The sequence below is a fragment of the Dendropsophus ebraccatus genome, chromosome 13 (genome assembly GCF_027789765.1).
Source record: "Dendropsophus ebraccatus isolate aDenEbr1 chromosome 13, aDenEbr1.pat, whole genome shotgun sequence".
NCBI lineage: Eukaryota > Metazoa > Chordata > Amphibia > Anura > Hylidae > Dendropsophus > Dendropsophus ebraccatus.
In genome coordinates this window covers 77,723,322-77,867,500 of record NC_091466.1, presented here as the reverse complement: position 1 = coordinate 77,867,500, position 144,179 = coordinate 77,723,322, and the positions used below count along the sequence as shown (strand labels likewise).

The 144,179-nt window shown below is 48.2% G+C and overlaps 3 protein-coding genes across 6 annotated transcripts in view; 2 read left to right on the top strand and 1 right to left on the bottom strand.

The window, feature by feature from the left end:
• PTPN21 (protein tyrosine phosphatase non-receptor type 21) overlaps window positions 1-16,468 on the top strand; it is a 35,891-nt gene extending 19,423 nt beyond the window's left edge. Inside the window, exons 6-20 of one of the 2 annotated variants that reach the window (XM_069951301.1) lie at window positions 761-831; window positions 1,280-1,367; window positions 1,819-1,907; window positions 2,727-2,814; window positions 3,690-3,766; window positions 5,269-5,370; window positions 6,390-6,444; window positions 7,015-7,096; window positions 8,212-9,665; window positions 10,410-10,550; window positions 12,436-12,657; window positions 12,762-12,890; window positions 13,233-13,467; window positions 14,037-14,197; window positions 14,371-16,468. In XM_069951301.1, coding sequence (XP_069807402.1) covers window positions 761-831; window positions 1,280-1,367; window positions 1,819-1,907; window positions 2,727-2,814; window positions 3,690-3,766; window positions 5,269-5,370; window positions 6,390-6,444; window positions 7,015-7,096; window positions 8,212-9,665; window positions 10,410-10,550; window positions 12,436-12,657; window positions 12,762-12,890; window positions 13,233-13,467; window positions 14,037-14,197; window positions 14,371-14,499 — 3,123 coding nt within the window. In that variant the 3' untranslated portion in view covers window positions 14,500-16,468. The remainder of the gene's footprint in view (window positions 1-760; window positions 832-1,279; window positions 1,368-1,818; window positions 1,908-2,726; window positions 2,815-3,689; window positions 3,767-5,268; window positions 5,371-6,389; window positions 6,445-7,014; window positions 7,097-8,211; window positions 9,666-10,409; window positions 10,551-12,435; window positions 12,658-12,761; window positions 12,891-13,232; window positions 13,468-14,036; window positions 14,198-14,370) is intronic. The other variant, XM_069951302.1, reaches the window with a different exon arrangement.
• Window positions 16,469-22,023: 5,555 nt separating this feature from the next.
• Window positions 22,024-40,672, bottom strand: SPATA7 (spermatogenesis associated 7). Of its 3 annotated transcripts, XM_069949499.1 has the most exons (12): window positions 40,509-40,672; window positions 31,084-31,158; window positions 30,614-30,706; window positions 28,902-28,949; window positions 27,797-27,924; window positions 25,404-25,810; window positions 25,239-25,287; window positions 24,952-24,998; window positions 23,830-23,886; window positions 23,650-23,727; window positions 23,511-23,568; window positions 22,024-23,118 (listed from the first exon to the last, which is right to left on the bottom strand). In XM_069949499.1, the coding sequence occupies exons 1-12, from the start codon at window positions 40,582-40,584 to the stop codon at window positions 22,510-22,512; spliced, it is 1,725 nt and encodes a 574-aa protein (XP_069805600.1). In that variant the 5' UTR covers window positions 40,585-40,672; the 3' UTR covers window positions 22,024-22,509. The 3 variants fall into 3 exon arrangements, with proteins under 3 accessions (XP_069805600.1, XP_069805601.1, XP_069805602.1); XM_069949500.1 differs by lacking the exons at window positions 28,902-28,949; window positions 30,614-30,706; window positions 31,084-31,158; window positions 40,509-40,672 and adding an exon at window positions 28,368-28,390; XM_069949501.1 differs by lacking the exons at window positions 28,902-28,949; window positions 30,614-30,706; window positions 31,084-31,158; window positions 40,509-40,672 and adding an exon at window positions 28,069-28,323.
• A 29,951-nt stretch (window positions 40,673-70,623) lies between these two features.
• KCNK10 (potassium two pore domain channel subfamily K member 10) lies at window positions 70,624-143,968 on the top strand. Its single transcript, XM_069950451.1, has 7 exons — window positions 70,624-70,689; window positions 119,160-119,524; window positions 130,352-130,469; window positions 130,584-130,744; window positions 136,641-136,827; window positions 140,688-140,830; window positions 143,348-143,968. The coding sequence occupies exons 1-7, from the start codon at window positions 70,638-70,640 to the stop codon at window positions 143,966-143,968; spliced, it is 1,647 nt and encodes a 548-aa protein (XP_069806552.1). The 5' UTR covers window positions 70,624-70,637.
• Window positions 143,969-144,179: the final 211 nt, after the last annotated feature.

The window sequence follows — 144,179 nt, the reverse complement described above, 5'->3', positions numbered from 1 at the left end:
TGAGGGTCTGTTACATTGTATCCAGGCAGAGCCCCCTCCTGTGCTGAGGGTCTGTTACATTGTATCCATGCAGAGCCCCCTCCTGTGCTGAGGGTCTGTTACATTGTATCCAGGCAGAGCCCCTCCTGTGCTGAGGGTCTGTTACATTGTTACCAGGCAGAGCCCCCTCCTGTGCTGAGGGTCTGTTACATTGTATCCAGGCAGAGCCCCTCCTGTGCTGAGGGTCTGTTACATTGTATCCAGGCAGAGCCCCCTCCTGTGCTGAGGGTCTGTTACATTGTATCCAGGCAGAGCCCCCTCCTGTGCTGAGGGTCTGTTACATTGTATCCAGGCAGAGCCCCCTCCTGTGCTGAGGGTCTGTTACATTGTATCCAGGCAGAGCCCCCTCCTGTGCTGAGGGTCTGTTACATTGTATCCAGGCAGAGCCCCTCCTGTGCTGAGGGTCTGTTACATTGTATCCAGGCAGAGCCCCTCCTGTGCTGAGGTTCTGTTACATTGTATCCAGGCAGAGCCCCCTCCTGTGCTGAGGGTCTGTTACATTGTTACCAGGCAGAGCCCCTCCTGTGCTGAGGGTCTGTTACATTGGATCATTCTGGAGGAGTTAGATAAATATATGAATGAGGTTTATATAAAACTGGACAAATCCTTCAGAATAATTTCTGTTCTTTTGTTGGCTGGATATTATTTCTCTATTTGGGGGTTATACACTTAGATCTTTTTGTTGTTGATAATTTTAATGCAGTTATTTTCTTGCTTATAGGGATGGATACAGGATGAGAAGACGCTGGAGGAGGCGACACAGAGCGTAGCGGTGCTGCACCAAAAGCTGCGGTACGTTTCTCCTATACATACATACATACATACATACATACATACATTTACAATTCAGGTGCCATTCACATTTTATTGCCCCCTCATGTATCTCTGCAATCTACATTGGTTTTCTGTCCTTTACACTGCAGCTCTGCTCCTCTAGGACACAGCTAGGACTAGTGACTCCAGCTCAGCTGGCTTGCCTTCTCCTTCTTTCGCCATGCTTTGCACTGCAGCTTTGCTCCTCTACGACACAGCTATGACTAGTGCATTGTCTATCAGAGGCTTTGGCTGCTCCTTCCTCCACCATGCTTTGCACTGCCGATCTGCTTGTTCAGTTTTGATTCTGTTCTATAGTCACAAGCTCAGCAGAAAGGCTCTACAGGGAGGACAGAGTCCTGTTAAAGAAGCCTGAGCCGGGGGACCTGGAGCAGATCAGTCTCTATAATCTTGTGTCTCTTTGCAGGGGTCTCTCCCCTCCTGAGGCCGAGCTCTTGTACATGCAGGAAATTGAGAGGCTGGAAAACTACGGAGAGGAAACATACCCTGCCAAGGTAATCTATGAGTGAGAGGATAGCAGCGTAGAGGTAACCGGTGCGGGGGACGCCTGGACATGTTCTGATCAATGAAATCGCCTCATCTTGCTTCCAAACATCTGCGGGTATTATGATGCTGCCATCTGCAGGTTGTTACTAGGCACTGCACCTAATATGTGACTGAATGTCTTTGGTGCCCTCTGACCTGTTCACTTCTGTACTATACTGCTGCTGGAGAGTTTGTGCCCCCACTTATAGGAGTGGGTGTGCCGGGCGCTCGAGTACCATCCAATGCTCCTCTCCAGTCACCTCCACAGGTGTGCCACTATCCTTCTGCCTGAGAGCAGTGCATTGTGGAAGCACAGATAATGACTCTTATGTGGATGTAAATGGCTTCCTTTATAAATACACAGTTATTACACTCTCCTGACCCCAGATTGTTCTCCACCCCCCCCCCCCCCATCCCCAGGACAGCCAAGGTGCCGACCTCTCCATCGGAGCATGCCTCAACGGGATCTTTGTCAGACACAAGAATGGCAGAGCGCCTGTTGTCTTCCGGTAAGTGTCCAGGCTTGTGGGTTATTACTTAAAGGGTCGGTGTCCATTCTAGTGTAAATATAGCTGTGATCATGTTAGGGGGGAGCACTCACTCTCTGGACAGTGGTATGTAGACTTCATTCATTGACATAGACAGTTAATGGAATCTGTACACTGCCGCTCTGTATAGGACGGCGGAACCCAGCTGAGAGCATACTCCACTCCCGCTCCATTTACACAGGGGCACTGGGGACCCTCATTCTCATGATGGATGGGGATCCCAGCTGACAGACCCTCACTGATCCTGCACATAGGTGATAGTTATTATAGAGAAAACACTTTATTCAATAAAAACATCTGCAGTTGTCTGACGAATTTGTTGTCAGTGAATAGGAACATTCCCTCTACATGGCCTCTAATCCATCAGAGGGTTTGTTACAGTGTATCAGTGCAGGTAAGAGCTGTCTGTCTGGAGTCCAGGAGATATGTGTTCCCGTTCTGCTTCACTCAGAGATTCAGCTTCATCGATAAATTGTTACAAATCTGAATACAATTAAAATGTATTCCTGTACATCTGCCTAACGGAGCCTGTCAGCATCGTACTCACGCCCCAAACAGATGCTGAAGCAGCAGGGGGTGATAGGGATGTAGGTAGAGTACAAGTCAGAGGGATTGTGAAGGCAGCTGGGTGTGAACAGAGCATAAAAGGGCTGCGATGACTTCATAGAGGTATACGGTGCAGTGTTTGTAACCACATTATAGGCAGAGTATAGGGTCTTCATCTCTGGTTTAGGGTCCGCATCATGGACGACAGACTGACAATAATTGTTTTCTTTACAGGTGGCTGGACATCACTAACATGTCCCACAACAAATCCTTCTTCACTCTGGAGCTGGCCAGTAAGGAGGAAACCATCCAGTTCCAGACTGTAAGTATTCCATATAGAGATGTATAGCTGTGCTCCAGAGCTGCAATCGCTCTGCAGATGGAGTCACTTTGTAATGGAAGTACCCAATGACTCCACCAGCAGAATAGTGAGTGCAGCTCTGGGGTATAATACAGGATGTAACTCAGGATCAGTAATGTAATGTATATACACAGTGAACCCACCAGCAGAATAGTGAGTGCAGCTCTGGGGTATAATACAGGATGGAACTCAGGATCAGTACAGGGTAAGTAATGTATGTACACAGTCACCCCACCAGCAGAATAGGGAGTGCAGCTCTGGAGTATAATACAGGATGGAACTCAGGATCAGTAATGTATGTACACATTGACTCCACCGGCAGAAGAGTGAGTGCAGCTCTGGAGTATAATACAGGATGGAACTCAGGATCAGTAATGTATGTACACATTGACCCCACCGGCAGAAGAGTGAGTGCAGCTCTGGAGTATAATACAGGATGGAACTCAGGATCAGTAATGTATGTACACATTGACCCCACCGGCAGAATAGTGAGTGCAGCTCTGGAGTATAATATAGGATGTAACTCAGGATCAGTAATGTAATGTATGTACACAGTGACCCCACCAGCAGAATAGTGAGTGCAGCTCTGGAGTATAATACAGGATGGAACTCAGGATCAGTAATGTAATGTATGTACACAGTGACCCCACCGGCAGAAGAGTGAGTGCAGCTCTGGAGTATAATATAGGATGTAACTCAGAATCAGCAATATATCTACACTGAGTCTCCATTTAGCATGGGGCTTGTGGGGTTACTAAGGGTCGTTGGCGCTGTGTCATGTGACTGAATTACCAGCGTTTGGTTTTCCAGTAACCTTTCCTGTTTTGCTTCCTTAGGAAGACATGGAAACTGCTAAGTACGTGTGGCGGATGTGCGTCGCCCGGCACAAGTTCTACAGGATGAACTGTAACCTGTGAGTACAGACCCCTTATATGCATTGTGTGAGTGTCTGCTGTGCCGGGCGCTCTATTGCTCACAGTTATCAGCCGTTTCTTGCTGGTCTTACACTGATTATAGTGGAGGAGTTTCAGTAGTTATATATAGGATTGATGGTAGGTGCCTTCTGTATATGAGATGGGGGTCAGCAGGAATCCCCTACCCCGTCAGCTGTTGCTCTATATCCTCATGCCTGACGCTGCAGTGTCCATACAGGAGGACAGAGCGCCATTGTCACTGCTCTGTGTAAGTTGTGACCACCTGTCCTCCGCACACAGACTCTTCCCTTGTCTTGGGGACACCTGCCTATTGCACATGGCTCTTATAGTAGCACAGATGCCGCCATCTCCCAGCTGCCCCCATAAAACATCCTCAAGATCTCTGCTCCCTGATTCCTGTTCCTGTGACATTAGTCACAGCTGAAGGTTTGTTACCATGTATCAGTGTAAGCTATCCAGTGGCCGAGCACACGCACTGCTGCTGTATGTGGCAGGCACAAGACCTCCGGCAGATCACATACTTATCTCTCACGTATATCTCTCACGTATAGGGAATACGTGAAAATCGTAGGATAAAATCGTATTTTTCTGCGTAGATCCTGGAAATGAGAGTGAAGTAGAAAGTGGCAGAAGTTTTAGTGTGAAATGATTGTAAGCTCCATGGAGGACCGGTCCGTCCTGTTTATCGCTCCCCCTCCCTGAGTGGATTTCTTCAGCTTTTTTTTTTTTTTTACTTTTTCTGATAAAGTGAATGGAAGATGTGACGGCGCTCGGCGTGAGAGCGGAAACTTTCCGGCGTCCCACGGAGAGCGGCTGTTTATCTTGGTGAAAAGATTTTCCACCTGTAAAAGAATTTGCTTATCTGCGCTGATACACTGTAACAGACCTTCAGCTGTGGAAACATTCTCACTTACTGGCAGCAGATAGACATCTTCAGAATGGAAGGAAAATAAATAATAAGTGTTTCATTATATTAAGGGTAAAGGGGAACTCCAAATCAACTGGTGTCAGATAGTTAGTTATATAGATTTATATATTAATTCTAGTTAAACATCTCCAGTCTTCCAGTACTTATCGGCTGCTGTATGTCCTGCAGGAAGTGGTATATTCTCTCCAGTCTGACACAGTGCTCTCTGCTGCCACCTCTGTCCATGTCAGGAACTGTCCAGAGCAGCAGCAAATCCCCATAGAAAATCTCATGGACAGAGATGGCAGCAGAGAGCACTGTGTCAGACTGGAAAGAATAAACCACTTCCTGCAGGACATACAGCAGCTGAAAAGTACTGGAAGACTGGAGGTTTAACTAGGATTAATATATAAATCTATATAACTTTCTGACACCAATTATTGCTGCAGTACCCCTTTAAACTCATGTAAGACTGAACTGGCCCTTTAAATTTGAAACCTCAGCCTGCAGCAGCACAGAGTATTTTAGCAGCTTCTCTGTACTTCCATGTGACCTTTATCTATTTATCCTCAGTGGTTCATCAGTTCCTCCTCTTGTGGACTCTTCCCAGAAATCTTCTTCTCTTCTCTCTTTCCAACGCTTTCCGATTCTGTCCCGTCCGTCGTTTCCTAAAGGGTGAGAGCTCGCCCGTCACCTGCCCCGTGCGCTGCATGATCTGCTCCTGTACATGGCCGCCTTGTAGTGCACAGCTGGCATAAGGTTTTCCATCTGCTTGGAATCTCTGCTAGTCACAGCATGCTGTCACTTGTAGTTCTGTAGCAGCTGATGTATGTGATATGGGAGGTATAGGGAATTTGTAGCCCTCCAGCTTTAATTCTTTAACTTTAATTCCCATTATGCCTGGCCAGCCAAAAGCATGATGGGAGTTGTAGTTTTGCAACTGCTGGAGGGCCACAGGTTTCCCATCCTAGTGATATGGCGTTCTCCTCTGTCAGTGGTTATTGAATTCTATTCCCAAAGAGGTTATCATCCAGCTCTCCCGGTCTCCTGACCGGTGATGCATTGATAGAAGCTCCATAACTAAACATGTCAGGAGCCTAGGAGAGCTGAATTATTAGAGTCGTCCTTCTAAATCACCACCATGGAGAGCGCCATTCAGGCGTCCCAGGATCCTGATACTATAACTAGTGTTCAATGTTCAAGTGTCACGTTAAATTTTTTTTGCAGAAATCAATAGTCCAGGCGATTTTAAGAAACTGTCATTGGGTTTATTAGGCGAAAAATGCATTTTTGAAGCTCTTCCCCCCCCCCCCCCCCTGTCTTCATTGTTCTCCTATTGAGAGAGCTAAATAAAAGACCAAAACTGGACAACAAAGAATTAATCTACAAATCCATCGCCCTTTATCTCCTCTGACAGTCACCACTGACCTCTCTGAGCTCTGATTACAGCTTTCACCCAGCTCTGTGCCTGTAATCCTCTGTTATCTGCTTTCTGCAAAAAAAAAAAAAAAATGACAGTGACTCTTTAAGGAATCTGAGGTGAGTGAGTGATGGCCGCTGCTTGGAGGGGCTGATGGGAAGGATGAGTAGTGACATCAGCATCGCTTGTTGACAATGTTTACTGCTTTTCCCAGTAATAATTTTCCATTCTCCATCTAGAACGTGATAACTTACTATCATCTATCTTATTCAAGGCAAACCCAGGCAGTAAATCCGGTGCGGAGGCGGTCATCAACGCGAATGTCACTGGTAAGAGCAATGTCATTATATTAGCATTATATCAGTGATGTACAGGGGGCGGGGCGGTGACTACCTCTCTATACACATGATATACAGGGGGCGGGGTGGTGACTACCTCTCTATACACATGATATACAGGGGGCGGGGCTGTGACTACCTTTCTATACACATGATATACAGGGGGCAGAGCTGTGACTACCTCTCTATACACATGATATACAGGGGGCGGGGCAGTGACTACCTCTCTATACACATGATATACAGGGGGCGGGGCTGTTACTACCTCTCTATACACATGATATACAGGGGGCAGAGCTGTGACTACCTCTCTATACACATGATATACAGGGGGCGGGGCTGTGACTACCTCTTTATACACATGATATACAGGCTGGGTGTCAGCAGTAATAGATGACGAGCTGATCCTGTAGCATAAGGTGTTTGGTCTTCTGTCAGATCACATGTCATTATATCAGTGATGTCATCCAGGGGGCGGGGCTGTGACTACATAATATAGTTTCTGGTTGTTCTTGTAGTATAAGGTGTGTGGATCTCAGGTCCTCTTTGTGTCTCCTGCAGCCGAAGCACCAGCCGTACATGATCCCCCCTCCCCAGATGCATTACAATGGACACTACAGTGAGCCGTACACCTCCTCCCAAGGTAACCGGACTTTATGTGATGTCATTGATTTGATGAGGTCTTGGACTGGCTGATAACATAGAACAGTAGCATGCAGTGATATAGAGGATAGTATTACATCATTTAGTGCCGTGGAGAGAACAGTGGAATATAATGAGCCGCTCTATAATGGATCCAGGCTGGAGACAAGTTTGGTTATTCTCCTGAAAGATTTAGCAGCGATGCCTTATCCAATTAATGGGTGATCCCCAACTTGTAGCTGTTGCTGAACTACAACTCCCATCATGCCCTGACTAAGCTGCAAAAATCTTTAGTACAGTTCCCTTAAAGGGGTACTCTGGCAAAGATTTTATTTTATTTTTTAAAAAATTAACTGGTGTCAGAAAGTTTTGTATAGATTTATAAATGTTTTCTATTTAAAAATCTCCAGTCTTTCAGTACTTATCAGCTGCTGTATGTCCTGCAGGAAGTGGTGTATTCTCTCCAGTCTGACACAGTGCTCTCTGCTGCCACCTCTGTCCATGTCAGGAACTGTCCAGAGCAGCAGCAAATCCCCATAGAAAACCTCTGACATGGACAGAGGTGGCAGCAGAGAGCACTGTGTCAGACTGGAGAGAATACACCACTTCCTGCAGGACTTACAGCTGCTTATAAGTACTGGAACACGTGTAGCTGGTAGTGGTCGGCACTCCGACACAAGGTGGTGCCCGGGCCAAGGTACAATACATCAAAGGAAAATCCCGGCACTCGCCAAACTTCTGCAAGGTGATTAATTCACATAAGTGCATATACAGACAGACGGATCAAGGACGCGTTTCGGCGTATAGTCTTTCTCAACAAGACTATACGCCGAAGCGCGTCCCTGATCCGTCTGTCTGTATATGCACTTATATAAATAAATCACCTTGCAGAAGTTTGGCGAGTGCCGGGATTTTCCTTTGATATAAGTACTGGAAGACTGGAGATTTTTTTTAAATAACAAATCTGTTTAACTTTCTGACACCAGTTGATTTGTAAGAGAGATTTTCGGTGGAGTTCTGCTTTAGTGTTTGAATATCTTGTGCCAGTCTGCAGCTGCTAAAGCCACCAGCATGTAATGTAATATAATGTAATACCTTTTGTTTTGTGAATTGCAGACAATCTGCCGGTGTTTGTGAACAATCAGAACGGTTATTACTATCACTCCCAGACCAGCCTGGACCGCAGCCCGCATGACTACAACGGCAGAATCCGCAACGGCAGTGTGTACAGCGCCCACAGCACCAACTCTCTGAACACGCAGCAGCACTACATGCAGCCCTCTCCAATGTCCTCCAATCCCAGCATCACGGGCAGCGACATCATGAGGCAGGAGTACATCCCCTCCCACCGGCACAGCGCTCTCATCCCGCCATCATATCGCCCGACGCCCGATTACGAGACGGTCATGAGGCAGCTGAACAGGGGCATAATGCACACGGACAGGCAGAGCCATTCAATGCGCAACCTCAACATTGGCAACTCTTACGCCTACAGCCGCGCAGACGCCTTGGTGTATAGCCAGCCTGAGATCCGCGAGCACGCCCAGTTTGCTTCACCTCAGTCTCATCATTATCCTTTCAACCTTAACTATAGTTTCCACAGCCAGTCTCCATACCCTTACCAGGCAGAGCGCCGCCCGGTGGTGGGTGCAGTCAGTGTCCCGGAGCTGACCAACGTCCAGCTGCAGTCTCAGGATTACACGCCCTCCAACATCATGAAGACTCAGGTCTACCGGCCTCCACCCCCCTATCCCTACCCACGTCCGGCAAACAGCACCCCGGATCTGACCCGCCACCATACAAGCAGCAGTAATCCGGATCTGATCACCAGGCGCGTCCACCATTCAGTCCAGATGTTTCAGGAGGACAGTTTGCCGGTTGCGCACTCCCTTCAGGAAGTCAGTGAACCGCTGACCGCTGCCCGTCATGCGCAACTACAAAAACGGAACAGCATTGAAATAGCCGGGATTACCCACAGCTTCGAAGGGATGAGGGTGAAGGAGCGGACCGCCTCGTCCTCCGCCGCCAATGTGGCGTCTCAGCGGATTATACTGACCGACTCGCAAACCAATGTTTACATTGAGCGCACCAAGGAGGAGCAGGGAGGCGAGCACGAGAGGGGGCGGTACGGTCACAAGAAGTCTCTGTCAGACGCCACCATGCTGATCCACAGCAGTGAGGACGACGAGGAGGAAGACAACAGCGCCAATGTCGCCCAGACACCGCTCTATGACCGATCCCAGCTAAGGCCGGTGATGGAGACTTATACTGACGAGTCCGAGTCCAGCTACCCCTACAGCTCCATGCCCATCAATCATCTCCATATCTACGAGCACAAGCCCCCCGAGGCTGAGAAGGAGAGGAGAGTGACTGCCGTCAGCCCTGTGCAGTTTGGAGATCACATGACTGCTCGGAGAAACAATGAATCGATCCCGCCGTCTGTATCTGAGTCTGACCTGACAGCTGTGACCGTGCGGTACCGAATAAAGAAAGAGCCCGTGAAGAAGAGACCCATGTCTGACGTCCTGTCTGGGAAGAAGGATATTGTGGAAGGACTACCACCCTCAGGAGTGAGTACAACCCACAGGGGGCGCCACACCCAGGATTACACCGTCACGGCTGCTTTCTTCCAGTAACAGCTCCACACCTGTCTGTGGTTTGCTTCATTGAGCTGCAATACCAGACACAGCCGGTGGACATGGTTTCGCTGTTTTTGGAAGAAGCTGTGTCTTCTAATACTGGACGATCCCTTTTAAAGGAGATATTCAGACCTAGAAAAACACGGCTGCTCTCTTTGAGAAACAGCGCCACCTTTGTGTTTGGATGTGGCATTATAGCTCTGCACCATTAAAATGAATGGAGCTGAATTGTAATACTACACACAGCCTGAGGTCAGGGGTGGTGCTGGTTTTGCTAGAAAGTAGTTGTTTCTTCTAATCCTGTATAACCCATTTAAAGGGATAGTTTACCCCCCAAAAATCTTTTTCTTTCAAATCAACTGGTGGCAAAAAAATGCCAGATTTGTAAACTACTTGTATTAAAAATTAACCATTTCCGTTACTTATCAGCTCCTGTATGTCCTGCAGGAAGTGGTGTATTCTCTCCAGTCTGACACAGTGCTCTCTGCTGCCACCTCTGTCCATGTCAGGAACTGTCCAGAGCAGCAACAAATCCCCATAGAAAACCTCTCCTGCTCTGGACAGTTCCTGACATGGACAGAGGTGGCAGCAGAGAGCACTGTGTCAGACTGGAGAGAATTGTGCGCCTGGATGGGAATTGTCCTTTACTTCTCTTTGTTCTGTTACATCTAACAGGGAATGAAGAAAGGAAACCGCACAGAAGCTAAAAAAATGGGGCCCCTAAAACTGGCAGCATGGAATGGGTTAACTGTGCCGCGGATACCCCTGCAGGATGACGAGAGGGAGGAGCCAGCCAGAGCGTCCAATGACGAGAGGGTAAGTGCGGAGGATCATTGTATAAGTCCTCACACCCCGCTGAACAAGCTGTAGGCTGCCCAAAGTGTATCGCAAAATGCAACCATACAGGGGGTCGACATGTTGGAAAACGCACTGCAGTCCTATGTAAATAAAGCTTCAGCTCTCTGTGCATGCTGGGAGTTGTGGTTGTGCAAGAGCTGCAGAGCCTCAGCTTGGGGAGTCCTGGTATAGTGTCTGTTCTGCAGCTTTCTAATATCCAGTGTAGACAATGCTCTATGAGCTCTATAGCCTGGACTCCAGCCTGATACATTGTACATAGCTAGTCCTGCTCTCAGCTGTATCCAGTTTAGACAATGCTCTGTGAGCTCCAGACTGATACATTGTACATAGCTAGTCCTGCTGTCAGCTGTATCCAGTGTAGACAATGCTCTGTGAGCTCCAGCCTGATACATTGTACATAGCTAGTCCTGCTCTGTATCCAGTGTAGACAATGCTCTGTGAGCTCCAGACTGATACATTGTACATAGCTAGTCCTGCTCTCAGCTGTATGCAGTGTAGACAATGCTCTGTAAGCTCCAGCCTGATACATTGTACATAGCTAGTCCTGCTGTCAGCTGTATCCAGTGTAGACAATGCTCTGTGAGCTCCAGACTGATACATTGTACATAGCTAGTCCTGCTCTCAGCTGTATCCAGTGTAGACAATGCTCTGTGAGCTCCAGACTGATACATTGTACATAGCTAGTCCTGCTCTGTATCCAGTGTAGACAACAGACTGAGGAGCGGTACCGCCAGCCGCCATGACAGCGATCTGAGTGAGGACTATGCAGATGCTATTGTGAACGAATCGTTACAATGTATCAGGAGTTCACTGTAAAGGCTGATAGTGTTCTCAAGGGCGCGGGAATGGGAACACTTGGGAGATGGGGCGACTTCTTCCAGACTAAACAAGTCAATGGCCAAATGATTTGGTTTAGATTTGGCTGATACTACAGTAGATCCTTGCATCTCGATTTTGTCATTGAGAACGTCGCCATCTTGTGTTCACTGGTGGTAATTACAATATCTCACTAATCCCGCTCACATTGAGAATAACTGTGTGTGTGTGTGTATATATATATAATATATATGTGTGTGTGTGTGTGTGTATTATGTATATGTGTGTGTGTGTGTGTGTGTGGTGATACATTGTACATAGCTTGTCCTGCTCGAATTCAGTGTAGACAATGCTCTGTGAGCTCCAGACTGATACATAGTATATAGCTGTCCTGATCTGTATCCAGTGTAGACAATGCTCTGTGAGCTCCAGACTGATACATTGTACATAGCTAGTCCTGCTCTCAGCTGTATCCAGTGTAGACAATGCTCTGTGAGCTCCAGACTGATACATTGTACATAGCTAGTCCTGTTCTGTATCCAGTGTAGACAATGCTCTGTGAGCTCCAGACTGATATATTGTACATAGCTAGTCCTGCTCTGTATCCAGTGTAGACAATGCTCTGTGGGTTCTGTACTCTTGAGGTAACTGACGATCAGGACAGAATATCTTCTGTTTGTGCTGCTGTCTACATACAATGTAACAAACCCTCAGCTGTGGTTCATCTGTTCTTTATGGATATTTACTGACTGCAGTCATAGATGAAAATGGGGAATAACTGAGATTAAAAGTCTTAGAAAAACATGGCCGCTCTCCGCTAGAAACAGCGCCTCTCCTGTCCTCAGGTTGGGTGTTTTATCTCAGTTCCATTAAATTGTAATATCACACATAGCCTGAGGGCAGGGGGGGGGGGGGGGGGGGCGCTGTGTTTTCTCTAATCCTGGATAATCCCTTTTAGTAGCAGTGATAGTTTTATTAGCACAGAGATGGCTGCCGCCTGGGTTGTGACCTCTTTATTTCCTTTCAGTGTAAACTCCTTGAGGAGCGGCTGGAGCAGGGCATGGTCTTCACCGAGTATGAGCAGACACTCAAGAAGCGGCTGCCGGACACTGAGTGCACCATAGCGCGCCTCCCTGAGAACGCAGAACGCAACCGCTTCCAGGACGTGCTGCCGTATGACGACACCCGGGTGGAGCTGGTGCCGACTAAAGAGAACAACACGGGCTACATCAACGCCTCCCACATAAAGGTGACGCCCCCCCCCCCTCCCCCGCCCGACCTCCAGGACTCTCCACAGAGTCTGCACAGTTTAGTTCCTCCGCCTCTTGTGAACATCTGCTGCCGTTTCCACAGGTGACGGTTGGCGGCGTGGAGTGGGACTACATCGCAACGCAGGGTCCTCTGCACAACACGTGCCAAGACTTCTGGCAGATGGTGTGGGAACAGGGAGTGGCCATCATCGCCATGGTAACGCTGGAGGAGGTGAGTCCTGCGGGAGGAAGGGCTGCTCCTATACACGGCCATAGAGCCCGGGCACCACGACGGCTTCATCACCTGCCGCCCAGGAACATAAATATATATATATTATACCTTTCAGTTACAGTAATTCTCTCAGCATCCCCTGCTTGTTCAGTGACTGCTCAGAGTGGTATAAGTAATGTATGGACACTGTGACTCCATCCGTCCTTGTGTAAGAGGGAAGCGCCTCCTGGTATTGGGGATACTCCCCAGCCTGGGCTCTCCCTCCTAGCGATGCCTATATGATGTTATCATCATCATCATCATCAGCTGGTGTATTATAACTGCTCCTCTTTCCCCGGTCAGGAGGGCAGCCGAGAGAAGAGTTACCGATACTGGCCACGACTGGGATCTAGGCACAACACGGTCACCTACGGAAGATTCAAGATCACCACAAGGTTCCGCACAGACTCCGGATGTTACGCCACCACGGGCCTCAAGATAAAACACCTACTGACTGGTCAGGAACGGACAGTGTGGCACCTGCAGTATACGGATTGGCCCGAGCACGGCCACCCCGAGGACCTGAAGGGATTCCTATGTAAGTTCAATAGAATTTATCCTGGTGAGAATGCGGCAATGGTGAAGACAACAGCTTGGTATTATAGAAACTGTAGTGTGACATGATGTAAAAGCAGCATAGTGAGTGCAGCTCTGGGGGTCACTGCGGTATAAGACATGTCGTAAGAGCAGAATAGTGAGTGCAGCTCTGGAGGTGACTAGTGGATAAGACATGATGTTACAGCAGAATAGTGAGTGCAGCTCTGGAGGTGACTGGAGGGTAAGACATGGTGTAAGGGCAGAATAGTGAGTGCAGCTCTGGAGGGGACTGGAGGATAACACATGTACATGTATGATCAGTAAGTAAACTGCAATAACACTTTTAAGCGCACATTTATATTGTGTTTAAGTGGCGTTCTTCATATAACACATTTTGTGCATCTTGGGCTACATCTATTGCTATACTCCAGTTGTATCCAGAGCTGCATTCACAATACTGCTATTTTCTGGCTGCAGTGTATCTAAGGTGTTTGCACTGTTGCTCTGGCTGTGACTAGAGAACGTCTCTGCCCCATCACATCCTCATCACACTCACTCGCTCTCTTACAGCCTATCTAGAAGAGATCCAGTCGGTTCGTCGTCACACAAACAGCACGAGTGACCCCAACAGTCCCAACCCCCCAGTGCTCGTCCACTGCAGCGCGGGCGTTGGCCGGACCGGGGTGGTCATACTGTCTGAGATCATGATCGCTTGCCTGGAACACAACGAGGTGAGGGGGTGCTGCACTATCTGTTCTCATATCTGTGTTCAGTATCTCTGCATGCTGTCACTGAATAGGAACACATTGAGTGTCATAGACTGATACATTGTAAGGACACCAGGAGACAGGTCTGTGCTGTGTCTTGTCTTCTCCGTCTCACTGCCCCTTGTCTCCTCTTCTAGATGCTGGACATCCCTCTGGTTCTGGACATGCTGCGGCACCAGCGGATGATGATGGTGCAGACCATCGCTCAGTACACTTTTGTATACAAAGTCCTGATCCAGTTCCTAAAGAACTCTCGCCTCATCTAACCCCTCCCCCACCCCGGGGCTGTCTGGAGACCCGACCACAGTCACGGTTACGTAGATAAGTTGCTGGGCGATTTACTACAGGCCGGACGTGGCCTCGGACCACCGCGGTGACCACTGACGCTTATGGAGCTCTGGGTGGTCCCTGGATGGGCAGCGAGGGTCTCCAGCAGACGACAGAACCTGGAAGGCTTTATCCGGTCCTGCACTGTGTCTAAGCTAAAACTATTCAAGTGCCAGCAAGAGCCTCAACCACTGGGGGGCGCTGTAGCCTGTGGTGAGGTGGTGGAGGACTCCGCACACAGCAGTATTACTCTATACAGCTCTGATTTTACTGGTTGAAATCAAGACTGATGTTTGTGATGTTTTAAAGCACTTTTTTTTTTGTTTTGTTTTTTACTTTTATTTATGATGATGCAAATATCTTAATGCCCCTTCATCTTACTAACCCATTGCCACAGTGTGCAGTATTGGAGTCACCTATCAGTAGGGGGATCACAGACCCCCATGTTCCCCCCGAGGCTTGTGTGATGTACGCCAGCGCTTTACTTGCCTGCGGTGTTCTTGTTTCTCGGCCGCTCTCATAGGAAGCTGTGCAGCTTTGTGCAGAGACGCGCGGGGGGCCTCGCTTCTCTACACTCAGGAGACCTTGGAGGGATTTGTATATTTTTTTGGCTCCTTTTTATAAATTGAATTGAAGTTTTCTTTAGGAAACGGTTGTTTTATATTGAAATACAAATGTCTATTTTTTTGTGTAGGTTTTACCCAAAATACATTGCCTGAGATTCTGGCATCTTATGGAAGGGGGAGGGGAGGGGGGTTACCTTGGTTTTTGTGGATGTGATTGAGGTTTTAGAAATATTGAAGAGAAAAAAATTCTGATTTGCGATGTCTGAAGTTTTATTCAGTGAAGATAAGAGCGGTAAGGAAGGAGAGGATGGGCTTCTGGGGAGAGAGGAGGAAGAAGAGGATAGGCTTCTGGGGAGAGGATGGGCTTCTGGGGAGAGGAAGGAGAGGATGGGCTTCTGGGGAGAGAGGAGGAAGAAGAGGATGGACTTCTGGTGAGAGGAGAGGATGGGCTTCTGGGGAGAGAGGAGGAAGAAGAGGATAGGCTTCTGGGGAGAGGATGGGCTTCTGGGGAGAGGAGAGGATGGGCTTCTGGGGAGAGGATGGGCTTCTGGGGAGAGAGGAGGAAGAAGAGGATGGACTTCTGGTGAGAGGAGAGGATGGGCTTCTGGGGAGAGAGGAGGAAGAAGAGGATGGGCTTCTGGTGAGAGAGGAGGAAGAAGAAGAGGATGGGCTTCTGGTGAGAGAGGAGGAAGGAGAGGATAGGCTTCTGGTGAGAGAGGAGAAAGAAGAGGATGGGCTTCTGGTGAGAGAGGAGGAAGGAGAGGATGGGCTTCTGGTGAGAGAGGAGGAAGGAGAGGATGGGATTTTGGTGAGAGAGGAGGAAGGAGAGGATGGGCTTCTGGTGAGAGAGGAGGAAGAAGAGGATGGGCTTCTGGTGAGAGAGGAGAAAGAAGAGGATGGGCTTCTGGTGAGAGAGGAGGAAGGAGAGGATGGGCTTCTGGTGAGAGAGGAGGAAGGAGAGGATGGGCTTCTGGGGAGAGGAACGAGAGGATGGGCTTCTGGGGAGAGGAAGGATAGGATGGGCATCTGGTGAGAGGGAAAGGAGGAAGGATAGGATGGGCTTCAATGAGGGGGGAGGGAGAGGAAGGGCTTCTGGTAAAGGGGTGTGGTGGAAGGAGAGGAAGGGCTTATGGTGAGAGGGAAAGGAGGAAGGAGAGGAAGGGCTTCTGGTATGGGGGTGTGGTGAAAGGAGAGGATGGGCTTCTGGTGAGAGGGAAAGGAGGAAGGGCTTCTGGTAAGGGGCTGTGGTGGAAGGAGAGGATGGGCTTCTGGTAAGGGGGTGTGGTGGAAGGAGAGGATGGACTTCTGGTAAGGGGGTGTGGTGGAAGGAGAGGAAGGGCTTCTGGTAAGGGGGTGTGGTGGAAGGAGAGGATGGGCTTCTGGTAAGGGGGTGTGGTGGAGAGGATGGGCTTCTGGTATGGGGGTGTGGTGGAAGGAGAGGATGGGCTTCTGGTAAGGGGGTGTGGTGGAAGGAGAGGATGGGCTTCTGGTAAGGGGGTGTGGTGGAAGGAGAGGATGGGCTTCTGGTAAGGGGGTGTGGTGGAAGGAGAGGATGGGCTTCTGGTAAGAGGGTGTGGTGGAAGGAGAGGATGGGCTTCTGGTGAGAGGGAAAGGAGGAAGGAGAGGATGGGCTTCTGGTATGGGGGTGTGGTGGAAGGAGAGGATGGGCTTCTGGTATGGGGGTGTGGAGGAAGGAGAGGATGGGCTTCTGGTATGGGGGTGTGGTGGAAGGAGAGGATGGGCTTCTGGTGAGAGGGAAAGGAGGAAGGAGAGGAAGGGCTTCTGGTAAGGGGGTGTGGTGGAAGGAGAGGATGGGCTTCTGGTGAGAGGGAAAGGAGGAAGGAGAGGAAGGGCTTCTGGTAAGGGGGTGTGGTGGAAGGAGAGGATGGGCTTCTGGTAAGATGGAGGCTACATCTTATACATTTCATTGGTTCCAGTTCCATAGAATGGTCGGTAACTCTTGGTCTGGTGCTGGGATTCTCGGCTTACGTGGTGTCGTTTCCTCCGGTCTTAGACAAAGCTGCAACATTTTTCCCAGTATCAGAAAACTGCAACCCTGACACACACTGTCCTCTGAGCAGCAGTATGAATGCAGCTCTGGCTGTAACTGGAGTATGACTCAATGTAATCCAAGAATAATCTGCAGGACTACCAAGCATGTGAGGTAAGTGACAGCTGTGATAGCTGGAGAAGCGTCTCTCTGCAGGTCTATGCATTCTGTATATAGTGTATACTGGTCCGGATATGAAGGAGTAGTGGATATGTGTGACAATGGGGAGTGCAGGTTATTATTGGGGGGACGTGGTGTGGGTCAGGCAGCGGCTTTATTCAGGGGGACATGTCATGTGATCAATAACCAATAAAATAATCAGTAACATCTGTCGTGTCACTTCTGCTTAGCTGTTAGCTGGAAACTGTCACCAGCAGCTGCTTGCTGATGGTTTCCCTGTAGCAGCTGCTTGCTGATGGTTTACCTGTAGCAGCTGCTTGCTGATGGTTTCCCTGTAGCAGCTGCTTGCTGATGGTTTCCATAGTAGCAGCTGCTTGCTGATGGTTTCCCTGTAGCAGCTGCTTGCTGATGGTTTCCCTTTAGCAGCTGCTTGCTGATGGTTTCCCTAGTAGCAGCTGCTTGCTGATGGTTTCCCTGTAGCAGCTGCTTGCTGATGGTTTCCCTTTAGCAGCTGCTTGCTGATGGTTTCCCTAGTAGCAGCTGCTTGCTGATGGTTTCCCTAGTAGCAGCTGCTTGCTGATGGTTTCCCTGTAGCAGCTGCTTGCTGATGGTTTCCATGTAGCAGCTGCTTGCTGATGGTTTCCATGTAGCAGCTGCTTGCTGATGGTTTCCCTAGTAGCAGCTGCTTGCTGATGGTTTCCCTGTAGCAGCTGCGTGCTGATGGTGTCCCTAGTAGCAGCTGCTTGCTGATGGTTTCCCTGTAGCAGCTGCTTGCTGATGGTTTCCCTAGTAGCAGCTGCTTGCTGATGGTTTCCCTGTAGCAGCTGCTTGCTGATGATTTCCCTGTAGCAGCTGCGTGCTGATGGTTTCCCTGTAGCAGCTGCTTGCTGATGGTGTCCCTAGTAGCAGCTGCTTGCTGATGGTTTCCCTAGTAGCAGCTGCTTGCTGATGGTGTCCCTAGTAGCAGCTGCTTGCTGATGGTTTCCCTAGTAGCAGCTGCTTGCTGATTGTTTCCCTGTAGCAGGTGCCATCCCTTTTATGCATAATGAAAATACTTTGTTTTATAGAAAGAGAAAAATAATTTATTCAAACAAACTCCTGTACTATGGAAACAATCAACAGGTTGGTTTTACTGCCAGATCCACCTCCATGTCTATATTTTCTAAGCCGGGATAACACCTGTACACTATGGCCCCTCTTCTGCTCGGGCTGGATGTGGATTTGCAGCTCGGTTCCACTGAAATGAATTGTAATACCACACACAACCTGAGCACAGAGGTGGCGCTGTTTCTGCACAGTAATAGCTGTGCGCTTTCTAATCCTGGAGAAGCCCTTTAATATCTTTAGTGCCCATGGGTGTATATAAGGGATATTATATCTCCTCATGTTCACCCTCTTGCACAAAGAAAAGACGATAATGAAAACGATGGCCAATTTCTGGAGCCAAGTGCTTAGAGACCTAGTGTAATAGCCCCCTATAAAGCCGCTGCCTGCTTCTTATGAGGGTCCTCTGTGCATGAAATTCATGTAGAGACAATCTGCATGCTGGGAGTTCTGGTTCTACAGACTTGTAGTATGGGCCGTTTATAGTACACAGCGACCATGCTGAACACGTTAAGTGCCTTGCAACATTGTGATACGTTTGGCACGACTGATACCATGTGATGGTCGGGGGTCCTGTAGTGTACAAGCCGCCTGATAATCCCAGTGTAACCAAATATGTAATATATGTGATATTTTATGCAAAAATGGATATAGTATATTTTTGCCATGGAAATAAACTATTTGGAGCGGTTACCTGGAGTCTCGTTCTGTGCTGCACAATGTTACATGAGTTATACAGAGGACAGGGCAGTATACAGCAGACCCCCCTGCTGTATACTGCAGCTCTGACTGGCTCCAGTATATGAGGGGCACAGGCCTCTATACACATGGATGCGGGGGGCACAGGCCTCTATACACATGGATGTGGGGGGCACAGGCCTCTATACACATGGATGTGGGGGCACAGGCCTCTATACACATGGATGCGGGGGGCACAGGCCTCTATACACATGGATGCGGGGGGCACAGGCCTCTATACACATGGATATGGGGGCACAGGGCTCTATACACATGGATATGAGGGGCACAGGCCTCTATACACAGGGATGTGGGGGGCACAGGCCTCTATACACAGGGATGCGGGGGGCACAGGCCTCTATACACATGGATGTGGGGGGCACAGGCCTCTATACACAGGGATGTGGGGGGCACAGGCCTCTATACACATGGATGTGGGGGCACAGGCCTCTATACACATGGATGTGGGGGCACAGGCCTCTATACACATGGATGCGGGGGGCACAGGCCTCTATACACATGGATGCGGGGGGCACAGGCCTCTATACACATGGATGTGGGGGCACAGGCCTCTATACACATGGATGTGGGGGCACAGGCCTCTATACACATGGATGCGGGGGGCACAGGCCTCTATACACATGGATGCGGGGGGCACAGGCCGCTATACACATGGATGTGGGGGCACAGGCCTCTATACACATGGATGTGGGGGCACAGGCCTCTATACACATGGATATGGGGGCACAGGCCTCTATACACATGCATGCGGGGGGCACAGGCCTCTATATACATGGATGCGGGGGGCACAGGCCTCTATACACATGGATGCGGGGGGCACAGGCCTCTATACACATGGATGCGGGGGGCACAGGCCTCTATACACATGGATGCGGGGGGCACAGGCCTCTATACACATGGATGCGGGGGGCACAGGCCTCTATACACATGGATGCGGGGGGCACAGGCCTCTATACACATGGATGCGGGGGCACAGGCCTCTATACACATGGATGCGGGGGGCACAGGCCTCTATACACATGGATGCGGGGGGCACAGGCCTCTATACACAGGGATGCGGGGGGCACAGGGCTCTATACACATGGATATGAGGGGCACAGGCCTCTATACACATGAATGCGGGGGGAACAGGCCTCTATACACATGGATGTGGGGGGCACAGGGCTCTATACACATGGATATGGGGGGCACAGGCCTCTATACACATGGATGTGGGGGCACAGGCCTCTATACACAGGGATGTGGGGGGCACAGGCCTCTATACACATGCATGCGGGGGGCACAGGCCTCTATACACATGCATGCGGGGGGCACAGGCCTCTATACACATGGATGCGGGGGGCACAGGCCTCTATACACAGGGATGTGGGGGGCACAGGCCTCTATACACATGGATGCGGGGGGCACAGGCCTCTATACACATGGATGCGGGGGGCACAGGCCTCTATACACATGCATGCGGGGGGCACAGGCCTCTATACACATGGATGCGGGGGGCACAGGCCTCTATACACATGAATGCGGGGGGCACAGGCCTCTATACACAGGGATGTGGGGGGCACAGGTAACACCAGACATATGCTGTAACTGGAGATGTAATCTAAGTGACTGATCCAGCAGAGATGTCAGCACTACAACTCTCATCAGACTGTAGTGTTCTGTGCAGATGTATTCTTTCCAGTCGCCATTCTGACTAGAGACGCCTGATCCTGAATATCATCTGCAATGTCCTATTCATCTGTATGGTCCTGGGGACGACCATGATGGGACTTTCCAAATCAGTCAAATCTATTGTCTTATATTTGACCCACAGTTTCCATTTTTATTTAAAGGGGTTCTCCAGCGTTACAAAAACATGGCTACTTTCTTCCAGAGACAGCACCGTTCTTGTCTCAAGTTTGGTTGGGGCTTTGTAACTCAGTCCATTGAAGTGAATGAAGCGTAACTACAAACCGCACTTGACAGCGGGGCTGTCTCTCGAAGTGGCCGTGTTTTTGTAGCGCTAGAGAAGCCCTTTAATCTATTTATCAGCTCTGCCCCCGCTGGAGGTCCAGTTGGTATCCAGTGTTCTGCAATCTGTTTCCAAGCCTCGTACAATGCAAAATCCACACCAGTCAGATCAGGTGATAGAACAACCAAAATCTCAGCGCATCAGGCTGTATAGTTATTTCAAAAACTCTTTTATAAGGCTATGTTCACACACAGGATTCTCACTCAGTATTTTGCCAATAAAACCAGGAATGGATTGGAAACCCAGAAAGGCTCTGCTCCCACACAGCTGGGATTGAGTGGATGGCCGTCATTTAACGGATAATAATTGTCATTTTAAAATGAGGGACGTTTTTTGTCATTAAATGACGGCCATCCACTCAATTTCAACAGTGTGTGAACATAGCCTTTCTGTGTTTCCAATCCACTCCTGGTTTTGGTTTCAATAATCCTGTGTGGGAACATAGCCTGACCATATATTTGCCTGTCCGTCAGTAAATGGACACGTCGTGCGCACATAGAGGTAGGTTTTAGTCACAATCTATTTAATGTTAATTTACAGTTAAGAAAAAGCTATGGTTATAAAAATAGGACTGCTGAACAGTGCCACACATGTCCTCTGGTTGGGGGTGGTATTGCATCTCACCTTTAGCACTTCAGCTATGGCAAAACTACAGTTCTTTGGCTGTCCGGGCATGATGGGAATTGTAGGTTCGCAATAGAAGGCTCCCCATACCTGACTTAAAGGGAATCTGTTAGCTACAATTTAACGTTCTAAACCACGGACACTGTTAGATGCTGTTAAGTCAAGTAAGACACACAGTACCTTTCAGATATCTGTCTGTAATTCCAGAACATACAAAAAAGCTGTTATATTGTTAAAAAAAAAAAAAAAAAAAAAAAAAAGTTTCCTGAGATTCTTAGGTGAAGCAAGCTGTAACCTTTCCTTACTCCCCCTCCCATCCCTGATCCTGTTGGTCAGTCAGCTTCCAGGTGTCAGTCAAGCAGGAAGATACGGACGCCTCTTTGATTCTTTGCAGCATTTTTCTACATCCTGGAAGCACAGACAGATATATGGTAGGTACGGTGTGTCTTAGCAGCAGGAAGCTGGATTACAGCTGACAGATCCTCTGTGTAGCCTGCAGGGCTGCAATCACACACACAACCTATGTAAACCAGTTTCCAATACATTTTGGCCGTTCATTCACTCCCAGCAAGAAAAGAACTTAAAAAAAAAAAAAGCCGGGTTCTGTGAGGGATTTGTTACAGTGTATCAGTTGCTGTGATCCGATACTTGGGAGTTATTACCCGTAAGAGAAGAAATATCTAGAAGCTGCTCTGGTTCGGTGCCATTTATTACTCTAGAAGTCGTTCCGATCGCTCATCTCTGCAGCTTCCTCCTCACCAGGATCGGAGACGGCATCATCCTCTTCCCTGGAGATGTGGACGACATCAGAAAAGCTTTGCTGAAGATCTTCCAGAGTCTCCAAGTTGTCGGCTTTCTCCGCTACGTCGGCTGCAGAGCTGAATGCGTCCTCCGAGGTGGGATCTGCTGCAGAGGTGTCCGGTAGGTGATCGTCCTCCGGGGTTTCTTTCACTATCTGGAGACCTTCATGGTCAGGAGACTCTCTCCTATCCACAGATAAGAGGAGGTCATGTGACAGCTGGAGGGAGAGGTCACCCCCATCCTCCTGATCACTATGGGTCTCTCCATCTTGTTCATCTGTCAGGGCAGAGTCTCTTATACCCCGTTCAGGGACAATGTCATCTCGGAGCCGGTGTTTGGCATCTTTTTTGTCTGTGTATGGTGGAGAGTCCAAGTGCAGATGGTGGTCTATGGCGAGACCACCAAGATATGAAGTGGCCTCCGTCTGCTCGGCCCAAGGGGAACTCAAAGGTGACTTCAGGTTACTCTCCTCCTTGTAGTCCAAGTCTGCTCTGAGGGTGTCCAGCAGGTGGCGCATTTTACCCTTTAAAGCAAGAGCAGAGATATTACAGTACAATGGAGGGAGTAAGGTCACAGCAGCACAGAGGATTTCATGTGAGAGGTGACTTATACAGTGGAAACAGCAACACAGAGTATTACAGAAGAGTAAGGCATGATGGGAATTCTAGTTCTGCAGCAGCTGGTGAACACTGGTGTAGTGGATGGTCCCCAGCAGCACAGAGCATGTCAGGAGCGGAGCGTGCAGATCTTGTAGGACAGTGTTCCTAACCTGTGGTTCTCCAGCTGTTGCCTATGCCACTATGTAACCTGCTGCAGTACTACAATTCCCATCATATCCCATTAGATCAGCACCTGATAGCTGGGCCGGTGGGACGTTACACAGTGGAGAGCCCAGCATATCCCACCCGTTCTTACCTCATTTAATCGGTGTCGGTTTTCCTCCATGTGGCGCTGAAAGACGCGCTCTAGGACCCTGAAAACAGGCGACACTTAGTGACATCTATGATGTATTTTAACCTCCACCCCCCACGTGTATCATGTGATCATAACTCACCGGTCCGAGTACAACCCAAGCGTCAGGATTTCATTGGTCACATCAGCCACAAACTTGAGATAAGCCAATTCTTCCTCTCTGTACAGATAAAGAAGGGGTTAATGGAAGTCCCCCCACTTCACTCAGGTAGTCACTGACTACCAGCACAATGCAGGAGCCCAGCAGTGATCCAGGACTTACTCAGAGTGAATCTTCTGCAGCGCTGGAGACGGAGACTTAAAATCACTGGAGGAAAATCTAAAAAACACCAAGGGGAAAAGCGTGTAATATAGACTGGTGTAACCTGCACCCAGCAACCAATCACAGCTCAGCTCCCACAGCAACCAATCCCAGCTCAGCTCCCACAGCAACCAATCCCAGCTCAGCTCCCACAGCAACCAATCCCAGCTCAGCTCCCATAGCAACCAATCCAAGCTCAGCTGCCACAGCAACCAATCCCAGCTCAGCTCCCACAGCAACCAATCCCAGCTCAGCTCTCACAGCAACCAATCACAGCTCAGCTCTCACAGCAACCAATCCCAGCTCAGCTCCCACAGCAACCAATCCCAGCTCAGCTCCCATAGCAACCAATCCAAGCTCAGCTGCCACAGCAACCAATCACAGCTCAGCTTTTTACAGCAGCCAATCACAGCTCAGCTCTCACAGCAACCAATCACAGCTCAGCTCTCACAGCAACCAATCACAGCTCAGCTTTTTACAGCAGCCAATCACACTCAGCTCTCACAGCAACCAATCACACTCAGCTCTCACAGCAACCAATCACAGCTCAGCTCTCACAGCAACCAATCACAGCTCAGCTGTGGTAAAATGAAAGCTGGGCTTTGATTGGTTGCTGTGAGAGGTGATCTGTGGTTGCTGTGAGAGGTGATCTGTGATTGGTTGCTGTGAGAGGTGATCTGTGGTTGGTTGCTGTGAGAGGTGATCTGTGATTGGTTGCTGTGAGAAGTGATCTGTGATTGGTTATTGTGTTTGGTTGCTGTGATTGGTTGCTGTATAAGGTGAGCTGTGATTGGTTGCTGTGAGAAGTGATCTGTGATTGGTTATTGTGTTTGGTTGCTGTGATTGGTTGCTGTATAAGGTGAGCTGTGATTGGTTGCTGTGATTGGCCGCTCTGGGCAGTTTACACCAGTATATAACTTACAGCCTTTGACAAATCTGGGCCTAAATGTTAGATACTGGATTCTGCCACTAGAGGGCGCTGCACACATGAGTATTACAAGCCACATACTGACAGCAGCTCCCCCAGCATCATACAACCCCCCAGCTATGCGAGTGCTATAGATCGGGGTCTGAGCTCCGTACCTGGATAAGGGGCGCTGCTCGTCTTCATCACTCAGCTGCAGATAGTCCTGGTGTAAGAAATCACAGTCAGATCTACACAATACCCCCCAACATCCTGCAGGTGACCTGTAATCCCAGAGAATGGGGGACTTTAAAGGCCAGTGTCCATTATAATTGAGGGGCTGGAGCTTTTTCAATTCCTTATTAGTTTTAAAGATCTCTGCTTGCTGTCAGGGGTCCCGTTCTATGCAGGGGGAAGCTTCAGTCTAAAAGGGTATTATATCATTTAGTCCTTGGTCACGGCTTACCTCATCTCTGATCAGTGAGGAGGCGCCCTCCGGTGATCTGTGCCGAAAACTGGAAAACACAAAATGCACAACATGAGCTGAAAAGGGAAAGCAGTCTGTGGTCAGAGCCACTGATGAGGAAGGGGGTGCACATATAGAGGCCATGAGTATAACCTGCATTTCTACCTGCTGATCTCTGTCTGGGCTTCGGCCGCCGTCCCCTTCCTCTTCCTCCTAGGTGGGGTGTAAAACCGGGACTGGGCTAATGTAGACTTGGCCTGGGTCTTCAGGGTTCGGGGAGTGAAGGGGCTCTGCTTGTTGGTGAAATGATGGGAGTGTTTCTCCAGCAGGTCCCCACTATAGGTCTTGGTCTGGTTGTCCTGGAAGGCAGAGGTGGCGCTGAGGTCGGGGTGCCTGCCGTACATCTCACCGGTGTGTGCTGGAGACCTGAGGTGCCTGCCGTACATCCCACCGGTGTGTGCTGGAGACCTGAGGTGCCTCGGGGAGGAGATGAAGGAGCTGGGGGAGTAGACGGGTCCAGGGTCTGAGTATGGAGAATGTCTCTGGAGAGGAGAGTGAGGGTCATAGAGGTCCTAGGAAGAAGCAGAAATTATTCATCAGTATCACAAGAGTCATAATATGTTCTTCCCCTGTATTCAGTGCCCAACCATGTCAAGATCTCCGCTGGCTGTCACTGAATGAGAATCCTCCCGCTAACAGTCTGGATGCTGTAAGCATGTACATAGCTAGTCCTGCTCTGTATCCAGTGTAGACAATGCTCTGTGAGCTCCAGACTGATACATTGTACATAGCTAGTCCTGCTCTGTATCTAGTGTAGACAATGCTCTGTGAGCTCCAGACTGATACATTGTACATAGCTAGTCCTACTCTCAGCTGTATCCAGTGTAGACAATGCTCTGTGAGCTCCAGACTGATACATTGTACATAGCTAGTCCTGCTCTCAGCTGTATCCAGTGTACACAATGCTTTGTGAGCTCCAGACTGATACATTGTACATAGCTAGTCCTGCTCTCAGCTGTATCCAGTGTAGACAATGCTCTGTGAGCTTACCCCCACCCTCCGTGGTCACCATCAGATTATATCAGGAAGGAGGCGTCAGGTCAGGTCACTGTAACCCTGAGGATACAACATAGCAGCATGGCCGCCTCCGCTAATCGCCCAATTCCAGTAAATGACGGTAATGGCGCAGGAGGAGTGGGATTTATCGCTGTACACAAATATAAAATTGCAGCAATTTGCTTTGGGGCATTCAGGAGAGAAGCGTGATGTCCTCCCGCAGCCGCTGACGCTCACACCGTCTCTGTTCTCTTGTTTGAAAAACCACAATTATCTGAGAAACTCGTGAAATTACGACGAGCGTCGGGAATCGGGAGAAACGCTCTGACCGGCAATTCACACAGAAAGAGGGCAGGACAATGGCTTTTCTGTGACGCCAATGAAAGAGCTGAGCGCTGGCTGTGCCGGGATTGTATAGAGCGCTGCCCGAACGCACAATGGCTGCAACCACTGAGCGATGAAAACATTGGCCTAATAGTTCGGATAATGGGAGTCGTGTGCGAAGGTGGTAGCGCACGCATCACATGATCACACGACCTCACAAAGTCCGAAACCAGAACAGACCCGACGCTGCTCACAGCTGAGGCTCTGTTACAGTGTATCAGTACAGGCAATAACAGTTACACTCCATTACCAGTGTAACAGACCAGCAGCTGTAGAAAGTATAGGTCAAGATGGATGGATGGGAGGCAACCTGGCCCCCGATCCATGTGGAGCCGAAAACTTACGCAATTGTAAAAAAAAAAAAAAAACAGGAAAACAAATTTCCATTTATTTCCATGTATAGGAGTCGCCGCCAATTCCGTCGGATTCTCCTTTAATGGAACAATTCCGTGAATAAACGTAATAATTTCAAAAATAGTCGTTGCCGTGGAAACGTGATCAGTTCTGACAGCTTAAATATTGAGGCCCTCCCGCGGTGGAGGCTCAACAGGCTGTCACTGTGCTCGCCCGGGACCGCGCTTCATCCCGCGCAAACAGACCTTGGATCATGGGACTCAGCAGGATCAGTGGGCGGGATCTGCAGGCGGGGATCAGCGGGATTCCAAAAAAAAAAAAAAACAAAGAAAAAATAAATAACACAATCGTCAACTTGGATAAAAGAGGTCGCCTGCTCCTCCGACCGCCATCTGTGCCCCTTTGTTTCCGGCACGTTCACCGTAATTATTGGTGCCCGGTTATATTTAGTCGCAGCGAGGAAGATTTCCTTAGTTTCGGGTCTGTACAAGAAATCTCGGAATATCCCTTTAAGAACCTAGAAGGACTCGGGATTACTTCAGGGTCTCCTCTCTCTGGGATACAGTGACACTCGTGTAATGTATGAGGGGGGGGGGGGGCGAGCGTTTGTTGTGGTGGGGGGATCATGTCAGGAAGGGGCTGCTGGGGACGCTGGTGTCGTGTTGGGGGGGGGGGGGGACGCGTTGCTGCCGTAATACCCAGCAATAACCTTAGTGACTGTGACACAAACCACACCCCCTGCGCCATATTGGTGGCTGTCTCACCTTCCTGTGCATTGCTGAATCTGCGCTCTCCCTGGAGCGAGGACGAGAAGAGGCGGCTGAGCGCGGTGGCGTCCTCTCCAGCCGGGTCACCTCCTTCTTCATCCTCTCCCGTCTCTGCTGGTCGCTGTCTACAAGACAAGTACAAGAACGGACGTTATAAATACGGAGAGGGCAGCGGTACGGCACAGCCGCTCCTGGAGATTATACCTGTATCTATTATAACTCACACATCACCCCCCCCCCCCTCCACAGCACTGCTGAGGGTTTGTTACAATGTATCAGGTCCTGACAGAGTGTCTCATCCTAATGGGGCTGCAGGACACCGGGGGTTAACAGACGTAGGAGTCCGGGCGTCCGTGGGGCCGTGTAGATGGGATTTTCTTTCATCTCTCATCTTGTGAGGAGGTGACAGGCGGATCAGCGCCTCCACGACCCCGCGACCTCCGACCTCTTCACGGAAATATCCAGCCCAGACGCAAAGCAGCGGACATTTTGCTACCATAAAGTCTCATAATAACGTAAGAGAAAGTTGTGGACCTGTAGACTGCAGGCCTCGACCATCCACACTGACCTGGCTTGTTGCCCATGGCAACCAGAGCTCAGCTCACAGTAACCAATCACAGCTCAGCTTTCATTTTGCCAAAGCAGCTATAAAAATGAAAGCTGCGCTCTGATAGGTTGCTATGTGCGACCATTTTACCTATGAGATGGATGAGGGCCGAGGCCACAGACACACCGTGATATTAACATTGGAAACCGACAGCAACTCAGAGGTGTAAACCGAGCATTGTACCGGGATTAGAGAGACACCGGCTGTATCACACATAATAGGCTTAGATACAGCAGCTGACCAAGCAGTATCACACATAATAGGTTTAGATACCACATCTCAGCAGTCAGTATAAAATAGAATAGGATTATATACAGTGTCTCAGCAGACAGTATCACACATAATAGGTTTAGATACCACATCTCAGCAGTCAGTATAAAATAGAATAGGATTAGATACAGTGTCTCAGCAGACAGTATCACACATAATAGGATTAGATACAGCAGCTTAATGTTCTGTATACACAGAAACAGATTAGATACATGATACACTCACATTTTATACTCTTCATCAGACTTTTTGGGACAGAACAGTCCACGGCGGCTGCAAGAGAAGAATCAAGAAAATCATTTATATAAAGGGAACAAACCTGATGTCTCAGGTACAGGTGATTACATTGTATTCCTCTCTGTTATCAGCCATTATATCAGAGACATTACATCATCTGTGACTGATATCAGCGGCTCCTCTTATAACGCTCCAGTACTGATATAACCTCCTATTACATCATATGTGACTGATATCAGCCGCTCCTCTTATAACGCTCCAGTACTGATATATCCTCCTATTACATCCTATATGACTGATATCAGCCGCTCCTCTTATAACTCTCCAGCACTGATATAACCTCCTATTACATCCTATGTGACTGATATCAGCCGCTCCTCTTATAACGCTCCAGTACTGATATAACCTCCTATTACATCATATGTGACTGATATCAGCCGCTCCTCTTATAACGCTCCAGTACTGATATAACCTCCTATTACATCCTATGTGACTGATATCAGCCGCTCCTCTTATAACGCTCCAGTACTGATATATCCTCCTATTACATATGTGACTGATATCAGCCGCTCCTCTTATAACGCTCCAGTACTGATATAACCTCCTATTACATCATATGTGACTGATATCAGCCGCTCCTCTTATAACGCTCCAGCACTGATATAACCTCCTATTACATCCTATGTGACTGATATCAGCCGCTCCTCTTATAACGCTCCAGCACTGATATAACCTCCTATTACATCATATGTGACTGATATCAGCCGCTCCATTACTGATATATCCTCCTAATATATGCTATGTGACTGATAGCAGCCGCTCCTCTTATAACGCTCCAGTACTGATATAACCTCCTATTACATCATATGTGACTGATAGCAGCCGCTCCTTTTATAACGCTCCATTACTGATATATCCTCCTATTACATCATATGTGACTGATATCAGCCGCTCCTCTTATAACGGTTCACCCTGTAGCTTTCCCGTCTCTTTGCTGCTCAGTAATAGAATACGTTTCATGTAACATCTTATAGATTTCCATCTTTCCTTCTCCTCTAATCTGTAATACCGGTTATAATCCACCCTGCGCTTTTATACAATGCTTGTAATAATTTCACTTTACAGATATTGATCTGTTCCCCATTCCGTGTTCTCCGTCCGCCGACGTTCGTCTCTTTCTCTTGATAACAGGATGCGCCGCGACAAGTGTAAAACCCGATCTATCCGCCATGATACAAAGTATCAATCTGGGAGCACAGAGCGGATGGACTGTAATAAACCACTGATAAAAGTCCAGAGATCAGCAAGATCAGCGCCTCCTGCACCAGCCAAACCAATATGCAGCAGTGTGACCGGGTATACGGCACCTCATACCTCACAATAAGAGTATATACAGGAATAATAACAGGTCGCCTTAAAGGGACACACACCCTCAGCGCCCACAAGCAGGCGGGAGACTATAAAACAAGTTCTGGAAACTCTCCCCAGACTATAAAAGCCACAATCCTGTCAGGAGTCATAAACCAAAAGGAAATCGATTTGTAAAACTGACAGCAGAAAACACAAAGAGTGAGGGAGGAATTCCCTCCGGAGCCGAGGCGAGCGAGTTAGGCGTCCATGTTATCCCATCCCCCCTCCGCCTCCTCCTCCCTGCTGTGACAGTAATCCAGGAGACGCTATCATCCCGCCGGGCCCCGTACCTTTAGCCGAGAGGATTTTATTGTAGTGGATCAGCATGTGGTCCCGGATCCGGTACTGATCGCTCAGCCGGCTGCTGTGGCCGATGCAAAAGGCTGAAAGGGAAGAGGAAAAAGTGCTGGGTAAGTACAGGATGAGGAGGCCGAGAGCGATGAAGAAGGAGCCAAACATAATAATACAGGAAGAAAACATAATAAACAGAAACAACGTAATAACCACAGAATGAAAAACAAACAAAACGTAACAAAGAGAAACAAGAATAACGAAAGAAAAATAAAGAAAAAAACTGAAAAAATAAAAAAAATTAAGAAAAATAAACATAAAAGCCAACAAAAAATAACAAATCCCAAAGAAGCATTAAACAAAACCCAACAGATATCAACAGGAATATAACGCTGAGGTTGCACCCAGGGGATCCCCAGACAGGATCTGGCGCAGGGAGACCCCCATAGCCCCTGCCACCACTTCTTACCATTGCTCTTTGTACTGAGGTGCCCCCTGAATGGGCTGGATACTCCGCACCTGGGGATGGATGGGGCCCGGGACCCTGAAAGCAAAACCAAATGTGGAGATAGGTGAGGCGGCTGGAGCTGTGTTATATGAAGTCCTTGGTTCTTGGTTCTTTTTTCCGGCCCTTTGTTCTGTTCTATCCTAATCAGACTACAGTACATTGAGCGTCATGTAGCCCTGTGCTCGAATCTCTTAGCTTTGGTTACCACATTATCATTATATATTTGATTAATGTAACATGTTACTTCATGTTCCCAGCTGTGGCTCAGTGCTGTATGTGATCTATATATGTTACATGTGGGAGACCAGGGTTCAAGTCCTGTGTTGTTCCTTTTTTTTTTTTTACAGGGTAAGCCATTTATTTAGATGGGACACTGGTATTCAGGAAGGACAAAGAGAAGTATCACAGGTTGCTGGTGAGGAGATGATGGCTCAGGGAATAAACTCTGTGATGCTGGGGACCCATAAGGGTGGTGAGGACCTGGGTTCTAATCCTAGTTTAGTTTATGCCTCTACTGCTCTTTGTCTTCTTTATTGACCAGGCTCCTCTGTTGGCTCTCAGTGTTGCTGTGGTGAGGAGGGTTAGCTGTCACACCTAACCACTGCTGTTCTCTGGGTTCTAATCCTGGGTTCCCCATTATCTGAAACTTTTCCTTTATTTTGACCAGGATCTTTTTCTTTCCCCATTTCCACTTTCTCTGAGAGCAGGAGCTGTGGCTCAGTGGTCTGTGTAGCCAGGCTATGCTGTATGTTGGAGACCAGGGTTCTAATCCTGTGTCATCTGCTTATTGGACTGTTCCTGTGGCCTGGGCTGTCCATTTTCTGAAACCTTCCTTTCTTTGGACCAGGAACTCCATCTTTCCCTTATTTCCACTGACTCTGGGAGCAGGAGCTGTGGCTCAGTGGTCTGAGTAGCCTGTCTATGCTGTATGTCGGAGACCAGGGTTCTAATCCTGAGTCATCTCCTTATAGGACTGTGGCCTGGGCTGTCCATTTTCTAGAACCTTCCTTTATTCTGACCTGGACCTCCATCTTTCCCTTATTCCCACTGACTCTGGGAGCAGGAGCTGTGGCTCAGTGGTCTGAGTCTCCTGCCTGTGCTGTATGTTGGAGACCAGGGTTCTAATCCTGCAACATCTCCTTATAGGACTGTTCCTGTGGCCTGGGTTGTCCATTTTCTAGAACCTTCCTCTACTCTAACCAGGACCTCCATCTTTCCCTTATTTCTACTAACTCTGGGAGCAGGAGCTGTGGCTCAGTGGTCTGAGTAGCCTGTCTATGCTGTATGTTGGAGACCAGGGTTCTAATCCTGAGTCATCTCCTTATAGGACTGTGGCCTGGGCTGTCCATTTTCTAGAACCTTCCTTTATTCTGACCAGGACCTCCATCTTTCTCTTATTCCCACTGACTCTGGGAGCAGGAGCTGTGGCTCAGTGGTCTGAGTCTCCTGCCTGTGCTGTATGTTGGAGACCAGGGTTCTAATCCTGCAACATCTCCTTATAGGACTGTTCCTGTGGCCTGGGTTGTCCATTTTCTAGAACCTTCCTCTACTCTGACCAGGACCTCCATCTTTCCCTTATTTCCACTGACTCTGGGAGCAGGAGCTGTGGCTCAGTGGTCTGAGTAGCCTGTCTATGCTGTATGTTGGAGACCAAGGTTCTAATCCTGAGTCATCTCCTTATAGGACTGTGGCCTGGGCTGTCCATTTTCTAGAACCTTCCTTTATTCTGACTAAGACCTCCATCTTTCCCTTATTCCCACTGACTCTGGGAGCAGGAGCTGTGGCTCAGTGGTCTGAGTCTCCTGTCTATGCTGTATGTTGGAGACCAGGGTTCTAATCCTGTGTCATCTGCTTATAGGACTGTTCCCATGGCCTGGACTGTCTATTTTCTAGAACCTTCCTTTATTCTGACTCGGACCTCCATCTTTCCCTTATTCCGCTGACTCTGGGAGCAGGAGCTGTGGCTCAGGGGGTAAAAACCGTGAGTTCCCAGATGTGGTGCTGCAGTCCCAGGTTCAGAACCCAGTGCTGTCTGCTGTTGTGCTACCAGACCCAGTGCTGGCTTGGTGTGAGTGACCCAGGTTAATACCCAATGCTGGCTAGGTGTTGGGGAGCAGTGACTCCCAGGAGCAGCACCCCCTGCTGGCTTGGCTTAGAGACCCAGGTCCAGGACCCGATGCTTCATGTGCTGGTGATGAAGGTGCAATGCTCTGTGCTGGTGTGAGTAACCCAGGGGCAGTACCCTGTGCTAGGAGGGTGCAATCCTGACTGGCTCCTTGCTAATAGCAGTGCCAGGTCCCTGTTTGTTAGGGACTCCATGTACTCTATATATAGGGAGCTGCCCTCTACTGGGTGGCTCTTGCTTCATAAGCTGATATAAGAGAATGCCAATACTTCTATAAGGGAAATTACTAAGGAGTCTATAACAAATGTGACTAAATAACAAGGAGAGAGTGAGTTTTTACAAAAGTCACAAATGATAATCGGATGTGATTAAAAAGTCACACCTAAAAATAGCTTCTATAGAACTCCAACCCCTCTTCCTCACGGACCAGGAAGGCATCGGGAATCATAGGCGGATGGAGTTCTCTAGCTAAGATTCTCCGCTGTTCCATCATCTCTAGAGACAACGGCCGCTGCTCTTGCTGTGTGTGAACATACATAAGGTGTATGAGTAAACTATGAATACAGCTCTGGAGTCGTCCTCAATATTGTAAGTTCGGCCCAGTAATATGGTGGATGCAATAGGTTAGTATATGTGGTGAATGGTGGGGGTTGTAGTTACAGGATCCGTCTGCCAGAGCAGCTAATCTGACAGTCCCTGACTCACCCAGAAAATCCCCATCTGCCAGCAAGAGCCGTATACTCCAGAGCGACAGGAGTCATGTGACTGGGGACCTCCTGTATACTCATACAGTACTGTATGCTGTACGAACCCTGTATCTGTATCTCTATCCTGCATACACCCTGTATCTGTATATGCTGTATACACGCTGTATCTGTAGATGCTGAATCTGTATATTATATACACGCTGTATCCTGTATACACCCTGTATGCTTTATATGATGTATATACGCTGTATCTGTATCCTGTATACACCCTGTATCTGTATCCTGTATACACTCTGTATATGCTATATCCTGTATCTGTATACACTGTATCTGTATATCCTGTATACACTGTATATGTATCCTGTATACCCTGTATCTGTATATCCTGTATACACCCTGTATCTGTATATCCTGTATACACCCTGTATCTGTATATCCTGTATACACTGTATATGTATCCTGTATACCCTGTATCTGTATATCCTGTATACACTGTATCTGTATATGCTATATCCTGTATACACCCTGTATCTGTATACACTGTATCTGTATATCCTGTATACACTGTATATGTATCCTGTATACACTGTATCTGTATATCCTGTATACACTGTATCTGTATATGCTATATCCTGTATCCTGTATACACCCTGTATCTGTATATGCTGTATACACTGTATCTGTATATCCTGTATACACTGTATCTGTATATCCTGTATACACTGTATCTGTATATCCTGTATACACTGTATCTGTATATCCTGTATACACTGTATCTGTATACACTGTATCTGTATCCTGTATACACCCTGTATCTGTATATCCTGTATACACCCTGTATCTGTATACACTGTATCTGTATATCCTGTATACACTGTATCTGTATACACTGTATCTGTATCCTGTATACACCCTGTATCTGTATACACTGTATCTGTATATGCTGTATACACTGTATCTGTATATCCTGTATACACTGTATCTGTATATCCTGTATACACTGTATCTGTATATGCTGTATATACTGTATACACTGTATCTGTACATCCTGTATACACTGTATCTGTATATGCTGTATACACTGTATCTGTATATCCTGTATACACTGTATCTGTATATGCTGTATACACCCTGTATCTGTATATGCTGTATACACTGTATCTGTATATCCTGTATACACTGTATCTGTATATGCTGTATACACTGTATCTGTATATCCTGTATACACTGTATCTGTATATGCTGTATACACTGTATCTGTATCCTGTATACACTGTATCTGTATATCCTGTATACACTGTATCTCTATATGCTGTATACACCCTGTATCTGTATATGCTGTATACACTGTATCTGTATATCCTGTATACACTGTATCTGTATATGCTGTATACACTGTATCTGTATATCCTGTATACAGTGTATCTGTATATCCTGTATACACTGTATCTGTATATCCTGTATACACTGTATCTGTATATGCTGTATACACTGTATCTGTATATCCTGTATACACTGTATCTGTATATGCTGTATACACTGTATCTGTATATCCTGTATACACTGTATCTGTATATCCTGTATACACTGTATCTGTATATGCTGTATACACTGTATCTGTATCCTGTATACACTGTATCTGTATATCCTGTATACGCTGTATCTGTATATCCTGTATACACTGTATCTGTATATCCTGTATACACTGTATCTGTACCCTGTATACACCCTGTATCTGTATATCCTGTATACACTGTATCTGTATATCCTGTATACACTGTATCTGTATATCCTGTATACACTGTATCTGTATATCCTGTATACACTGTATCTGTATATCCTGTATACACTGTATCTGTATATGCTGTATCTGTATATCCTGTATACACTGTATCTGTATATCCTGTATACACTGTATCTGTATATGCTGTATACACTGTATCTGTATCCTGTATACACTGTATCTGTATATGCTGTATACACTGTATCTGTATATCCTGTATACACTGTATCTGTAATCCTGTATACACCCTGTATCTGTATACACTGTATCTGTATATGCTGTATACACTGTATCTGTATATCCTGTATACACTGTATCTGTATCCTGTATACACACTGTATCTGTATATCCTGTATACACTGTATCTGTATATCCTGTATACACTGTATCTGTATATGCTGTATACACTGTATCTGTATATCCGTATACACTGTATCTGTATATGCTGTATACACTGTATCTGTATATCCTGTATACACTGTATCTGTATATGCTGTATACACCCTGTATCTGTATATGCTGTATACACTGTATCTGTATATCCTGTATACACTGGTATCTGTATATGCTGTATACACTGTATCTGTATATCCTGTATACACTGTATCTGTATATGCTGTATACACTGTATCTGTATCCTGTATACACTGTATCTGTATATCCTGTATACACTGTATCTGTATATGCCTGTATACACCTGTATCTGTATATGCTGTATACACTGTATCTGTATATCCTGTATACACTGTATCTGTATATGCTGTATACACTGTATCTGTATATCCTGTATACAGTGTATCTGTATATCCTGTATACACTGTATCTGTATATCCTGTATACACTGTATCTGTATATGCTGTATACACGCTGTATCTGTATATGCTGTATACACGCTGTATCTGTATATGCTGTATACACTGTATCTGTATATCCTGTATACACTGTATCTGTATATCCTGTATACACTGTATCTGTATCCTGTATACACTGTATCTGTATCCTGTATACACTGTATCTGTATATCCTGTATACACTGTATCTGTATATCCTGTATACACTGTATCTGTATATGCCTGTATACCTGTATCTGTATAGCCTGTATACACCTGTATCTGTATATCCTGTATACACTGTATCTGTATATCCTGTATACACTGTATCGGTATATCCTGTATACACTGTATCTGTATATGCTGTATACACTGTATCTGTATATCCTGTATACACTGTATCTGTATATCCTGTATACACTGTATCTGTATATCCTGTATACACTGTATCTGTATATCCTGTATACACTGTATCTGTATATCCTGTATACACTGTATCTGTATATCCTGTATACACTGTATCTGTATATCCTGTATACACTGTATCTGTATATGCTGTATACACTGTATCTGTATCCTGTATACACTGTATCTGTATATCCTGTATACACTGTATCTGTATATCCTGTATACACTGTATCTGTATATGCTGTATCTGTATATCCTGTATACACTGTATCTGTATATCCTGTATACACTGTATCTGTATATCCTGTATACACTGTATCTGTATATCCTGTATACACTGTATCTGTATATCCTGTATACACTGTATCTGTATATGCTGTATCTGTATATCCTGTATACACTGTATCTGTATATCCTGTATACACTGTATCTGTATATCCTGTATACACTGTATCTGTATATGCTGTATACACTGTATCTGTATATCCTGTATACACTGTATCTGTATATCCTGTATACACTGTATCTGTATATCCTGTATACACTGTATCTGTATATCCTGTATACACTGTATCTGTATATCCTGTATACACTGTATCTGTATATCCTGTATACACTGTATCTGTATATCCTGTATACACTGTATCTGTATATCCTGTATACACTTGTATCTGTATACTGCTGTATCTGTATATCCTGTATACACTGTATCTGTATATCCTGTATAACACTGTATCTGTATATCCTGTATACACTGTATCTGTATATGCTGTATACACTGTATCTGTATATCCTGTATACACTGTATCTGTATATCCTGTATACACTGTATCTGTATATCCTGTATACACTGTATCTGTATATGCTGTATCTGTATATCCTGTATACACTGTATCTGTATATCCTGTATACACTGTATCTGTATATGCTGTATACACTGTATCTGTATCCTGTATACACTGTATCTGTATATGCTGTATACACTGTATCTGTATATCCTGTATACACTGTATCTGTATCCTGTATACACCCTGTATCTGTATACACTGTATCTGTATATGCTGTATACACTGTATCTGTATATCCTGTATACACTGTATCTGTATCCTGTATACACACTGTATCTGTATATCCTGTATACACTGTATCTGTATATCCTGTATACACTGTATCTGTATATGCTGTATACACTGTATCTGTATATCCTGTATACACTGTATCTGTATATGCTGTATACACTGTATCTGTATATCCTGTATACACTGTATCTGTATATGCTGTATACACCCTGTATCTGTATATGCTGTATACACTGTATCTGTATATCCTGTATACACTGTATCTGTATATGCTGTATACACTGTATCTGTATATCCTGTATACACTGTATCTGTATATGCTGTATACACTGTATCTGTATCCTGTATACACTGTATCTGTATATCCTGTATACACTGTATCTGTATATGCTGTATACACCCTGTATCTGTATATGCTGTATACACTGTATCTGTATATCCTGTATACACTGTATCTGTATATGCTGTATACACTGTATCTGTATATCCTGTATACAGTGTATCTGTATATCCTGTATACACTGTATCTGTATATCCTGTATACACTGTATCTGTATATGCTGTATACACTGTATCTGTATATCCTGTATACACTGTATCTGTATATGCTGTATACACTGTATCTGTATATCCTGTATACACTGTATCTGTATATCCTGTATACACTGTATCTGTATATGCTGTATACACTGTATCTGTATCCTGTATACACTGTATCTGTATATCCTGTATACGCTGTATCTGTATATCCTGTATACACTGTATCTGTATATCCTGTATACACTGTATCTGTACCCTGTATACACCCTGTATCTGTATATGCTGTATACGCTGTATCTGTATATCCTGTATACACTGTATCTGTATATCCTGTATACACTGTATCTGTACCCTGTATACACCCTGTATCTGTATATCCTGTATACACTGTATCTGTATATCCTGTATACACTGTATCTGTATATCCTGTATACACTGTATCTGTATATCCTGTATACACTGTATCTGTATATCCTGTATACACTGTATCTGTATATCCTGTATACACTGTATCTGTATATGCTGTATACACTGTATCTGTATCCTGTATACACTGTATCTGTATATGCTGTATACACTGTATCTGTATATCCTGTATACACTGTATCTGTATCCTGTATACACCCTGTATCTGTATACACTGTATCTGTATATGCTGTATACACTGTATCTGTATATCCTGTATACACTGTATCTGTATCCTGTATACACACTGTATCTGTATATCCTGTATACACTGTATCTGTATATCCTGTATACACTGTATCTGTATATGCTGTATACACTGTATCTGTATATCCTGTATACACTGTATCTGTATATCCTGTATACACTGTATCTGTATATGCTGTATACACTGTATATGTATATCCTGTATACACTGTATCTGTATATGCTGTATACACCCTGTATCTGTATATGCTGTATACACTGTATCTGTATATGCTGTATACACTGTATCTGTATCCTGTATACACTGTATCTGTATATCCTGTATACACTGTATCTGTATATGCTGTATACACCCTGTATCTGTATATGCTGTATACACTGTATCTGTATATCCTGTATACACTGTATCTGTATATGCTGTATACACTGTATCTGTATATCCTGTATACACTGTATCTGTATATGCTGTATACACTGTATCTGTATCCTGTATACACTGTATCTGTATATCCTGTATACGCTGTATCTGTATATCCTGTATACACTGTATCTGTATATCCTGTATACACTGTATCTGTACCCTGTATACACCCTGTATCTGTATATCCTGTATACACTGTATCTGTATATCCTGTATACACTGTATCTGTATATCCTGTATACACTGTATCTGTATATGCTGTATACACTGTATCTGTATATCCTGTATACACTGTATCTGTATATCCTGTATACACTGTATCTGTATATCCTGTATACACTGTATCTGTATATGCTGTATACACTGTATCTGTATATCCTGTATACACTGTATCTGTATATCCTGTATACACTGTATCTGTATATCCTGTATACACTGTATCTGTATATCCTGTATACACTGTATCTGTATATGCTGTATCTGTATATCCTGTATACACTGTATCTGTATATCCTGTATACACTGTATCTGTATATGCTGTATACACCCTGTATCTCTATCCTGTATACACTGTATCTGTATATGCTGTATCTGTATATCCTGTATACACTGTATCTGTATATCCTGTATACACTGTATCTGTATATTCTGTATACAATGTATCTGTATATCCTGTATATCCTGTATCTGTATATCCTGTATACACTGTATCTGTATCCTGTATACACTGTATCTGTATATGCTGTATACACCCTGTATCTGTATATCCTGTATACACTGTATCTGCACCCTATATCCCCGCTGTCTCCCCGGTCACTCACCCGGTCGGGCTCCGCCATCGTGCTGATATGTCGCAGCTCCGGTCTCATCTGGCGCAGCGCGGTGTCCGGGCGACATGTGAGCGTTGCCGGCGTCTCCTGGATACTGCTGCGGTCTCCGGGCGGGGCGGGACTTCCTGTCACCGGAGCCGCTCACAGGAAGCCAGGAAGCTGCGCCCGAGCCGTCCCCGAGCAGCGTGCGCCATTCCTGGGGCTGGAGACAAACCGCATACCATGAAACCTTCAGGTGTGAACCCGGACACTGCGGCCTTTCTGCAGATCACATCCTGAATGTCTCATTGTTGGCGCAGAGAGACTGGGAGAAGAGTCTGGAAATGTGTCAGAATATAGAAAATGTATCATAACCTGTGCGACATTTCCCAGGGGTGTCACTACTCACAGCCAGCTCTATCCAGTGTAGACAATGCTCTGTGAGCTCCAGACTGATACATTGTACATAGCTAGTCCTGCTCTCTGCTCTATCCAGTGTAGACAATGCTCTGTGAGCTCCAGACTGATACTTTGTACATAGCTAGTCCTGCTCTCTGCTGTATCCAGTGTAGACAATGCTCTGTGAGCTCCAGACTGATACATTGTACATAGCTAGTCCTGCTCTCAGCTGTATCCAGTGTAGACAATGCTCTGTGAGCTCCAGACTGATACATTGTACATAGCTAGTCCTGCTCCCAGCTGTATCCAGTGTAGACAATGCTCTGTGAGCTCCAGACTGATACATTGTACATAGCTAGTCCTGCTCTCTGCTGTATCCAGTGTAGACAATGCTCTGTGAGCTCCAGACTGATGCATTGTACATAGCTAGTCCTGCTCTGTATCCAGTGTAGACAATGCTCTGTGAGCTCTATACTGATGCATTGTACATAGCTAGTCCTGCTCTGTATCCAGTGTAGACAATGCTCTGTGAGCTCCAGACTGATATATTGTACATAGCTAGTCCTGCTCCCAGCTGTATCGTGTAGACAATGCTCTGTGAGCTCCAGACTGATACATTGTACATAGCTAGTCCTGCTTCCAGCTGTAACCAGTGTAGACAATGCTCTGTGAGCTCTGCAGACTGATACATTGTGCATAGCTAGTCCTGCTCCCAGCTGTAACCAGTGTAGACAATGCTCTGTGAGCTCCAGACTGATACATTGTACATAGCTAGTCCTGCTCTGTATCCAGTGTAGACAATGCTCTGTGAGCTGCAGACTGATACATTGTACATAGCTAGTCCTGCTCTGTATCCAGTGTAGACAATGCTCTGTGAGCTCTATACTGATACATTGTACATAGCTAGTCCTGTCCTCAGCTGTATCCAGTATAGACAATGCTCTGTGAGCTTCAGACTGATACATTGTACATAGCTAGTCCTGCTCTCGGTGTAGACAATGCTCTATCCTCCCTGCACATACCCAGTGATATATATATATACAGTGATGTATAATTGTATATAATTCTCCTGGGATCTGCGGAGCACACACTCTAATTTTCCGCTATATATAGAGTGTGTGACATGATGCGACATCTGCTGCGTGCTGCGTCGTCTCCATACGTGTTTGAGTTGTTTTGTGTTTTTAGGTGATATATATATATAGGATATATGACCGCCACATTGAGATCCAGTCACTGATGGTGGCCACATAGGTAGTCACGCTGCTTTCTCTACCACTGGAGAAATCCTTTAAGTGCTAAATGGCAAATCTGTCCTGTTGTGCAGCTGGGAGAAGGGGAGAGACATCACTCAGGAGTCCGGGAAAGCTGGGTGGTATCACTATACTGTTATATCCTGCAGATTATTATACCCCTGGCCTCTCTACAGATCTGCAGAACACCGCTCTGTCCTCTCCCACCTGATACATAGTGATATATCCTGCAGATTATTACACCCCTGGCCTCTCCACAGATCTGCAGAACATTGCTCTGTCCCCTCCACCTCCTGATACATAGTGATATATGCTGCAGATTATTACACCCCTGACCCGCTGATCTGCAGCACATCTCTCTCGCCTGGAAAGCTGGGTGGTATCGCTACACTGTCCCCGTCACCCAGCTTTTCCGGGGTCATACAGTGGGAGAGGCTTTGTAGCTTCTGTGCGGGGATCGGTGACCCCGTCTCCTCCTGTCACACAATGACTTATGGGGCCCCGGAGTGATATCACAGATTACATTACGGTTTTGGTCTCAGGCGCTGGAATCAATAACCTGTTATGACGGATGAGCCCGGCGCATTGTGTGAACAGGGACGTGACCCGTCTAACAAACCCATCAATAGGGGGCGGGGGCGGCCATCAGGGGAACGCATCCTAATGCCACCAATGAGAAATCAATGTATCAGGCAGGAAACTGCGGCCCAAGAGGTCAGGAGGGCACAGCGACTGCGGTGTGAGGGTATATCCCATGGGGTCAGGAGGGCAAAGGGATTGTGGGGTGAGGGTATATCCCATGGGGTCAGGAGGGCAAAGGGACTGTGGGGTGAGGGTATATCCTATGGGGTCAGGGTGACAGTGACTGTGGGGTGAGGGTATATCCCATGGGGTCAGGAGGGCAAAGGGACTGTGGGGTGAGGGTATATCCTATGGGGTCAGGGTGACAGTGACTGTGGGGTCAGGGTATATCCCATGGGGTCAGGGTGGCAGTGACTGTGGGGTCAGGGTATATCCCATGGGGTCAGGGTGGCAGTGACTGTGGGGTCAGGGTATATCCCATGGGGTCAGGGTGACAGTGACTGTGGGGTGAGGGTATATCCCATGGGGTCATGGTGGCAGTGACTGTGGGGTCAGGGTATATCCCATGGGGTCAGGGTGACAGTGACTGTGGGGTCAGGGTATATCCCATGGGGTCAGGGTGACAGTGACTGTGGGGTGAGGGTATATCCCATGGGGTCAGGAGGGCAAAGGGACTGTGGGGTGAGGGTATATCCTATGGGGTCAGGGTGACAGTGACTGTGGGGTCAGGGTATATCCCATGGGGTCAGGGTGGCAGTGACTGTGGGGTCAGGGTATATCCCATGGGGTCAGGGTGGCAGTGACTGTGGGGTCAGGGTATATCCCATGGGGTCAGGGTGGCAGTGACTGTGGGGTCAGGGTATATCCCATGGGGTCAGGGTGGCAGTGACTGTGGGGTCAGGGTATATCCCATGGGGTCAGGGTGACAGTGACTGTGGGGTGAGGGTATATCCCATGGGGTCATGGTGGCAGTGACTGTGGGGTCAGGGTATATCCCATGGGGTCAGGGTGACAGTGACTGTGGGGTCAGGGTATATCCCATGGGGTCAGGGTGGCAGTGACTGTGGGGTCAGGGTATATCCCATGGGGTCAGGGTGGCAGTGACTGTGGGGTCAGGGTATATCCCATGGGGTCAGGGTGGCAGTGACTGTGGGGTGAGGGTATATCCCATGGGGTCAGGGTGGCAGTGACTGTGGGGTGAGGGTATATTCCATGGGGTCAGGGTGGCAGTGACTGTGGGGTCAGGGTATATCCTATGGGGTCAGGGTGGCAGTGACTGTGGGGTCAGGGTATATCCCATGAGGTCAGGGTGACAGTGACTGTGGGGTCAGGGTATATCCCATGGGGTCAGGGTGGCAGTGACTGTGGGGTCAGGGTATATCCCATGGGGTCAGGGTGACAGTGACTGTGGGGTCAGGGTATATCCCATGGGGTCAGGGTGACAGTGACTGTGGGGTCAGGGTATATCCCGTGGGGTCAGGGTGACAGTGACTGTGGGGTCAGGGTATATCCCATGGGGTCAGGGTGACAGTGACTGTGGGGTCAGGGTATATCCCATGGGGTCAGGGTGACAGTGACTGTGGGGTCAGGGTATATCCCATGGGGTCAGGGTAGCAGTGACTGTGGAGTCAGGGTATATCCCATGGGGTCAGGGTGACAGTGACTGTGGGGTCAGGGTATATCCCATGGGGTCAGGGTAGCAGTGACTGTGGAGTCAGGGTATATCCCATGGGGTCAGGGTGACTGTGACTGTGGGGTCAGGGTATATCCCATGGGGTCAGGGTGACAGTGACTGTGGGGTCAGGGTATATCCCATGGGGTCAGGGTGGCAGTGACTGTGGGGTCAGGGTATATCCCATGGGGTCAGGGTAGCAGTGACTGTGGAGTCAGGGTATATCCCATGGGGTCAGGGTGACTGTGACTGTGGGGTCAGGGTATATCCCATGGGGTCAGGGTGGCAGTGACTGTGGGGTCAGGGTATATCCCATGGGGTCAGGGTAGCAGTGACTGTGGAGTCAGGGTATATCCCATGGGGTCAGGGTGACTGTGACTGTGGGGTCAGGGTATATCCCATGGGGTCAGGGTGACAGTGACTGTGGGGTCAGGGTATATCCCATGGGGTCAGGGTGGCAGTGACTGTGGGGTCAGGGTATATCTCCCATCTTTCTATGGATGCCGGGATACATCTATTACTGGATGGATTTACCACTCAGGATCCTGTGATTTGCAGCTGGAATCATTGGATTTTCCACGAGAAGATTTACACTGGTGACCGGCGGAGACGCCTTTAAGACACTGACACTGAATTACAATGTATCAGTATAAAGGCATGGAGATAATTTACAGGACAGGGATCTATATATAATTGGCAGATAATGGCTCTGCAGGGATGGGCAGTCACCTATAGGGGGCGCTGTGGGGATCTGTATACAGCTCCAGGAGGATGGGATGCTTGGAGGAATGTGTGTGGTATCACAATCCGGCTGCATTCACTGCAATAGATCCGAGCTGCAATACTGCACACAAACTGAGGACAAGAGTGGCGCTGTTTCTGGAAGACAGCAGCTGTATTTTTCTAATCTTGCATAACCCCTTTAAGGGAGAATCTGCACACGATGTAAACCTCAGGGAGAGGCGGGTTATATGGAGGAGACATCGCTGTATAATATATTCCAGGTATCACAGACCAGACAGAAAACATCCCCAGTATACATGACTGTAGATATAACTCTCAGCCTCTAGGGGGCGATCTACACCCAACACTCCGGCAGCTACAGAGCGCCACCTAGAGGAGACTGGAGGCCGAATCACTGCCAGGTGGGCTTCACCTAATACTGAGGAACCCCTCCAAATTCTGATGGAAAGATGAGATGAATAATTTAGCAATAGTCTCTACCATCCTGTACTCACTTATCTCTTATATGGGGTATTGGGGGCAGAATGATGGAAACACAGCGCAACATAACAACATATGAGGAAGGTGAGCGGTGCTGGGGGCAGTGTGAGGGTTACTATGTGTGATGCTGCAGTCACTGCTGTCCATGGTGCTGACCCTTATCCACACACCCTGCTGGCTGCTGATGCAGAGTCTTCAGCTGGTGTCAGGCAGGGCATGCTGGGAGTTGTAGTGTATGATGATGTAAGGTATAGAGATAGCAGCCGGATAACCGCAGACACTGGAGGGGGGTACACCAGTCACAGAACCTGACGAACAGGGAGGGGGGTACACCAGTCACAGAACCTGACGAACAGGGAGGGGGGTACACCAGTCACAGAACCTGACCACCAGAGAACAGGGAGGGGGGTACACCAGTCACAGAACCTGACCGTCAGAGAACAGGGAGGGGGGTACACCAGTCACAGAACCTGACGAACAGGGAGGGGGGTACACCAGTCACAGAACCTGACGAACAGGGAGGGGGGTACACCAGTCACAGAACCTGACGGGCAGAGAACAGGGAGGGGGGTACACCAGTCACAGAACCTGACGGGCAGAGAACAGGGAGGGGGGTACACCAGTCACAGAACCTGATGGGCAGAGAACAGGGAGGGGGGTACACCAGTCACAGAACCTCACGAACAGGGAGGGGGGTACACCAGTCACAGAACCTGACCACCAGAGACCAGGGAGGGGGTACACCAGTCACAGAACCTGACGGGCAGAGAACAGGGAGGGGGGTACACCAGTCACAGAACCTGATGGGCAGAGAACAGGGAGGGGGGTACACCAGTCACAGAACCTCACGAACAGGGAGGGGGGTACACCAGTCACAGAACCTGACGGGCAGAGAACAGGGAGGGGGGTACACCAGTCACAGAACCTCACGAACAGGGAGGGGGGTACACCAGTCACAGAACCTGACCACCAGAGACCAGGGAGGGGGTACACCAGTCACAGAACCTGACCACCAGAGAACAGGGAGGGGGGTACACCAGTCACAGAACCTGATGAACAGGGAGGGGGGTACACCAGTCACAGAACCTGACCACCAGAGAACAGGGAGGGGGGTACACCAGTCACAGAACCTGACGAACAGGGAGGGGGTACACCAGTCACAGAACCTGACCGTCAGAGACCAGGGAGGGGGTACACCAGTCACAGAACCTGACCGTCAGAGACCAGGGAGGGGGTACACCAGTCATAGAACCTGACCAACAGAGACCAGGGAGGGGGTACACCAGTCACAGAACCTGACGAACAGGGAGGGGGGTACACCAGTCACAGAACCTGACCACCAGAGACCAGGGAGGGGGTACACCAGTCACAGAACCTGACGAACAGGGAGGGGGGTACACCAGTCACAGAACCTGACCACCAGAGAGCAGGGAGGGGGGTACACCAGTCACAGAACCTGACGAACAGGGAGGGGGGTACACCAGTCACAGAACCTGACCGACAGGGAACAGGGAGGGGGTACACCAGTCACAGAACCTGACGGGCAGAGAACAGGGAGGGGGGTACACCAGTCACAGAACCTGACGGGCAGAGAACAGGGATGGGGTACACCAGTCACAGAACCTGACGGGCAGAGAACAGGGATGGGGTACACCAGTCACAGAACCTGACCACCAGAGAACAGGGAGCGGGGTACACCAGTCACAGAACCTGACCACCAGAGAACAGGGAGCGGGGTACACCAGTCACAGAACCTGACCACCAGAGAACAGGGAGGGGGGTACAACAGTCACAGAACCTGACCACCAGAGAACAGGGAGTGGGGTACACCAGTCACAGAACCTGATGAACAGGGAGTGGGGTACACCAGTCACAGAACCTGACCACCAGAGTACAGGGAGGGGGCACCAACCTATTTCTAGACATGAGAAGTGATGAAGCGACCTCAGTCAGGGTCTCTCACTGGGGATGTGGCGGGCTGCAGTAGATATGTGCTATGTAGCCCCCTCCGCTGACCCCGTGACCTTGGTGACCTTTCATAGAGCTGTCACTGAGAAGGAGTCACAGGCGTCTCCATACACCAAGGCTGAAACTGATGAATACAGAACAAGATGGGGTAGTGAGGCAAATAGAGTAAAAATCATGAAGCATGACGGCGTCCATAGCTGGAGCGGGTACACAGAGGAGGGGGAAAGCAGAGATTAGGGGGTGCAGGGAAGAGGTGGAGAGATCAGGGTGTACAGGTGAGAGATAGGGGGTGCAGGGGAGAGGAGAGATCAGGGTGTACAGGCGAGAGATAGGGGGTGCAGTGGAGAGGAGGAGAGATCAGGGGGTGCAGAGAAGAGGAGGAGAGATCAGGGGGTACAGGCGAGAGATAGGGGGTGCAGGGGAGAGGAGGACAGATCAGGGGGTACAGGTGAGAGATAGGGGGTGCAGGGGAGAGGAGAGATCAGGGGGTGCAGGGAAGAGGAGGAGAGATCAGGGTGTACAGGCAAGAGATAGGGGGTGCAGGCGAGAAATAGGGGGTGCAGGGGAGAGGAGGAGAGATCAGAGGGTGCAGGGGAAAGGATGAGAGATCAGAGGGTACAGGGGAGAGATAGGAGGTGCAGGGAGAGGAGGATAGATCAGAGGGGTGCAGGGGAGAGGAGAGATCAGAGGGGTGCAGGGGAGAGATCAGGGGGTGCAGGGGAGAGATCAGGGGGTTCAGGGGAGAGGAGGAGAGATAGGGGTGCAGGGAGAGGAGAGATCAGGGGGTGCAGGGGAGAGGAGGAGAGATCAGAGGGGTGCAGGGGAGAGATCAGAGGGGTGCAGGGGGAGGAGAGATCAGGGGGAGCAGGGGAGATCAGAGGGGTGCAGGGGAGAGGAGGAGAGATCAGGGGGTGCAGGGCAGAGGAGGAGAGATCAGAGGGGTGCAGGGGAGAGGAGGAGAGATCAGGGGGTGCAGGGGAGAGGAGGAGAGATCAGGGGGTACAGGGGAGAGGAGGAGAGATCAGGGGGTGCAGGGGAGAGGAGGAAAGATTAGGGGATGCAGGGGAGAGATAGGGGGGTGCAGGGGAGAGGAGGAAAGATCAGGGGGTGCAGGGGAGAGGAGGAGAGATCAGGGGGGTGCAGGGGAGAGATAGGGGGTGCAGGGGAGAGGAGGAGAGATCACGGGGTGCGGGCGAGAGATAGGGGGTGCAGGGGAGAGGAGGAGAGATAGGGGGTGCAGGGGAGAGGAGGAGAGATAGGGGGTGCAGGGGAGAGGAGGAGAGATCACGGGTTGCAGGCGAGAGATAGGGGGTGCAGGGGAGAGAAGGAGAGATCAGGGGGGTGCAGGGGAGAGGAGGAGAGATCAGGGGGTACAGGGGAGAGGAGGAGAGATCAGAGGGGTGCAGGGGAGAGATCAGAGGGGTGCAGGGGGAGGAGAGATCAGGGGGAGCAGGGGAGATCAGAGGGGTGCAGGGGAGAGGAGGAGAGATCAGGGGGTGCAGGGCAGAGGAGGAGAGATCAGAGGGGTGCAGGGGAGAGGAGGAGAGATCAGGGGGTGCAGGGGAGAGGAGGAGAGATCAGGGGGTACAGGGGAGAGGAGGAGAGATCAGGGGGTGCAGGGGAGAGGAGGAAAGATTAGGGGATGCAGGGGAGAGATAGGGGGTGCAGGGGAGAGGAGGAAAGATCAGGGGGTGCAGGGGAGAGGAGGAGAGATCAGGGGGGTGCAGGGGAGAGATAGGGGGTGCAGGGGAGAGGAGGAGAGATCACGGGGTGCGGGCGAGAGATAGGGGGTGCAGGGGAGAGGAGGAGAGATAGGGGGTGCAGGGGAGAGGAGGAGAGATAGGGGGTGCAGGGGAGAGGAGGAGAGATCACGGGTTGCAGGCGAGAGATAGGGGGTGCAGGGGAGAGAAGGAGAGATCAGGGGGGTGCAGGGGAGAGGAGGAGAGATCAGGGGGTACAGGGGAGAGGAGGAGAGATCAGGGGGTACAGGCGAAAAATAGGGGGTGCAGGGGAGAGGAGGAGAGATCAGGGGGTACAGGCGAGAGATAGGGGGTGCAGGGAGAGGAGAGATCAGGGGGTGCAGGGGAGAGATAGGGGGTGCAGGGAGAGGAGAGATAGGGGGTGCAGGGAGAGGAGAGATCAGGGGGTGCAGGTAGAGAAGGAGAGATCAGGGGGTGCAGGGGAGAGGAGAGATCATGGGGTGCAGGGGAGAGGAGGATAGATCAGAGGGGTGCAGGGGAGAGAGGGGGTGCAGGGGAGAGGAGGATAGATCAGGGGGGTGCAGGGAGTGGAGGAGAGATCAGGGGGTGCAGGGGAGAGGAGAGATCAGAGGGGTGCAGGGGAGAGATAGGGGGTGCAGGCGAGAGGAGGAGAGATCAGGGTGTGCAGGGGAGAGATAGGGGGTGCAGGGGGAAGAGAAGAGATCAGGGGGTGCAAGGGAGAGGAGAGATCAGAGGGGTGCAGGGGAGAGATAGGGGGTGCAGGGGGAGGAGAGATTAGAGGGTGCAGGGGAGAGATAGGGGGTGCAGGGGGAGGAGAGATTAGAGGGTGCAGGGGAGAGATAGGGGGTGCAGGGAGAGGAGGAGAGATCAGGGGGTGCAGGGGAGAGATAGGGGGTGCAGGGGGAAAAGAGATCAGAGGGGTGCAGGGGAGAGATAGGGGGTGCAGGGAGAGGAGGAGAGATCAGGGGGTGCAGGGGAGAGATAGGGGGTGCAGGCGAGAGGAGAGATCAGGGGGTGCAGGGGAGAGATAGGGGGTGCAGGGGAGAGGAGGAGAGATCAGGGGGTGCAGGGGAGAGGAGGAGAGATCAGGGGGTGCAGGCGAGAGATAGGGGGTGCAGGGGAGAGGAGGAGAGATCAGAGGGGAGCAGGGGAGAGGAGGAGAGATCAGGGGGTGCAGGGGAGAGGAGGTGGTGCCGTAATACAGAGAGTCCATGTAATACAGAACCCATGTAATGCCGAGCAGCGCTACTCCCATGACCCACAATAGAATGCAATTCCACCACTGGCCTACAGATGGCGACAAAGAGCCTCCCCCTCTTGTATACAGATTATTGACTACTTTAGGGTGAGATGAATGTACATGGTGTATGTGATGGGCTGCACCGCGCTTCTGCTGTATCGATTCTCCTCTATAAGAGTGTAATTCAGAGCGTGCAGCGACAATACGAGCGGCGGCCTCTGTCACAATGCACAGGCTGTGTCCTTCCTGCCACAATGCACCCGCCAGTCCCCAGGGAGGCTACAAAGAAAAGCACATTATGCGCCCGGCTCTTCCATCACATTTACTATTTATACGCCGGGACAAGCTGATTTAGTTAGAAATTCCCATCGTGTCAGAAGGTCGCAGGCTCCGCCGTTGTGCAGAGTCGTCTCCGCGCTCCACAGCTCTGCTACTTCTGCAGATTTATTATAATATTGCCCAACAGCAATGGCTGTGGAGTGTGACTGAGCGGACGGATTCATGGACAATTCCTTTAATTCTGCACCTTCAGATGGGGACACAAAGGCTTCTCTATGTCCATGATGGGAGATGGCGGAATCACTGTATAAACATTCTGATGGGCTGTGTGCAGTCACCACAGGAAAGTATCCCGACACATACTGTGGGGTGCCAGTATATATATATATATATATATATATATATATATATACACCTCATAATGTGGAGCCCACACTGCTCACAGCTGAGGGTCTGCTACAACTGTATCCAGCAGAAGGCTGTAACTAGAATGCATGAGGCCTTGTAGCAAGGAAATGGTTCCCACCACCCATAAGGGGGAAGATAAGGGGAGTTCCCATCTCAGCTGAGGCTAGGGGATTGCCAGCTGATTGTTGGAGGTCCGACCACCAGGACCCCCAATTCTGAGAATGGGGACTAAATCGTCTCTCTATTCATTCTCTATGAGTCCTCATTCCCGGAATGGGCGGAGGTCCCGGCGGTCGGACCCCCAGCTATCACCCTGTTATCCCCTGTCCTATAGATAATAACAAGTCAAGACAAGATGGCAATACCGCTTTCAAGGCGTTATCCAGGATTAGAGAAAACACAGCTGCTTTCCTGCAGTAACAGTGCCGCCCCTGTCCTCAGGTTGTGTGTGGTATTACACTTCAGTAAACTGAGATGCAAAACAAGCTGTGCTGTTTCTGGTCGCCATGTTTTTCTAAGCCTGGACGTCCCCTTTAAGGTATGGATAACATTCCCCCTTCTGTCAGAGCACCTGCGTAATAACACTAGATAGTCACCAGCATCTCATTCCCTGGAAAAAGCCCCAGTGCGCCATCTCTTACAGGGGCCCCTCAGCCCCGGCTCTTACAGGGGCCCCTCAGCCCCGGCTCTTACAGGGGCCCCTCAGCCCCGACTCTTACAGGGGCCCCTCAGCCCCGGCTCTTACAGGGGCCCCTCAGCCCCGGCTCTTACAGGGGCCCCTCAGCCCCGACTCTTACAGGGGCCCCTCAGCCCCGACTCTTACAGGGGCCCCTCAGCCCCGACTCTTACAGGGGCCCCTCAGCCCCGACTCTCAGCATTGCCTATAGGAGTTACTATTCACTGTCAGCAATCAGGGATGTGGACAATACTCTATTATAAGGTGATTACGCTCCATTTACATCAGCCGGGAAACCTCGGTGATTTATTCAGACTTTAATTAAATGTATGGATCGTGCAGCGGCGGCAGCGGCCGGGCTCAGGTGCCGTCACTTTCCCTCTGCAAGACAATGTCCTTATTACTGGAATTAGAGTGCTATCTCCTATGTAACCGGCAGCCACAGGACAGGTAATACCCCGGCGGCAGCCATAGGACGGGTAATAACACAGCGGCAGCCAGAGGACAGGCAATAACCTGGCGGCAGCCACAGGACAGGTAATAACACAGCGGCGGCCACAGGACAGGTAATAACACAGCGGCAGCCAGAGGACAGGCAATAACCTGGCGGCAGCTACAGGACGGGCAATAGCCTGGTGGCAGCCACAGGTCACATGATAACACAGCGGCGGCTACAGGACAGGTAATAACACAGCGGCAGCTACAGGACAGGTAATAACCTGGCGGCAGCTACCGGACGGGTAATAACACAGCGGCAGCTACAGGACGGGTAATAACACAGCGGCAGCTACAGGACGGGTAATAACACAGCGGCAGCTACAGGACGGGTAATAACCCGGCGGCAGCCACAGGAGAGATAATAAGTCTGCGGCAGCCACAGGACAGGCAATAACCCGGCGGCAGCCATAGGACGGGTAATAACCCGGCGGCAGCCACAGGACAGATAATAACTCGGCGTCAGCCACAGGACAGGTAATAACCCGGCGGCAGCCATAGGACGGGTAATAACACAGCGGCAGCCAGAGGACAGGCAATAACCTGGCGGCAGCCACAGGACGGGTAATAACACAGCGGCAGCTACAGGACGGGTAATAACACAGCGGCAGCTACAGGACGGGTAATAACCCGGCGGCAGCCACAGGGCGGGTAATAACCCGGCGGCAGCCACAGGACAGGTAATAACCCGGCGGCAGCCACAGGACAGGTAATAACCCTGCGGCAGCCACAGAAGAGATAATAAGTCGGCGGCAGCCACAGGACAGGCAATAACCCGGCGGCAGCCACAGGACGGGCAATAACCCGGCGGCAGCCACAGGACAGATAATAACTCGGCAGCAGCCACAGGACGGGCAATAACCCGGCGGCAGCCATAGGACAGACAGTTAATAACCCTGCGGCAGCCACAGGAGAGATAACAACTCGGCGGCAGCCGCAGGACGGGCAATAACCCGGCGGCAGCCACAAGACGGGTAATAACCCGGCGGCAGCCATAGGACGGGCAATAACCCGGCGGCAGCCACAGGACAGACAGATAATAACCCAGCGGCAGCCATAGGACAGACAGATAATAACCCGCCGGCAGCCACAGGACAGGTAATAACCCGGCGGCAGCCATAGGACAGACAGTTAATAACCCTGCGGCAGCCACAGGACAGATAACAACTCGGCGGCAGCCGCAGGACGGGCAATAACCCGGCGGCAGCCACAAGACGGGTAATAACCCGGCGGCAGCCATAGGACGGGCAATAACCCGGCGGCAGCCACAGGACAGACAGATAATAACCCAGCGGCAGCCATAGGACAGACAGATAATAACCCGCCGGCAGCCACAGGACAGGTAATAACCCGGCGGCAGCCATAGGACAGACAGATAATAACCCGGCAGCAGCCACAGGACAGGTAATAACCCGGCGGCAGCCATAGGACAGACAGATAATAACCCGGCAGCAGCCACAGGACAGGTAATAACCCAGCGGCAGCCATAGGACAGACAGATAATAACCGGGCAGCAGCCACAGGAGAGATAATAACCCGGCAGCAGCCACAGGACGGGCAATAATCCAGCGGCAGCCACAGGACAGGTAATAACCCGGCGGCAGCCACAGGACAGACAGATAATAACCCGGCGGCAGCCACAGGACAGGTAATAACCCGGCGGCAGCCACAGGACAGGTAATAACCCGGCGGCAGCTACAGGACAGGTAATAGCCTGGCGGCAGCCACGGGTCAGGTAGTAACCCGGCGGCAGCCACAGGACAGGCAATAACCCGGCGGCAGCCACAGGACAGGTAAGTCAGGGAGAGCCCCGGTGCTGCGCCTCTCATCCTATAGGTGAAGATTTCAGGGAGATGAAACAGGACCATACACCGGCCACAGCTATTCCTGTATTACACAATGCGCTGCTGCGAGGGAGGGAGGCGCCAGGAGGACTCCGCGTCTGGACAAGGTGAGGCTCGCAATCACTCAGGTGGCCGCCTGATTACCCACAATCCTTTGCTGCAGAGGGAGACACAGAGTCTCTGGATATTGGTCTTGTACATAGTGATTAGTGCAGGAGGTTCTGTCCCTTAAAGTGACACCTCCCAACTGCCACCTTACCCCGTAACATATATAAAGGGTTCCAGTACAAGGATAATACACACAGTGATGTCACAGTACAGGGATAATACACACAGTGATGTCACAGTACAGGGATAATACACACAGTGATGTCACAGTACAGGGATAATACACACAGTGATGTCACAGTACAGGGATAATACACACAGTGATGTCGCAGTATAGGGGGATAATACACAGTGATGTCACAGTACAAGGATAATACACACAGTGATGTCACAGTACAGGGATAATACACACAATGATGTCACAGTACAGGGGGGATAATACACAGTGATGTCACAGTACAGGGATAATACACAGTGATGTCACAGTACAGGGATAATACACACAGTGATGTCGCAGTATAGGGGGATAATACACAGTGATGTCACAGTACAAGGATAATACACACAGTGATGTCACAGTACAGGGATAATACACAGTGATGTCACAGTACAGGGATAATACACACAGTGATGTCACAGTACAGGGGGGATAATACACACAGTGATGTCACAGTACAAGGATAATACACACAGTGATGCCACAGTACAGGGATAATACACACAGTGATGTCACAGTACAGGGGGGATAATACACACAGTGATGTCACAGTACAGGGGGGATAATACACACAGTGATGTCACAGTACAGGGATAATACACACAGTGATGTCACAGTACAGGGGGGATAATACACACAGTGATGTCACAGTACAGGGATAATACACACAGTGATGTCACAGTACAAGGATAATACACAGTGATGTCACAGTACAAGGATAATACACACAGTGATGTCACAGTACAGGGATAATACACACAGTGATGTCACAGTACAGGGCGGATAATACACACAGTGATGTCACAGTACAGGGATAATACACACAGTGATGTCACAGTACAGGGATAATACACACAGTGATGTCACAGTACAGGGATAATACACACAGTGATGTCACAGTACAGGAGGGATAATACACAGTGATGTCACAGTACAGGGATAATACACACAGTGATGTCACAGAACAGGGATAATACACACAGTGATGTCACAGTACAGGGAGGATAATACACACAGTGATGTCACAGTACAGGGATAATACACAGTGATGTCACAGTACAGGGATAATACACACAGTGATGTCACAGTACAGGGGGGATAATAGACAGTGATGTCACAGTACAGGGGGGATAATACACACAGTGATGTCACAGTACAGGGATAATACACACAGTGATGTCACAGTACAGGGGGGATAATACACACAGTGATGTCACAGTACAGGGATAATACACACAGTGATGTCACAGTACAGGGGGGATAATACACACAGTGATGTCACAGTACAGGGGGGATAATACACACAGTGATGTCACAGTACAGGGATAATACACACAGTGATGTCACAGTACAGGGAGGATAATACACACAGTGATGTCACAGTACAGGGATAATACACACGGTGATGTCACAGTACAGGTATAATACACAGTGATGTCACAGTACAGGGGGGATAATACACACAGTGATGTCACAGTACAGGGGGGATAATACACACAGTGATGTCACAGTACAGGGAGGATAATACACACAGTGATGTCACAGTACAGGGATAATACACACAGTGATGTCACAGTACAGGGATAATACACACAGTGATGTCGCAGTATAGGGGGATAATACACACAGTGATGTCACAGTACAGGGATAATACACAGTGATGTCACAGTACAGGGATAATACACACAGTGATGTCACAGTACAGGGATAATACACAGTGATGTCACAGTACAGGGATAATACACAGTGATGTCACAGTACAGGGATAATACACACAGTGATGTCACAGTACAGGGATAATACACACAAAGATGTCACAGTACAGGGATAATACACACAGTGATGTCACAGTACAGGGATAATACACACAGTGATGTCACAGTACAGGGATAATACACAGTGATGTCACAGTACAGGGGGGATAATACACACAGTGATGTCACAGTACAGGGGGGATAATACACACAGTGATGTCACAGTACAGGGGGGATAATACACACAGTGATGTCACAGTACACGGGGGATAATACACACAGTGATGTCACAGTACAGGGAGGATAATACACACAGTGATGTCACAGTACAGGGATACTACACACAGTGATGTCACAGTACAGGGATAATACACACAGTGATGTCGCAGTATAGGGGGATAATACACAGTGATGTCACAGTACAGGGATAATACACACAGTGATGTCACAGTACAGGGATAATACACAGTGATGTCACAGTACAGGGATAATACACACAGTGATGTCACAGTACAGGGATAATACACACAGTGATGTCACAGTACAGGGATAATACACAGTGATGTCACAGTACAGGGATAATACACACAGTGATGTCACAGTACAGGGATAATACACAGTGATGTCACAGTACAGGGATAATACACACAGTGATGTCACAGTACAGGGATAATACACACAGTGATGTCACAGTACAGGGATACTACACACAGTGATGTCACAGTACAGGGATAATACACACAGTGATGTCGCAGTATAGGGGGATAATACACAGTGATGTCACAGTACAGGGGGATAATACACGCAGTGATGTCACAGTACAGGCATAATACACAGTGATGTCACAGTACAGGGATAATACACACAGTGATGTCACAGTACAGGGATAATACACAGTGATGTCACAGTACAGGGATAATACACAGTGATGTCACAGTACAGGGGGGATAATACACACAGTGATGTCACAGTACAGGGATAATACACACAGTGATGTCACAGTACAGGGATAATACACACAGTGATGTCACAGTACAGGGATACTACACATAGTGATGTCACAGTACAGGGATAATACACACAGTGATGTCACAGTACAGGGGGGATAATACACACAGTGATGTCACAGTACAGGGGGGATAATACACACAGTGATGTCACAGTACAGGGATAATACACACAGTGATGTCACAGTACAGGGGGGATAATACACAGTGATGTCACAGTACAGGGATAATACACACAGTGATGTCACAGTACAGGGGGGATAATACACACAGTGATGTCACAGTACAGGGATAATACACACAGTGATGTCACAGTACAGGGGGGATAATACACACAGTGATGTCACAGTACAGGGGGGATAATACACACAGTGATGTCACAGTACAGGGATAATACACACAGTGATGTCACAGTACAGGGATAATACACAGTGATGTCACAGTACAGGGATAATACACACAGTGATGTCACAGTACAGGGATAATACACACAGTGATGTCACAGTACAGGGATACTACACATAGTGATGTCACAGTACAGGGATAATACACACAGTGATGTCACAGTACAGGGATAATACACACAGTGATGTCACAGTACAGGGATAATACACACAGTGATGTCACAGTACAGGGATAATACACACAGTGATGTCACAGTACAGGGGGATAATACACACAGTGATGTCACAGTACAGGGATAATACACACAGTGATGTCACAGTACAGGGATAATACACATAGTGATGTCACAGTACAGGGATAATACACACAGTGATGTCACAGCACAGGGATACTACACACAGTGATGTCACAGTACAGAGATAATACACAGTGATGTCACAGTACAGGGATAATACACAGTGATGTCACAGTACAGGGGGGATAATACACACAGTGATGTCACACTATAGAAGGCTTATATCCATCATGTATAGACATCACTAGGTGTACATATGACTGGATGCAGATGGCGCCCCCTTATGTGTTGGGCCCCATGGCAGCGGTTATACCTGGTAGCGTCACCCATGGCTGTTCTCATTCCTTGTGCCACTATCGGGGGGATCCTGTCCAAGAGCTTTATTATAAGGGGGTACGTAATAAGAGTAGGGGTCATAGAAAGGAAGTGAACATTGGACCCCAGGGAGGGACACCGGTCTGTAGGGGTCCTCTCTCTGCTGTATCAGCTACACCCCCTTCCTGCCTCCCCAATTACCTATAGAACATCCTGAGCCTCCTGGTGCAGTTATAATACACAGACCAGCTAAAATATAGGAAGGAATGAATGGATACACCTTATCCTCCCGAATGGAGTGTGTGTCTTAGGGAATGATGGGGAGGGGGGGGGGGGAGGAGGATCATAGAGATCAGTGCTATGTAATATATAAGGGGGGAAGAAGGAGCGGACACCATATCCTGATTATACAGAGATGACACCAGGATGTCACTATAGGTATACAGATCATATACAGGGTGATGTCACTATAGGTATACAGATCATATACAGGGTGATGTCACTATAGGTATACAGATCATATACAGGGTGATGTCACTATAGGTATACAGATCATATACAGGGTGATGTCACTATAGGTATACAGATCATATACAGGGTGATGTCACTATAGGTATACAGATCATATACAGGGTGATGTCACTATAGGTATACAGATCATATACAGGGTGATGTCACTATAGGTATACAGATCATATACAGGGTGATGTCACTATAGGTATACAGATCATATACAAGGTGATGTCACTATAGGTATACAGATCATATACAGGGTGATGTCACTATAGGTATACAGATCATATACAGGGTGATGTCACTATAGGTATACAGATCATACGGTGATGTCACTATAGGTATACAGATCATACGGTGATGTCACTATAGGTATACAGATCATACGGTGATGTCACTATAGGTATACAGATCATATACAGGGTGATGTCACTATAGGTGTACAGATCATATACAGGGTGATGTCACTATAGGTATACAGATCATATACAGGGTGATGTCACTATAGGTGTACAGATCATATACAGGGTGATGTCACTATAGGTATACAGATCATATACAGGGTGATGTCACTATAGGTATACAGATCATATACAGGGTGATGTCACTATAGGTATACAGATCATATACAGGGTGATGTCACTATAGGTATACAGATCATATACAGGGTGATGTCACTATAGGTGTACAGATCATATACAGGGTGATGTCACTATAGGTATACAGATCATATACAGGGTGATGTCACTATAGGTATACAGATCATATACAGGATGATGTCCCTATAGGTATACAGATCATATACAGGGTGATGTCACTATAGGTATACAGATCATATACAGGATGATGTCACTATAGGTATACAGATCATACGGTGATGTCACTATAGGTATACAGATCATATACAGGGTGATGTCACTATAGGTATACAGATCATATACAGGGTGATGTCACTATAGGTATACAGATCATATACAGGATGATGTCCCTATAGGTATACAGATCATACGGTGATGTCACTATAGGTATACAGATCATATACAGGGTGATGTCACTATAGGTATACAGATCATATATAGGGTGATGTCACTATAGGTATACAGATCATATACAGGATGATGTCACTATAGGTATACAGATCATACGGTGATGTCACTATAGGTATACAGATCATATACAGGGTGATGTCACTATAGGTATACAGATCATATACAGGATGATGTCCCTATAGGTGTACAGAGATCTGTAATCCCCCCATATGCCTGACCCCCCTGCAGTCTCCTGCTTCCCTCTGATCTCAGCCTACAGACATCTGATCCCCCATTGGGAGAAACAAGAGCCCCCCCCCCCCCTCCCCCGAGAACCAGAGAGATGGGGAATGAGAAGGAAGAATGAGAAAATGTGGGATGAAGAATAAATACAAGGAGAATGATTATGAATGAGGAAGATTTCGAATGGAGATGAATGAAGCAGATGGGAATGAAGTGATGTGAATAAGGGGAATTAAAGTGAATGAGAGAGAAAGGGAATGAAAAGGAATGAGCGAGGGATGGAGGGGAAAGGAAGAGGAAGAAGAGGGAATGAATGTGAATGAGGGAGATGGGAATAGAAATGAGGAAAATAGGGAATGGTGAAGATGGAGAAAGAAGAAGAATGGAAATACAGGGAGAATGAATGGTAATGAGGGATGATGGAGTGAGGAGCCGCTGTCACCACATAAACACCACGGATCATCCGAATGGGGACCTCAGATTCCTCCTGGGTGTGTATGTGCGATGGGAGGTTCCACATTCCTTTTTAGAAGTGGGGGATTTACATCCCTCCTGGTATGGGGGGCAGTCACATCCCTCCTGGTATGGGGGGGCAGTCACATCCCTCCTGGTATGGGGGGCAGTCACATCCCTCCTGGTATGGGGGGCAGTCACATCCCTCCTGGTATGGGGGGGGGCAGTCACATCCCTCCTGGTATGGGGGGCAGTCACATCCCTCCTGGTATGGGGGGGCAGTCACATCCCTCCTGGTATGGGGGGGGGGCAGTCACATCCCTCCTGGTATGGGGGGCAGTCACATCCCTCCTGGTATGGGGGGCAGTCACATCCCTCCTGGTATGGGGGGGGGCAGTCACATCCCTCCTGGTATGGGGGGGGGCAGTCACATCCCTCCTGGTATGGGGGGCAGTCACATCCCTCCTGGTATGGGGGGGGGGGCAGTCACATCCCTCCTGGTATGGGGGGCAGTCACATCCCTCCTGGTATGGGGGGCAGTTATATCCCTCCTGGTATGGGGGGGCAGTCACATCCCTCCTGGTATGGGGGGGGCAGTCACATCCCTCCTGGTATGGGGGGCAGTCACATCCCTCCTGGTATGGGGGGCAGTCACATCCCTCCTGGTATGGGGGGCAGTCACATCCCTCCTGGTATGGGGGGCAGTCACATCCCTCCTGGTATGGGGGGCAGTCACATCCCTCCTGGTATGGGGGGCAGTCACATCCCTCCGGGGATGGGGGGGCAGTCACATCCCTCCTGGTATGGGGGGCAGTCACATCCCTCCTGGGATGGGGGGGGGGCAGTCACATCCCTCCTGGTATGGGGGGCAGTCACATCCCTCCTGGTATGGGGGGGGGGGCAGTCACATCCCTCCTGGTATGGGGGGGCAGTCACATCCCTCCTGGTATGGGGGGCAGTATATCCCTCCTGGTATGGGGGGGCAGTCACATCCCTCCTGGTATGGGGGGGGCAGTCACATCTCTCCTGGTATGGGGGGGGGGCAGTCACATCCCTCCTGGTATGGGGGGCAGTCCACATCCCTCCTGGTATGGGGGGCAGTCACATCCCTCCTGGTATGGGGGGCAGTCACATCCCTCCTGGTATGGGGGGCAGTCACATCCCTCCTGGTATGGGGGGCAGTCACATCCCTCCTGGTATGGGGGGCAGTCACATCCCTCCTGGTATGGGGGGGCAGTCACATCCCTCCTGGTATGGGGGGCAGTCACATCCCTCCTGGTATGGGGGGCAGTCACATCCCTCCTGGTATGGGGGGGGCAGTCACATCCCTCCTGGTATGGGGGGGGGGCAGTCACATCCCTCCTGGTATGGGGGGCAGTCACATCCCTCCTGGTATGGGGGGCTAGTCACATCCCTCCTGGTATGGGGGGGGGCAGTCACATCCCTCCTGGTATGGGGGGGGGCAGTTCACATCCCTCCTGGTATGGGGGGGGGCAGTCACATCCTCCTGGTATGGGGGGGGGCAGTACATCCCTCCTGGTATGGGGGGCAGTCACATCCCTCCTGGTTATGGGGGGGGGCAGTCACATCCCTCCTGGTATGGGGGGCAGTCACATCCCTCCTGGTATGGGGGGCAGTTATATCCCTCCTGGTAATGGGGGGGCAGTCACATCCCTCCTGGTATGGGGGGGGTCAGGTCACACTCCCTCCTGGTATGGGGGGGCAGTCACATCCCTCCTGGTATGGTGGGCAGTCACCTCCCTCCTGGTATGGTGGGCAGTCACTATTCCCTCCTGGTATGGGGGGGGCAGGTCACATCCCTCCTGGTATGGGGGGGCAGTCACATCCCTCCTGGTAGGGTGGGGCAGTCACATCCCTCCCTCCTGGTATGGGAGGCAGTCACATCCCCCTCCTGGTATGGGGGGCAGGTCACATCCCTCCTGGTATGTAGGGGGCGGTCACATCCCTCCTGGTATGGGGGGCCAGTCACATCCCTCCTGGTATGGGGGGCAGTCACATCCCCTCCTGGTATGGGGGGGGGGGCAGTCACATCCCTCCTGGTATGGGGGGGCAGAGTCACAGTCCCTCCTGGTATGGGGTGGGGGCAGTCACATCCCTCCCTGGTATGGGGGGCAGTTATAGCCCTCTCCTGGTATGGGGGTGGGGGCAGTCGACATCCATCCTGGTATGGGGGGGGGCAGTCACATCCCTCCTGGTATTGGGGGGGGGCAGTCACATCCATCCTGGTATGGGTGGGGCAGTCACATCCCTCCTGGTATGGGGGGGCAGTCACATCCCTCCTGTATGGGGGGGGGGGCAGTCACATCCCTCCTGGTATGGGGGGCAGTCACGATCCCTCCTGGTATGGGGGGCAGTCACATCCCTCCTGGTATGGGGGGGCAGTCACATCCCTCCTGGTATGGGGGGGGCAGTTCACATCCCTCATGGTATGGGGGGCAGTCACATCCCTCCTGGTATGGGGGGCAGTCACATCCCTCCTGGTATGGGGGGCAGTCACCATCCCTCCTGGTATGGGGGGGGGGGCAGTCACATCCCTCCTGGTATGGAGGGCAGTCACATCCTCCTGGTATGGGGGGGCAGTCACCATCCCTCCTGGTATGGGGGGGGGCAGTCACATCCCTCCTGGGTATGGGGGGCAGTCACATCCCTCCTGGTATGGGGGTGCAGTCACATCCTCCTGGTATGGGGGGGGGCAGTCACATCCCTCCTGGTATGGGGGGCAGTCACATACCTCCTGGTATGGGTGGCAGTCACATCCCTCCTGGTATGGGGGGCAGTCAACATCACTCCTGGTATGGGGGGCAGTCACATCCCTCCTGGTATGGTGGGGGCAGGTCACATCCCTCCTGGTATGGGGGGCAGTCACATCCCTTCCTGAGTATGGGGGCAGTCACATCCCTCCTGGTATGGGGGGGCAGTCACATCCCTCCTGGTATGGGGGCAGTCACATCCCTCCTGGTATGGGGGGCAGTCACATCCCTCCTGGTACGGGGGGCAGTCACATCCCTCCTGTATGGGGGGGGGGCAGTCACATCCCTCCTGGTATGGGGGGGGGCAGTCACATCCCTCCTGGTATGGGGGGGGCAGTTCACATCCCTCCTGGTATTGGGGGCAGTCACATCCTCCTGGTATGGGGGGGGGGGGCAGTCACATCCCTCTGGTATGGGGGGGCAGTCACATCCCTCCTGGTATTGGGGGGCAGTCACATCCCTCACTGGTATGGGGGGGGCAGTCACATCCCTCCTGGTATGGGGGCAGTCACATCCCTTCCTGGTATGGGGGGGGGGGCAGTCACATCCCTCCTGGCATGGGGGGCAGTCACATCCCTCCTGGTATGGGGGGCAGTCACTTCCCTCCTGGTATGGGGGGCAGTCACATCCCTCCTGGTATGGGGGGCAGTCACATCCCTAATGGTATGGGGGGCAGTCACATCCCTCCTGGTATGGGGGGGGGGGGGGCAGTCACATCCCTCCTGGTATGGGGGGCAGTCACATCCCTCCTGGTATGGGGGGGCAGTCACATCCCTCCTGGTATGGGGGGCAGTCACATCCCTCCTGGTATGGGGGGGGGGGCAGTCACATCCCTCCTGGTATGGGGGGCAGTCACATCCCTCCTGGTATGGGGGGGCAGTCACATCCCTCCTGGTATGGGGGGGCAGTCACATCCCTCCTGGTATGGGGGGGCAGTCACATCCCTCCTGGTATGGGGGGCAGTCACATCCCTCCTGGTATGGGGGGGCAGTCACATCCCTCCTGGTATGGGGGGGCAGTCACATCTCTCCTGGTATGGGGGGGCAGTCACATCCCTCCTGGTAGGGGGGGGGGGGCAGTCACATCCCTCCTGGTATGGGGGGGGCAGTCACATCCCTCCTGGTATGGGGGGCCAGTCACATCCCTCCTCTGGTATGGGGGGGCAGTCACATCCCTCCTGGTATGGGGGGCAGTCACATCCCTCCTGGTATGGGGGGGCAGTCACATCCCTCCTGGTTATGGGGGGCAGTCACATCCCTCCTGGTATGGGGGGCAGTCACATCCCTCCTGGTATGGGGGCAGTCACATCCCTCCTGGTATGGGGGCAAGTCACATCCTCCTGGTATGGGGGGCAGTCACATCCCTCTGGTATGGGGGGCAGTCACATCCCTCCTGGTATGGGGGGGCAAGTCACATCCCCTCCTGGTATGGGGGGGCAGTCCACATCCCTCCTGGTATGGGGGGCAGTAGGCCATTCACATCCCTCCTGGTATGGGGGGGGCAGTCACATCCCTCCTGGTATGGGGGGGGGCAGTCACATCCCTCCTGGTATGGGGGGGGGCAGTCACATCTCTCCTGGTATGGGGGGGCAGTCACATCTCTTCCTGGTATGGGGGGCAGTCACATCCCTCCTGGTATGGGGGGGCAGTCACATCCCTCCTGGTATGGGGGGGCAGTCACATCCCTCCTGGTATGGGGGGGCAGTCACACTCCCTCCTGGTATGGGGGGCAGTTCACATCCCTCCTGGTATGGGGGGCAGTCACATCCCTCCTGGTATGGGGGGCGTCACATCCCTCCTGGTATGGGGGGCAGTCACATCCCTCCTGGTATGGGGGCAGTCACATCCCTCCTGGTATGTGGGGGGCAGTCACATCCCTCCTGGTATGGGGGGGGCAGTCACATCCCTCCTGGTATGGGGGGGGCAGTCACATCCCTCCTGGTATGGGGGGGCAGTCACATCCCTCCTGGTATGGGGGGCAGTCACATCCCTCCTGGTATGGGGGGCAGTCACATCCCTCCTGGTATGGGGGGCAGTCACATCCCTCATGGTATGGGGTCAGTCACATCCCTCCTGGTATGGGGGGGGCAGTCACATCCCCTCCTGTATGGGGGGCAGTCACATCCCTCTGGTATGGGGGGCAGTCACATCCCTCCTGGTATGGGGGGCAGTCACATCCTCTGGTATGGGGGGGCAGTCACATCCCTCCTGGTATGGGGGGGCAGTCACTATCCCTCTGGTATGGGGGGGCAGTCACATCCCTCCTGTTAGGGGGGCAGTCACATCCCTCCTGGTATTGGGGGGGGGCAGTTCACATCCCTCCTGGTTATGGGGGGCAGTCACATCCCTCCTGGTATGGGGGGGCAGTCACATCCCTCCTGGTATGGGGGGCAGTCATCACCATCCCTCCTGGTTCTGGGGGGCAGTCACATCCCTCCTGGTATGGGATTGCACAGGTTAATATCCTCCTGTATGGGGGGCAGTCACATCCTCCTGGTATGGGGGGCAGTCACATCCCTCTGGTATGGGGGGCAGTCACATCCCTCCTGGTATGGGGGGCAGTCACATCCCTCCTGGTATGGGGGGGGGCAGTCACATCCATCTGGTATGGGGGCAGTCACATCTCTCCTGGTATGGGGGGGCCAGTCACATCCCTCCTGGTATGGGGGGGCAGTCACATCCCTCCTGGTATGGGGGGGGCAGTCACATCCCTCCTGGTATGGGGGGGCAGTCACATCCCTCCTGGTATGGGGGGGGCAGTCACATCCCTCTGGTTATGGGGGGGGCAGTCACATCCTCTCCTGGTATGGGGGGCAGTCACATCTCCTCCTGGTATGGGGGGCAGTCACATCCCTCCTGGTATGGGGGCAGTCACATCCCTCCTGGTATGGGGGGCAGTCACATCCCTCCTGGTATGGAGGCAGTCACATCCTCCTGGTATGGGGGGCAGTCAATCCCTCCTGGTATGGGGGGGCAGTCACATCCTCCTGGTATGGGGGGCAGTCACATCCCTCCTGGTATGGGGGGCAGTCACATCCCTCCTGGTATGGGGGGGGGGGGCAGTCACATCCCTCCTGGTATGGGGGGCAGTCACATCCCTCCTGGTATGGGGGGGCAGTCACATCCCTCCTGGTATGGGGGGCAGTCACATCCCTCCTGGTATGGGGGGGGGGCAGTCACATCCCTCCTGGTATGGGGGGGCAGTCACATCCCTCCTGGTATGGGGGGGCAGTCACATCCCTCCTGGTATGGGGGGGGCAGTCACATCCCTCCTGGTATGGGGGGCAGTCACATCCCTCCTGGTATGGGGGGCAGTCACATCCCTCCTGGTATGGGGGCAGTCACATCCCTCCTGGTATGGGGGCAGTCACATCCCTCCTGGTATGGAGGCAGTCACATCCCTCCTGGTATGGGGGGCAGTCACATCCCTCCTGGTATGGGGGGGCAGTCACATCCCTCCTGGTATGGGGGGCAGTTATATCCCTCCTGGTATGGGGGGGAGGGGCAGTCACATCCCTCCTGGTATGGGGGGGGGGCAGTCACATCCCTCCTGGTATTGGGGGGGGGGGCAGTCACATCCCTCCTGGTATGGGGGGCAGTCACATCCCTCCTGGTATGGGGGGGCAGTCACATCCCTCCTGGTATGGGGGGCAGTTATATCCCTCCTGGTATGGGGGGGCAGTCACATCCCTCCTGGTATGGGGGGGGGGCAGTCACATCCCTCCTGGTATGGGGGGGCAGTCACATCTCTCCTGGTATGGGGGGCAGTCACATCTCTCCTGGTATGGGGGGCAGTCACATTCCTCCTGGTATGGGGGGCAGTCACATCCCTCCTGGTATGGGGGGGCAGTCACATCCCTCCTGGTATGGGGGGCAGTTATATCCCTCCTGGTATGGGGGGCAGTCACATCCCTCCTGGTATGGGGGCAGTCACATCTCTCCTGGTATGGGGGACAGTCACATCCCTCCTGGTATGGGGGGCAGTCACATCCCTCCTGGTATGGGGGGGCAGTCACATCCCTCCTGGTTTGGGGGGGCAGTCACATCCCTCCTGGTATGGGGGGGCAGTCACATCCCTCCTGGTATGGGGGGGCAGTCACATCTCTCCTGGTATGGGGGGCAGTCACATCTCTCCTGGTATGGGGGGCAGTCACATCCCTCCTGGTATGGGGGGGCAGTCACATCCCTCCTGGTATGGGGGGGCAGTCACATCTCTCCTGGTATGGGGGGCAGTCACATTCCTCCTGGTATGGGGGGGCAGTCACATCCCTCCTGGTATGGGGGGGCAGTCACATCCCTCCTGGTATGGGGGGGCAGTCACATCCCTCCTGGTATGGGGGGGCAGTCACATCCCTCCTGGTATGGGGGCAGTCACATCCCTCCTGGTATGGGGGGGCAGTCACATCCCTCCTGGTATGGGGGCAGTCACATCTCTCCTGGTATGGGGGGGGCAGTCACATCCCTCCTGGTATGGGGGGCAGTCCACATCCCTCCTGGTATGGGGGGCAGTCACATCCCTCCTGGTATGGGGGGGGGGGGGCAGTCACATCCCTCCTGGTATGGGGGGCAGTCACATCCCTCCTGGTATGGGGGGCAGTCACGTGCCTCCTGGTATGGGGGGCAGTCACATCCCTCCTGGTATGGGGGGCAGTCACATCCCTCCTGGTATGGGGGCAGTCACATCCCTCCTGGTATGGAGGCAGTCACATCCCTCCTGGTATGGGGGGCAGTCACATCCCTCCTGGTATGGGGGGGCAGTCACATCCCTCCTGGTATGGGGGGCAGTCACATCCCTCCTGGTATGGGGGGGCAGTCACATCCCTCCTGGTATGGGGGGCAGTCACATCCCCTCCTGGTATGGGGGGCAGTTATATCCCTCCTGGTATGGGGGGGGGCAGTCACATCCCTCCTGGTATGGGGGGGGGGGGGCAGTCACATCCCTCCTGGTATTGGGGGGGGGCAGTCACATCCCTCCTGGTATGGGGGGCAGTCACATCCCTCCTGGTATGGGGGGGCAGTCACATCCTCCTGGTATGGGGGGGCAGTCACATCCCTCCTGGTATGGGGGGGCAGTCACATCCCTCCTGGTATGGGGGGCAGTTATATCCCTCCTGGTATGGGGGGCAGTCACATCCCTCCTGGTATGGGGGGCAGTCACATCCCTCCTGGTATGGGGGCAGTCACATCTCTCCTGGTATGGGGGACAGTCACATCCCTGCTGGTATGGGGGGGCAGTCACATCCCTCCTGGTATGGGGGGGCAGTCACATCCCTCCTGGTATGGGGGGGCAGTCACATCCCTCCTGGTATGGGGCGGCAGTCACATCCCTCCTGGTATGGGGGGACAGTCACATCCCTCCTGGTATGGGGGGGGGCAGTCACATCCCTCCTGGTATGGGGGGGGGGGGCAGTCACATCCCTCCTGGTATGGGGGGGCAGTCACATCTCTCCTGGTATGGGGGGCAGTCACATCTCTCCTGGTATGGGGGGGCAGTCACATCCCTCTGGTATGGGGGGGGCAGTCACATCCCTCCTGGTATGGGGGGCAGTCACATCCCTCCTGGTATGGGGGGGGCAGTCACATCCCTCCTGGTATGGGGGGCAGTCACATCCCTCCTGGTATGGGGGGGCAGTCACATCCCTCCTGGTATGGGGGGGCAGTCACATCCCTCCTGGTATGGGGGGGCAGTCACATCCCTCCTGGTATGGGGGGCAGTCACATCCCTCCTAGTATGGGGGGGGGGGCAGTCACATCCCTCCTGGTATGGGGGGGCAGTCACATCCCTCCTGGTATGGGGGGGCAGTCACATCCCTCCTGGTATGGGGGGCAGTCACATTCCTCCTGGTATGGGGGGGCAGTCACATCCCTCCTGGTATGGGGAGGCAGTCACATCCCTCCTGGTATGGGGGGGCAGTCACATCCCTCCTGGTATGGGGAGGCAGTCACATCCCTCCTGGTATGGGGGGGCAGTCACATCCCTCCTGGTATGGGGGGGCAGTCACATCCCTCCTGGTATGGGGGGCAGTCACATCCCTCCTGGTATGGGGGCAGTCACATCCCTCCTGGTATGGGGGGCAGTCACATCCCTCCTGGTATGGGGGGGGCAGTCACATCCCTCCTGGTATGGGGGGGCAGTCACATCCCTCCTGGTATGGGGGGCAGTCACATCCCTCCTGGTATGGGGGGGGGGGGCAGTCACATCCCTCCTGTTATGGGGGTCAGTCACATCCCTCCTGGTATGGGGGGCAGTCACATCCCTCCTGGTATGGGGGGGCAGTCACGTGCCTCCTTGTGGGGGGCTTCCCACTCCTCCTCCTTTGTGCAGACAGCGCAGCCTCCTGATGTGGCCGGATATCTGGGGTCCTTCTTCCCTTCCCCGGTTACCTGGCAGCAGCTTCCTCCTCCCTGGCACCTGGGGCACACACAGCTGGGGATGGGGAAGCCCCTGTGCCGGCTGCGGCTGCCGCTGCTGCCATTGTGTGTGCTGAGGAGCCGACCACCCTCTGCTGCTGCAGGGACTTCCCATCTATCTGCCATGTGCTGCTGCTGACCACCCGAGCGTGTCCCCCCAGCCAGGACCAGTGCTGCCTCCTCTGCTGGCCAGTAAGTACCAGTGCTCTCATCCTCCTCATCCTCCTCACCGTGCACCGCCACAGCCTGTGTGTGCGCCATCAGGGAGGGGTGTCCTCATCTTCTGTAACTTCCCCTGCTGCTGAGGGGTGGGGGTCTTATTGTTCTGGGAGGGGGGGATCTTCCCTGATCACACACTGCGGTCTTCTCCAGCAGCCATGACGTTATGCCAGTCGCTCCTCACCCTCACAGAGCATTGTGCAGGCCGGGTGTCTGGCAGCAGAGGTGACAACCAGCACATGTGTAATGCTGCAGTCCCTGCTCCATCAGGCTGCACCAGGCTGCTCCCATCCACAAGAGGCTCCAGCCTGAGGCTGATGTAAGGAGAGAAGGAAGGAGAGACCACCACCTCACACAGACCACCACCTCCTCCAGACCACCACCTCCTCCAGACCACCACCTCACCCAGACCACCACCTCACCCAGAGGACCACCACCTCACCCAGACCACAACCTCCCCCAGACCACCTCACACAGACCACCACCTCCCCCAGACCACCTCACCCAGAGGACCACCACCTCCCCAGGATTGTCTCATCCCTTCTTCTCCAGGATTGTCTCATCTCCTTCCAGGATTGTCTGCCCAGCCCTCCACATTCATGCTGCAGTAACCTGGGGTGGTCACTACAATTCACAGGAGACATGAAATTCCCCATAGAGACCCCGAGGAAGCAGGTGAACTGGGATCCGCAAGGTGGGTGCAAACACTGAGCACATGGGTGCAGGCTGTGCTGCAGAGACAATGCCCGCTGCCTGCCACCCTGCCATCTGCACTGGGGCTGTGTGTGGGTGGGTGTCTGCTGGTGTCTCCTGCCCTTCTGCCCTGTGTGTGCCAGCTGCTGCAGAGTCAGCCCCCTCACCATAATGCACTCCTTGGGGACCCCCAGCCTTTATTCACAGCTATTAACATTTCACTGGCTCTGCAGCAGGAATATTGTGTGTGATCCCCCCAGCATGTGCGGCAGGAGGACAAGGAGCTGCAGACTTCCCTGTAAACTTCCCTCCTGCCCATAGAAGTTATTGTCAGTGTTTCTAATGGGAGAGTCCAAGTGCAGTGTGGGTGCAGCTACATCTACCTGCCGGGGCGTCTCATAGGTCAGGAGCCCCCTGGGGCAGCACAGGAGCAGACAGGGGGCAAGTATTGTGCTGGGAAGTGATCAGGACAGATACGGAGAGACATACGGTATACACAGATATTGATATATAGATATATGGAGAGAGATACGGTATACATGGATATTGATTTATAGATATATGGACAGAGATACGGTATACACGGATATTGATATATAGATATATGGAGAGGGATACGGTATACACGGATATTGATATATATATATATGTATATATAGATATATGGAGAGAGATATGGTATACAGATATTGATATATAGAGATATGGAGATAGATACAATATACAGATAGATACATTGTACTTTATTCTCACCATAGGAGGATTCTCCATCAGAATTTCCTGTCATGAGGAGTGACGGGCAGATCCGTCAGGAGTCGCTGCTGTTACTAAGTATTTATTGTTTATCTTACTGATCATACAAATATTTACATGATAATACATTGATATTATTGTTGGTGATAACACAGCGATACATTATAGATCTATCCGTATACTATCCGTCACATCGCACCTGCTGTTTAGTCTTCATATAGGAAATGTTGAGATGACATAACTACAGATTATGGACACCTTGTGTAGCAGGATCATCTAAGGACTTGTTTTGTCTGGACAACCCTGGGTCCCCCTGAGATACAGTGGTCGGGGGTCTTTCTGTTGTGGCTTCTGATTGTAACAGTTCATATAGATTGTACTTGATGCTTGTAATTCTCAAGAGTCAATGGCTGCACTTATCACCGCTACTGGCTGAGGCTAATGGAAGGGCAGGAGTCAAGAGACCCCCTTTTATTAGCCACACTTGACACTTGTTAAGGATAGAGTTGTCCAGCACAGACTATATATATATATATATATATATATATATATATATATATATATATACATATATATATATATATGTTATAATTGTACATGCATTGGCAGCAGAGCTGTTCTGTATTCATTCAGTGTCTGGTCTTCAGTCTGTCACTATCAGGGCAGATTGTACCTGGGCTGTGTTGTTCGTGACGATGCTGCATACATGACCTCTAGAGAGCCGCTCGCTGGGCTGAGCCCTTGGCTTTGGAGACCCCTTATATTCTGGGTGGTGACGGACCCTGCCATGTTTACTATGCTCCCTGTCTATACACCATGTTACGTCATTGTTTTTGTGCTTTGGCTGTTACTGGGCTTTGGTGGAGAGAACAGGGAAGTGTCCAGACATCACGTCATACAGAATTATACCTGCCTGTAATAAACATTGCAGTTGGGACATCAGGAAACTTCATCCCGAGCCGTCTTGTAGTGCACCTATAGCATAATATACAGGATGCCGCAGCACGCCTGTAATTCTTCATTATTATTCAATTAACATCGATCTGATAGAAATTAACTGGTTGAAAAATGCAGCCAGCAGATGACGGCCAGAGCCAAGCGGTGTATGTGATTATATATACTATATACACCATGATACGACCTGCCCTACTGGGAGAATCCTGGCCATATGCAGCTGATGGTCACGGTCAGGACCGACTCAGGAGAAGTTCATCCGCTGTAGGCAGGAGAACCACAGGAGAGCTTGTAGTGGAGAAATGTATTCAGCATATAGGCAGCTATGTCACCCCGGTGAGACAATCACCCTTGATGTGGTCCCTGGCACATGGCCTGGTCAGGACTGAGCCGCCACTGGTTGGCTTGTCAAAGTAAGTGCTATAAAGAGGGGGAAAGACTTTATATGACAAAGACTGTGACTATAGAGACTGTTCTCACAGAGACAAAGACCATAGAGACTGTTCTCATAGAGCCCATGACGGTGAAGACCATGACCATAGAGGCTTTTCTCATAGGGACCATAACCATAGAGACTGTTCTCATAGGGCTCATGACAGTGGAGACCATGACCATAGAGACTATTTTCATAGAGAATATGACCATAGAGACTGTTCTCATAGAGCTCATGACAGTGGAGACCATGACCATAGAGACTGTTTTCATAGAGACAATGACCATAGAGACTGTTCTCATAGAGCTCATGACAGTGGAGACCATGACCATAGGGACTGTTCTCACAGAGACCATGAAAGTGGAGACCATGACCATAGAGACTGTTCTCATAGAGACCATGACAGTGGAGACCATGACCATAGAGACTGTTCTCATAGAGACCATGACAGTGGAGACCATGACCATAGAGACTGTTCTCACAGAGACCATGAAAGTGGAGACCATGACCATAGAGACTGTTGTCACAGAGACCATGACAGTGGAGACCATGAACATAGAGACTGTTCTCATAGAGCAGTGGCAGTAGAGACTGTTCTCATAGAGCCCATGACAGTGGAGACCATGACCATAGAGGCTTTTCTCATAGAGACCATGACCAAAAAGAGTGTGACAATACAGACTGTGTCTATTTTGATATACAGACTATGACTATGCAGATTCATGACCAAGAGAGCTTTTAACATAGAGACTGAGACTATACAGACTATGGGGGAGATTTATCAAACATGGTGTAAAGTAAAACTGTCTCAGTTGCCCCTAGCAACCAATCAGATTCCACCTTTCATTTTCCAAAGAGTCTGTGAGGAATGAAAGGTGGAATCTGATTGGTTGCTAGGGGCGACTGAGCCAGTTTCACTTTACTCCATGTTTGATAAATCTCCCCCCATGACCATAGAGACCAGCACTGTACAGACCATAGAGACCAGCACTGTACAGACCATGACCATAGAGACCAGCACTGTACAGACCATGACCATAGAGACCAGCACTGTACAGACCATGGCCATAGAGACCAGCACTGTACAGACCATGACCATAGAGACCAGCACTGTACAGACCATGGCCATAGAGACCAGCACTGTACAGACCATGACCATAGAGACCAGCACTGTACAGACCATGACCATAGAGACCAGCACTGTACAGACCATGACCATAGAGACCAGCACTGTACAGACCATAGAGACCAGCACTGTACAGATCATAGAGACCAGCACTGTACAGACCATGGCCATAGAGACCAGCACTGTACAGACCATGACCATAGAGACCAGCACTGTACAGACCATGACCATAGAGACCAGCACTGTACAGACCATGACCATAGAGACCAGCACTGTACAGACCATGACCATAGAGACCAGCACTGTACAGACCATAGAGACCAGCACTGTACAGACCATGACCATAGAGACCAGCACTGTACAGACCATGACCATAGAGACCAGCACTGTACAGACCATGGCCATAGAGACCAGCACTGTACAGACCATAGAGACCAGCACTCTACAGACCATGACCATAGAGACCAGCACTGTACAGACCATAGAGACCAGCACTGTACAGACCATAGAGACCAGCACTCTACAGACCATGACCATAGAGACCAGCACTGTACAGACCATAGAGACCAGCACTGTACAGACCATAGAGACCAGCACTGTACAGACCATGACCATAGAGACCAGCACTGTACAGACCATAGAGACCAGCACTGTACAGACCATGACCATAGAGACCAGCACTCTACAGACCATGACCATAGAGACCAGCACTGTACAGACCATGACCATAGAGACCAGCACTGTACAGACCATGACCATAGAGACCAGCACTCTACAGACCATGACCATAGAGACCAGCACTGTACAGACCATGACCATAGAGACCAGCACTGTACAGACCATGACCATAGAGACCAGCACTGTACAGACCATAGAGACCAGCACTGTACAGACCATGACCATAGAGACCAGCACTGTACAGACCATGACCATAGAGACCAGCATTGTACAGACCATAGAGACCAGCACTGTACAGACCATGACCATAGAGACCAGCACTGTACAGACCATGACCATAGAGACCAGCACTGTACAGACCATAGAGACCAGCACTGTAGAGACCATGACCATAGAGACCAGCACTGTACAGACCATAGAGACCAGCACTGTACAGACCATGACCATAGAGACCAGCACTCTACAGACCATGACCATAGAGACCAGCACTGTACAGACCATGACCATAGAGACCAGCACTGTACAGACCATGGCCATAGAGACCAGCACTGTACAGACCATGACCATAGAGACCAGCACTGTACAGACCATGACCATAGAGACCAGCACTGTACAGACCATGACCATAGAGACCAGCACTGTACAGACCATGACCATAGAGACCAGCACTGTACAGACCATGACCATAGAGACCAGCACTGTACAGACCATGACCATAGAGACCAGCACTGTACAGACCATGACCATAGAGACCAGCACTGTACAGACCATGATCATAGAGACCAGCACTGTACAGACCATGATCATAGAGACCAGCACTGTACAGACCATGGCCATAGAGACCAGCACTGTACAGACCATGACCATAGAGACCAGCACTGTACAGACCATGACCATAGAGACCAGCACTGTACAGACCATGACCATAGAGACCAGCACTGTACAGACCATGACCATAGAGACCAGCACTCTACAGACCATGGCCATAGAGACCAGCACTGTACAGACCATGACCATAGAGACCAGCACTCTACAGACCATGGCCATAGAGACCAGCACTGTACAGACCATGACCATAGAGACCAGCACTGTACAGACCATGACCATAGAGACCAGCACTGTACAGACCATGATCATAGAGACCAGCACTGTACAGACCATGACCATAGAGACCAGCACTGTACAGACCATGATCATAGAGACCAGCACTGTACAGACCATGACCATAGAGACCAGCACTGTACAGACCATGACCATAGAGACCAGCACTGTACAGACCATGACCATAGAGACCAGCACTGTACAGACCATTTGTCTGGCATACTGGGCGCAGTTTGCAGATGGACCTGTCATATTAATGATGACTGACTATTTAAAAAATGCACAGAATTTTGCACAATTTTTCTCCACTGTGGGGGTGGCAGACACAGGCAAATCACACCAGAAAATCTGCTACAATAAAAAAGAATCTAAAGTATGAAGTGACGTGTGACTAAAAGAGGTGGCACAATACCCGACCTACCAGACAAATCACATAAACATCCCTGCAAGATGAATTATCCCCAAAGACTACAGAGACCCTGACTAGACAACATGACTGCGGAGAGTACAACTATAAAGACAATACAGAGAGACTACAGCTATAAAGACAATACAGAGAGACTACAGCTATAGAGACAATACAGAGAGACTACAACTATAGAGACAATACAGAGAGACTACAACTATAGAGACAATACAGAGAGACTACAACTATAGAGACAATACAGAGAGACTACAGCTATAGAGACAATACAGAGAGACTACAGCTATAGAGACAATACAGAGAGACTACAGCTATAGAGACAATACAGAGAGACTACAACTATAGAGACAATACAGAGAGACTACAACTATAGAGACAATACAGAGAGACTACAACTATAGAGACAATACAGAGAGACTACAGCTATAGAGACAATACAGAGAGATGATGACTATAGAGACAATACAGAGAGAATACAACTATAGAGACAATACAGAGAGACTACAACTATAGAGACAATACAGAGAGACTACAGCTATAGAGACAATACAGAGAGACTACAACTATAGAGACAATACAGAGAGACTACAGCAATAGAAACAATACAGAGAGACTACAGCTATAGAGACAATACAGAGAGACTACAGCTATAGAGACAATACAGAGAGACTACAACTATAGAGACAATACAGAGAGATAATGACTATAGAGACAATACAGAGAGACTACAACTATAGAGACAATACAGAGAGACAATGACTATGGAGACAATACAGAGAGACTACAGCTATAAAGACAATACAGAGAGACTACAGCTATAGAGACAATACAGAGAGACTACAACTATAGAGACAATACAGAGAGACTACAACTATAGAGACAATACAGAGAGACTACAACTATAGAGACAATACAGAGAGACTACAGCTATAGAGACAATACAGAGAGACTACAGCTATAGAGACAATACAGAGAGACTACAACTATAGAGACAATACAGAGAGACTACAGCTATAGAGACAATACAGAGAGACTACAGCTATAGAGACAATACAGAGAGACTACAGCTATAGAGACAATACAGAGAGACTACAACTATAGAGACAATACAGAGAGACTACAACTATAGAGACAATACAGAGAGACTACAACTATAGAGACAATACAGAGAGACTACAGCTATAGAGACAATACAGAGAGATGATGACTATAGAGACAATACAGAGAGAATACAACTATAGAGACAATACAGAGAGACTACAACTATAGAGACAATACAGAGAGACTACAGCTATAGAGACAATACAGAGAGACTACAACTATAGAGACAATACAGAGAGACTACAGCAATAGAAACAATACAGAGAGACTACAGCTATAGAGACAATACAGAGAGACTACAGCTATAGAGACAATACAGAGAGACTACAACTATAGAGACAATACAGAGAGATAATGACTATAGAGACAATACAGAGAGACTACAACTATAGAGACAATACAGAGAGACAATGACTATGGAGACAATACAGAGAGACTACAACTATAGAGACAATACAGAGAGACTACAACTATAGAGACAATACAGAGAGACAATGACTATGGAGACAATACAGAGAGACTACAACTATAGAGACAATACAGAGAGCCTACAACTATAGAGACAATACAGAGACTACAACTATAGAGACAATACAGAGAGATGATGACTATAGAGACAATACAGAGAGACTACAACTATAGAGACAATACAGAGAGACTACAACTATAGAGACAATACAGAGAGACTACAACTATAGAGACAATACAGAGAGACTACAATTATAGAGACAATACAGAGAGACTACAACTATAGAGACAATACAGAGAGACAATGACTATGGAGACAATACAGAGAGACTACAACTATAGAGACAATACAGAGAGGCTACAACTATAGAGACAATACAGAGAGACAATGACTATGGAGACAATACAGAGAGACTACAACTATAGAGACAATACAGGGAGACTACAACTATAGAGACAATACAGAGAGATGATGACTATAGAGACAATACAGAGAGACTACAGCTATGGAGACAATACAGAGAGACTACAGCTATAGAGACAATATAGAGAGACTACAACTATAGAGACAATACAGAGAGACTACAACTATAGAGACTATACAGAGAGACAATGGCTATGGAGACAATACAGAGAGACTACAGCTATAGAGACAATACAGAGAGACTACAGCTATAGAGACAATACTGAGAGACTACAACTATAGAGACAATACAGAGAGACTACAACTATAGAGACAATACAGAGAGACTACAACTATAGAGACAATATAGAGAGACTACAACTATAGAGACAATACAGAGAGACTACAGCTATAGAGACAATACAGAGAGACTACAACTATAGAGACAATACAGAGAGACTACAGCTATAGAGACAATACAGAGAGACAATGGCTATAGAGACAATACAGAGAGACTACAGCTATAGAAACAATACAGAGAGACTACAGCTATAGAGACAATACAGAGAGACTACAACTATAGAGACAATACAGAGAGACTACAACTATAGAGACAATACAGAGAGACTACAGCTATAGAGACAATACAGAGAGACTACAACTATAGAGACAATACAGAGAGACTACAGCTATAGAAACAATACAGAGAGACTACAGCTATAGAGACAATACAGAGAGACTACAGCTATAGAGACAATACTGAGAGACTACAACTATAGAGACAATACAGAGAGACTACAACTATAGAGACTATACAGAGAGACAATGGCTATGGAGACAATACAGAGAGACTACAACTATAGAGACAATACAGAGAGACTACAGCTATAGAGACAATACAGAGAGACTACAACTATAGAGACAATACAGAGAGACAATGACTATGGAGACAATACAGAGAGACTACAACTATAGAGACAATACAGAGAGACTACAGCTATGGAGACAATACAGAGAGACTACAACTATAGAGACAATACAGAGAGATGATGACTATAGAGACAATACAGAGAGACTACAACTATGGAGACAATACAGAGACACAATGGCTATAGAGACAATGCAGAGAGATAATGGCTATAGAGACAATACAGAGAGATGATGACTATAGAGACAATACAGAGAGATAATGGCTATAGAGACAATACAGAAAGATGATGGCTATGGAGACAATACAGAGAGATAATGGCTATGGAGACAATACAGAGAGATGATGGCTATGGAGACAATACAGAGAGATGATGACTATAGAGACAATACAGAAAGATGATGGCTATAGAGACAATACAGAGAGATGATGACTATGGAGACAATACAGAGAGACTACAACTATAGAGACAATATAGAGAGATGATGACTATGGAGACAATACAGAGAGACTACAACTATAGAGACAATTCAGACAGACTACAACTATATAGACAATATAGAGAGACAATGACTATGGAGACAATATAGAGAGACAATGACTATGGACACAATATAGAGAGACTACAAGTATAGAGACAATACAGAGAAACAATGACTATAGAGACAATACAGAGAGACTACAACTATAGAGACAATACAGAGAGACTACAACTATAGAGACAATATAGAGAGACAATGACTATGGAGAAAATATAGAGAGACTACAACTATAGAGACAATACAGAGATGATGACTATAGAGACAATACAGAGAAACAATACAGAGTCAATACAGGCAGACAAGGGGCGTGGCCTCCTCCTGCCCCTACTCTATCATGATTTACCCCTGCAAACAGGTAGTAAGCTACACCTGCTCTGGGAATTAAGGTGTAGATGTCTGCCAAAGATTTGAAGTCAAAGCCAGACATGGATTTGAAAAGAGGAGAAATCTCAGACTTTCCGTTATGACCTGATCTCTGTTTATAGTCTTTTCCTGGCTTTGGCTTCAAATCTTTGGCAGATAATCTGTGTAAATGGACCCTTAGTAAAGCCGGGGGACTTCATAGGGGTGTGGCCTTAATTAATTTATCTTCACCAATTACTATAAAACCATAGACCATGACTATAGAAGCCATGATGATTAGGTCCATGACAATGGGCACCATGAATAAGGACACCATGACTTTAGACACCATGGTTATAGAGTCTGTGGCCAGAGAGCCTTTAAAGGCCACAGATGAGGCCATGACCATAGACACCATGGTGATAGATGAGGCCATGACTATAGACACCATGACCACAGATGAGGCCATGACCATAGACACCATGGTGATAGATGAGGCCATATCTATAGACACCATGAACACAGATGAGGCCATGACCATAGACACCATGACTATAGACACCATGACCACAGATGAGGCCATGACCATAGACACCATGACCACAGATGAGGCCATGACCATAGACACCATGACCACAGATGAGGCCATGTCCATAGACACCATGACTATAGACACCATGACCACAGATGAGGCCATTACCATAGACACCATGACTATAGACACCATGACCACAGATGAGGCCATGACCATAGACACCATGACTATAGACACCATGACCACAGATGAGGCCATTACCATAGACACCATGACTATAGACACATGAAAACAGATGAGGCCATGACCATAGACACCATGACCACAGATGAGGCCATTACCATAGACACCATGACTATAGACACCATGACCACAGATGAGGCCATGACCATAGACACCATGACTATAGACACCATGACCACAGACACCATGACCACAGATGAGGCCATGACCATAGACACCATGACCACAGATGAGGCCATGACCATAGACACCATGACCACAGATGAGGCCATGACCATAGACACCATGGCTATAGACACCATGACCACAGATGAGGCCATTACCATAGACACCATGGTGATAGATGAGGCTGTGACCATAGACACTATTACGACAGCCATGTAAATTTTTATCTATGCAATACAATGCAATCACTACTATGAGATAATTTATTGTTACCTGTGGGTTTAAGAAAACACTAATGTTCCTCAATGTAAAGAGTTACAAAAAATGTAAAAACCGCTCTGATCCCCACATCCCTACTGTATGTGGCATCTCCAGTGCTGAGGCATCAATATATGACTGATATCAGCCGCTCCTGTTATGATGCTCTAGAATGGGTTGTTGGCCCTTTAAGAAGAAGAGCTGATACGTAAGTATTTGGGGAGCTCTGCTGTACCGTGTACATAATCTGGAGCCTGGCCCCGTGTGCTCCGCTCTTATCTGCCGCACAATTATACAAAGAGTCTCTGGTGGATTTGTGGTAAATGTTTACAATTTGGTGTCTGATTCGTCTCCTGAAATAAGATCTATTGTAATTCCATCTGATTGAGAGAATTAAATGTTTGTCCTCATTCCCTGATTATTGTCTGCTTTCTAATAACTGAAGCAAATGATGATGGAAAGTGATGGGTGCTATACATTACTGCCGCCTGTGTACAAGAATATAACTACTATAATACTGCTCCTATATACAGGAATATAACTACTATAACACTGCTCCTATATACAGGAATATAACTACTATAATACTGCTCCTATATACAGGAATATAACTACTATAATACACGAACTGGAGAGAATGGAACGGCTGCACATCCCATCTATGGCTGATACTAATGCCGCTAGGCCTATATTAAAAATCAACACCAGAGTGTCTGTATATGAATTGATCAAGCCATATTGCCCCGTGTACCACCGCGCAGGTCCTCTGGTCCACACGGGTCCCTACGCTAACTCCACACCGTGTCGGTCAGCGACCGCCAACCCCGTAAAGCGTGCACATACAGGGAAGGGAGGCCATGGAACGGCCCTGCAACCCCAATGTCACAGGACCAGACCCAAAAAGCCCCACCAAAACCCAGCCAGCACCACCGGCGGGGAAGGCTGCCCCCAAACGACACAAGTATGGATATGGTATTACACTTACCATTGCTGCTCTCACAGAATGGGGAAGACATAAGATCCAGACATGTGAGCACAGGCATATCCTGCTAATTTTGGTCATGTGGGTCACATGACCGCAATTAGCAGGAGACACCTGAGTGCACATGGTTTTAATCCCTCCTGTTTTTCCCATTCTGTCTGCTGCAGCTATGGTGAGCGCAATACCTCATCCAGACTTGTGCTGTTTGGGGGCGACCTTCTCCGCCGGCGGTGCTGGCCGGGTTCTGGTGTGGTGTTTTTGGGTCTGGTCCTGTGGCATGGGGGTCGCAGGGCCGTCCCATGGCCCCCGTTCCCTGACTGTGCGTGCCTGCGGGGTTGGTGGTCACTGACTGGCACGGTGTGGACTTAGTGTAGGGACCCATGTGTATCAGATACCTGCACGAGGTACATGGGGCAGTATGGCTTGATAAATTCATACACAAAATTCTGATGTGTTTTTTATTTAGCCTAGGGGCACTAGTATCAGCCATAGGTGTGAGGTGCAGCACTCTGTTTCTTCCCTGAACCGCATAACTACTATAATACTGCTCCTATATACAGGAATATAACTACTATAATACTGCTCCTATATACAGGAATATAACTACTATAATACTGCTCCTATATACAGGAATATAACTACTATAATACTGCTCCTATGTACAGGAATATAACTACTATAATACTGCTCCCTATATACAGGAATATACTACTATAATACTGCTCCTATATACAGGAATATAACTACTATAATACTGCTCCTATATACAGGAATATAACTACTATAATACTGCTCCTATATACAGGAATATAACTACTATAATACTGCTCCTATATACAGGAATATAACTACTATAATACTGCTCCTATATACAGGAATATAACTACTATAATACTGCTCCCTATATACAGGAATATAACTACTATATACAGGGATATAACTACTATAATACTGCTTCTATGTATAAGAATATAACTACTATAATACTGCTCCTATATAAAGGAATATACTACTATAATACTGCTCCTATATACAGGAATATAACTACTATAATACTGCTCGCTATATACAGGGATATAACTACTATAATACTGCTCCTATATACAGGGATATAACTACTATAATACTGCTCCCTATATACAGGAATATAACTACTAGAATACTGCTCCTATATACAGGGATATAACTACTATAATACTGCTCCTATATACAGGAATATAACTACTATAATACTGCTCCTATATACAGGAATATAACTACTATAATACTGCCCCCTATATACAGGAATATAACTACTATAATACTGCTCCTATATACAGGAATATAACTACTATAATACTGCTCCTATATACAGGAATATAACTACTATAATACTGCTCCTATATACAGGGATATAACTACTATAATACTGCTTCTATGTATAAGAATAGATTGTAAGTGTAACCAGTAGAAATTATTAGCTATGATCCTTAGCAGGTGTGAATGTTTCCTTATACTGCCCTCTTTTGGTAACAGATGGGACTGGTATGGGAACCTTGTTACATCTGCTGCAGTTGCTCTTCCTCAGGGATGTGATACTTGGCTCGGTTGTGGATACAGATCAGAGGTGACATTGATTTTCGCCTGTTCCCTTTGCTCTGGATTGTACCTGGTAAAGATCCAGCCCTGACCCTGTGTGAGGATATATGGAAGGATAACTCCCATCATCCGCCTGTTTAGTCTGTTACATCTATGTAGACGGCAGCATGTACAGGTTTCATGTGTACGGCAGACGTGTAATGTGCTATGGAATATGTTGGCGCTATAGAGTAGATATTATTATTATACATATCGGCGTCTGTATCTGGACTCTCATCGTCTGTATCCGGACTCTCATCGTCTTTATCCGGACTCTCATCGTCTGTATCCGGACTCTCATCCTCTGTATCCGGACTCTCATTATCTGTATCCGGACTCTCATCACCTGTATCTGGACTCTCATTGCCTGTATCCCGACTCTTATCGTCTGTATCCGGACTCTCATCGCCTGTATCCCGACTCTCATCGTCTGTATCCGGACTCTCATCGCCTGTATCCGGACTCTCATCGCCTGTATCCGGACTCTCATCCTCTGTATCCCGACTCTCATCCTCTGTATCCCGACTCTCATCCTCTGTATCCCGACTCTCATCCTCTGTATCCCGACTCTCATCCTCTGTATCCCGACTCTCAACGTCTGTATCCGGACTCTCATCCTCTGTATCCGGACTCTCATCCTCTGTATCCCGACTCTCATCGTCTGTATCCGGACTCTCATCGCCTGTATCCGGACTCTCATCGCCTGTATCCGGACTCTCATCCTCTGTATCCCGACTCTCATCCTCTGTATCCCGACTCTCATCCTCTGTATCCCGACTCTCATCCTCTGTATCCCGACTCTCAACGTCTGTATCCCGACTCTCAACGTCTGTATCCGGACTCTCATCCTCTGTATCCGGACTCTCATCCTCTGTATCCGGACTCTCATCGCCTGTATCCCGACTCTCATCCTCTGTATCCCGACTCTCATCCTCTGTATCCCGACTCTCAACGTCTGTATCCGGACTCTCATCCTCTGTATCCGGACTCTCATCCTCTGTATCCCGACTCTCAACGTCTGTATCCCGACTCTCACGGTGTGTTCCGGACTCTCATCCTCTGTATCCGGACTCTCATCCTCTATATCCGGACTCTCATCCTCTCTATCCGGACTCTCATCGTCTGTATCCGGACTCTCATCGTCTGTATCCGGACTCTCATCGCCTGTATCCGGACTCTCATCCTCTGTATCCCGACTCTCATCTGTATCCCGACTCTCAACGTCTGTATCCGGACTCTCATCCTCTGTATCCGGACTCTCATCCTCTGTATCCCGACTCTCGTCGTCTGTATCCGGACTCTCATCCTCTGTATCCGGACTCTCATCGTCTGTATCCGGACTCTCATCGCCTGTATCCGGACTCTCATCCTCTGTATCCCGACTCTCATCTGTATCCCGACTCTCAACGTCTGTATCCGGACTCTCATCCTCTGTATCCGGACTCTCATCCTCTGTATCCCGACTCTCATCGTCTGTATCCGGACTCTCATCCTCTGTATCCAGACTCTCATCTGTATCCCGACTCTCAACGTCTGTATCCGGACTCTCATCCTCTGTATCCGGACTCTCATCCTCTGTATCCGGACTCTCATCCTCTGTATCCCGACTCTCGTCGTCTGTATCCGGACTCTCATCCTCTGTATCCGGACTCTCGTCGTCTGTATCCGGACTCTCATCGTCTGTATTCGGACTCTCGTCGTCTGTATCCGGACTCTCATCGTCTGTATTCGGACTCTCATCCTCTGTATCCGGACTCTCATCCTCTGTATCCGGACTCTCATCCTCTGTGGAATCACTTCCCCTCTAGACTCCTTCCCAGTATTGGACGGCGTATTGTTATTTAATTACAGATGTCGGCGGATTGATTGGATTTTGACAGCTGACCACAGCCTCCTCGCCGGCCATCACTGGATCATTATCCCATCCTGACAATCACATGACCTCTTGGCTGAGGATTCTGGGATGTGTCATTTGGCAGCTGCTTAGTAGATGTCTGGAGACGTTCTGTCACCTCTGGGCAGCGTGGCCTCTCAGTCAGCTTACATTGTCCCCATTGCTGTTCCCATAGGTAATGAGCCTGTAAATGGGGGGAGCCATACAGATGTGGGGGTCATCTATCTCGGGGTGCGCTTACATTGTCCCCATTGCTGTTCCCATCGGTAATGAGCCCGTACATGGTGGGAGCCATACAGATGTGGTGGTCATCTATCTCGGGGTGCGCTTACATTGTCCCCATCGCTGTTCCTATAGGTTATGAGCCCGTACATGGTGGAAGCCATACAGATGTGGGGGTCATGTATCCTCAGGGTGCGCTTACGTTGTCCCCATCGCTGTTCCCATAGGTAATGAGCCAGTATATGGTGGGAGCCATACAGATGTGGGGGTCATCTCTCTCGGGGTGCGCTTACATTGTCCCCATTGCTGTTCCTATAGGTTATGAGCCTGTACATGGTGGAAGCCATACAGATGTGGGGGTCATCTCTCTCGGGGTGCGCTTACATTGTCCCCCGCGCTGTTCTCATAGGTAATGAGCCAGTACATGGTGGGAGCCATACAGATGTGGTGGTCATCTATCTCGGGGTGCGCTTACATTGTCCCCATCGCTGTTCCCGTAGATAATGAGCCTGTAAATGGGGGGAGCCATACAGATGTGGGGGTCATCTATCTCGGGGTGCGCTTACATTGTCCCCATCGCTGTTCCCATAGGTTATGAGCCTGTACATGGTGGGAGCCATACAGATGTGGGGGTCATCTCTCTCGGGGTGCGCTTACGCTGTCCCCATCGGTTATGAGCCCGTACATGGTGGGAGCCATACAGATGTGGGGGTCATCTATCTCGGGGTGCGCTTACGTTGTCCCCATCGCCGTTCCCATAGGTAATGAGCCCGTACATGGTGGGAGCCATACAGATGTGGGGGTCATCTATCCTCAGGGTGCGCTTACGTTGCCCCCATCGCTGTTCCCATAGGTTATGAGCCTGTACATGGTGGGAGCCATACAGATGTGGGGGTCATCTTTCTCGGAGTGCGCTGACTTTTCCCTCAGGGTTGCCTGTTTTCCATCTTTCTCTAGATGTGGTATATACTGATAGCCATACTTATGCGTCTTGTGGTCCCTTGTTTATATATAAGACCTAATGCCGCCCCACTACTAGACGCTATAGCGCAGTTTTAAGGCAACATTCAGATCTGATTTTTTTTTGCGGTGTATAATCTGCAGTAACACCCCCTCCCTGCTGGGGGCGCCACCTGCTTTGACTGGTGCAGCAGTACTGGGCACTTAACCCCCTGTGTATGCCCACATGACAGCCCACAACCTGCAGCCAGTGCTCCATAGAGATATAAGGGGATGTTATCACAGTCACATGACCAGATACAGTCACTAGTGATCAATACTGGTTGAGCTGCTCTCCGACTGACCAGACGAGGGCGCTGTACTGCCGGCTGCACCATGTATCCCCTATGGGACTGTACAAACCACAAAGCCACAACATGACGTTAGTTGTGTCACCATGGACGAGATCCTTGTTAGCTCAGTTACATTTTCCTTCCCTCCCGTCTAATAATCCCTGACGGTAACGGTGAAGCATTCCTCCTCCTCCTCCTTATCTCATGGGAATCCCCCTTTAAGCTTTAATTAACAATAACCGTACTGGCCCTTTAAGTATCATCACCAGCAAGAATCATTGACCTTCCTGGGAATCATATTCTGGGCGACCAGCGCGTTACATACAGACTAGCACCAAACTTTCCACAGACCCTCAAGGGCGCTTAGACTCTAATTGCTCCGCAGAATTACCTCCACCCCTCTGACCCCCGGATGATGTTGTAGCGGTGGGACGGCCGGTCACTTGCTAGATGGAAGCCAGTGCCAGTGCCAGCCGGACGCCAGTGCCAGGTGGGCACACAGGAGTGATGGCACGCCTGCTTTTAAGGTGTAAGGCCGGTTGTACCCTTCTCCCCTGTGGTCAGTGTCCTGTCGGGTTGCTGCCGGGTCCCTTGGGATAGTGTAGTCACAGGTGGTCAGAGCGGTGTAATGACCGGATAGTAGTAGGACCTGCCACCCACAGAAAGGGGAAATGTCCCAAGGTTGCGGTGTACGTGCTGTGCAGGTGGTGGTGAATAATTACAGACTCTGTTGATAACGTAAAGAGGAGGGCGCCCAAGTAGTAATGTGCTCTGCCGGGATGTTGGAGAGAAGAATACTTGTAGAAGAAGAAGAAGCAACCTGTGCCTGTGTATTGACTTTCCTATAGTCTACACACCTTATGCCCACTAGCTTTGGCTGAACCGTACTAATGGGTGACACAGGCCCCAGACCTTGTTACCTGGGATAAGCAGAGTGCTGAGGGTTTCCTGCTGACACCCGCGCTGCGAGATGGAGTTCATAGACTTTCCAGTAACTTTGCTCCACCCGGATCACTTCCTAGCTCTTAGCCTCTTTAGTGGATACTGTCCTGCACTGTGGTTACTCCTCGTCCTCGGCGTGGGTTGAGATGAGCTGTTGGCTAGTCCTCTCCTGAAGGGTTTAGCAGTGTATGGGTACAATAGAGGGGAGAGACAGAGTATGGGTACAATAGAGGGAGGAGACAGTGTATGGGTACAATAGAGGAGAGACAGTGTATGGGTACAATAGAGGGGAGACAGTGTATGGGTACAATAGAGGGGAGACAGTGTATGGGTACAATAGAGGGGAGACAGTGTATGGGTACAATAGAGGGGGGACAGTGTATGGGTACAATAGAGGGGGACAGTGTATGGGTACAATAGAGGGAGGAGACAGTGTATGGGTACAATAGAGGGGGGAGACAGTATATGGGTACAATAGAGGGGAGACAGTATATGGGTACAATAGAGGAGACAGTGTATGGGTACAATAGAGGAGAGACAATGTATGGGTACAATAGAGGGGAGACAGTGTATGGGTACAATAGAGGAGAGACAGTGTATGGGTACAATAGAGGGGGGAGACAGTATATGGGTACAATAGAGGGGAGACAGTGTATGGGTACAATAGAGGAGAGACAGTATATGGGTACAATAGAGGGGAGACAGTGTATGGGTACAATAGAGGAGACAGTGTATGGGTACAATAGAGGGATGAGCGTCTTCAATCAGATCCAGTATATCAGACACAGTTCATGACCCCCGACTGCTTTGTCCATAGGAGTCAGTGTCACCGCCATGCTTTATACTGCAGCTCCGCTCTCCTGGAGATGACCCCGACTGCTTTGTCCATAGGAGTCAGTGTCACCGCCATGCTTTATACTGCAGCTCCGCTCTCCTGGAGATGACCCCGACTGCTTTGTCCATAGGAGTCAGTGTCACCGCCATGCTTTATACTGCAGCTCCGCTCTCCCGGAGATGACCCCGGCTGCATTGTCCATAGGAGTCAGTGTCACCGCCATGCTTTATACTGCAGCTCCGCTCTCCCGGAGATGACCCCGGCTGCATTGTCCATAGGAGTCAGTGTCACCGCCATGCTTTATACTGCAGCTCCGCTCTCCGGGAGATGACCCCGGCTGCATTGTCCATAGGAGTTAGTGTCACCGCCATGCTTTATACTGCAGCTCCGCTCTCCCCGGATCCCGGATTGTTGTACGGCCACTGTAAGTGTTTTGTGTTCTCCGGAGCCATTGTACTCCATGTCCTGATGAAATATTCATCTCTGGGCTGGTCTTGCTATTTTAGTAGTCCAGAATCAGATACATTAATTAACCATGTCTAAATTCAGACCTGGCTAAAGCTGTGGCCGCCCAGAAGCGAATCACAACCCGACATGAAGCCTGGCCGAGGATTACAACTCCCATCAGTCACCATGGAGCACAGGAGGGGCCCATAGACGCTGCGGCACTGACACCTCTCCTGTGAGTGTCACTCTACTATTCACCGACTACTATAGGATGCCACTGTTCAAGTGTTACTGTGAGTATGGGGGGCACCGATGACATCATCAGAGTGTATGGGGGCACTGATGGCGTCATCAGAGAGTATGGGGGGCACCGATGACATCATCAGAGAGTATGGGAGTACCGATGACATCATCAGAGAGTATGGGGGCACCGATGACATCATCAGAGAGTATGGGGGCACTGATGGCGTCATCAAAGAGTATGGGGGGCACCGATGACATCATCAGAGAGTATGGGAGTACCGATGACATCATCAGAGAGTATGGGGGCACTGATGGCGTCATCAGAGAGTATGGGGGGCACCGATGACATCATCAGAGAGTATGGGAGTACCGATGACATCATCAGAGAGTATGGGGGGCACGAATGACATCAGAGAGTGGGGGGGCACGATGACATCATCAGAGAGTATAGGGGCACCGATGACATCATCAGAGAGTATAGGGGTACCAATGACGTCATCAGAGAGTATAGGGGTACCGATGACATCATCAGAGAGTATGGGGGTACCGATGACATCATCAGAGAGTATGGGGGTACCAATGACATCATCAGAGAGTATGGGGGGCGCTGATGACATCATCAGAGAGTATAGGGGTACCAATGACGTCATCAGAGAGTATAGGGGTACCGATGACATCATCAGAGATTATGGGGTACCGATGACATCATCAGAAAGTATGGGGGGCGCTGATGACATCATCAGAGAGTATGGGGGGCACTGATGAGGTCATCAGAGAGTATGGGGGCACTGATGTCATCGGAAAGTATGGGGGGCACTGATGATGTCATCTGAGAATATGGGGGGCACCGATGACATCATCAGAGAGTATGGGAGGCACCGATGACATCATCATCAGAGAGTATAGTGCACCGATGACATCAGAGAGTATGGGGGCACCAATGACATCAGAGAGTGGGGGGGGGGGCACCGATGACATCATCAGAGAGTATGGACCTGATAAGAGCCTGCAGCATTATACTATCCTGATGTGTTCGCAAAGTGACAGGGAGGGAAAGAGGAACCACAAGTATCATTACTATAGTGTATCAGTGGAGAGGACAGGACAGAGCGATGTGCTGCAGATCTTCATACAAGTCAGTGGTGTAATAATCTGCAGGATATATCACTATGTATCAGGAGGTAGAGAGGACAGAGCGATGTTCTGCAGGATATATCACTATGTATCACGATGTTCTGCAGACTGCTACTGATTATTCTGGATTACTGATGTGTCGGGTTTTGTTGCTGTGACTTTCTGTGATGTTTTTATTGATTTGGTTTCATGGATCCTGAGATCTGGGATCACTGATAGATCCTTCCCTCCTATCTATTCTGGCCCAGGACACGAGATCCCTAGCTGGGCTCAGGGTCACAGCTCAAGGGTTGAAGATTTCTAGAACTATCTGAAAGATGAACGAAAAATCAAAGAAGTCATCATTCTCCTGCTGCGCTGTGTGAACAGGACACAATAGCCGCCCCTCCTCAGCAGATAGATAGGAGATAGATAGATAGGAGATAGATAGATAGATAGATAGATAGGAGATAATAGATAGATAGGAGATAGATAATAGATAGATAGATAGATAGATAGATAGATAGATAGATAGATAGATAGATAGATAGGAGATAGATAATAGATAGATAGGAGATAGATAGATAGATAGATAGGAGATAGATAGATAGATAGATAGATAGATAGGAGATAGATAGATAGATAGATAGATAACAAAAAATATAACTGCAGCACTCCAGTCTTGTAATAAACAAACGGTTGAAAAAAGTCCACATTGAAGGACTGAAACGTCGCTTGCTGTTCCAAGTTTTCTTTATGGAATAAATTTTCACCGTTTGTTTATTACAAGACTGGAGTGCTGCAGTTATATTTTTTGTTTTCTACGTAAATACACCCGTGGGTCAGGGTGCAACTGCTGGCACCCAGCAATCACTCACCATTGAGTGCCGCACCATTCTGAAGAGTCTAGATAGATAGATAGATAGATAGATAGATAGGAGATAGATAGGAGATAGATAGATAGATAGATAGATAGATAGATAGGAGATAGATAGATAGATAGGAGATAGATAGATAGATAGATAGAAGATAGATAGATAGATAGATAGATAGATAGGAGATAGATAGATAGATAGATAGGAGATAGATAGGAGATAGATAGATAGATAGATAGATAGATAGATAGATAGATAGATAGATAGGAGATAGATAGATAGATAGATAGATAGATAGATAGATAGATAGATAGATAGATAGATAGGAGATAGATAGATAGATAGATAGATAGATAGGAGATAGATAGATAAGAGATAGGAGATAGATAGGAGATAGATAATAGATAGATAGATAGATAGATAGGAGATAGATAGATAGATAGATAGATAGATAGATAGATAGATAGGAGATAGATAGGAGATAGATAGATAGATAGGAGATAATAGATAGATAGGAGATAGATAATAGATAGATAGATGATAGATAGGAGATAGATAGGAGATAGATAGATAGATAGATAGATAGATAGATAGATAGATAGGAGATAGATAGATAGATAGATAGATAGATAGATAGATAGATAGGAGATAGATAGATAGATAGATAGATAGATAGATAGATAGATAGATAGGAGATAGATAGATAGATAGATAGATAGATAGGAGATAGATAGATAGGAGATAGATAGGAGATAGATAGGAGATAGATAGGAGATAGATAGGAGATAGATAGGAGATAGATAGGAGATAGATAGATAGATAGATAGAATATGAGATTTATGCTATAGATTCTACATTGATGTAGCTTTGTGTTCTGTGGTTTCCCAATGATTACTGTTGGATATTAACGACTTCTTGAGAAAAGTTCTTGGAAGGATCTGACTCTGTAAAGTTCACTTTTCGCGGCCCGGTCAATGTGTGAGGTTTTTAAAAGCTGCTGCACAAACTCTGAATTTACACTTGAGGTTTTTTAAATGTATTAACGGATTGATTTTATCAACAAAGAATTCTGAGAGTTCACTGAGCTGAGTTATCTAGAATTTTCCTGCTTGGTCTGTGCATTTTATAACCCAGAATTATCGATAATTAATGATGGGGATGAAAGCCATATGTAAGAAACTGCAGAGAGAGCTAACCTGCAATCTGCTGCATTTTACTGTACGTCCTGCCCTGAGACATTACTTAGAATTATGAAGAATATAACTACTATAATACTGCTCCTATATACAGGGATATAACTACTATAATACTGCTCCTATATACAGGAATATACTACTATAATACTGCTCCTATATACAGGAATATACTACTATAATACTGCTCCTATATACAGGGATATACTAATATAATACTGCTCCTATATACAGGAATATACTACTATAATACTGCCCCTATACACAATAATATAACTACTATAATACTGCCCCCTATATACAGGGATATAACTACTATAATACTGCTCCCTATATACAGGAATATAACTACTATAATACTGCTCCCTATATACAGGAATATAACTACTATAATACTGCTCCTATATACAGGGATATAACTACCATATTACTGCCCCCTATATACAGGAATATAACTACTATAATACTGCCCCCTATATACAAGAATATAACTACTATAATACTGCTCCTATATACAGGGATATAACTACTATAATACTGCTCCTACATACAGGAATATACTACTATAATACTGCCCCCTATATACAGGAATATAACTACTATAATACTGCTCCTATATACAGGAATATAACTACTATAATACTGCTCCTATATACAGGAATATAACTACTATAATATTGCTCCTATATACAGGAATATACTACTATAATACTGCTATATACAGGAATATACTACTATAATACTGCTCCCTATATACAGGAATATAACTACTATAATACTGCTGCTATATACAGGAATATAACTACTATAATACTGCTCCTATATACAGGAATATAACTACTATAATACCGCCCCCTATATACAGGAATATAACTACTATAATACTGTCCCCTATATACAGGGATATAACTACTATAATACTGCTCCTATATACAGGAATATACTACTATAATACTGCTCCCTATATACAGGAATATAACTACTATAATACTGCTGCTATATACAGGAATATAACTACTATAATACTGCTCCTATATACAGGAATATAACTACTATAATACCGCCCCCTATATACAGGAATAGAACTACTATAATACTGCCCCCTATATACAGGGATATAACTACTATAATACTGCTCCTATATACAGGAATATAACTACTATAATACTGCTCCTATATACAGGAATATAACTACTATAATACTGCTCCTATATACAGGAATATAACTACTATAATACTGCTCCTATATACAGGAATATAACTACTATAATACCGCCCCTATATACAGGAATATAACTACTATAATACCGCCCCCTATATACAGGAATATAACTACTATAATACTGCTCCTATATACAGGAATATAACTACTATAATACTGCTCCTATATACAAGGATATAACTACTATAATACTGCTCCTATATACAGGAATATAACTACTATAATACTGCTCCTATATACAGGAATATACTACTATAATACTGCCCCTATATACAGGAATATACTACTATAATACTGCCCCCTATATACAGGAATAGAACTACTATAATACTGCTCCTATATACAGGAATATAACTACTATAATACCGCCCCATGTATTAGAATGTATCTTCATTCTTGTTATCAGGCAGATTGGTTTCTGTATTAGATGGATAAATCCCCTGTAGTTGTCCCTGATGGGGGTAGTAGTCCTATGTATGATGTGGGTTGGATGATTTCTCTGTATTGTTGGGGATCAGCTCATTGATTATTTATTCATATTGTTTTTTTCATCTGTTTAGATCTCAGATGTCCCAGACAATAAAGTGATAGTGATGTATAACGTGCGGTCATGTGACTGTTCCGTATTACCGTCTCCTCATGTGCAGTGATACAATCAGATCCGAAATCTGGTTATGTTGTGTCATTTATGTAGCGGTTACAGCTTCTTGCATCAGTCACTGATGTCACATGTATCATCTCCATATGGAAGGTAGAAGAATCCAGGAGGAACAGACCACCTGATGAGGATGTGGCCCCTGGTGTTATTCACAGTCAGGAGCCCAGCACTGCAGGGGGATCTAATACTACAGTCAGGAGCCCAGCACTGCAGGGGGATCTGATACTACAGTCAGGAGCCCAGCACTGCAGGGGGATCTGATACTACAGTCAGGGGCTCAGCACTGCAGGGGGATCTGATACTACGGTCAGGAGCCCAGCACTGCAGGGGAATCTGATACTACAGTCAGGACCCAGCACTGCAGGGGGATCTGATACTACAGTCAGGAGCCCAGCACTGCAGGGGAATCTAATGCTACAGTCAGGAGCCCAGCACTGCAGGGGGATCTGGTCCTACAGTCAGGAGCCCAGCACTGCAGGGGATCTGATACTACAGTCAGGAGCCCAGCACTGCAGGGGGATTTAATCCTACAGTCAGGAGCCCAGCACTGCAGGGGGATCTAATCCTACAGTCAGCAGCCCAGCACTGCAGGGGGATCTAATCCTACAGTCAGCAGCCCAGCACTGCAGGGGGATCTAATCCTACAGTCAGCAGCCCAGCACTGCAGGGGGATCTGATACTACAGTCAGGAGCCCATTACTGCAGGGGGTCTGATCCTACAGTCAGGAGCCCAGCACTGCAGGGGGATCTAATCCTACAGTCAGGAGCCCAGCACTGCAGGGGGATCTAATCCTACAGTCAGGAGCCCAGCACTGCAGGGGGATCTGATACTATAGTCAGGAGCCCAGCACTGCAGGGGGATCTAATCCTACAGTCAGGAGCCCAGCACTGCAGGGAGATCTAATCCTACAGTCAGGAGCCCAGCACTGCAGGGGGATCTAATCCTACAGTCAGGAGCCCAGCACTGCACACATGGCTGCTTTCCTGGACGTCCAGGATAGTGGAGAGGAGGTGGAGCGCAGCTATGGTGTATGGATGCAGCATGGGGGGGGGGGGGGGGGGCAGCTGTTCAGCTCTCCTTTCCTATTAGATGAAAGCTGAACAGTTAATATTGGGAAACCGTTGTAAATCAACTGAATTTTTCAATAAAAAATTAAGTTACAGATAACGGCAGAGAGTGAGCGTGGCGGCATAGACACCAGTGCATCTGGCGGTATATAAAGTCCTGGAGGTGATTGGCAGGAGGAGCACTGATGGTATCGGGGTGAGGCGGTTATCTCCAACATACAGCTTCACCTCTCCTAATGTCATTATACACGGACAGACAGGCGCTGCTGCTGCCCGAGACGTCTCTGTGATCTCCAGGCGTCTCCGCCTCACGTTTCCCTATGGATTCTCCTGTAACAATGTGAGAGGATCAGATAATGGCTGGAAGAGGAGTATACGGCTAATGGATTCCTAGGCTCTATACAGCACAATGTCCCCTAGAGACGCAGTATATACAGAGAGATGGAGGCAAGAGGTGCAGCAGCAGATGTGGCAGGAAGGGTCCCTGTAGGTGACCTGTAGATGGAGGGGATCTCTCCTGGACGAGCTGTGGATGGAGGGAGTCTCTCCTGGACGAGCTGTGGATGGAGGGAGTCTCTCCTGGACGAGCTGTGGATGGAGGGAGTCTCTCCTGGACATGCTGTGGATGGGGGGAATCTCTCCTGGATAAGCTGTGGATGGAGGGAGTCTCTCCTGGATAAGCTGTGGATGGAGGGAGTCTCTCTTGGATGAGCTGTGGATGGAGGGAGTCTCTCCTGGACATGCTGTGTGACCTGTGGATGGAAGGAGTCTCTCCTGGAAGTGCTGTGGATGGAGGGAGTCTCTCCTGGACGAGCTGTGGATGGAGGGAGTCTCTCTTGGATGAGCTGTGGATGGAGGGAGTCTCTCCTGGACATGCTGTGTGACCTGTGGATGGAGGGAGTCTCTCCTGGACGAGCTGTGGATGGAGGGAGTCTCTCTTGGATGAGCTGTGGATGGAGGGGGTCTCTCCTGGACGAGCTGTGGATGGAGGGAGTCTCTCTTGGATGAGCTGTGGATGGAGGGGGTCTCTCCTGGACGAGCTGTGGATGGAGGGAGTCTCTCTTGGATGAGCTGTGGATGGAGGGAGTCTCTCCTGGACATGCTGTGTGACCTGTGGATGGAGGGAGTCTCTCCTGGACGAGCTGTGGATGGAGGGGGTCTCTCCTGGACGAGCTGTGGATGGAGGGGATCTCTCCTGGACGAGCTGTGGATGGAGGGAGTCTCTCTTGGACGAGCTGTGGATGGAGGGAGTCTCTCCTGGACATGCTGTGTGACCTGTGGATGGAGGGAGTCTCTCCTGGACGAGCTGGGGATGGAGGGAGTCTCTCTTGGATGAGCTGTGGATGGAGGGAGTCTCTCCTGGACATGCTGTGTGACCTGTGGATGGAGGGAGTCTCTCCTGGACGAGCTGTGGATGGAGGGGGTCTCTCCTGGACGAGCTGTGGATGGAGGGGGTCTCTCCTGGACGAGCTGTGGATGGAGGGGGTCTCTCCTGGAAGTGCTGTGGATGGAGGGAGTCTCTCCTGGACGAGCTGTGGATGGAGGGAGTCTCTCCTGGACATGCTGTGTGACCTGTGGATGGAGGGAGTCTCTCCTGGACGAGGTGTGGATGGAGGGGGTCTCTCCTGGACGAGCTGTGGATGGAGGGGGTCTCTCCTGGACGAGCTGTGGATGGGGTCTCCTTTGGACGTTCGGCTGACTTACAGTACTATAGGATGCAGATAGCAGAGTAATAGCTATCCAGCTCTCAGCCTTATATATGGGCGTCAGGGTGATGGCGGGTGATTCCACGTGCCTGATGTTATGTATGACGGGGTGTGGCCTGAATGTCAGGATCTGAGCGCACAGACCAGTCACACCCCATCTTATACGGCTTTTATTGCTGTATTCACCTCCTATGTCACACGTGAGGGTAATAAATGTATTAATGGGATAATAGATGCGGCTACAATATCAGGGAACAACCAGAGAACTAACACCAGGGGACGTCCAGATGAGAGGGAAGCCGTGTCCGTAAGGGAGGCACTCCGGCCGTCGGGCTATGTAAGGTCACTTACCTGCATGGTGTATGGGCAGGTGTCTTTTGGTCTCTGTTCCTGTGCTGTCCCCCTATCTGACCCGCAGAGCTGACTATTAGTAGATTATTTATGGTCTTCAGGATTTATTGCTGCGTCCGTCATCCCATCACCGCTATGATCGATCGCTGCTCCGCTCCATCTCTATGTATGTTAGCTTGCTTTGGTGTCGATTCTCATTCACACAGTCCACAAATCTCTCCGGATCAGCAGAGGATCCATCTTAAGGCGACATTGTGACTTTCCCAGTGTAGATTAGAGGGTTAGGGCTGCATTCACACGCTCCATGAAGTTATCCAGGGTATGCAGTTTTATAGTTCATTGCTTTCTATTGGGTTATTCACATGTTCCGTTTTTTTGTTGTTTTTTTACCACGGATTTGCAATCTGTCCCACAAAAAAATAGGAACTGTTATAACTCGGACTAAATCACTGCGCAGATTCCCCCATGCATCCGTGCTTTTCATGGATTGCACCGATCTGACATCCATGTACACCTGCCCAGGCCGTGAAAAATATGCATGTGATGTGTAATTTAAAAAGCTTTGAACAGATCCTTGAAAAACACGGACATGAATGCAAAAACGGATACAAAACTGATGTTTTTTCACAGATCATGGAGGTAGATACAATACAATATTATCCCGGTGTGTAAGAGAGGTGCATAGTGGTGCCATGTCACAGGAGCCATGTCCTCATCCAGGTGTACTAAGCCGTGTGTGCGCAGCAGGACATCTGGCCACCCAGTTGAGTCAGCGCCATGTGTGCCCCTCCAGGGAGTAATACCCACCATGTATGCTGTCCTCTCTACCTACAGTCTGAGCAAGATGCCCTTCACGTATGTTCTCCCCCCTATCTACAGACTGTGTGAGCTGTCCTCCATGTATGTTCTCACTTTCGTCAGACTATGTGATCTGCCCTCCTTGTATACTCTCCTCCCTGTTTCCAGTCTCTGTGAGCTGTCCTTCATGTATTGTCTCCCCCTATCTATACCCTGGGTGAGCTGCCCTCCATATATACTCTCCTCCCTCTTTACAGCATGTGTAAGCTGCCCTCCCTGTATACTCCCACCCTATCTCCAATCAGCGTGAGGTGTCTTTCATGTATACTCTCCTCCTTATATCCAACCTTTGTGAGCTGCCCTCCCTGTATACTCTCCTCCCTCTCTCCATCTGCGTGAGCTGCCCTCCCTGTATACTCTCCTACTTATCTCCAACCTTTGTGAGCTGCCCTCCCTGTATACTCTCCTCCCTCTCTCCATCTGCATGAGCTGCCCTCCCTGGATACTCTCCTCCTTATCTCCAACCTTTGTGAGCTGCCCTCCCTGTATTTTCTCCACCCTATCTCCATCTGCGTGAGCTGCCCTCCCTGTATACTCTCCTCCCTCTCTCCATCTGCATGAGCTGCCCTCCCTGGATACTCTCCTCCTTATCTCCAACCTTTGTGAGCTGCCCTCCCTGTATTCTCTCCACCCTATCTCCATCTGCATGAGCTGCCCTCCCTGTATACTCTCCACCCTATTTCCAGCCTGTGTGAGCTGCCCTCAGTGTATGCTCTCCCCCCTCTCTCCAGCATTGGTGAGCTTTCCTTCCAGTGTATGCTCTCCTACCTATGTACAGCTTGTGTGCTACACTCCACGTATAGCTCACAAATAGTAAACTTGGATGGGTTGACATAGCTGGAGTTGGGGGCCATAGAATCTATAAGGTTGATGGGCTGGGGCTGTAAGGACATTAATGGAGCCAGAAGCAACAAACTCTGCAAGCTAAGTACTTCTATATTGTATTGTGAGCGAGTTTTGGAGCGTGCGAGTTTTAGATCTGAAGTGTGTTTTTGTCTCAAGTGTGGGACTTTAATATTCTGGGACTTTAGATTCGGGGAGTTTTAGAGGAAAACAAATTGTTTATTTGCTTTTGAACACATTGTTTGCTTTTGTTGCTTGTTTGTTTTTTCTTTCTTTATACATAATATCCCCATATAAATGAGCGCCATGTTTGACAATGCGGCCCAATGTACATCTTGTGCGATGTATGCAATCCTTGATCAACCGATCGAGGGTGCATACCATTGTGGGAGATGTGTGCATGTTGCTGGTTTGGAAGCCCAGATCCTGGATCTAAATGAGCAGCTGCAACGATTGAGATGCATTGGCAAACTGGAAAGGGGTCTGCTTCTGACTGAGCAAGCACTCCAAGGGGTAGATGGGGGAGAGAGTGATAGCATGGAGGTACAGGAGGAAGAGGCAGCTAGTTGGGTCACAGTTAGAAAAAGGGGTAGAGGGAAGAGTGTGAGGGAGGCCAGTCCTGATCTGGCACACCCCAACAAGTTTGCCAAATTGGCGGATGAGGGGGATGTTGATTCAGGGGTGGCATTGCTGCAGCAGGACACTGCCTCTGAAAGCCAGGGGGGTGTCTGCTCCAGTAAGGTGGGAAACAGGAGTTCAGGGCAGGCCAGGCAGGTACTGGTAGTGGGGGACTCAATTATTAGGGGGACAGACAGGGCAATCTGTCACAAAGACCGGGATCGTCGAACAGTGTGTTGCCTTCCTGGCGCTCGAGTTCGTCACATCGCGGATCGGGCTGACAGATTACTGGGAGGGGCTGGCGATGACCCAGCAGTCATGGTGCACATTGGCACCAATGATAAAGTTAGAGGTAGGTGGCGGGTCCTTAAAAATGATTTCAGGGACTTAGGCAGGAAGCTTAAAACTAGGACCTCCAAGGTGATATTTTCAGAAATATTACCTGTACCACGAGCCACACCTGAGAGACAGCGGGAGATTAGGGAGGTAAATAAGTGGCTCAAGAGCTGGTGTAGGGTAGAGGGGTTTGGGTTCATGGAGAACTGGGCCGACTTCTCGGTCGGTTACAGGCTCTACGGTAGGGACGGGCTGCATCTCAATGGGGAGGGTGCAGCCGTGCTGGGGGAGAAGATGGCTAAGAGGTTGGAGGAGTGTTTAAACTAGGGACCGGGGGGGAGGGCAACTACAATATAGTAAGTAAAGACAGAGTAGATGGAGAGCTGGGCCTAGATTATGGAACTGGGGGTGGAGCGGCGGGAGGGGTTAGAATAGTCACTAGTGATAAAAGGAAAGGGAATATGGACAAATATATTAAATGTATGTATACTAATGCTCGAAGCCTCACTAATAAAGCTGAGGAATTAGAACTCATAATGGTTGAAGAGAAATATGATATAGTGGGGATAAGCGAGACATGGCTGGATGAGACCTATGACTGGGCCGTTAATATCCAGGGTTATAGTCTATTCAGAAATGACCGTAAAAATAAGAAAGGGGGAGGGGTCTGTCTATATGTTAAATCATGCCTTAAGCCTATTCTGCGGGAGGATATATGTGATGATAATGTGGAGTCTCTTTGGGTAGAAATAAGGGGAGGGACGAAGAATAATAAAATTCTTATAGGAGTGATTTATAAACCGCCAAGTATAGTGGAAGAATCAGAAAATCTTCTTATAAGACAAATAGATGCGGCAGCGAAGCAGGGGGAAGTCATTATTATGGGGGACTTTAACTACCCAAATATAAACTGGAAAGCAGAAACCTGCAGCTCCAGGAAGGGAAGCGGGTTTTTGGAAATAGTAAAAGATAATTACCTTTCCCAACTAGTAGAGGAACCAACAAGAGGGGGGGCCCTTCTGGACCTGATCTTAACCAATAGGCCAGACAGAATATCAAAAATAGAGGTGGGGGGTCACCTAGGTAATAGTGACCATAACATAGTAAGTTTTCAATTATCCTTCAATAAAATGATTAGTAGAGGGGCTACAAAAACATTAAATTTCAGGAAGGCTAATTTCCAAAAACTAAGAGAGGACCTTGGGAACATAGACTGGGACAATGCCTTCAGAAATAAAAGTACACAAGAGAAATGGGACATATTTAAGAGCATCCTGGGTAAATCGTGTGAACGACACATACCATATGGGAATAAACGTAGTAGAAATAAGAGAAATCCAATGTGGTTAACTACAGCTGTAAGGGGTGCAATAAATGATAAGAAACAAGCATTCAGACAACTAAAACAAGAAGGTAGTGGGGAAGCATTGAGCAACTATAGACAGAAGAATAGAATGTGTAAAACGCAAATAAAAGAAGCAAAAATAGCAACAGAAAGAAGGATAGCCAAAGAAAGTAAAACAAATCCCAAAATGTTCTTCACCTATATAAATAACAAAAGACTTAAAACCGAAAATGTTGGTCCCCTCAAAAATAATCTGGGTGTAATGGTGGAGGGGGAAGAGGAAAAGGCCAATCTACTAAATACATTCTTCTCTACTGTATTCACAGAGGAGAATCCCATAACAGACGATATGACTAGGGATAATGTTAATCCTCCCATAAATCTCACCTGCCTAACACAACAAGAAGTGGGGAAACGCCTTAAAAATATTAAAATCCATAAGTCACCGGGCCCAGAAGGTATCCATCCTAGAGTTTTGCAAGAATTAAATACTGTGTTAGACAGACCGTTATTCCTATTATTTAAAGATTCTATTACGACAGGGATTGTTCCACAGGACTGGCGCATAGCTAATGTGGTACCAATATTCAAGAAGGGGTCAAGGAGTGATCCTGGAAACTACAGGCCCGTAAGTCTAACATCTATAGTAGGTAAAGTATTTGAGGGGATTGTAAGAGATGCTATACTGGAGTATCTTAATGAAAATAATCTTATGACGCAGCACCAGCATGGATTTATGAGGGATCGGTCCTGTCAGACTAATCTGATCGGCTTCTATGAAGAGGTAAGTTATAGACTGGACCTGGGGGAGGCTGTGGATGTTGTGTATCTGGACTTTTCAAAGGCATTTGATACTGTGCCGCATGAAAGGTTGGTCTACAAAATGAGGATGCTGGGACTCGGGGAAAACGTATGCAAATGGGTAAGTAACTGGTTGTGTGATAGAAAACAGAGGGTGGTCATTGATGGAACATATTCAGATTGGGTTTTAGTTACTAGTGGGGTACCACAGGGGTCAGTGTTGGGTCCACTTCTTTTTAATATTTTTATTAATGATCTTGTAGAGGGGCTACAGAGCAGAATCTCCATTTTTGCAGATGATACTAAACTGGGTAAAGTAATCAGTACAGAGGAGGATAATATCATATTACAGAGGGATTTGGAGAAGCTAGAGGCTTGGGCGGAGAAATGGCAAATGAAGTTTAATGTGGATAAATGTAAGGTTATGCATTTGGGCCATAGAAATAATAAGTACAGTTATGTGCTAAATAATAAAACACTGGGTAAAACTGCTTCCGAAAAGGACCTGGGGGTATTGGTGGACAGTAAACTCAACTTTAGTGATCAGTGCCAGGCAGCAGCTGCCAAGGCTAATAAAATAATGGGATGCATCAAAAGAGGTATAGATGCTAAAGATGAGAACATAGTTTTGCCTCTTTATAAATCACTGGTCAGACCACACTTGGAATACTGTGTACAGTTTTGGGCACCGGTATATAAGAAGGACACAGCTGACCTAGAGCGGGTGCAGAGGAGGGCCACAAAGGTCATTAAGGGAATGGGTGGGTTACAGTACCAGGACAGGTTATCACGCTTGGGGTTATTTACGCTAGAAAAAAGACGTCTTAGGGGCGATCTGATCACAATGTACAAATATATGAATGGACAGTACAGAGATTTTTGTAGTGGTCTTTTTACTCCTAGGTCTGTAACAATGACAAGGGGGCATCCTCTACGTCTAGAGGAAAGAAGATTTCATCATCAGCATCGACGCGGGTTCTTTACTGTACGAGCGGTAAGACTGTGGAACTCTCTGCCACATGATGTTGTCATGGCTGATTCAGTAAATAAGTTCAAGGGAGGCCTGGATGCTTTTCTTGAACAATATAATATTACAAGTTATGGGCATTAGATTTCTGGTGATACGTTGATCCGGGGATTGTTCTGGTTGCCATTGCAGTCGGGGGAGGGGGGAGGGGGGGGGGGAGTTTCTCCCTGTGGTGGGGCGTTTGTCTTCTGCCTCATAGGGGTTTTTCGCCTTCCTGGATCAACACAGTAGGATTTTCCTAGGTTGAACCTGATGGACTCTTGTCTTCTTTCAACCTTATTTACTATGTTACTATGTTACTATGTTACTATGTTACTATGTTAGGGGCAGAGGCACCAATGGGCATTAACATAGTTGGAGGCTGAGGCTGTGGAGGACAGTGATGTGTTAGTGTTGGGTTGGAGGCTGTGGAGGACAGTGATGTGTTAGTGTTGGGTTGGAGGCTGTGGAGGACAGTGATGTGTTAGTGTTGGGTTGGAGGCTGTGGAGGACAGTGATGTGTTAGTGTTGGGTTGGAGGCTGTGGAGGACAGTGATGTGTTAGTGTTGGGTTGGAGGCTGAGGCTGTGGAGGACAGTGATGTGTTAGTGTTGGGTTGGAGGCTGAGGCTGTGGAGGACAGTGATGTGTTAGTGTTGGGTTGGAGGCTGTGGAGGACAGTGATGTGTTAGTGTTGGGTTGGAGGCTGAGGCTGTGGAGGACAGTGATTTGTTAGTGTTGGGTTGGAGGCTGAGGCTGTGGAGGACAGTGATGTGTTAGTGTTGGGTTGGAGGCTGTGGAGGACAGTGATGTGTTAGTGTTGGGTTGGAGGCTGTGGAGGACAGTGATGTGTTAGTGTTGGGTTGGAGGCTGAGGCTGTGGAGGACAGTGATGTGTTAGTGTTGGGTTGGAGGCTGTGGAGGACAGTGATGTGTTAGTGTTGGGTTGGAGGCTGTGGAGGACAGTGATGTGTTAGTGTTGGGTTGGAGGCTGTGGAGGACAGTGATGTGTTAGTGTTGGGTTGGAGGCTGTGGAGGACAGTGATGTGTTAGTGTTGGGTTGGAGGCTGTGGAGGACAGTGATGTGTTAGTGTTGGGTTGGAGGCTGTGGAGGACAGTGATGTGTTAGTGTTGGGTTGGAGGCTGTGGAGGACAGTGATGTGTTAGTGTTGGGTTGGAGGCTGTGGAGGACAGTGATGTGTTAGTGTTGGGTTGGAGGCTGTGGAGGACAGTGATGTGTTAGTGTTGGGTTGGAGGCTGAGGCTGTGGAGGACAGTGATGTGTTAGTGTTGGGTTGGAGGCTGTGGAGGACAGTGATGTGTTAGTGTTGGGTTGGAGGCTGTGGAGGACAGTGATGTGTTAGTGTTGGGTTGGAGGCTGAGGCTGTGGAGGACAGTGATGTGTTAGTGTTGGGTTGGAGGCTGTGGAGGACAGTGATGTGTTAGTGTTGGGTTGGAGGCTGTGGAGGACAGTGATGTGTTAGTGTTGGGTTGGAGGCTGTGGAGGACAGTGATGTGTTAGTGTTGGGTTGGAGGCTGTGGAGGACAGTGATGTGTTAGTGTTGGGTTGGAGGCTGTGGAGGACAGTGATGTGTTAGTGTTGGGTTGGAGGCTGTGGAGGACAGTGATGTGTTAGTGTTGGGTTGGAGGCTGAGGCTGTGGAGGACAGTGATGTGTTAGTGTTGGGTTGGAGGCTGTGGAGGACAGTGATGTGTTAGTGTTGGGTTGGAGGCTGAGGCTGTGGAGGACAGTGATGTGTTAGTGTTGGGTTGGAGGCTGAGGCTGTGGAGGACAGTGATGTGTTAGTGTTGGGTTGGAGGCTGTGGAGGACAGTGATGTGTTAGTGTTGGGTTGGAGGCTGTGGAGGACAGTGATGTGTTAGTGTTGGGTTGGAGGCTGAGGCTGTGGAGGACAGTGATGTGTTAGTGTTGGGTTGGAGGCTGAGGCTGTGGAGGACAGTGATGTGTTAGTGTTGGGTTGGAGGCTGTGGAGGACAGTGATGTGTTAGTGTTGGGTTGGAGGCTGTGGAGGACAGTGATGTGTTAGTGTTGGGTTGGAGGCTGAGGCTGTGGAGGACAGTGATGTGTTAGTGTTGGGTTGGAGGCTGTGGAGGACAGTGATGTGTTAGTGTTGGGTTGGAGGCTGAGGCTGTGGAGGACAGTGATGTGTTAGTGTTGGGTTGGAGGCTGTGGAGGACAGTGATGTGTTAGTGTTGGGTTGGAGGCTGTGGAGGACAGTGATGTGTTAGTGTTGGGTTGGAGGCTGTGGAGGACAGTGATGTGTTAGTGTTGGGTTGGAGGCTGAGGCTGTGGAGGACAGTGATGTGTTAGTGTTGGGTTGGAGGCTGAGGCTGTGGAGGACAGTGATGTGTTAGTGTTGGGTTGGAGGCTGAGGCTGTGGAGGACAGTGATGTGTTAGTGTTGGGTTGGAGGCTGAGGCTGTGGAGGACAGTGATGTGTTAGTGTTGGGTTGGAGGCTGAGGCTGTGGAGGACAGTGATGTGTTAGTGTTGGGTTGGAGGCTGAGGCTGTGGAGGACAGTGATGTGTTAGTGTTGGGTTGGAGGCTGCCGCGGATCCATCACTAATCTCCCTGGAGAAGATGATTTTCCGGTTGACAGAAGGTAGAAACTTTTTTGTATCCAGATCCCTAAAAACAGATCAGAGACCCTGCAGAGGAGAGCGGACTATGGAGATGATAGAGTTGGGGTCTTTCTTTTGGGCTGAGGTTGGTGCCCATCACCGTTTGCCCTCCTGTATTAGCAGCGGCTCAGCTCAGTCCATCCCTTCCAGAAGATCCTTAGTCAGTCACATGATAGCGGCAGCCGAGCTCCTCACTCCCCTCCTCTGGCTGTCAGTCACATGATAGCGGCAGCTGAGCTCCTCACTCCCCTCCTCTGGCTCAGTCAGTCACATGATAGCGGCAGCCGAGCTCCTCACTCCCCTCCTCTGGCTCAGTCAGTCACATGATAGCGGCAGCCGAGCTCCTCACTCCCCTCCTCTGGCTCAGTCAGTCACATGATAGCGGCAGCCGAGCTCCTCACTCCCCTCCTCTGGCTCAGTCAGTCACATGATAGCGGCAGCCGAGCTCCTCACTCCCCTCCTCTGGCTCAGTCAGTCACATGATAGCGGCAGCCGAGCTCCTCACTCCCCTCCTCTGGCTCAGTCAGTCACATGATAGCGGCAGCCGAGCTCCTCACTCCCCTCCTCTGGCTCAGTCAGTCACATGATAGCGGCAGCCGAGCTCCTCACTCCCCTCCTCTGGCTCAGTCAGTCACATGATAGCGGCAGCCGAGCTCCTCACTCCCCTCCTCTGGCTCAGTCAGTCACATGATAGCGGCAGCCGAGCTCCTCACTCCCCTCCTCTGGCTCAGTCAGTCACATGATAGAGGCAGCTGAGCTCCTCACTCCCCTCCTCTGGCTCAGTTAGTCTGATCCCAAATTAAGCCCACAGATACATTGGGTGCCTGGGAAGGTTAGAGTGAAGGTCCCATCCCCGCCAGATGTACAGGAGGGGAGGGGGGGGGGCAGAGCGCCCCATAGAGATGACTGGGAGAATCTCCATGCTGCACAAACAGGTGATATAATTAGCGCTGCAGCTCCCCAGCAGGAAAGGCAGTTGGAAGCCTTAGCAACCAATAGGATTACTACTTTCATTTTCAAAGGGAGCTGGAATCTGATTGGTTGCTAGAGCAGCTGCCTCACAAGATCCACAGAAATAACTGTTAGACCCCCTACTCCTACTATACAGTACAGGTATACAGGACACTACAGGTATACAGGACTCCAAAACTATAAACTACAGGTACACAGGACCTCTACCAACTCTGCACTACAGGTGTACAATATCTCCACCAACTATACTCTACAAGTATACAGCCCCCGACCCCAACTATATACTACAGGTATACAGGACCCCAAAAAACTATACACTACAGGTATACAGGACCCCCCAAATCTACAATAACTGAATTTAAACATGCCTGGGAAAAACATATATGTATCCTAAGATAATAAGAATGGAAATGCTAAAAGGGCAGACTAGATGGACCAAGTGGTCTTTTTCTGCTGACAATGTTTCTATACATTACAGGTATACAGGACCCCCCTCCACTATACACTGCAGGTATACAGGACCTCCACCAACTATATACTACAGGTATACAGGACCCCCTGAACTATATACTACAGGTATACAGGACCTCCACCAACTATATACTACAGGTATACAGGACCCCCCAAACTATACAGTACAGGTATACAGGACCCCAAAACTATACACTACAGGAATAGGGGTCCCCCAAAACTACACTACAGGTATACAAGACCCCCCAAAACTATACACTACAGGTATACAGGAGCCCCCAAACTATATACTACAGGTATGCAGGACCTCCACCAACTATATACTACAGGTATACAGGACCCCCCCCCAACTATACAGTACAGGCATATAGGACCTCCACTAACTATATACTACAGGTATACAGGACCCCCCAAACTATATACTACAGGTATACAGGACCTCCACCAACTATATACTACAGGTATACAGGACCCCCCAAACTATACAGTACAGGTATACAGGACCCCAAAACTATACACTACAGGAATAGGGGTCCCCCAAAACTACACTACAGGTATACAAGACCCCCCAAAACTATACACTACAGGTATACAGGAGCCCCCAAACTATATACTACAGGTATGCAGGACCTCCACCAACTATATACTACAGGTATACAGGACCCCCCCCAACTATACAGTACAGGCATATAGGACCTCCACTAACTAAATACTACAGGTATACAGGACCCCCCAAACTATATACAACAGGTATACAGGACCTCCACCAACTATATACTACAGGTATACAGGACCCCCACACTATACTGTACAGGTATACAGGACCCCCCAAACTATACACTTCAGGTATAGGGGTCCCCCAAAACTATACACTACAGGTATACAAGACCCCCAAAACTATACACTACAGGTATCCAGGACCCCCCAAACTATATACAGGACCACCAAACTATACGCTACAGGTATACAGGACCTCCACCAACTATATACTACACGTATACAGGACCCCCCCAAACTATATACTACAGGTATACAGGACCTCCACCAACTATATAGTACAGGTATACAGGACCCCCAAACTATACAGAACAGGTATACAGGACCCCCAAAACTATACACTACAGGTATAGGGGTCCCCCAAAACTATACACTACATGTATACAAGACCCCGAAAACTATACACTACAGGTATACAGGACCCCCAAACTATATACTACAGGTATGCAGGACCTCCACCAACTATATACTACAGGTATACAGGACCCCCCAACTATACAGTACAGGCATATAGGACCTCCATTAACTATATACTACAGGTATACAGGACCACCAAACTATACACTACAGGTATACAGGAACCCCCCCCCCCCCCACACACACACACACTTTACACTACAGGTATACAGCACCTTCACCAAGTATATACTACAGGTACACAGGATCCCCAAACTATACACTACACCTCCACCAACTATACACTACAAGTATACTGGACACCCCAATTCTGCAGTACAGGTATACAGCACCTTCAACAACTATACATAACAGGTATACAGGACCCCAAACTATACAATGCAGGTCCCCCACACACTCTACACTACAGGTATACAGCACCTTCACCAACTTTACATAACAGGTATACAGGACCCCCCAAACTATACAGTGCAGGTATACAGACCCCCCCACACACACACTACACTACAGGTATACAACACCTTCACCAACTATATACTAAAGGTATACAGGATCCTTAAACTATACACTACAGGTATACAGTGCCCTCCAACTCTACACTACAGGTATACAGCACCTTCACCAACTATATACTACAGGTACACAAGATCCCCAAACTATACACTTCAGGTATACAGGACCCCCCAAACTATACACAACATGTATACAGGACCCCAAACTATACACTACAGGACCCCCCAAACTATACACTACAGGTATACTGGAACCCGGACTATAAAATACAAGTATCCAGGACCTTCAAACTATAAACTACAGGTATACAAGACCTCCACCAACTATATACTAAAGGTATATAGCACCTTCACCAACTATGTACTACAGGTATACAGGACCCTCAAACTATACACTACAGGTATACAGCCCCCCAACTATACACTACATGTATTCAGGACTCCCCTCAACTGTACTCTTCAGGTATACAGCCCCGACCCCACCCCAACTATACACTGCGGGGGAGATTTATACACCTGGTGTAAACTGCCCACAGCAACCAATCACAGCTCCTTTTATATTTTACCAGAGCTGAAAGCTGAGCTGTAATTGGTTGCTGTGGGCAGTTTACACCAGGTGTTAATTTGCACCCTTTCATAAATCTCCCCCTATACAGGACCCCTAAAAACTATACACTTTAGGTATACAAAACCCCTCCAACTATACACTACAGGTATACACAAATTTCACTGATTAACTAAGATGAAACAATATCTTTTAGACCAGCGGCGTCAAACTCAAATACACAGTGGGCCACAGTTGGACAAAATCGCGGGCCAATCTTAATAATTATTGAAGTGTGAATTTGGCAGTCCGTGTCAGTGGTGTGAGTCTCCCAGCGCTGTGCACTGTGATAAATGACATGATAAATTGCTATGATATGATTAAACCCAAACCCATGTTATAGCCAACCCCCCCCCCCCAATATTGCCCCATGTTGTAGCCAACCCAACCAAAATTGCCCCATATATTAGGCAGCCCTCCCAATAGTGCCTTAATAGTAGCCATCCACCCAAGTGTCCCATATAGTAGCTAGCCCTCCCCCGTAGTCTCATATAGTAGCCAGCCCTCCCCCATAGTAGCCATTGCGGGCCAGATGTAATTCAAACTCTGAATTGCCTGGAGGGCCAAAAATAATGGCAGCACGGGCCAGATTTGGCCCACGGGCCAGAGTTTGACATGACTGTTTTAGACTACTGCAGTTTTCTGTTAAGCACCATTTGCAATGACAATAAACAAGGCCCAAGGCCGATCACTGCAGGTGGTGACATAAATCTGGATTCTGCATGTTTTCCACATGGACAATTGTATGTTGCTGCTTTAGAGTTGTATTAGGTGTAAATGTTTATGTCAATGCACCTGGCAATAACACTGCCAATGTTGTGCAAAACAAGGCTGTATATAACACTGCCAATTTTGTATATAACCAGGCTCTGTATAACACTACCAATGTTGTATATAACCAGGCTCTGTATAACACTGCCAATGTTGCATATAACTAGGCTGTATATTACACTGACAATGTTGTATATAACCAGGCTGAACATAACACTGCCAATGTTGTAGATAACCAAGCTCTGTATAACACTGCCAATGTTGTATATGACCAGGCTTTGTATAACACTACCAATGTTGTATATAACCAGGCTCTGTATAACACTGCCAATGTTGTATATAACCAAGCTGTATATAACACTGCCAATGCTATATATAACCAGGCTGTATATAACACTGCCAATGTTGTATATAACCAGGCTCTGTATAACACTGCCAATGTTGTATATAACCAGGCTCTGTATAATGCTGCCAATGCTGTATAACCAGGCTGTATATAACACTACCAATGTTGTATATAACCAGGCTCTGTATAACACTGCCAGTGTTGTATATAACCAGGCTCTGTATAATGCTGCCAATGCTGTATAACCAGGCTGTAGATAACAATGCCAATGTTGTATATAACCAGGCTGTATATAGCACTGACAATGCTATATATAACCAGGCTGTATATAACACTGCCAATGTTGTATATAACCAGGCTCTGTATAACACTGCCAATGTTGTATATAACCAGGCTCTGTATAATGCTGCCAATGCTGTATAACCAGGCTGTGTATAACACTGCCAATGTTGTATATAACCAGGCTCTGTATAACACTGCCAATGTTGTATATAACCAGGCTCTGTATAATGCTGCCAATGCTGTATAACCAGGCTGTAGATAACAATGCCAATGTTGTATATAACCAGGCTGTATATAGCACTGACAATCTTTGTATATAACCAGGCTGTATATAACACTGCCAATGTTGTATATAACCAGGCTCTGTATACAGTCTGATCACATGACATCTCTGGCTTTTAGGTATTTAGGATGTTTAAAGTTTTTAGTTTATTTCTAATGTGCATAAGCTACAATTTACATAAACAGAGCAGAACTGTCGGGTATATAGGGGGTATATAGGGCTCCTGGCGATTTCCCCGTAAAAGAAAACCAAGGACATAGATTGGCCTCCTGTGCAACCTTGGAACAAATCTAATTAACACCCTGACACTTTATACCCGGGCAGCGCCGGCTACATTTTCTAGTAACAAACTAAACATGACTGGAGGAGATGAATTGATTGGGGGAATACAAACATGAAGTCTTCCCAAAAATTTGGGCCCCGTGGTTGTGTTATGAGTCGACCCCTCCAATGGCTGTATCTGTATCCCCCCTCCCCCCCCCCTGCCAGTTGATTACTATGATATCGGAGTGACAATGTGGTGAACGTCCGCTCTTCTGTTATTACACATTTCCCTTTTCTTTAACGTCTTTCCCTGTGAACGTCTTCTAGGTGGGAGGTGATCAACAACAGAGCACTTTGTCAGCATCTGTACTACTCACTGTGTGGGGAAACCATATATACTTTCCTGCCGTCTCCAATCACATAATAATCATTAAGACAGTGTTGCACTTTTCTTCTCAATATTGCAACCTGCCCCCCCCCCTCCACCTTCCTTCTCTGTTTGTGTCCCCCTCCCCCAGTTACCTATTATGAGGAGAATCATCATTCTTACTAGAGACTATAAATTATAGTATTCAACATAGTAAAACTGAGACACAGTAAGAACCAGGAACCCAGAGAAGAAACATTACAGGGAGAGGGAGAAGAATGGTGTGCTATAGTGAATGAATGCAAAATGTTATAAAGTAGCCACAAATCCCAGCACAGAATACACTATACAAGAAAACCCAGAAGATATGACACAAATTCTAACAACTACTATAATACTGCTCCCTATATACAGGAATATAACTACTATAATACTGCTCCTATATACAGGAATATACTACTATAATACTGCCCCTATATACAGGAATATACTACTATAATACTGCTCCCTATATACAGGAATATAACTACTATAATACTGCTCCTATATACAGGAATATAACTACTATAATACTGCCCCCTATATACAGGAATATAACTACTATAATACTGCTCCCTATATACAGGAATATAACTACTATAATACTGCTCCTATATACAGGAATATAACTACTATAATACTGCTCCTATATACAGGGATATAACTACTATAATACTGCTCCCCTATATACAGGGATATAACTACTATAATACTGCCCCCTATATACAGGGATATAACTACTATAATACTGCCCCTATATACAGGAATATAACTACTATAATAATGCTCCTATATACAGGAATATAACTACTATAATACTGCCCCCTATATACAGGAATATAACTACTATAATACTGCTCCTATATACAGGAATATAACTACTATAATACTGCTCCCTATATACAGGAATATAACTACTATAATGCGGTTCACGGAAGAAAAAGAGCGCTGCACCTCACACCTACGGCTGATACTAGTGCCGCTAGGCTAAATAAAAAACACATCAGAATTTTTTGTGTATGAATTGATCAAGCCATACTGCCCCATGTACCATCGTGCAGGTATCTGATACCCATGGGTCCCTACACTAAGTCCACACCGTGCCAGTCAGTGGCCACCAACCCCGCAGGCGCGCACAGTCAGGGAACGGGGGCCATGGGACGGCCCTGCGACCCCCATGCCACAGGACCAGACCCAAAAACACCACACCAGAACCCGGCCAGCACCGCCGGCGGAGAAGGTCGCCCCCAAACAGCACAAGTCTGGATGAGGTATTGCGCTCACCATAGCTGCTGCAGACAGAATGGGAAAAGACAGGAGGGATTAAAACCATGTGCACTCAGGTGTCTCCTGCTAATTGCGGTCATGTGGGTCTCACCAGGAGGAGTGCAATACACGGAGAAAAGAGAGAAACAAAATGCGGTTCACGGAAGAAAAAGAGCGCTGCACCTCACACCTATGGCTGATACTTGTGCCCCTAGGCTAAATAAAAAACACATCAGAATTTTTTTTTTTAGCCTAGGGGCACTAGTATCAGCCATAGGTGTGAGGTGCAGCGCAATTTTTCTTCCCTGAACCGCATAACTACTATAATACTGCTCCTATATACAGGAATATACTACTATAATACTGCTCCTATATACAGGAATATAACTACTATAATACTGCTCCCTATATACAGGAATATAACCACTATAATACTGCTCCTATATACAGGGATATACTACTATAATACTGCCCCTATATACAGGAATATAACTACTATAATACTGCTCCTATATACAGGAATATAACTACTATAATACTGCTCCTATATACAGGGATATAACTACTATAATACTGCTCCTATATACAGGAATATAACTACTATAATACTGCTCCTATATACAGGAATATAACTACTATAATACTGCTCCTATATACAGGAATATAACTACTATAATACTGCTCCTATATACAGGAATATAACTACTATAACACTGCTCCTATATACAGGAATATAACTACTATAATACTGCTCCTATATACAGGGATATAACTACTATAATACTGCTCCTATATACAGGAATATAACTACTATAATACTGCTCCTATATACAGGAATATAACTACTATAATACTGCTCCTATATACAGGAATATAACTACTGTAATACTGCTCCTATATACAGGAATATAACTACTATAATACTGCTCCTATATACAGGAATATAACTACTATAATACTGCTCCCTATATACAGGGATATAAATACTATAATACAGGGATATAACTACTATAATACTTTTCTCCGTGTTTTGCACTCCTCCTGGTAAGACCCACATGACCGCAATTAGCAGGAGACACCTGAGTGCTCATGGTTTTAATCCCTCCTGTCTGTCCCATTCTATCTGTGATAGCTATGGTGAGTGCAATACCTTATCCAGACTTGTGCTGTTTGGGGGCAGCTTCCTCCGCCGGCGGTGCTGGCTGGGTTTTGGTGTGGCATTTTTGGGTCTGGTCCTGTGGCATGGGGGTTGCAGGGCCGTTCCATGGCCTCCCTTCCCTGACTGTGCACGCCTGCGGGGGTGGTGGTCACTGACCGGCACAGTGTGGACTTAGTGTAGGGACCCATGTGTATCAGATACCTGCACGAGGTACATGGGGCAGTGTGGCTTGATCAATTCACATACAGAATTCTGATGTTTTTTATGCAGCCGAGAGGTACTAGTATCAGCCATAGGTGTGAGGTGCAGCACTCTTTTTCTTACCTGAACCGTATTTTGTTTCTCTCTTTTCTCCGTGTTTTGCACTCCTCCTGGTAAGACCCACATGACCGCAATTAGCAGGAGACACCTGAGTGCTCATGGTTTTAATCCCTCCTGTCTGTCCCATTCTATCTGTGATAGCTATGGTGAGTGCAATACCTTATCCAGACTTGTGCTGTTTGGGGGCAGCTTCCTCCGCCGGCGGTGCTGGCTGGGTTTTGGTGTGGCATTTTTGGGTCTGGTCCTGTGGCATGGGGGTTGCAGGGCCGTTCCATGGCCTCCCTTCCCTGACTGTGCACGCCTGCGGGGGTGGTGGTCACTGACCGGCACAGTGTGGACTTAGTGTAGGGACCCATGTGTATCAGATACCTGCACGAGGTACATGGGGCAGTGTGGCTTGATCAATTCACATACAGAATTCTGATGTTTTTTATGCAGCCGAGAGGTACTAGTATCAGCCATAGGTGTGAGGTGCAGCACTCTTTTTCTTACCTGAACCATAACTACTATAATACTGCTCCTATATACAGGAATATAACTGCTATAATACTGCTGCTATATACAGGAATATAACTACTATAATACTGCTCCTATATACAAGAATATAACTACTATAATACTGCTCCCTATATACAGGAATATAACTACTATAATACTGCTCCTATATACAGGGATATAACTACTATAATACTGCTCCTATATACAGGAATATAACTACTATAATACTGCTCCTATATACAGGAATATAACTGCTATAATACTGCTGCTATATACAGGGATATAACTACTATAATACTGCTCCTATATACAGGAATATAACTACTATAATACTGCTCCTATATACAGGAATATAACTGCTATAATACTGCTGCTATATACAGGAATATAACTACTATAATACTGCTCCTATATACAAGAATATAACTACTATAATACTGCTCCCTATATACAGGAATATAACTACTATAATACTGCTCCTATATACAGGGATATAACTACTATAATACTGCTCCTATATACAGGAATATAACTACTATAATAATACTCCTCCTATATACAGGGATATAACTACTATAATACTGCTCCTATATACAGGGATATAACTACTATAATACTGCTCCTATATACAGGAATATAACTACTATAATACTGCTCCTATATACAGGAATATACTACTATAATACTGCCCCCTATATACAGGAATATAACTACTATAATACTGCTCCTATATACAGGAATATAACTACTATAATACTGCTCCTATATACAGGAATATAACTGCTATAATACTGCCCCCTATATACAGGAATATAACTACTATAATACTGCTCCCTATATACAGGAATATAACTACTATAATACTGCTCCTATATACAGGGATATAACTACTATAATACTGCTCCCTATATACAGGGATATAACTACTATAATACTGCTCCTATATACAGGAATATAACTACTATAATACTGCTCCTATATACAGGAATATAACTACTATAATACTGCTCCTATATACAGGGATATAACTACTATAATACTGCTCCCTATATACAGGGATATAACTACTATAATACTGCTCCTATATACAGGGATATAGCTATTATAATGGATATGAATATGTAGGTTTTCCTGGTGTTTTGTAGGTTGCGGTATAGGTATGGTCTGGTTCTGGCTGTTATGTGTGTGGCGGTGAGATCAGGGTCTCGTTCCCTGTCGTGCGCAGTAGCACATGGTCTGATCTCTCTGCTGGGCCCCCTGGGGCTCTATGATGTAGGTGACTCCCTGGGCTCGGGAGCCGCACGCTGTGCTAGTGCAGGTGACTATACCTCACACAGTGCTACATCTGCAGGTTAACCCTCGCACAGCTGCTTCCTCCCTCCATTAGAACAAGGCAGGGGCCACAGCTGGCAGGTAAGGGCCCCTATTCGGGGCTGTTCTCAGGGTTTAAGGCTGATCACTATAGAAGTCTTACAGAAGGGTTTATTGATGGTAGAAACTGTCAGTGAGTAGGATGAGTATATGACAGTGGACAGGACACCAGGGAGTGCTCGGAGGAGCTGAGGTCATTCCTGGTGCTGAGGAGGAGGAGGCGAGGAGTTCTGCTCTGAGGTCACAATCACCTTCTGTGAACAATGTATTAGAGGAGGGGACACCACAGGGTACGGCTCTATCACCGGCAGGGATTTCATCTGCTATCAGAGGGTATAGCAGTTTACAATATACAAGATATCACATAGTAACATTAAATCTAGGGCTGCACCCTCTCTGTATCTGCTGCTATTCTGTATCTATATACAGTGCACAGTACCACTTCTCCTGTCCTGTATGCTGGGTGTAATCCTCAGTATATATATATATATACAGTGCACAGTACCACTTCTCCTGTCCTGTATGCTGGGTGTAATCCGCAGTATATATATATACAGTGCACAGTACCACTTCTCCTGTCCTGTATGCTGGGTGTAATCCTCAGTATATATATATATACAGTGCACAGTACCACTTCTCCTGTCCTGTACGCTGGGTGTAATCCTCAGTATCTATATACAGTGCACAGTACCACTTCTCCTGTCCTGTATGCTGGGTGTAATCCTCAGTATATATATATACAGTGCACAGTACCACTTCTCCTGTCCTGTATGCTGGGTGTAATCCTCAGTATATGTATATATATATATATATATATATATATATATATATATATATATATACACACACACACACATGGTGCACAGTACCACTTCTCCTGTCCTGTATGCTGGGTGTAATCCTCAGTATATATATATACAGTGCACAGTACCACTTCTCCTGTCCTGTATGCTGGGTGTAATCCTCAGTATATATATATATACAGTGCACAGTACCACTTCTCCTGTCCTGTATGCTGGGTGTAATCCTCAGTATATATATATACAGTGCACAGTACCACTTCTCCTGTCCTGTATGCTGGGTGTAATCCTCAGTATATATATATACAGTGCACAGTACCACTTCTCCTGTCCTGTATGCTGGGTGTAATCCTCAGTATATATATATACAGTGCACAGTACCACTTCTCCTGTCCTGTATGCTGGGTGTAATCCTCAGTATATATATATACAGTGCACAGTACCACTTCTCCTGTCCTGTATGCTGGGTGTAATCCTCAGTATATATATATATATATATATATATATATATATATATATATATATATGTATGTATATACAGTGCACAGTACCACTTCTCCTGTCCTGTATGCTGGGTGTAATCCTCAGTATATATATATATATATATATATATATATATATACAGTGCACAGTACCACTTCTCCTGTCCTGTACGCTGGGTGTAATCCTCAGTATATATATACAGTGCACAGTACCACTTCTCCTGTCCTGTATGCTGGGTGTAATCCTCAGTATATATATATACAGTGCACAGTACCACTTCTCCTGTCCTGTATGCTGGGTGTAATCCTCAGTATATATGGAGAGTGCACAGTACCACTTCTCCTGTCCTGTATGCTGGGTGTAATCCTCAGTATATATACATACAGTGCACAGTACCACTTCCCCTGTCCTGTATGTATGGACAGTGCACAGTACCACTTCTCCTGTCCTATATATATGGACAGTGCACAGTACCACTTCTCCTGTCCTGTATATATGGACAGTGCACAGTACCACTTCTCCTGTCCTGTATATATAGAGAGTGCACAGTACCACTTCTCCTGTCCTGTATATATAGACAGTGCACAGTACCACTTCTCCTGTCCTGTATATATGGACAGTGCACAGTACCACTTCTCCTGTCCTGTATGTATGGACAGTGCACAGTACCACTTCTCCTGTCCTGTATATATATAGAGTGCACAGTACCACTTCTCCTGTCCTGTATATATAGACAGTGCACAGTACCACTTCTCCTGTCCTGTATATATGGACAGTGCACAGTACCACTTCTCCTGTCCTGTATGTATGGACAGTGCACAGTACCACTTCTCCTGTCCTGTATATATGGACAGTGCACAGTACCACTTCTCATGCCTGTGACAATGTATAACAATGTCTTTCTCTTGCAGTGGCGGTGCCATCGACTGTGCCCTCGCCTGCCCCTCCTCCTGCCCCCCCGTCTGATCCGAAGCCGAACGGGCACCACCCTTCTCCCACCCCCACACCGACCCCTCGATTGTCTGTATGTTCCCGGACGACTATGGTGACCACAATGGACAACACCTCCAGAGGTCTACACTCAGTCATGAAGTGGAAGACAGTCTTGGCCATCTTCGTGGTGGTGGTGGTGTACCTGGTCAGCGGCGGCCTAGTCTTCCGGGCTCTAGAGCAGCCTTTCGAAAGCAGCCAAAAAAGCACAATAGCCCAAGAGAAGCTGGATTTCCTGCAGGCGCATTCCTGTGTGACGCAGCAGGAGCTGGACGCGCTCATCAAGGTAACAGCACTATGGAAGAGATTGTAACGGACGTGTGTGTTAGCGTTACTGTGGAAAGTTTGGATGTAACCTACATATGTTGTGGTCATGCCTTCATAGTGGGCATGCTCTTTCCAATATAATGTTTGACCTTACATCCTCCTGACACATTACATATAGCAATACACAACATCCTGGGCCAGGGCTGGACTGGCCATCTGGGAATCCTGGCAAATGCCAGATGGGCCTGTTCCCCTCCCAATCAGCGAACAAAGTATTGTTCTTCTATTTTGCATAAATCAAAAACTACACAGACGTATAAGCAGCTAGAAGATGTAATGATGTCATTAAAAGTTCTTGAGCACCAGCTCAGCAATCGGAAGCTTAAGGATCTTTGGATGAGAAAGGATGAGTTAAAGAGGAAGTCCAGTGGGAAAAGGGGGGGGGGGTGTAAAAATTTATATGGCCCGGGAGTGGTGGGAAATTAAAAAAACAAATCTTCTTACTACTCCCCAAACCCATGCTGGCCCGCACGACGGAACTCCCAGACTCGGCCGGCTGTCATTTGCTCCGCAGTTACGGGTGCGTCACAACTCAGCATCCACGTCACAGACTGGTGGGACTCACTGACCAATCACTGACTGGCTGAGCGAGGAATCTGTCAGCCACATCATGATGTAGCCTGCTGGGAGCTCAAAAGACTATCGGCGGGGTCCAGGAGCGGGTCGCGGCTCAGCACGGGCACCAGGACAGGTTAATATAGCAGATTTTTTTATTTACCCCCACCCCCTGTCCTTATTGAATTTTAGTTCCCTGCCAGATTTCTTCTTTAATAAAGGTTCTGTAAGAAAGCTTTGCTAAAGCGTGAGAGTGTCGGGTTGCTGAGCAGGGGTCTAAGAAAGAGGGCCACAGACAGTAGTCTATATAACAGAGAGTGGGAACCATGACCAGGAATTAGGGACATTGGAGTCTAATCTGTCTAATGTCTACATTCTATGCCACCATTCTAAGTCTACAGTATATTCTATGCCAACATTCTACGCCTACATTCTATGACAGCATTCTATGACAGCATTATAAGTCTACAGTATATTCTAAGACAGCATTCTAAGCCTACATTCTATGCCAACATTCTACGCCTACATTCTATGCCAACATTCTAAGTCTACAGTATATTCTATGCCAATATTCTATGTCTACATTCTGTGTCTACATTCTATGCCAACATTCTACGCCAATATTCTATATCTATATTCTATGCCAATATTCTAAGTCTACAGTATATTCTATGCCAACATTCTACGCCTACATTCTATGCCATCATTCTAAGTCTACAGTATATTCTATGCAAATATTCTATGTCTACATTTTATGCCAAAATTCTATGTCTACATTCTATGCCAATATTCTATATCTACATTCTATGCCAGCATTCTAAGTCTACAGTATATTCTATGCCAACATTCTACGCCTACATTCTATGCCAACATTCTAAGTCTACAGTATATTCTATGCAAATATTCTATGTCTACAATCTATGCCAATATTCTATGTCTACATTCTATGCCAATATTCTATATCTACATTCTATGCCAGCATTCTACGCCTACATTCTATGCCAACATTCTAAGCCTACATTCTATGCCAACATTCTATGCCAACATTCTAAGTCTACAGTATATTCTATGCAAATATTCTATGTCTACATTCTATGCCAATATTCTATGTCTACATTCTATGCCAATATTCTATGTCTACATTCTATGACAGCATTCTAATTCTACAGTATATTCTATGACAGCATTCTAAGTCTACAGTATACTCTAAGCCAACATGCTATGCCTGCATTCTATGACAGAATTCTTAGTCTACTTTCTATGATAGCATTCTAAACCTTTATTCAGTCATGCTTCTAAGCCTATATTCTATATCACCATTTCAGCTGACATGCTATACCAACATTCTAACCCTTCATTCTGTGTCATGATTATAAGTCTATGTACTATTTTAATATTTTAAGCCTTCATTCTATGGTAACATTCTATGCTTACATTCTATGTCAGAACATTGATATATAATGTTGGCTTACAATGTTATATCAGCATTCTGTTGCAAGATATGAATGTAAGCATAGAATGTTGACAAAACCTACATTCTATGTCACCGTTCCATGTCACCGCTCTAAGCCGTGTCTGTACGTATGTATGTACGGACGTAGATCATTGCCTATAATTAGCAGATGGAGAGGATGGATGATCCCCGTGTTGTCGCTTTGTTGTCCTTGTCGGTGTGACTCAGTTGCTGTTACTTAATAACACGTTCTCATGTTTCCATACATTGGGACTTCGCCCCCTCCCCCTGTGATAATTCCCATGATTCATTGCATACATGTAAGAATATTACACAGCCACCTCTTATTCCCCGACATGCCCTGACTCTGCTGGGAAGGCTCCATCCCGTGGTGTCATTGATCTGTGCAGTGATTTAGTGGCGGCTGTGGAGATTAGCTGCTCCGTCTCACTGTCAGCTGTGTAATGTATATATGGATACAGCACTTAGCGTCACTCACTGAACTGAGCAGATCCCAGAAGCCTCGGCTGGTGTGTACAGCGCTGGATACAGTCCTTGTTACATAGCAAATAACCTGGGAGGCAGGAGGGGCCCTGTGTCCTATACATAATGGAAGTACCGACCACCCAACCCACCATGACTGGGACCACTACTGCTGCAGTGTGTACTAGGAAGCCCCTCAGAACCGCAAATCCAGTCCTGGCTGTAGAGCTCACAGAGCATTGTCTACACTGGGTACAGCTGAGAGCAGGACTAGCTATGTACAATGTATCAGTCTGCAGCGCACAGAGCATTGTCTACACTGGATACAGCTGAGAGCAGGACTAGCTATGTACAATGTATCAGTCTGCAGCGCACAGAGCATTGTCTACACTGGATACAGCTGAGAGCAGGACTAGCTATGTACAATGTATCAGTCTGGAGCTCACAGAGCATTGTCTACACTGGATACAGAGCAGGACTAGCTATGTACAATGTATCGGTATGGAGCTCACAGAGCATTGTCTACACTGGATACAGCTGAGAGCAGGACTAGCTATGTACAATGTATCAGTCTGGAGCTCACAGAGCATTGTCTACACTGGATACAGCTGAGAGCAGGACTAGCTATGTACAATGTATCAGTCTGGAGCTCACAGAGCATTGTCTACACTGGATACAGAGCAGGACTAGCTATGTACAATGTATCAGGCTGGGGTCCAGACTGTAGAGCTCACAGAGCATTGTCTACACTGGATACAGTATCACTTCTCAGCTGGGGGCAGGACGAGCTGCAGAACTGACAGTCTTGTATCTTGTGGATGTGGACAAGGTTCTTATTGATTGACAGGAAACACATTTTCATTATGACGAGAATTTGAAGCATTGCTTATATTAGAAAGGGAAAGTTATAAAAGTTTTAATTTATAGAATGATTACACATCCTGCACCCTCCTCCCCTCCTGCAGATACACATCCTGCACCCTCCTCCCCTCCTGCAGATACACATCCTGCACCCTCCTCCCCTCCTGCAGATACACATCCTGCACCCTCCTCCCCTCCTGCAGATACACATCCTGCACCCTCCTCCCCTCCTGCAGATACACATCCTGCACCCTCCTCCCCTCCTGCAGATACACATCCTGCACCCTCCTCCCCTCCTGCAGATACACATCCTGCACCCTCCTCCCCTCCTGCAGATACACATCCTGCACCCTCCTCCCCTCCTGCAGATACACATCCTGCACCCTCTTTTCCTCCTGCAGATACACATCCTGCACCCTCCTCCCCTCCTGCAGATACACATCCTGCACCCTCCTCCCCTCCTGCAGATACACATCCTGCACCCTCCTCCCCTCCTGCAGATACACATCCTGCACCCTCCTCTTCTCCTGCAGGCACACATCCTGCACCCTCATTTCCTCCTGCACCCTCCTCCCTTCCTGCAGGGACACATCCTGCACCCTCCTTCTCTCCTGCAGGGACACATCCAGCACCCTCCTCCCCTCCTGCAGATACACATCCTTCACCCTCCTCCTCTCCTGCAGGCACACATCCTGCACCCTCCTTTCCTCCTGCAGGGACACATCCTGCACCCTCCTCCCCTCCTGCAGATACACATCCTGCACCCTCTTCTCCTCCTGCAGGGACACATCCTGCACCCTCCTCTTCTCCTGCAGGCACACATCCTGCACCCTCCTCCCCTCCTGCACCCTCCTCCCTTCCTGCACCCTCCTCCCTTCCTGCAGGGACACATCCTGCACCCTCCTCCCCTCCTGCACCCTCCTCCCTTCCTGCACCCTCCTCCCTTCCTGCAGGGACACATCCTGCACCCTCCTCCCCTCCTGCACCCTCCTCCACTCCTGCACCCTCCTCCCTTCCTGCAGGGACAGATCCTGCCCCCTCCTCCCCTCCTGCACTGATCTGATGTCTGAGCCTCTCTCTTTGCCCTCCTGTATACTGCAATGCAGCAGGCGGTGAGTGCATCATCTGATGTGATGGAGCAGGCTGGAAGTACATGGCGCACGGAGGGGATTACACATCCTGACGCCAGCAGCATCGCTGATCACCCTCCGGCTCCTGCAGGATCTGCAGTGGAGCAGAAGACACAGGTTGTAGCAGCAGCTGATCTCCACCTCTGCTGTATTACCAGGATTGCGGAGATGAAGAACTTTCATACATGGCTGCTCGGGAGCGAGGTGGCGGCCTGTAATAACCTTATTATTGATGGCAGAGATGCCGCCGCTGCTGCCGCCTTCATATTCCTTTATCCTATCGCGGTGACACAAGATTTATCCCTGAGAGTTAGGGTGCGTTTACACAGACAGATTTATCTGACAGATTTTCTAAGCCAAAGCCAGGAATGGATTTGAAAAGAGGATGGATCCCAGTCTTTCCTTTCTGACCTGATCCCTGTTTATAGTCTGTTCCTGGTTTGGGCTTCAAAGATCTGTTAGATAAATCTGTCTGTGTAAACGCACCATTAGGGCGGCAGAAGAGGATTTTATTTTCTCTGCTGACAAGGTTCTCAGTTATTGAAAGACTTTACTGCTCCCCAGAGAACAGATATAGATCATCTCCACCCGATCCGGAACCTTCACACCTCACAGGTTCCTGATTCAGAGAAATAAAAGCCTCATCTCCGAGGAAAGGAAAAGTTCTACAACTTTCTAATACGTGTTATATAACTCCTCATCATTCCCAAGATGTCTTATCCCCCTCCAGGAGGAACAAATCTGTACATAGCTAGTCCTGCTCTGTATCCAGTGTAGACAATGCTCTGTGAGCTTCAGACTGATACATTGTACATAGCTAGTCCTGCTCTGTATCCAGTGTAGACAATGCTCTGTGAGCTCCAGACTGATACATTGTACATAGCTAGTCCTGCTCTGTATCCAGTGTAGACAATGCTCTGTGAGCTCCAGACTGATACATTGTACATAGCTAGTCCTGCTCTCAGCTGAATCCAGTGTAGACAATGCTCTGTGAGCTCCAGACTGATACATTTTACATAGTCCTGCTCTCAGCTGTATCCAGTGTAGACAATGCTCTGTGAGCTCCAGACTGATACATTGTACATAGCTAGACCTGCTCTCAGCTGTATCCAGTGTAGACAATGCTCTGTGAGCTCTACAGACTGATGCATTGTACATTGCTAGTCCTGCTCTGTATCCAGTGTAGACAATGCTCTGTGAGCTCCAGACTGATACATTGTACATAGCTAGTCCTGCTCTGTATCCAGTGTAGACAATGCTCTGTGAGCTCCAGACTGATACATTGTACATAGCTAGTCCTGCTCTCATCTGTATCCAGTGTAGACAATGCTCTGTGAGCTCCAGACTGATACATTGTACATAGCTAGTCCTGCTCTCATCTGTATCCAGTGTAGACAATGCTCTGTGAGCTCCAGACTGATACATTTTACATAGCTAGTCCTGCTCTCATCTGTATCCAGTGTAGACAATGCTCTGTGAGCTCCAGACTGATACATTGTACATAGCTAGTCCTGCTCTCAGCTGTATCCAGTGTAGACTATGCTCTGTGAGCTCCAGACTGATACATTGTACATAGCTAGTCCTGCTCTGTATCCAGTGTAGACAATGCTCTGTGAGCTCCAGACTGATACATTGTACATAGCTAGTCCTGCTCTGTATCCAGTATAGACAATGCTCTGTGAGCTCCAGACTGATTCATTGTACATAGCTAGTCCTGCTCTTAGCTGTATCCAGTGTAGACAATGCTCTATGAGCTCCAGACTGATACATTGTACATAGATAGTCCTGCTTTGTATCCAGTGTAGACAATGCTCTGTGAGCTCCATACTGATACATTGTACATAGGTAGTCCTGCTCTGTATCTAGCATAGACAATGCTCTGTGAGCTCCAGACTGATACATTGTACATAGCTAGTCCTGCTCTCAGCTGTATCCAGTGTAGACAATGCTCTGTGAGCTCTACAGACTGATGCATTGTACATTGCTAGTCCTGCTCTCAGCTGTATCCAGTGTAGACAATGCTCTGTGAGCTCCAGACTGATACATTGTACATAGCTAGTCCTGCTCTGTATCCAGTGTAGACAATGCTCTGTGAGCTCCAGACTGATACATTGTACATAGCTAGTCCTGCTCTGTATCCAGTATAGACAATGCTCTGTGAGCTCCAGACTGATTCATTGTACATAGCTAGTCCTGCTCTTAGCTGTATCCAGTGTAGACAATGCTCTGTGAGCTCTACAGACTGATGCATTGTACATTGCTAGTCCTGCTCTCAGCTGTATCCAGTGTAGACAATGCTCTGTGAGCTCCAGACTGATACATTATACATAGCTAGTCCTGCTCTGTATCCAGTGTAGACAATGCCCTGTGAGCTCCATACTGATACATTGTACATAGCTAGTCCTGCTCTCAGCTGTATCCAGTTTAGACAATGCTCTGTGAGCTCCAGACTGATACATTGTACATAGCTAGTCCTGCTCTGTATCCAGTGTAGACAATGCCCTGTGAGCTCCAGACTGATACATTGTACATAGCTAGTCCTGTCCTCATCTGTATCCAGTGTAGACAATGCTCTGTGAGCTTCAGACTGATACATTGTGCATAGCTAGTCCTGCTCTGTATCCAGTGTAGACAATGCTCTGTGAGCTCCAGACTGATACATTGTACATAGCTAGTCCTGCTGTCAGCTGTATCCAGTGTAGACAATGCTCTGTGAGCTCTATAGCCTGGACCCCAGACTGATACATTGTACATAGCTAGTCCTGCTCTCAGCTGTATCCAGTGTAGACAATGCTCTGTGAGCTCCAGACTGATACATTGTACATAGCTAGGCCTGCTGTCAGCTGTATCCAGTGTAGACAATGCTCTGTGAGCTCTATAGCCTGGACCCCAGACTGATACATTGTACATAGCTAGTCCTGCTCTCAGCTGTATCCAGTGTAGACAATGCTCTGTGAGCTCTATAGCCTGGACCCCAGACTGATACATTGTACATAGCTAGTGTAAAACATATTGTTAGGTTTCTCTATAGATCAGTGTCCTCTGTAGTATAGAACAGACTGAATCCCATGTGATCGGACGCTGGGACACCAGTGATTGGCACAGATGAGCTGATGGACAGATAAGTATTCACTGTTGGCACATGTCAGGCTCAGGCTTCGGGGTCTATTGGATGTTTAGATAAGAACCAAAGACAAAAAGATTCACTTACAATGACACCATACTGTTATTGAAAATACCACCATACCATGACCACATATAACCACCATATAGTGACTGAATAATACCACCATACTGTTACTGAAAATACCACCATACCATGACCACATATAACCACCATATAGTGACTGAATAATACCACCATACTGTTACTGAAAATACCACCATACCATGACCACATATAACCACCATATAGTGACTGAATAATACCACCATACTGTTACTGAAAATACCACCATACCATGACCACATATAACCACCATATAGTGACTGAATAATACCACCATACTGTTACTGAAAATACCACCATACCATGATCACATAATAGAAACAGATCGCTGAACTCAGGGAGAACAGCCAAATGACAACACTGCCGGCTGCTAATGAAAGCGCTCAATGCAGTGAAGTCCTAGGTGCATTGCCCCCTGGGAAACATGAGTATGCAAAAGAGGAGTCCGTGGAGCCTCATTGAAGAGTCTCAAAACACAGGACTAGCCAGATATCCCTCCGGGAAGGACCCAGCCAAGTGGCAGCTCCTGTTAGGAAACCACCAAATCCACCATATTAAGTGGCCCTATAAGTCAGTGTAAGTATGATCACATAATAGCACCTTATAGTGACCGAATCATACCACCATACTGGTACTGAAAATACCGCCATACCAGGACCACATATAATCACCATATAGTGACTGAATCATACCACCATACTGGTACTGAAAATACCGCCATACCATGACCACATAATAGCACCATATAGTCACTGAATAATACCACCATACTGTTACTGAAAATACCACCATACCATGACCACATATAATCACCATATAGTGACTGAATAATACCACCATACTGTTATTGAAAATACTGCCATACCATGACCACATAATAGCACCATATAGTGACTGAATAATACCACCATACTGGTACTGGAAATACCTCCACAGCATGATCACATATAACCACCATATATTGACTGAATAATACCACCATACTGTTACTGAAAATACCACCATACCATAATCACATAATAGCACCATATAGTGACTGAATAATACCACCATACTGGTACTGAAACTACTACCATAGCATGATCACATATTAGCACCATACTGTGTCTGAAAATTACCACCATACCGCTGTTGAATACCTCCATAAAGTACCACATTACCACTACAGTGACTGAATAATACATCCATATTGTTACTAAATCCTACTGCCACACAATCATCACATATCACCACCATACTGTTGCTGAATAATACTGCCACACCAGGACCACATATCACCATGTAATGTTTGCATAATACCACCATCAGATATAGACTGAATATCTCACCACATCATGACTCCATATTACTATCATAGAGTAACTAAAAATATCATTCTACTGCTAATGAATAATACTGCTACATAATAACTATATGTTATCACTGCACAGTCACTGAATAATACCACCATATATTTCCTGAATACCAGGATCACATATTACCACCATAATGTGTCTGCATGATACCACCATACTGCTACTGACTAAAATAACAGTCCAATATCCCCCCCATATAGTGACTCTATAATGGTATATTCCAGCTGTACACAGGTTTCCCCCCCCCCCCATATTAGTGACTACAGTGCAGTTACATCCAGTGACTACAGGGGGCGTCTTCTCTGAGTTGTACTTTTCCTGTCTTTTCCATCCATTTCAGACCACCATGAACATTTTGCAGATGAGAATAGTAAAACTGCCCCCTACAGAAGAATAATGCCTCGTACTGCCTACTACAGAGTAGTTATGGTCTCTTCATGTCCCCTACAGAGTCATAATGCCCTAATTTTGCTTACTGCCCCCTAAAGAGCAATAATGCCTCTTAATGCCTACTATAGAGTAGTAATGCCCTTTTATTCCCCCTAAAGGGTAATGATCCCTCCTTTGTTCCCCTACAGAGTAATAATAACTCCTGTGCACCCCTATAGAGTAATAGTGCCTCCTTCTTGCCCCTATAGAGTAGTCATGCCTCCTTTGTGCCCCTATAGAGTAGTAATGCCTCATTTGTGTCCCTATAGAGTAGTAATGCCTCATTTGTGCCCCTATAGAGTAGTAATGCCTCCTCTGTGCCCCTATAGAGTAGAAATGCCTCCATTGTGCCCTCTACAGAGTAGTAATGCCTCCTTTGTGCCCCTACAGAGTAGTAATGCTTCCTTTGTGCCCCATAGAGTAGTAATGCCTCATTTGTGCCCCTATAGAGTAGTAATGCCTCCTCTGTGCCCCTATAGAGTAGAAATGCCTCCATTGTGCCCTCTACAGAGTAGTAATGCCTCCTTTGTGCCTATATAGAGTAGTAATGCCTCCATTGTGCCCTCTACAGAGTAGTAATGCCTCCTTTGTGCCCCTACAGAGTAGTAATGCCTCCTTTGTGCCCCTACAGAGTAGTAATGCCTCTCTTGTGCTCCTATAGAGTAGTAATGCCTAATTTTTACCCTACAGAGTAGTAATGCCTCCTTTATTCTCCCTACAGAGTAGTAATGCCTCATTTGTGCCCCTACAGAGTAGTAATGCCTCCTTTATTCCCCCTATAGAATAGTATTGCCTCCTTTATTCCCCCTATAGAATAGTATTGCCTCCTTTGTGCCCCTATAGAGTAGTATTGCCTCCTTTGGGCCCCTTTGGAGTAGTAATACCTCCTTTGTGCCCCTATAGAGTAGTTATGCCTCCTTTGTGCCCCTACAGAGTAGTAATGCCTCTCTTGTGCTCCTATAGAGTAGTAATGCCTAATTTTTACCCTACAGAGTAGTAATGCCTCCTTTATTCTCCCTACAGAGTAGTAATGCCTCATTTGTGCCCCTACAGAGTAGTAATGCCTCCTTTATTCCCCCTATAGAATAGTATTGCCTCCTTTGTGCCCCTATAGAGTAGTATTGCCTCCTTTGGGCCCCTTTGGAGTAGTAATACCTCCTTTGCGCCCCTATAGAGTAGTTATGCCTCTATTGTCCCCCCATCCACCCACACTTGAGTAGTGATGATTTCCCGTCCTTTGTCACTTGCTGATCTGCTCCTCGGTCACCAATAATTTTCCATCCCTCCTCAGAAAGCCATTGATGCCGACAACGCCGGAGTCAACCCCATCGGGAATTATTCCAACAGCAGCAGCCACTGGGACCTGGGCAGCGCCTTCTTCTTTGCTGGGACGGTTATCACCACGATAGGTGGGTCTTGTGAGCCGGACATGCCTGCCCCACGGGTGACAGACAATGATGTCTGGTCACATAGGGAGCCGATCCTATACATTACCATGTGATGACGCCATCTTCTGTCACCAGGTTACGGGAACATTGCGCCCAGCACAGAAGGGGGGAAGATTTTCTGCATCCTCTACGCTATATTCGGAATCCCGCTCTTTGGATTCTTGTTGGCCGGCATCGGAGATCAACTGGGCACAATTTTTGGGAAAAGCATTGCCAGGGTGGAGAAGGTTTTCCGGGTAAGGATCAGTAATTCTTACTATGCCATGAAGCTAAGCTGCGATACACCTTCTATGCCATGAAGCTAAGCTGCGATACACCTTCTATGCCATGAAGCTAAGCTGCAATACGCCGTTCCCGTCTCCCATAGAGGAAATATAGCAAGAATTTACTGTGTGCAGCATTGAGCATGCTTAGCTGTGGTGGATGGAGGTAGAGAGCATGCTCATCGCTCATCTGTGGTGGATGTTGGTAGAGAGCATGCTCAGCTGTGGTGGATGGAGTTAGAGCGCATGCTCTGCTGTGGTCAATGGAAGTAGAGAGCATGCTCATCAGTGGTGGATGGTGGTAGAGAACATGCTCATCTGTGGTGGATGGTGGTAGAGAGCATGCTCAGCTGTGGTGGATGGTGGTAGAGAGCATGCTCAGCTGTGGTGGATGGAGGTAGAGAGCATGCTCAGCTGTGGTGAATGGTGGTAGAGAGCATGCTCAGCTGTGGTGGATGGAGGTAGAGAGCATGCTCATCTGTGGTGGATGGTGGTAGAGAGCATGCTCAGCTGTGGTGGATAATGGTAGAGAGCATGCTCAGCTGTGGTGGATGGTGGTAGAGAGCATGCTCAGCTGTGGTGGATGGAGGTAGAGAGCATGCTCAGCTGTGGTGAATGGTGGTAGAGAGCATGCTCAGCTGTGGTGGATGGAGGTAGAGAGCATGCTCATCTGTGGTGGATGGTGGTAGAGAGCATGCTCAGCTGTGGTGGATAATGGTAGAGAGCATGCTCAGCTGTGGTGGATGGAGTTAAGGGCGTGCTCTGCTGTAGTCAATGGAAGTAGAGAGCATGCTCAGCTGTGGTGGATGGAGGTAGAGTGTCAGGTAGAGGGGTCTGGGATGACAACAGACAGGTGCAGCCCTAGAACTGACAACCGCCCTAGCTGTCCCTACCTGCTTGCCTCGACAGCCCTAAGATGGCTGCGGACAACTGGGCGGCGATCCCTAACCTGATCCAAGTGGAAACACAAAACAGAGACAAGACTAACACACAGAAAGGGAATAGTCACAGGTCCTAGTCGGTAACAGCCGGTCAATAGAAATACAAAGTCTAGATCCAAAGAATAGTCGGGTACAAGCCAAAAGTCAGGTGATCAGGAGATCAAGTCAGAGGGAATAGCTAGCTCAAGAAGCACTAGGAAACTAGAGACTTTCACAGGCAAGGATCATGAGACATTTCATGGTACTTATGGAACCTGTAGTCCCCAGGCGTGATTGAGGCTGAGGCTCCAGGTCCTGCCCAGATACCGACAGCTGACTAGTGTGTCAGCTGTCAATCACCAATCAGCAAACACACACAGCACCTATGTGAGCAGCCAGTGAGAGAATACTTGTCACAGCTACAACAAGGAATACACATACATATACAAAGATATAGCAGATCTCCCCTACACTGCAGTCTATATGTATTATAAGAACTGAGAAGGGGATGTGGTGTTAATGTAATAATACTGGGTTCTAGTTACGAACACAAAACCTATATAGAAACAACTGAACCTCCAAAACTTGTAAACATATCAAAGAATACTTTATTAGATAAAAAGCACATACATTTAAAATTCGTACAACACAGTGAACTGCGACTGAGAAAATACGTTAAAAACCAACAGAGAAAACATACAAATGAGGGGTGCTACCGTCAGGAATAGCAGAGTAGAGTATGACAAAAACATGGGAAGCATTCTGGCTGTTATTGATGCAGAGCTGAACGCATGGCCCGAGTCCTAACATAGAGAGTGTGCTCAGCTGTGGTGGATGCCGGACAGAGAGCATGCTTTGTTATGGTGGATGGAGACAGAGAGCATGCTTTGTTATGGTGGATGGAGACAGAGAGCATGCTTTGTTATGGTGGATGGAGACAGAGAGCATGCTTTGTTATGGTGGATGGAGACAGAGAGCATGCTTTGTTATGGTGGATGGAGACAGAGAGCATGCTTTGTTATGGTGGATGGAGACAGAGAGCATGCTTTGTTATGGTGGATGGAGACAGAGAGCATGCTTTGTTATGGTGGATGGAGACAGAGAGCATGCTTTGTTATGGTGGATGGAGACAGAGAGCATGCTTTGTTATGGTGGATGCAGGTAGAAAGCATGCTAAACTGTTGTTCATGGTATTAGAGAGCATACCCAGCTGTGGTGGATGGTGGTAGAGAGCATGCTTTATTATGGTGGATGGAGGTAGAGAGCATGCTCAGCTGTGGTAGATGTAGTGTTATAGAATCCTGATAATTTACCATAGCTGGTAGGGGGGGCGTCCCTCGGCACAGTGCTGACCCAGGCTTCCTACTGGTGCCCCCTTATTAAAGACAAGCGGCCCCTAGAGTCAGCGGGGCCCCTCACTTCCAGCGGAGCCCATTACCCTAATGAGTAGAGAACTGTAGAGCGGTGTATGTATATTTCATGAGCCGATTGTGAAAGCTGTGGAGACGCGTAGCGGAGACGAGTGTGTAAATTGGGCCCCCGGTGAGTGAGTCCCAGACACGCTGACCTTATAGATGGCGACAATGAGTTATATAAAGTGTTTGTTACATCGCTGGGATACGCGGCATGAGCCTGGTGACATAGAATAGAGGTAATACCGCCATACTGAGCCAATATATATATATATATACACACATACATATTTACAGTATTTACTGAGGTTTACATGTACAAGATGCAGATGTTATCACAGGTAAATATGAGGTCACTGTGGGCGTGCTTAGATGAGAAAAGATGGAGGTGATCACATTACAGATTTATGCCTGGAATATCACAATATTAGGTACCAGCAGAGGTCATGCTCAGGTGTGTGGGTAGCAGTAGTAGAGGTCATGCTCAGGTGTGTGGGTAGCAGTAGTAGAGGTCATGCTCAGGTGTGTGGATAGCAATAGAGGTCATGCTCGTGTGTGGGTAGCAGCAGGGGTCATGCTCAGGTGTGTGGATAGCAGTAGTAGAGGTCATGCTCAGGTGTGTGGATAGCAGCAGGGGTCATGCTCAGGTGTGTGGATAGCAGCAGAGGTTGTGCTCAGGTGTGTGGATAGCAGCAGAGGTTGTGCTCAGGTGTGTGGGTAGCAGCAGGGGTCATGCTCAGCTGTGTGGGTAGCAGTAGACGTCATGCTTAGATGTGTGGATAGCAGTAGAGGTCATGCTTAGATGTGTGGATAGCAGTAGAGGTCATGCTCAGGTGTGTGGGTAGCAGTAGTAGAGGTCATGCTCAAGTGTGTGGGTAGCAGTAGTAGAGGTCATGCTCAGGGGTGTGAGTAGCAGTAGTAGAGGTCATGCTCAGGTGTGTGGGTAGCAGTAGTAGAGGTCATGCTCAGGGGTGTGGGTAGCCGTAATAGAGGTCATGCTAAGGTGTGTGGGTAGCAGTAGAGGTCATGCTCAGGTGTGTAGATAGCAGTAGAGGTCATGCTCAGGTGTGTGGTAGCAGTAGAGGTCATGCTTAGATGTGTGGGTAGCAGTAGAGGTCATGCTCAGGTGTGTGGTAGCAGTAGAGGTCATGCTTAGATGTGTAGGTAGCAGTAGAGGTCATGCTTAGATGTGTGGGTAGCAGTAGAGGTCATGCTCAGGTGTGTGGGTAGCAGCAGAGGTCATGCTCAGGTGTGTAGATACAACAGAGGTCATACAGAGTAGTTTTTAGTGGTAGGTAGTATTGGGGGGGGGTGAAGAAGCCCCCAGATGTCCTGTGTGAGATGAGTAGGTGGGCGGTGTGATCAGTGACAGACGGACGCCCCCTCCTCTGTGCCCCCCTCCCTGTTACGCTGCTGATTCACTGTCAGGGGCTTCACCGCACATTATCAAGCATCTAGACACAAGACCCCCCCCTCCAACCAGTCACCATGGAAACTGCTCTAGGATTCCGGCTCTCCCCACAGATCAGATCAGCAGATTCTCTCCTAGTGGCCTCAGGGCCCGGCAGCCGCTTAGTCACTTTACTGTTCCCGGGAGGATCCTCTGGGGCTGAACATTAATGCATCGCCCCCCTCCTGCAGCGCTCCCTCATTTGCATTCCGGCTCACTTACACGGTTTATGCAAATTATAGCGAAAAAAGGAGAAGAGAGAAAAATGCGCAATAATAACGAAGGCGGCAAAACGCAGCGAATACGTGACCGCAGGAAGCAGTGTGTGTGATGCTGGGAGGGGGAGAGCCGGATGAAAGTTATAGTCACCTCTGTCAGTATAGGGCTGTCTGACCCTGTCACCCCCTGCTGCTTCAGTGTCTTATACACAGCATCCTCTGCTATCAGTATAGGGCTGTCTGTTCTCTGTCACCCCCTGCTGCTCCAGTCTCTTATACACAGCATCCTCTGTTATCAGTATAGGGCTGTCTGTCCCCTGTCACCCCCTGCTGCTCCAGTCTCTTATACACAGCATCCTCTGCTATCAGTATAGGGCTGTCTCCCCCCCCCCCCCGCTGCTTCAGTGTCTTATACAGAGCATCCTCTGCTATCAGTATAGGGCTGTCTGTCCCTGTCACCTCCTGCTGCTCCAGTCTCTTATACAGAGCATCCTCTGCTATCAGTATAGGGCTGTCTGTCCCTGTCACCCCCTGCCGCTTCAGTGTCTTATACGCAGAATCCTCTGCTATCAGTATAGGGCTGTCTGTCCTCCTGTCACCCCCTGCTGCTTTAGTGTCTTATACACAGCATCCTCTGCTGTCAGTATTGGGCTGTCTGTCCCCATGTCTCTCCCTGCCGCTTCAGTGTCTTATACACAGCATCCTCTGCTATCAGTATAGGGCTGTCTGTCCCTGTCACCCCCTGCCGCTTCAGTGTCTTATACGCAGAATCCTCTGCTATCAGTATAGGGCTGTCTGTCCTCCTGTCACCCCCTGCTGCTTTAGTGTCTTATACAAAGCATCCTCTGCTGTCAGTATAGGGCTGTCTGCCCCCCTGTCACCCCCTGCCGCTTCAGTGTCTTATACACAGAATCCTCTGCTATCAGTATATGGCTGTCTGTCCTCCTGTCACCCCCTGCTGCTTTAGTGTCTTATACACAGCATCCTCTGCTATCAGTATAGGGCTGTCTGTCCCTGTCACCCCCTGCCGCTTCAGTGTCTTATACACAGCATTCTCTGCTATCAGTATAGGGCCATCTGTCCTCCTGTCACCCCCTGCTGCTTTAGTGTCTTATACAAAGCATCCTCTGCTATCAGTATAGGGCTGTCTGTCCCTGTCACCTCCTGCTGCTCCAGTCTCTTATACAAAGCATCCTTTGCTATCAGTATAGGGCTGTCTGTCCCTGTCACCCCCTGCCGCTTCAGTGTCTTATACACAGCATTCTCTGCTATCAGTATAGGGCCATCTCTCCTCCTGTCACCCCCTGCTGCTTTAGTGTCTTATACAAAGCATCCTCTGCAATCAGTATAGGGCTGTCTGCCCCCCTGTCACCCCCTGCCGCTTCAGTGTCTTATACACAGAATCCTCTGCTATCAGTATAGGGCTGTCTGTCCCTGTCACCTCCTGCTGCTCCAGTCTCTTATACAAAGCATCCTCTGCTATCAGTATAGGGCTGTCTTCCCCCTCTGCTGCTTCAGTGTCTTATACAGAGCATCCTCTGCAATCAGTATAGGGATGTCTGTCCCCATGTAACCCCTGCTGCCTCAGTGTCTTATACAGAGCATCCTCTGCTATCAGTATAGGGATGTCTGTCCCCATGTAACCCCTGCTGCTTCAGTGTCTTATACAGAGCATCCTCTGCTATCAGTATAGGGATGTCTGCCCCCTGCTGCCTCAGTGTCTTATACAGAGCATTCTCTGCATGTATGTAAATCTATATGAACCCCAGTGACCCCAGTGCATTATGGGACGCCGTCTTTCTCTCTCTAATAAGTGTTAGCCGACACATTGTATCCAGTCAATCTAACAAGGCGTCTTTGTTTCAGAAGAGGAAGCAGGTGAGCCAGACCAAGATCCGGGTCATCTCCACCATCTTGTTCATCGTGGCCGGGTGTCTGGTGTTTGTCACCATCCCGGCCGTCATCTTCAAGCAGATCGAAGGATGGACGGAGCTGGAGTCCATCTACTTTGTGGTTGTTACACTCACAACGGTCGGCTTCGGGGACTACGTGGCAGGTAGGCGATAATGTGTGATAATATCTGCAAAAACGTGTATCTAAGTCTATGATGTGTGATACCGTCTGCTAAACCAATGTATCCAAGCCTATGATGTGTGATACCTACCGTCTGCTAAACTGCTGTATCTAAGCCTATGATGTGTGATACTTACCGTCTGCTAAACTGCTGTATCTAAGCCTATGATGTGTGATACCGTCTGCCAAATTGCTGTATCTAAGCCTATGATGTGTGATACAGTCTGCTAAACAGTTGTGTCTAAGCCTATGATGTGTTATACCGTCTGCCAAACTGCTGTATCTAAGCCTATGATGTGTGATACCGTCTGCTAAACTGCTGTATCTAAGCCTATGATGTGTGATACCGTCTGCTAAACTGCTGTATCTAAGCCTATCATGTGTGATACCATCTGCTAAACTGCTGTGCCTCATGGTGCGTTTACACAGACAGATTTATCTGACAGATTTTTAAAGCCAAAGCCAGGACTAGACTATAAACAGGGATCAGGTCATAAAAGGAAAGACTGAGATTTCTCATCTTTTCAAATCCATTTCTGGCTTTGGCTTCAAAAATCTGTCAGATAATTCTTTCTGTGTAAATGCACCATAAGCCTATGATGTATGATACCGTCTGCTAAACTGCTGTATCTAATTCCATCATGTGTGATACTGGTTGCTGAGTATCTAATCCCATCATGTGTGATACTGTCTGTGAGAAGCACTACATCCTCCATCATGCACTGCTGGGGCCTCCCTTGTTTTCACACAGTATACTGGCCGTAATTTGCCATTAAATGACGGCCATCCACTTCATCTCAACACTGGTGAACATAGTCTGTCTGTGTTTCCAATCCACTCCTGGTTTTGCTTGCAAAATACTGAGCAATAATCCTGTGTGTGAACAGGGCCTGAACCTGCACAGAATCTGAGGTCTCTGTATATTGCTGCTGATTATAAAGCTTCCAGTGATTTCTATGGGAGAATCCGCACAGGCAGATGATGTGGATGAAGCCTCTGTGAGCTGAATGATCTGAATTCCCATAGACGTCATCCGGATTTTGTAAAACAAGTTAATTTGAACTTGGAAATCAGTGCAGATTTCATCCATGTGCTCGGCCTCGTCTTTGTGTGCTTGGCCTCCATCGTCTCTTTGTGCTCGGCCTCCCTCGTCTCTTTGTGCTTTGCCTCCGTTGTCTCTTTGTGCTCGGCCTCCCTCGTCTTTTTGTGCTCGGCCTCCCTCGTCTTTTTGTGTTCGGCCTCCCTCGTCTTTTTGTGCTCGGCCTCCCTCGTCTTTGTGTGCTCGGCCTCCCTCGTCTCTTTGTGCTCGGCCTCCCTCGTCTTTTTGTGCTCGGCCTCCCTCGTCTTTTTGTGTTCGGCCTCCCTCGTCTTTTTGTGCTCGGCCTCCCTCGTCTCTTTGTGCTCGGCCTCCCTCGTCTCTTTGTGCTCGGCCTCCCTCGTCTCTTTGTGCTCGGCCTCGTCTTTGTGTGCTCGGCCTCTGTCGTGTCTTTGTGCTTTGCCTCCGCTGTCTCTTTGTGCTCGGCCTCCCTCGTCTTTTTGTGCTCGGCCTCCCTCGTCTTTTTGTGTTCGGCCTCCCTCGTCTTTTTGTGCTCGGCCTTCCTAGTCTCTTTGTGCTCGGCCTCCCTCCTCTTTTTGTGCTCGGCCTCCCTCGTCTCTTTGTGCTCGGCCTCCCTCGTCTATTTGTGCTCGGCCTCCCTCGTCTCTTTGTGCTCGGCCTCCCTCGTCTCTTTGTGCTCGGCCTCCCTCGTCTCTTTGTGCTCGGCCTCGTCTTTGTGTGCTCGGCCTCGTCTTTGTGTGCTCGGCCTCTGTCGTGTCTTTGTGCTCGGCCTCCCTCGTCTTTGTGTGCTCGGCCTCCCTCGTCTTTGTGTGCTCGGCCTCCCTCGTCTTTTTGTGCTCGGCCTCCGTCATCTCTTTGTGCTCGGCCTCCGTCGTCTCTTTGTGCTCGGCCTCCCTCGTCTTTTTGTGCTCGGCCTTCCTCGTCTCTTTGTGCTCGGCCTCCCTCGTCTCTTTGTGCTCGGCCTCCCTCGTCTCTTTGTGCTCGGCCTCCCTCGTCTCTTTGTGCTCATGTCTCTGCCACTGTCCATACAGTAAAGGGTTAAGAGCGCCTTCCATCCCCCCATCTCTCAGCAGTTGCCCCTTCATCTCCCGCTATAATTTTCCTGTGATCTCATCCTTATAAATTATACATGAGGCATGTGAGTGGCTGGGGGGGGGTTAATAATCGGGCGACCACTACGGGGGTCTCTATATAACTGAGGTCACAAAGACAATAACGAAAGGCTGAGATACAGAGATACTGTAAGGGATGCATCTCCAGATGTCTGACAGAGTGTATGGACAAGCACAGTGTGAACAGGGCGGAATTACACGTCCTGTATTGCTGTGTGTCTCTGGTATCTCCTTTCTACAGTATAGTGTGATACTACATGTCCTGTACTGCTGTGTCTCTAGTATCTCCTCTACAGTATAGTGTGATACTACATGTCCTGTACTGCTGTGTGTCTGGTATCTCCTACCTATAGTATAGTGTGATACTACATGTCCTGTACTGCTGTGTCTCTAGTATCCCCTCTCTACAGTATAGTGTGATACTACATGTCCTGTACTGCTGTGTGTCTGGTATCTCCTCTACAGTATAGTGTGATACTACATGTCCTGTACTGCTGTGTGTCTAGTATCCCCTCTACAGTATAGTGTGATACTACATGTCCTGTACTGCTGTGTGTCTAGTATCTCCTCTACAGTATAGTGTGATACTACATGTCCTATACTGCTGTGTGTCTAGTATCTTCTCCCTACAGTATAGTGTGATACTACATCTCCTGTACTGCTGTGTCTCTAGTATCTCCTAGCTACAGTATAGTGTGATACTACATGTCCTGTACTGCTGTGTGTATAGTATCTCCTCTCTACAGTATAGTGTGATACTACATGTCCTGTACTGCTGTGTGTCTCTAGTATCTCCTCTACAGTATAGTGTGATACTACATGTCCTGTACTGCTGTGTGTGTCTGGCATCTCCTCCCTGCAGTGCAGTGTGATACTACATGTCCTGTACTGCTGTGTGTCTAGTATCTCCTCCCTACAGTACAGTGTGATACTACATGTCCTGTACTGCTGTGTGTGTCTAGTATCTCCTCCCTACAGTACAGTGTGATACTACATGTCCTGTACTGCTGTTTCTGGTATCTCCTCTACAGTATTGTGTGATACTACATGTCCTGTACTGCTGTGTGTGTCTGGCATCTCCTCCCTACAGTATAGTGTGATACTACATGTCCTGTACTGCTGTGTGTCTAGTATCTCCTCCCTACAGTACAGTGTGATACTACATGTCCTGTACTGCTGTGTGTGTCTAGTATCTCCTCTACAGTATAGTGTGATACTACATGTCCTGTACTGCTGTGTGTCTCTAGTATCTCCTCTACAGTATAGTGTGATACTACATGTCCTGTACTGCTGTGTGTGTCTGGCATCTCCCCCCTACAGTATAGTGTGATACTACATGTCCTGTACTGCTGTGTCTGGTATCTCCTCCATACAGTATAATGTGATACTACATGTCCAGTACTGCTGTGTGTCTCTAGTATCTCCTCTACAGTATAGTGTGATACTACATGTCCTGTACTGCTGTGTGTGTCTGGCATCTCCCCCCTACAGTATAGTGTGATACTACATGTCCTGTACTGCTGTGTCTGGTATCTCCTCTACAGTACAGTGTGGTACTACATGTCCTGTACTGCTGTGTCTGGTATCTCCTCCATACAGTATAATGTGATACTACATGTCCTGTACAGCTGTGTGTGGTATCTCCTCTTTAATGCAGAGTGGCTTCTCTTACAGGTGGGAATAGCGGTATAATGTATCGGGAGTGGTACAAGCCTCTGGTGTGGTTCTGGATCCTGGTCGGGCTCGCCTACTTTGCGGCAGTGCTGAGTATGATCGGTGACTGGCTTCGAGTCATATCAAAGAAAACAAAAGAAGAGGTAAGACTGTCGCTGACTAATATTCCTGATACCTAACGCTGTACAGATTTAGCAGACCTGGAGGAAACCCACGCAAACACTCTTTGCAGATGTTGCCCTTGGTGAGATTTGAACCCAGGGGATCGACTGGATCATCACAGAATCAGGGATCATAAAAGATCAGCGAGTTCTCAGAACAGGAAGACTTTAATGTAGGTGAAAGAGGAAACATAAAGAAGATGCCACTCCTGGCCTGATCAGCACCACGAACAACAGAGGAGACTCCCAGCCTGATTAGCATCTCAGATATTGGAAGAGACCTCCCAGACCGATCAGCACCACAGATATCGGAGGAGACCTCCCAGACCGATCAGCACCACAGACAGTGTAGGAGAATGCCGGCCTGATCAGCACCATGGAAAGCAGAGGAGATCCCCCGGCCCGATCAGCACCACGGAAAGCAGAGGAGATCCCCCGGCCCGATCAGCACCACGGAAAGCAGAGGAGACTCCCAGCCTGATTAGCCCCACAGATATCGGAGGAGACCTCCCAGACCGATCAGCACCACAGACAGTGTAGGAGAATGCCGGCCTGATCAGCACCATGGAAAGCAGAGGAGATCCCCCGGCCTGATCAGCACCACGAACAGCAGAGGAGATCCCCCGGCCTGATTAGCACCACAGATATCGGAGGAGACCTCCCAGACCGATCAGCACCACGAAAAGCAGAGGAGATCCCCCGGCCTGATTAGCATCTCAGATATCGGAGGAGATCCCCCAGACCGATCAGCACCACGGAAAGCAGAGGAGATCCCCCGGCCTGATTAGCATCTCAGATATCGGAGGAGACCTCCCGGACCGATCAGCACCATGGAAAGCAGAGGAGATCCCCCGGCCTGATCAGCACCACGGAAAGCAGAGGAGATCCCCCGGCCTGATTAGCATCTCAGATATCGGAGGAGATCCCCCAGACCGATCAGCACCACGGAAAGCAGAGGAGATCCCCCGGCCTGATTAGCATCTCAGATATCGGAGGAGACCTCCCAGACCGATCAGCACCACGGAAAGCAGAGGAGATCCCCCGGCCTGATCAGCACCATGGACAGCGGAAGAGACCCCCGGACTGATCAGCGCCAGGAACATCGGAGGAGACTACCCCCACCCTGATCAGCATCACAGACATTGCAGGAGACTTCCAGTCTGACCAGCACCAAGCCTAGTGGAGAACACTCCCGGCCTGATCAGTATCACGGACAGCAGAGGGGACCCCTTCTCCGGCCTGATCAGCACCATGCACAGCAGAGGAGACCCCCAACATGATCAGTGCCAGGCACAACGGAGGAGACCCCCCAGATCGATCAGCACCACGGACAGTGGAGGAAAATGCCGGCCTGATCAGCACCACGGACAGTGTAGGAGAATGCCGGCATGATCAGCACCACGGAAAGCAGAGGAGATCCCCCGGCCTGATCAGCACCACAGACAGCGGAGGAGACCCCCGGCCTGATCAGCACCACAGACAGCGGAGGAGACCCCCGGCCTGATCAGCACCACAGACAGCGGAGGAGGATCCCATCCTTATCAGCGCCAGGGACAGTGGAGGAGACCCCCAACCTGATTAGCACCACAGACAGCGGAGGAGGATCCCGGCCTGATCAGCACCACAGACAGCGGAGGAGGATCCCATCCTTATCAGCGCCAGGGACAGTGGAGGAGACCCCCAACCTGATTAGCACCACAGACAGCGGAGGAGGATCCCGGCCTGATCAGCACCATGGACAGCGTAGCAGACATAATGCATCCTATAGGGAACTTCTGTACATGGGGATCACTTATGTCTCTGGTAGAGTATACAGGGAAGATATAGGAGTCATTACTTATGGAAGTAATGACATATCAGGTGCTGTCCGTAACTGAACCCCATGAACCCCACAACAAAGAGGCTGCCGGCTCAAAGGTGATTGCTCTATGCAGAATCCTTTATTGTCTGACCCAGAACGATTGTGAAGAGCCAGTGGATTCAACAGCACCTTAATGCAAATGCATAACTAGCACTTCATCTCCAATGAGTGACTTGTTAGGCTACAAGTATTATGGGGGCTCCACATCAAGCAATGGGGGCATTAATGCAAACTTACCAGAGGTGAGAAACCTGCTCTGATCCATCCCTATATACTATAGTCCATTAATGGGGTTATTTGGGTTTAAATAGAAAAAAAAAAAAAAAGCACATGCTACTTTCTTGTACAAACAGCCTTTGTGAGCTGCCCTCCATGTATGCTTTCTATTGTATATCCAGTCTGTGTGAGCTGCCCTCCATGTCTGCTTTCTATTCTATCTCCAGTCTGTGTGAGCTGCCCTCCATGTATGCTCTCCTCCCTATCTTCAGCCAGTGAGAGCTGTCCTCCATGTCTGCTTTCCCTCCCGACACATTTCTCTCTTTCCTCTCTGAGCAATAGTAAAGTGGTATAAATAATAATAAAGATAATTTGTTTTATTATAACAAGTTACTGATCGTCATTCTGATCTTTTCCTCTAGGTTGGAGAAATCAAGGCTCATGCTGCAGAATGGAAAGCCAACGTGACGGCCGAGTTCAGAGAGACGCGAAGACGCCTGAGCGTAGAGATCCATGACAAGCTTCAGCGGGCGGCCACCATCAGGAGCATGGAGCGCAGGCGGCTGGGGCTGGACCAGAGGGCTCACTCCCTGGACATGCTCTCTCCAGAGAAACGCTCAGTGTTTGCAGAACTAGAGAATGGCCGATTCAAGGCGTCATCCCAGGAGAGTATAAACAATAGACCCAACAATCTGAGACTGAAAGGGGCCGAGCAGTTCAACGCGTTACATGGCCAAGGCCTCTCAGAAGACAACATCATCAACAAGTTCGGCTCCAGCTCATCCAGGTTGACCAAAAGGAAAAACAAAGATCTGAAGAAAAACCTTCCGGAAGACGTACGGAAGATATATGAGAACTACAGGAAATATTCAGTGGATGAAGAGAAGAAGGAGGAGGACGACGGGGGCGATAGGATGTCCACCTCAGACACGGCCACTCTCTCGGACTTCATCCAGCACTCCATCATAGAGAACGGCTCAGTACCCTGCGAAACCAAAGATGAGGAGCACGAGAACAAAGCATTACTTGAAGAACGCAACTAAGGGGGCAAACGTGAGGATCATTGCTCTGTCATGGCACAACAAGGCTGTGGGCTGCAATGTGGGACGGACCCTTGACTTTCTCTTTCCATTCTGGAGCCCAAAGTTAGTTTGTACTTTGACTCGGCAGTAACCTTTGACCCCTTCTGTGTTGGAGGAGACAGTGGCCCCTGCGCATCGACTGCCCCCTCCAGCACAGAAGGGGTTAACATAT

Coding starts and splice junctions, on each gene's coding strand:
- SPATA7 (XM_069949499.1), bottom strand. CDS start 40,584: ATGTCGCCCGGACACCGCGCTGCGCCAGATGAGACCGGAGCTGCGACA. Junction 28,950..30,613: donor TAAAATCCTCTCGGCTAAAG/GTACGGGGCCCG, acceptor CTTCTCTTGCAG/CCGCCGTGGACTGTTCTGTC. Junction 23,728..23,829: donor CTGCAGAAGATTCACTCTGA/GTAAGTCCTGGA, acceptor TTATCTGTACAG/AGAGGAAGAATTGGCTTATC.
- KCNK10 (XM_069950451.1), top strand. CDS start 70,638: ATGAAATTCCCCATAGAGACCCCGAGGAAGCAGGTGAACTGGGATCCG. Junction 130,470..130,583: donor GACGGTTATCACCACGATAG/GTGGGTCTTGTG, acceptor TTCTGTCACCAG/GTTACGGGAACATTGCGCCC. Junction 136,828..140,687: donor CTTCGGGGACTACGTGGCAG/GTAGGCGATAAT, acceptor CTTCTCTTACAG/GTGGGAATAGCGGTATAATG.